Below are 144,179 nucleotides of genomic sequence, written 5' to 3' on the forward strand. Positions count from 1 at the left end.
TCTACTTAATTGGTGCCATTGAAAAATTTCCTTCTCCTTAAGAAGAATCTTCAGAGTAAGTACCCCCGCATACTCAGATAAAGAAAACTCAGCACTCTCTGTGACTCCCTGTTTCTCTTATTTTGCTTACTTTTGTGAGCTACTAAATAACATAAGGGCATTTTATTCTGTTTCCTTCTGCTTAGCTCTCCCTTTACCAGCTAATTCCAGCACTCATTAACTTACTCCTTCTAACTTACTCTTCATTTTTCCACCCTTCCCCTCTCACCTACTGTCTTCCAGGCAAATTTGTGCTATGTATGGCCAGATACACATTTCAGAAAAAGTCGACTTCAGTATTAGATGTCACTGGTATATGGAATTTAATGTGTTTCAGTAGACATCAGCTTAGATACATTGTTTCATTTGAAATGACATCAACTTATATAAATACCTTTCCATCACATTTTGTGCAAGCCATTAGTTTTAGAAAACTGATTTCATCATTGTTAAAAAATGCTCATTAAAAGATTGAATACATTGTTTTTGAAAATGCTGAACTGCATTTCTCCTTGGAGAAACAAATTCGAGTTAATTATTTTTCCTTTATCTCCTGCACCTTATATGCATTTTGGTGGACTTGGAGCATAGTAAAATACAGAGTCCTTGCATTAAACAGAAGAGAAAAAGGAAGGAATGAAGAAAGAACGGGAGGGAGAAAAAAGGGAGGGAGAGAGATGGGAAAGGAATGGAGAAAGGTATCCAGGCCAACCAAAAGAGACTTATTGTAGGAATCAAAGTCATAGCTCTGTTACGACATGAGACATTCTGATTTGTGGTTTGATGGGCTAGCTCTGTGAACTTTATCTTTACAAAAGGAAAAAAGCCCGTTTGCACAAGCAAAGGCATCACATTTCAATTATATTCCCTTTGGAGATTCAAAAGTTCTCAAGTTCTCCCTCCTCCAAATACAAACATAAACTCAGTCAGGTTTCTCATCAGCACAGGAGAAGTTAAAGAACACGTGACTCTGGTAGACAAAACAAGAAGATATACAGACTCATTGGAAGTGTCTAGATTTTGAAAAATACCTGATGTGGGGAAAAATTAAAAGAGACAGGAATGGAAAATTCCTTTGCTGGCTTCCTGTTCTCCTTCCTGCTAAGGTGGGATTAGTTACCAGCTGTCAAAAGAAATATCACTTTTAATTCTTATTTTAGGGGGAAGAAAAGCATTAGAAAAAGCTGTCTTGGAAGAGAATAAGGCAATAAGGGTATTCATTTTTATAATTCATTCCTGAGGTTTGAAAGAGCACAAGTTGGGAAGAAAAGGATTATACCTCATATGAAAAGGAAAGAAGAAGTAAGGAAGTGATAAAGGCAGATTAATCTCCTTCAAATATCTCCTAATAAAATAATCAATGTGGTAATGAAGCCAGTTAGGAGTTTGGGGTTTAAAATATCCAAGTAATTATTCAAAATCTCTCTTTGGATAGAAAAAGACAGAATTAATAAGAGCAAACTAGTCTTTAAAACTAAGGCATATTTTGAAATGAAATCAATTATCTTTGATGCAATTCCTAGTCCCATGGAAAGCATTTTTTTTTCTTTGAGAAGGATAACTTTTCAATTTATAAGTACTTCTTGCAGAAGACTAGAATTTACCTAATGCTTGGGGATGCCCTTCAAATGTTGGGTCACATCTGGTGGATACATGATAGTTAGTAAACCTCTCTCAAGGCATGGTTTCAAGTAATCCCCATAACATAGTGTAGATCAGATAAGTCAGCGTGGCTGTGATTGGGGACTACTAAAAAGCCAGTACACATGCTCTAAAAGACCTGCTTGACTCAAATCTCCTGGATGTTGGGAATTCAATGGTTAGAAATGCATTCCTTTGCATTCAGACCAGAACTCCTTGACTAAGGTTAAAAAGCAAGATACAAAATTGTAAATTTGACTGAATCTCAAGTTTATCTTAAGACCATAGAGAAAATGGCTGGAAATAATTTGACTAAAGAAAATTGAGACTTGTGATTATTTTTTATTGTCCTCTTTGTACTCTTATTTATAGTATCTACAATAAACCTATATAACGTTAACATCCAGGAAAGTTTTTTAAGGTGTTCTTTCCATTTTCCCCTCTCTGGGAGAGATAATGCAGCTTTTCACCTATTAGCATGATTCAATGTGTCAGATTCTTTCAAAATGATACAACCAATTATTTTATTTAAATAATTGTTGAAGTACAGTGAATCATCTTAGGAAAATGCCGAACAGGAATTTTCATTTCAATCTTATGAAACTTGCTCCTTGAGGAAGAATATTCAGTTGGCTCTTCGCCCCCTTTTCCTTCTGCCTCCGATACCATGTATTCTGGAGGGTTTGAAATACAGTAAAACACACAGAGCTCTTCAAGTGATCGAGACACTTCAAAGGAACATTCTGACAGCTGGGATTATGAAGCAAGAGGACAACTTGGACCCAACCGAGCAATGCTGCAGTATCTGGACAGCAAGAGGGTCTTGGGACTTGGGAGAGACAGATGACGGACAGTGATAGGGGTGCTCATTAAGATAGTAAACTGAAGAAAAGGGTGAAGAAACCTTTAAAAGACAAACACGTTTATTTTCCAAACATGCTTGTTTCCTTAATTCCAACAAGCATTCGTCCCTTAGTGTTAGTACTGAATTCTAGCTTTCTGTTAGTCACTTGGTTGGACTCAAAGATGAATGAGGGAGTCAGGCATAATGACACATGCCTATAGTCCCATCTACTCGAGGCTGGGGTGGGTGGATTGCCTCAGTCCTGGAGTTCGAGACCAGCCTAGGCAACGTAGGAAAACCCCATCTCAAAACACAAAAATTAAAAATTAAAAAAATATATATTAATAAGATTCAGTAAGTCCCTACCCACTAATATTTAGAATTTAGTAAAGGAAATAAGGCATGCAACTAAATGCTAAAATATCTAGATTGAAAAACATAGTGCCTTTAAAGAGTATTATTCTTAATTATTATTATTTTTGAAATAAACTATTGATATTTTTATGTTAGACAAGGGAAGAGTTAGTAAAAGGAATATTGAAGGAAAGATAGGATTTTAAGTCATAGAAATGCAGTTGACTTGGACTTAACTGGAAAATCATTAATAAGGAAAGAGGAGCATTACTTTTGGAGAATAGTGAATTTTATGGTTTAGCCAGATTTTTTTTTTTTTTTAATTCTGTAAAGGGCCAGATACAAAATATTTTAGGCTTTGAGGACCACAGTCTCTGCTGAGGTATTGAAGGTCATCGAATTCTTTGTGTAATATGAAGCTTTCATTGACAATAAGTAAAAAAGATGGATAGGCCTGTATACTAACACACATGATTTACAGACATAGAAATGTGAATTCATGTAATTTTCATGTCACAAATATTATTATTCTTTTAATTCTCCACCCCCCCCCCCCCCCCCCAGTATTTATAATTGTAAAAACCATTCTTAGTTTGAAGTCCTTACAGAAACTGGAAGCAGGCCACAGTCTTCCAGTGCCAGAGCTAGGGTGTTCTCTATAATAAGTAACCCCTTTGTGCAACGTAACTTCCTCTTAGGCCTGTACTAAAATCACAGAACAGCAATACATTACAGATTATTGAAAAAAGGCAATTATTTATCACTTAGAGTTTTGACATTCAAGTAACAAATTCTTATCTTGTAATTTGACAAATCTTAAACATGACCCTTCAATTTGCCTCAATTTATCTCTCTGTTTTGGGGAGGATTAAAGTTCACAAAAGCTGAACTTCAGTGAGGTTAATTTTCAGTTAAGGTAGACTGAGGAGGCATAGACATGTAACAGAAAAGCCAATCCACATTTCATTTTTATTTATTTGGCTTTAGAAAGTGTTTTTCTACTTACATGTGAGTATGGGTGTGTCTGATGTTCTGGGAATTTACTTCAAACAAAGAAATGAAGCCATGCAATGACGATCTGACTCAGTGGGAGTTGGGAATCCGTCCAGTTGGGGAACATCTTGCCTCCCGTCTTGCTCTTCTCCATGGCCTGTTTTTACGCTATGTTTAAATGCCTCATCTTCTCAGATCAATCCAAACGCTCACCCACACAAAGTCACCTTTCCTGAAATTGCCTTTGCACAGCAGAGGGAGTCCTGTCAACTTTTGTGTTTTTTTTTTTAAAAGTCCTTTGAGATAGAACACTAACAAATGTGTGTTTTGCTTTCAAACAAGCCAGTAATCAAGCAGCGTTAAGTGACAATATTGAACAATCAACTCAGACATATCATGGATAAACCACAATGAGAGTTGCTGGCGATTGTTATGGAAATGGAGGCATTTATCTAGTCTTCAATTTTATTTTATTTTATTTTAACAGAAAAGGCAACTTCTATATCCACTGCTTCCCTGACATCTATGGATGAATGAAAAGATAGGTCCCTTGGAGAGTTCAAGCTCTTCTGCAGATATTGTGTCACAGGTTGCAAAACAGTTGCTCCTTTCAGAATGTGAATACCTTAGTGATAGCTGACAGTTGGAACATGAATTATCTATCTGTGCTGGATATTGACATTGTTGCTGTCATCATCCCCATTTTACAGATCAGGAAATGGAGTTACAGAAAGGTGAAGCAGCTTCTCAGTGTCACACAGCTAGTAAGTGGCAGTGCCAACACAGAAGTCCACTTCCTCAAGTGTTCATGCTTTTAGCCATGGAAACAAAACTCTAACAACCCTCAGTCAGAACCTAGAAAATTCCTCTTAAATTTGCAGTGTTAACCAAGCCTGATGTGGTTCCCTAGAACCCCTGGCTGCCAACACTCTGTAGAATAAAGGAAAAACTAATTCCTTGTTAGCATAACACTCTGTTGAGCATTGCTGGACACAACTCCACCAGGTTCTGAAGAGCTTTGGGTTGCTATTTCTTTAGTTCCCCATGGCTGCCTTTCACGTTTTCTGGATCTTTTTTTTTTTTTTTTTTTTTAATTCTAGCATTATAAATAGACCTCTTCCCTTCACTTACTTTTCTACCTCCTGGTGAGCATTGACTGCATGACCACCTCACTATTTTATTTAACCCATTAGGACTATTGCCAGGCAAAACCTATACCACAGCCTGCACTGTATTCACCATTTCAGTCTGGAGCTCTCATTCCTGGGGTTGAGGAATGGAAGATTCTCCAACCCCAATCTCTGTCATCCATGTTGATTAGTCAAAGGTTTAATCAGCTGTGAACTCTAGTTCTTTGCAACTAGGTAAATAACCATTAAAGGTTTGGTAAATAAAGAATGAATGGATGTTTGTCTATCCATCATTCACCTGTCTCGGTTTTCATCAGCGTGCAATCCCAATCCTCAGCTGCTAAGATGTAGACAAAGAGTTCTGATGAAAAGGATTTATTAGTACTGCTTCAACAGAGTCTGAAAACTAGCACGAGCATTTCCACAGGTCGTCTCTCCACAATCCTGTTTGTAAATATTTGAGTCACTTACTGGCATCATTGAGCATATTTCTGGCCTAGCAAATCTTCCTCCTTTGTATCCCTAATCGAGTAAAAACTTAGTCAGGATATACTTGGGTGACCTTCACACTGTACCTCCTCCAGAGGTGGTGAGGTAATCGCTGCCACAGCTGACTGGCTATGGCTTCCTTGATAAGATGCCAGGAGCTACCTATGTAGATTCCCAGGGAGGAACTGTAGGAACAAACCAGTGTCAATGGTTAACCCAGGTTCTTGGTGTCTGGAGCTTTTCTTTCCTTTATTATTAACTAAAAAGCATTCTTGCCATTCCCAGCTGAGAGCACCCAGCTCATAGATTCTCTGTGGGGAGAGCGAATAAAGGTAAGTGCTGTTATTGCTACAGACACAATGTCATTCAGCCTATGTTTTGCTCTTGCTGGCATCTGTATTTGGGGAGCAGCACCTCTGTTTCCAGCAAATGTAAATATTAAAGATCAGTTAAGTGCAATTAAGATAATTTAATTTTTTTATCCAAGTGCTTTGAGTAGGAATCAAACAGTGTGTCACATTCCTTAAGTCCTTTTGAAGCTTTGGTCAAAAGTAGTCTCATGTTGGTGTTTACAGAGTCTGTTAAATAGCCCTTGCCTGCTATTTTATTTGTAAATGCCTAAAAGTGACTTTACTATATTCAGACCATATGGAATATTCTATAATATCTTTCAGAACCAGAGTATTGCATCCTGTATGCACTTATGAATATATAACTGAAAATATGAAAAAATATTTATTTTATACCTTCTCCCTTAAAAAGCTCAGGGAACATATAGGGTTTTTTTTTAGAGTTGTATGTAATCATTGAAAGGAAATTAAAGAGCTGTTTTTCTAGACTTATTCTGACATAAATTGGAAGTGAAGAATTTTCTCCCTTTGTTTTCACCTTAATCTCTCTGAAGCTCTTTTTCTTATCAATTAAAATCTTGAAGCTTTGTTTTTGAGTATTTATTCAGAAAAGTGTGAGCTTGTAAAACTTTGCCCTTCGGTTGCCATGCATTCTCTAACATATATTATTGAATGGTTTTACTTGTTGGTATATTTAGGTAAAACAATAACTTTTCTATAAGCCAGATGAATTTTATTATGTGTATTATATGGACTGAACAGTCTTTAGAAAAAGAGTGCTGGAGTATTTCTGCTAAATGTTACTCTTATGTCTAGTGAGAGCCGGATCCTTAAGATCTGAAAAAAATTTTTGAATGCGACTTTGTTACTTTGGTATGGAAAATGGAGATCAGCCACTCTTTATGTCAGATTGTAACCAATAAAGGAACATGAAGTACCCAAACCACAGCTGTTTTGCAGAATACATTTAAGGAATTCCTGAAATTCAGCCAAAATGAATTTAAAAGTGAACAAGGTCCAGAGTTCAATTCAAATCAAAAGAGAGAGAGAAAGAGAGCTTGGGTAACTAAGAGATGTAATCCTGCTTAAGTTTGTTTTTAGAACATGATAATTGGGACAAATCTAAGATTATTAGTCTCATACATAAAAAGACCATGACAGCATTTGAAACTGGAAGGAAAGACTGCAGTGGGAGGGGGATTTAATATTCTATTTTAATGCATTTTTCTAACCAAGAATTTCAATTTGGAAGAGAACAACAGTCTTCAAGGGGATTGAAAAATACATGTTTCTTCTGTTATATAGGCTAGTGGTGAGTACAAGTTAAGACCTGGATCTAAATTCATTGAAAATTAGAAATGGAAAAAAATATAATTTGTGGCAAAATATGTAAAGGGCATGAAAACTAAATATTTGGACCAAAACAATCCAGTTAACTTTCTTTGTTAAATTTGTAAAACTCATCACTTGACCTTACACAAGAACTTGAGTTTGAGCAGAAGAGGCTCATTGGAAGCCATCTTCAAAGTTACTGCCCACCAATTTCCATTTATAAATGGAACTGTCAAGGAAGCCTTCACTAAGGGGGTGATATTTGATCAAACACTTGGAGGTGGTGAGGAAATGAGCAATGTAGAATTCTTGGAGAAGAGCAATTCAGGCAGATAGAACAGTCCTAAGGCTGAGGTCTGCCTGGTTACTTCACGAAACAGCAAAGAGGCCAGGGTGGCTAAAGCAAAATTGCAGGAGTGACAGTAGCAAGCAATACATGAAGTCACATATATGTGCCATATTTTTTTCCAAGACAGATACGATTCTGCAAGCTACATGCATCAGAGAAGGTTTTTGAGATGTTAGAAAAGACCAAGGGAAGTGTAGCTTTAGACAGGTGGAAAGACAGTGAGGAGTATTATGGATGTCAGGCTGATATTATAAGTTAAAATATAGATGGGAGAATGAGCAGAATTAGAATAAGCATAGGAGTAAATGAAGATAGGCTCCTCTAGTGTACCCAATGGAGTAAATAAAAAGACTTCTGAGGCTGGGTGCAGGGTTCATACCTGTAATCCCAGCACTTTGGGAGGCTGAGGCAGGTGGATCACCTGAAGTCAGGAGATCAAGACCAGACTGACCAATATGGTGAAACCCCATTTCTACTAAAAATACAAAAAAACAGCTGGGTGTGGTGGTGCATGCTGGGTGTGGTGGTGCATGCATGTAATCACAGATACTTGGGAGGCTGAGGCAGGAGAATCACTTGAACCCAATAAGCAGAGGTTGCAGTGAGCCAAGTTGGCACCATTGCATTCCAGTCTGGGAGACAAGAGCAAAACTCAGTCTAAAAAAAAAAAAAAAGATTATGATCATCAAGAAAGGTTGTGCTGAGGATAACAACATGCTCAGCAACATAAAACTTTTAAGGGAAACACCAATCTCAACCCAGAAGCCAGGCCCTCTGTAGCTTATCCCAGATGTTGTCAAGAAACAGGCAACTAAGAAATCGAAGTAAAAGTAGATTTCTTGGACAAAATATAGTAAACAGAACTAGAAGTTTTATCATCTTGGTCAGTAAACAGAACTAGAAGTTTTATCATCATTCTTTAGGTCCTATGTACCCTAGGATTTATAATTATTTCACTCTGTTAAACGCAAGGGGTAGATGACTTTATTTTTTGTATAGCTGCTTTTAAATGAAAAAGATAGGATCACATTTTTTTCCTCACCTTGCTCCAGAAAGTTCTACTCTGAAATCAAGGATTTGGATGCAAAACATACATAACATTCTGATAGAGGCTTCTCACTATTAAATGCAACTTTTGCCAGTTACCATGGGTCCACATTCTCCCCCTCCTAAAACTAGATATGAAACTGCCCACAGGTCTATAAAAAATGTTAAAACATCAATCATCTGAGGAAGAAATAGTTCCAAATTAGATATATCCAACAACTCCACTTAAAGGTGATTTTTACCTTACCACATTCCAGAAACATCACTTCAATTTCTAATTTTATTTTCCTTACATGAAAATAGCGTTAAAGACTCCAAATGATTACATGGCATCAGATTGAATTTTGTAAGATTTGCTCTCCTTTTAACTGAGAAACAAATAATGTTGTTTTTTTTTTTTTAAAGAAAAATGCATGTTCTAGCAAACATGACAAAAAACACTTTTTATTTTGGTTAATATCAATTTTTTTATTATATCCCATTTTAAATCAGAACCATGTTCTTATGCAGTCAGTAAACATTTATTAAGTACCACTGTACTGGGCAGTCTGGGGACAAAGATGATACAGACCTGGTCCCTGCCCCCAGTCCAGCAGAAAAAGGCACGTCTGTAAATAATTAAGAGCGAAGCAATGGTCCAGCAGCATCACAACATAAGGTACAATTAGCACACCAACCAATGTAACTTTCTTCCAGGAAGGCAAGAAGATGATAGCCAATTTTGAGGCGGGTTAATATTGTCCTGGGTGTGCTTGCGGAATTAAGAACTTTTAGACGCTGAAATATCATTTGTACTATGAACGCTATTACAAGATTTTCCACTGTTAGAAACTCACTCTGACGGTTCTCTTAAAACTTTCTTTTTTCTGCTGTAGTTTGGTTATTAGTCAAGGATCTCTACAGAAACAGAAGAAACAGGGTATAGGAGAGTGAGAGAGAGAAAAAGACAGAGTGATCTTAAGGAATTGGCTCAAGCGATTATGGTGGTTGACAAGTATGAAATCTGTAGGGTGGGCTCATAGAAATTCTAGTTATAGTTGACATTGCAGTATTGAGTTCAAATCTGCAGAGTAGGCCAGAATTGGAAACTTAGACAGCATTTGTATGTTACACCTTTGAAGCAGAGCTTCTTTTCCAGGACACCTTGGTTTTTGCTCTTAAGGCTGATTAGATAAGGCCCATCTACACTATGGAAGATCATAATTTGCTTTTCTCAAAGTCTACAGATGAGAAGTTATCATTACATCTAATATGTTCCTTTCTAGCAATATCCAGACTGGTGTTTGATCAAACAACTGGGTACCAGAGTCTAGCCAAGTTGACACATAAAATTAAACATCACAGTAACAGAATCCGACTTCATCCGGATTGTCCTTTGCCATCTGATTATTAGATATCATGTATTTCAAGCTTCCATTTCTATAAAAGAAATTAAGAACCATACTTTAGTAATCATATAAATATTAAATTTCATAAAATGGATCTGCCTAAAATACCATCATTTTTATATAGATGCATCTATTAATTTAATACAGCATTTTATTTTATTTTTTATTTTTACCTTTATTTTTTTACGTGGAGTCTCCCTCTATTGCCCAGGCTAGAATGCAGTGGCATGATCTTGGCTCACTGAAACCCCCAACTCCCAGGTTCAAGCAATTCTCTTGCCTCAGCTTCCCAGTTAGCTGGGATTATAGGCACCCACCACACACCCAGCTAATTTTTGTATATTTAGAAGAGATGGGGTTTCACCATGTTGGCCAGGCTAGTCTCGAACTCCTAGCCTCAAGTAGTCTGCCCACCTTTGCCTCCCAAAGTGCTGGGATTACAGGTGTGAGCCACCACATCTGGTAATACAGCATTTTTAATGCCATAGCTTTTTTTGTAATGCAACTTGGTTAAAGAAAAAATATTTTTTTTAATTGAGTTAAAGAATAAGTTATTTTTGAGACATTGATAATCCAGCCTTCTAATGACATTGCCTCCTCTTCCATTAAAATCACTATTCATAGCATATATTTTGGCTGTTATATAATTTCCTCCATGTTTTCATGCAGTTCATATGGATTAGTCTTACCTCTGAATAATTCTGTTCACAGCAGTAGCAACATGCCAACATCTCTGAGAAGCCATGAGATTAACACAGTATAACTTTTAGAAGCATTAATTTCACTCAATGATTTGGATGGGGGGTAAAAAACTAATTTAACTGATAAGCACTTTAAAAATTATTTTCATAATGCAGGTATGAATATATATCCAACAAAAATATATATTTACATTTAAGACCAAAAAAATCGTAAGATTGTGGAATATTTTGAGCTCGGACCCAGTCATTTGTCTTATATCCTCAAATACCCCAGATTTGGGGTAGTAATAGGAGTCATTATGTTCTGTAAGGTTTATTTTTTTTTAATGGAAAATTTTGAGAAGTACTATTAAAGGATGATTTTTGTGAGGCAAAATTCCTGGGTTTGGTTACTACTTGATTAGTTAGTTGGCTCTGCACCAGAAAAATATCTACTCACCCACAAACTTGGCCAGTCTTTTCACAACTATGCACTCTCCTCATCTCATGTGAGGCTAAGCCAAACAATGGGTAATTCAGGACATTCTGTCTCTACTTTGGGAAAATAATCTAAAGTAAGCTCACAGAACAAGGTACCTGCCCTAATGGCTGGACTGCAAAGTTGTTCACTAGATGTCTGAGTCAAGATTTTCCTATACTGAAGACAGCACCTGGGGCCTGATGAACTATGACTTAATAGCTCTTACAAATCAGCCAGTGCAAGATACACTTAGCCATATTCGATGAATGAGTTAGGTTATTAAACTGACCTCTCAGTGTTCCTGTAATATGATACTGAGTTCTGTTTATTTATTTTATTGAGAAAGTAAAATCCTTCTCAGGCTTGCAGCCAAAATTTGGGAAGGTGCCAGAATGTTAGAGATGTTGAGTTATGCACCAGGATTGTCACATCAAGAACGCTCTTTATTTTGTAAACTGCCTTTCATTTGGATCAGAATTGAGCCAATTTGTGGGTGGTTCAATCACACTCCCGAGGAGAACATGGTGTGGATAATTTGAAGGCATTCTCTAAGACTTAGGAATTACACACATTTAAATTTAGGCTTTATGGGAATGGGAGGTGGTTTCATTTACTCATGACTAAAATTTTATTTAACTGAATTAGATAACAATATTGAGCTGAAGATAAGATTAGGCCATTTGCACTTGGAGGTTAAAAGCTAAAAAACATTCAGAGAGACAAAACTGAACAAAGCAAATCACAAACAGACAGACCCAAGCAAAACCAAACAGAAGGAAAATCAGGACAATATTTTTATGCATTATATTGCTGTAGACAGAATATTGTCTGTGTGTTTCTGCACTATTGTGTTAGCTCATCCGTGTTTTTGCTGTTGTAAACAGTGGGTACTGTTTCTTGAGTTGTGTATGGATTTTGGTTGTGCTGTGTTGGGGCAGCTTGGGCAACAGCAGCACAGGGGTATAGAGTGAGCAGAGTTAGCAGGTGAGAAGAAGTCCAAAATTGTGTCCTTGAGACATTAATTGTTCAGAGTCACTATGCTCTGTGTGTGTGTGTCTGTGTGTGTAAAATAAGTGTCTATATTAATTATTCACGAAGTAATACCATGATAATTGCTATACCATGAATACGATATTGCAGACCTGGTTATTTTAGGCATGAAAATAATAGCATTCAGTGACTATGCTGCCACTCAGTAAACATAAGGTTGTTGTCTTTTACACCTTGGTTTCACGAATTGAACACATATTCTTTCCTTTCTTCTAATAGCTGTACAGTGACTCATTCTATTGGTCACTAGGCATGTAAAGGTTAGTCCATCCATTCTGTGACATTGAGAAAGTAAAAAAAAAAAAAAAGCTAGCAAAACAGGATACTCACAGAAAAAAACAAAAAACAATTGTGCCTCAGAAATCAAGAGAATCAAGAGAAGCTTTCCAGTGGAAGTAATGTAGTACTTAGGTTTTAGCTAGAAGGAAGAAAAGTTGGCTGCCTACTTATAAAGAGCCTAACAGATTTGGGGAAATGTGAGAAATTCACTGTTCAGAGTGTAGGGTTTTTGGTGTGAAGATAAAAGCAGAGTGCTGGGGTGCAGGGGAATGGAATATAGAAGTGAGTATGAACTAGATAGTAACTTATATGGGAGAATGATTTTGGTGTCCATTTCTAGGTCCCTAAATCACTTGAAACTATAGTTCTAATACTGAACTCTGTTCCAGTTACCTGAGACCAATTCTAGAGAGGAGAATTTAATCGAAAATGTGAAGAACAGAGAAGAGATACAAGCTAATTAGCGTTTTCCTACTTATCAAAGACCCTTGGTTCAGAGGTAAGGTTCTTCAAAGAAATGAAACTACAGCTAACACCAAAAACATGATAAGTGCTTGTCAGGGCTCTCCCTTTTTTGAAGTTGCCCATTTCCTGTGTTTTTTACATTCGTATTAACTTGCTGCCACTATTTTTATGGAGTAGGTGGCCAGAACGTCTTTTCACACCTGGATGGAGTGCTTAAGATGGTAATAGGGATTCACCTACAAAGACTCAGTTCTTCTACATACTAGAGGATGAGTAAGATAGGCTAAAAGAGGCATTATGGATCAGTAGAAAAAACACTGGGCCTGAAGTCAGGAGTTGCTATCTTCCTATTATCATACATTAATTATTATTGGAAAGTAAGTAATTATCCATCATCAGTTTCTTCAGCTATAAAATAAAGAAATTTCTCTCATTCATTTACACATTCCCTCAACAAACAGTTAATAGGTTTTAACAGTCAATGTTTGATAAGAGAAGCATAACTATTTGGTAAATATACATATATATATATATATATATATATGAGATTAATACATGCAAATGAGCTTTGGAAGTTATATATACATGTATAATTGAGACGGAGTCTTGCTCTATTGCCCAGACTAGAGTGCAGTGGCATGATTTCAGTTCACTGCAACCTCAACCCTCCAGCTTCAAGCCTCAGCTTCCCAAGTAGCTGAGACTATATATATATATATATATATATATATATATATATATATATAAAATATATACATATGTGCGTATATATAATATATAGTATATTATAATATATATATGTGTGTATATATATTATAATATATATATAGCAGATGAGAAGGAGAAGTCCAAAATTGTGTGTATATATAATATAGTGAGATATTTATGTATTATATATAAATATATAGGGAGTTACAATAAACCTGTATTGTATGTATGTGTGTATACATACATATATACTTATGTGTGTTTGTGCTTACGTGCTGCACAACGACAGCTTGTTCAACAATGGAGTGCACATGTAATGGCGATCTCATAAGATTTTAAAACCACATTTTTACTGTACGTTTTCTATGTTTGAACAAATACCATTGTGTTACAACTGTGTGCAGTATTAGTGCAGTCACATGCTCTACAGGCTTATAGCTTAGGAGCAATAGGCTATACCATCCAGCCTAGGTGTGTAGTAGCTTATACTATCTAGGTTTGTGTAAATACACTCTGTGATGTTCAAACAATATCAAAATTGCCTAATGATGCATTTGACAGAATATATCCTCATCATTAAGTGACACATGACTATATACATACATGACCTACCATAAAAAGTTGACTTTACACAGCTGGTCACATAGTCTATGTGAAGCTGTCATCCCTATGGCCCTGGAATCTGAAGTTGTAGGGCAAGCAATAGGAAGCACATATGGGTGTGAAGTGGAGGAAGATAACATATTGAAATCAGTGAGGATTAGCTAGAAGCCACCAGGATGAAATGAAGCCCATGTTGGTGTCTCATGGCTTTTGAGCCTCCAACTTGATAATAGGGGTGCCATCAGCACAGTACCCTCCTCTGTAACTCAAGAGCCATAGAAACAGAGAGGAGACCAACAGGATGTGTAGGCACAGTGGGCTCACCTGCCGATCCACACCCAGAATGTGTACCAGCATATCAGTGACAACCTGTGTGGGCTGCTTGAGTACCTCGTGCCCTACAGTGACTTGCTGTGAAAAGAATATGGCTTTGAAAAGAATATTCACTTCCACCTTACATAAGTCATGCAAAATGACTCCCATGGCCCAAACTAACCTTAAACTATGAAGGGAATAGAATTCTGAGACATGTAGTTTCGATTAGCTAAATTGGTACAATCCAAATATACCACATCTGACACTTCCATTCAAAACAAAAAACAAGTAATAGAGACATAGTCCCTGCCATCAAAGAGTCAACTAATGATTGAAGAGAGTCATAATCCACGTGATGTGTGTTATGATAGAATGGCTTGCTTCTTTTACAAACATAAAATGAGATGAATACATACAAACGAGTTTTGGGAGTGTTAAACTTTTAATAATTTTTCAGTCTCGTGTTAACTACCTGATGTTTGATTACCTCTATTTTTAAAAGCAAAACACAAAAGAATCAATTCATGGTAGGCATTTTAATAAGTTTGGATTCTGTAAGATTCCTTGGTCTTTGTTTCGTTTCCCCCTGTAGAGTGGTGGTGCTGAACGGATAGCAACCAAGTCCCTACATTAACCCCAATCCTTTAGCTAATGGAGTTATGCTTTTCTAATCCATCAACCCCTTTCCACAGGTGTTTGCCCTGCTTTCATATAGCTTATCTCTCTTTTAAGCTGAGGAAAATGACAGAGATAGATTAAGAAACACTAGTAAAATTCCTTGACCACTAATAATAATAATAAAATTAAAAGATAGGAAATAGACCCTCAATGTTATACCAAACATGTACTGTGGAAACTACTTACTTATAAGCACCATCTTCTATAAATTTTTCTTCTATTTCTTTCTCAGATTTTGTATGGTCAATGCTTTCATCTTAACCTTTCTCAGTTTATCTTCCTTCAAGGCTACTTAGTTGGGTAGATCTTGTGTATTTCAAAGACTCCATATTTTCTCCATATCATGAAGATAGTGTCACAACGACAGGTGATCTCATCATCTTGTTAAAGGGTTTGCTTCCACATCTCAAATGTTCTGTCACCAAAGTCACAAAAATAAGGTATTTCTGAATCTTTCACGGACCATATGTGACTACATGGAGAAATTCATGCAATGCTCACCTACCAATAACAAAGAAACATGTGTCCTTTTGCAGCAGACATATTTTCAATTTATTTTTAAATTTCACAACACAGAGTTCTAAACCTGCATCGTTTTAAATGCTTTAAAAGTATTGATTCAGTCTTCATAACAGACTTCATTTTTACAGATAAGGAAACAGAGGCACTGAGAAGTCATGTGATGTTCTGAAGTCACACAGCCAGTAAATGATATAGCTAGATTTGAACTAGGTGGTCATTATAGTAAAGACATGGGCTTTTAACCAGTCGTGTATTCCTCTAAGGAACTTCGATTCCCTGTAAATTCATACCTGTGTTATTATTGGGGATGCTAAGTTATATTAGCACATTCTTTGGATTGTATACCCACCAGTCAAAACACCTTTGTACATAACTCCAAGTGAAATGCTGAGAAATGCTCAGGCATTGAAATAATAATGGACAAGCAAATCCTGCCATTTTGATTCTGTTCTATGCCTCTGATTATTGATTTTATTGAAGTATTCTATTTCACACATCGACCACTAACTTGTTCTTTCTCTATCAAAGCATTTAAGGAATTAATAAAGCAAACCACAGAGAATATCTTTACTTTATTTAATGGGTGGAACACTAGCTGTTCCAGCACAAAAATTTGTTATTTCCATTAAAATCAATAAACACAGAATTTTACCAACAAAAATCAATGAAGATTTCACTCTATTGAGCAGAGATAATATCAGATCTAAGCAAAGTAATGTTTTATAGATGGGGGGAAAATGCAGCCATTCTTCATGGTTTTAATGACAAATGGAAGTTTGTTGCCTTTTATACCAAATATTGAACTGTGACACCATTTATTTGTTAGAGAAAGTATCAATAAAATTAGAGACCAACATGCCTTGAGAGGTTTCTTAAAGTCTTTACTTAATTAAGAGAATATAAAATCATACAAATATTGATTTGTTAGAAATACTGCTCTTGATATGGAAATACTTACAATGAGAATTTTTGTGATAAAGTAGAAACAATCTTTTTATTTTTTTTATTTATTTATTTTTTTTTTTTGAGACGGAGTTTCGCTCTTGTTACCCAGGCTGGAGTGCAATGGCGCGATCTCGGCTCACCGCAGCCTCCGCCTCCTGGGTTCAGGCAATTCTCCTGCCTCAGCCTCCTGAGTAGCTGGGATTACAGGCACGTGCCACCATGCCCAGCTAATTTTTTTGTATCTTTAGTAGAGACGGGGTTTCACCATGTTGACCAGGATGGTCTCGATCTCTCGACGTCATGATCCACCCGCCTCGGCCTCCCAAAGTGCTGGGATTACAGGCTTGAGCCACCGCGCCCGGCTCTTTTTATTTTTTATTACAATTAGTTAATGAAGAGTAACAATGGTCTGAAGTTACCAGCTAAAATATTTTGTTTACCATTTATTGCCTAGTACCTTCTGTATTTCATTGGTTCATAGCACATATTATTAATAAAGTCAAACACATGTTTTCAGACAGAGCACCAGACAAAAGCCAGAGGTAATCATAAGAAAATTGTATTTTTAAAAGTAAAATATTTTCAGTGTTCTGTGAATAAAAGAAAATGGCACTGCTTAAGATGAGAAGCTGTCGAGAGTGTTTACTAATCAAGAAATTATTGTATCGGAATGGTAATTTATTCACCATTTGTTTCAACATTCACAGAAGAATGCCTCTTGAAGAAATAGGATGTTTACTTTTTAAGTTGGGAAAAAATATTAGAAAATAGTTGGCAGTTTTCCGATCCTAGAAATGATTAGTGCATTCATGTTGAGGATGACTGGGCTTCTGAAAGTCCTAATAAACTTCTTTTTAGTGTTTGGCATTTCCTTTTACGTAATTGCAGCTTTTAACCTAGAGATCAGTTCATACACTGGCATATTTTTGTTATTCTTGTTTTGTTTATCGTTGCTACTTTTCTGATTTGATTCCTAGTGAAAATAACAAATATCTGTGGTAGCACTTTGGAACTTAAACAAGTCTTTTACATCGATTTTCACATTTTATCTTTAAAACAACTCTGTGAGAGTAGTCAAAGTAGTAGAATTCTTATGACAGCAATGAGAATACTAAGATCCAGATAAATTAAGTGATCTGTTAGTATATGACAGTTAGGGAAACTCAAATTCCAGGCTTTCCATTCCAGTATCTGTTTTCCTTTCATTTACCATCCAACCACTATAGTGTCCTTTTTCCTCTTTTACTTCTGTCATAGAAAAATCTTAAGGAGGCCAAGGTGCTGTGGCCCCAGCCTATAATCCCTGCACTTTGGGAGGCCGAGGTAGGCAGATCATTTGAGGTTGAGAGTTTGAGACCATCTTGGCCAACATGGTAAAACCCCATCTCTACTAAAAACACAAGAATTAGCCGGGTGTGGTAGTGCACTCCTGTAATCCTAGCTACTCGGGAGGCTAACACTGGTGAATCACTTGAATCCAGGAAGTGGAGGTTGCAGTGAAGCTGAGATCGTGCCACTGCACTCCAGTCTGGGCAACAGAGCAAGACTCTATGTCTCAAAAAAGAAAATAAAAAGTAAAAGATAAAAAAAGTTTGAAAACCAGTGGTCTAGGCCAAGGCACTTTATCTTAGGGCAGTGGTTTCCAACATTTTTGTCACCAGTGACTGGTTTTCTAGAAGGCAATGTTTTCATAGATGGAGGAAGGAGGGAGAATAAAACTGTGCCATCTCAGATCATCAGGCATTAGTTAGATTCTCATGAGGAGTGAGCATCCTAGATCCCTCACACATGCAATTCACAAAATGCTGCCAATGATCTGACAGGAGGCGGAGCTCAGGAGGTAAAGCTCGTTGGCCCGCTGTGCTGTTCACCTCTTGCTTTGTGGCCCAGTTCTAACAGGTCGTGGGCTTATATGGGTCCCTGCCCTGGGGGTTGAGGACCCCCCATCTTAGGGATATTGGGGCAATGAAATTGAAACAACTAACTCATAACAGGCACTTTAGAAATGGTAACATTCCCAGGGGATTAAAGCTTGTCACCAGGATTAATTACAAATTATTCATTAAATTTTGTCCTCTATGGAAAGAAAAGTTACCTCTTTGGGATAACTTATGGTACACTTTGGCTATATTCAAAATGGCTACTGGCTGCCTTTGAAAAAATATCAAATAAAGCCAAATGATTTTTTTTCTACCTAGGAACCTTAGAAAAAAATCAAGGAGGTGGCATGACCTATTTATTTAGGTCATTCTGACCATTGTACCACAATAGCTTTGCCCAGTGGCCAATTTTAGTCCTGTGGCTTGAATTACCTAAAATATGTAGATCTAATATGGCTTGGTAATATACAAATCCTCAATTTAAAAGTCAATTCAATTTAAAATTGAATTTAAAATTGACTTTTAAAAGGTTAAATTTGTTTTTAAAATGTAATGAGAAAAGGTTTTCAGTCTCGTTTCCACCAGAACATATGAAAGTTTTCTTTCTTTTGCTTTTCTCATTTTGTAACCAGCTACTTTGGTCCTATGATGCTATATGGAACACAGAGGCACAAACAGGCAAGTCAAGCCAATTTCTTCTTCTGAGTCCTTATATGTCCTCTTCCTGGACCTATAAATGGTTTCAATTCAGACAGTAGTTGTTACGTACCAACTCTGTGCCAGGTATCATGCCGAATGCTTGGGGCCACGCTATCCTCATTTCTTTCACTCTTTTTCTGGGGAATATTCTACAGCAGGAATTTTAGGGTCTAAGCCACTTCAGTTGGCCCTGTAAGTTTTTATTTTTAAATTAATTTAAGAGTCTTGTATAATTTGCATATGAGTTTTAATTAGTAGAAAAGAGAGAAATAGTATGTTTACTTTTATTTAACTCTCAGCATTTCCAGATTCCTGGAGTTGAAAAACACCACCCAAAGCCATTTAAAAATTTTGTCTGTTTGTTTATATGTTTTCATAGTTCCCAAAGGTGGGATTCATGACTTGAGGGCGACAGTGAGAAACACATAATGCCTGCAGTTACTGAAGCATAAAACTATAGGGTTTCCATAGTTGCTGTAGTATATAACCCAAGGGCACAGTATTAAACAAGCTTAACTTGCTAGGAAGGAGGGAAAATATTTAGCTATAAACTAGACTTACAAACACCTGTGACATTTTTTCAAAAGGTTACCACATCTCTGTTTATCAAATTTATATGTACATACAAGATTAAAAGTTAGTTACTCCAGTATTTACAAAGAACACACAGCTCTGACTAACTCTGTTTAGAATCCCTAACTATATCACACTCAAGATAAAAGGTGGATCTTGCTAACACTTTGGCAATAACTGCTTCCACCACTGTCAGGTCTAAGCTTACATTTTGCACTGCTGCTTTAGACAAAAAAGGATCTTCATAGGGGAACCGGTACACTCCACTTCTATCCAGCCTCAGCTGTCTCACTGCACCTCAAGGACACTGTTAAATCATTTGCCCAAGCATTAATTTTTTTAGCCTCCACCCCAGATTTAATCACTTACTTATCTTCCTGCCAGAGTATTTGTGCTGGTAAAACAGGGCAACTGGGATCTAGGCAGAACCTACTGTTTCTGCTACTGTCCAAAGAAAGAGTCAGGATGGAAAGGCTGATGGCAGCGGATTTTGTGATTGAATGAGGGTAATTGTTCTGGGTTTTTTGTTTTTCCCTTTAAAGAAAATTCTACAGGCTTGAAAACTCTTAAGATAAGGAGAAAAGCTGACCTAAAAACACTGTCATCTCACAAAACTTGAGCTAGTGGAAAACAGATCACCTTTGTTACATTTTGGCTGGATAACATTGCACACATTATTTGGGTAATTGAGGTCAATGGAAACACTTGGACTTTATTTTCCCAGGTACTTTTCTTCTCTAGCCTGAGTTATGAACCTCATTCTGGCACAGAGTCCTACTTACAGAGTGTGTTGCCAATTCATTGGGTGCATTGAGTAGTTCATATGATAGACATTTAAAAACCCAAGAGTATAATTTTGAATGATCAGACTCTATAGTTTCTCTTCAGTATTTTTTGATTTATCTACCCAGATTAGCAGGGATATATAAAATAGTGCACAATACTGCTAAACCTCTTAGGTCACCTGAAAAATTAAAATGTCAACTATTCTGTTTACCTCAATTGCCAGAAATGTAAGAAAAACATTGCTCAGAAATATTCTTTAGGACATGGGTGGCTATGGAACAAAGATTCAAAATCCTTAGCCTAAGTGTTGAATGTCTTTCCAGTTTTGACCCAGTTTGACAAAACTTTGGCCTTCTCTGCCTCCACTTCTCTTACATGACTCCAGCCTTCCCACTTTACAAAAATGTCTTGTTTCTTTCTCCCATCTAGAGAATATAAGTTCTCTCCTACTTGACTTTTATCCATCTAAGTGTGTCTTTCAAAGAGATAGCCCAATTCACCTTTTACACAACACCTTTCCAGAAGAATTACACCAATCATGAGTAGGTCCTTCTCAGAACTCACTGATGGTGTCTACTTCCTCTCCTATTCATCTGATCATCTGTGACCATTTCCCACTCATATGACTGTTAACTAAAACAAAACTGAAGTCAAAACACAATTTAAGTGATAAGATGATTTCCTGTTTGTTGTATCTTGCTTTCTAAATAGCTTACTAACTTCCTGTGGACTAGAATCATGTCTTATACATCATAAATTTCCCAACAATCAGCTACTCTCCTTCAACACAGTGCAGGGAGGCCTGTGGAATTGTATTCATTTGTGGGGGTGGGGGGAGGGTCAAAGAATCAAACTGTAGGCTTAGGGATATAAATAATGGGATTTTCTCTTCCATAGGATTTGCTGCAAATGAGTTATAAACACGTAGTATTTGTTTGAGACCCTCCTTCCACTCAGCACCCTACCTTGTTTCCTAGTACACACACACACACACACACACACACACACACACACACACACACCCCTCCTTCTGATGCTTCTATTGCATCAATTCTACTGGTTGCAGAATATAGTTTTCTGCTATTGTCTCAGATAAGCCTTTAGTTTCCTGCTGTTACCTAGGTAGGGCTTCATTAGACACTTAGGGACAGCTTTGCTTGAATTGAGCACATTCTCTTGAATCATCCTGATCTACTTTCTCAAGAGTCACCTCTCCCTTACTTATTTCCCAGGTAATATTTACATTTAATTCAGGAGTGTGAGTTTATCAGTCTATACAAGTGAATGTTAACGTTCACTTGTCCTGTGACGGCTTGGGTAAGAGCTGTAATTTATTGTGGATGTAATGGTTATTTGCATTGCATAAGCTATGCCTCATTCATAGGGCAGAAAAACAAATGCTATACAACACCAAAAAGTCTAAAATTTGTTCTGCACTATAAATAACAGAATCCTAAAATATTTGTCTAAAAGCACATTGGGATGAACCATAGCAAGTTCCTAATTTTGTTTTTATTGTTTTATGAGTCTTAGTTTCCATATAGGATCAAAATGACTCAAATAACATCTTTTAAATGAATGTTTTCTACTTTTAGCCTGAATATTTAGAATTATGAAATAAACTATATATACGAGTTTACCTTCCACCAATAAAATATACATCCAGTGATCTGTAGGATACCATGTGAAGTCAAAGTACAATATTTTAAGATTTTTGTCACTTCCTGACCATGGGATGTGTTACAACCTAAGAAGAAGCTTAATATCTAGAATGACATTTCTGAAAAACAAACTCAGAGCATGAGTTATATGAACAGCAGTTGGTTTTTCAGTTAGAAATAATTGAAATATGTACTAGTCCATTGTATTAGTCAATCAATAGATGGATAGATAGATAGATGGACAGATAGATAGATAGAGGGGAGATTCATAATGGAAATCGGCTTATGCAATTATGCAGGTTAAGAAGTCCCACAATAAGCCATCTGCAGCTGGAGAACTAGAAAAAAAAAAAAACTGGGCTATAATTTATTCTGATTAAGAAGGTCTGAGAATTACAGGAATCAATGGTATAAATGTTATTTTAAGCCCAAAGATCCAAAAACCTGAAGCTCTGATGGCTGAGGGCAGAAGATGGATACCCCATCTCTAGAAAAAGAAAAAAAAAAGTGTGTCCTTACTCCACCATTTTGTTCCCTCCAGTCCCTCAACAGATTGCATGATGTCCCCAACATGAGCAAGGACATTCTTCTCTACTCAGCCTACTGACTCAAATGCCAATCTCAAATGCCAAACATCCTCTCAGACACACCCAGAAGTGATGTTTTACCAGCTATCTGGCCAACCCTTCTCTCAGTCAAGCTGACACATAAAATTAATCAACACATCCATCAATTTGCAAAGGTTGAAAGTTAGTAAAAGATTCCTCAGAAAGGAAGAGATGGAAGAAAATCTAAAAGGGATGAAATAACGTTTGGACACAAGTGTGGATGCTCTACAATATTATTTGCCTAAGGCTGCTGTGACAAAGTGTTGCACACTGGGTGGCATAAAACAACAGAAATGTATTTTCTCATAGTTCAAGAGGCTAGAAGTCTGAGCCAAGGTCTTGGCAGGGCCTTGCTCCCTCCAAAGCCTCTAGGGAAGAATGTCCCCTTTCTACTTTTAGCTTCTGCTAGCCCCAGGCATTCCTTCCTTGTAGCAGTGCAATTCCAATGTCTGCCTTCATCTTCACATGAACTTCTTCTCTCTGTGTGGGTGTCTGTGTTCAGATGTCCTGTAAGGACACCAGTCATATTGGATTGGGACCCACTCTAATGACTTTATTTATTTATTTTTTTAATATGAACCATTTTTATTTCTCTCTTTTGTTTTTAAATTATACTTTAAGTTCTGGGGTATATGTGCAGAATGTGCAGTTTTGTTGCATAGGTATGCACGTGCCATGATGGTTTGCTACAATCATTACCCGTCATCTACATTAGCTATTTCTCCTAATGCTATCCCTCCCCTACACCCTCATCCCCTACCACCCCTCTCCTAGCCCCCAATCCCAGATAGGCCCCACTATGTAATGCTCCCCTCCCTGGGTTCCTGTGTTCTCATTGTTCAATACCCACTTATGAATGAGAACATGAGGTGTTTGGTTTTCTGTTCCTACGTCAGTTTGCTGAGAATGATGGTTTCCAGCTTCATCCATGTCCCTGCAAAGGACATGGACTCATCCTTTTTTGTGGCTGCATAGTATTCTAATGATTTTATCTTAACTCAATTACATCTGCAAAGATCCTATTCCCAAATCAGGTCTCATTTGCAGGTACTGGAAGTTAGAACTTCAAAATTTATTTTTGTGGGACACAGTTTAACCCATAATAGATAGTCATGGCAAGAAAATGAAAGACTCCCATGAAACTCCATGCTTTCCTTAAAAAAGGCTAGAGAAACATAATGAAATGAAGGATGGCTTTGTTTTCATTTTCTTACTAATTTTCTTTCTTTTACTGTGCTTTTAGTTTTTATGGCCATTGTGGGAAAGTAAGATAATGCCACATGGAAACACTTATTTTTCTACTTATTATTTAAATCTTTTATTGTTTTCAAGAAGTATGTCCAATTGCTCTGTAATTTGCCGTAATATTGGAATTTGGTTAGGTGTCAGCAAGCAGGTGATCTCAGTACAGATAACAAACTAAATAGAAGAACATGTTTCACAAAGAGGAAGAAAAAAAATGTAAAGGTCAAAAAAGGGGAAGAATTAGCCATGTATTGGGGAAAGGTGAAAGACATGAAGCATTGTCAAAAATATTTATCCTATAAACTTGACGTAAATTGGGATTTGGTATTGACGCAGTGGCTCATGACTCAGGTTTTCTTTCATAGTGTCTCCTGCACCCCAGACAGTTCTGTGTTCTGAAGCTTCCTTTATATTTTCCAGAATTCATAGCCTAAAGAGAAATAACAATAGTGACATTTGCCTTTACTTAAGGCTTTGGAAAAACTCAAAGTGAAAATAAGAGTAACTTTCGAGAACTGTCTGCATGGAATAACTGTCTCAACTATTTTGTCCAAGACTGTTTTTAGGTCTTTATTTTTCATGGCAGGAATAGTAATATTTTCAAGCTTTGGAGGGTAAGGGAAGTTGGAAAGGTGGGAACATCAATCAAATCTTTCTATAAGAGAAAACATCTACATGCTGAAAACAATAGTGCTGCAATTATAAATTTGAGAAATTGTAAAAGTTGAAAGAACTTGAACTGCTAACAATTAGTAAAAGTATATATTTTATCTACAGATACCATCTAGAATGAAAGGATGGGCAGGCGAGGCACTTCAATTATTATAACCATACATTGTACTTATTTATTAGTCAATGAGGTGAAAGGTGGGGGGAATGATAAAATATGTTTTCCTGATTTTTTGTGATTAAACAAATTTGAAGTGGTAGATTTGATAGGGCTGAAATTTATTATACCACTCTCCCCAACAGGTTTAAAATAATTTGGGACACTACACAGAATTATGCTTGAAAGTAAACACACTGTGGGCAAGCCGTGTTTCCAAGAACATGATGTATCTTACTGGCTAGAGTTAACTAGTCCTGAGAAATGGCAGGAACTCTTGCTCTCCAAATCTTATATTACAAGGCCATAGAATTTGTCCACAGAAAATAATCACCAGTCATCACTGAGCATTTGTCACAGTAGGTTTTATTAAGATCAGAGAGATTCAATTACAATTAAATCAATCCACCTTTAATATATTGGCTAACAGATAGACTTTTAAGAAAACCAAGCTTTCCAAAAAAAAAAAAAGAAAGCAATTAGATATTATTTTCTTGATCCAACTTACCATGCAAGCAACTGAGTAATTTACTTTTGTATGTTTAATTCGCAAGTAGCTCAATTTAGAGATATTGGTGTGGGCTATAGGGTTTAGAAACATGTTTGTGTAAAGCTGCTGTCCCACATAATATTTACCAGAATAATATGATAAACTATGTTCTTTATCTTGAGAAGCTGAATATACAAACAAACAAATACTAGCCAGAACACATAAGACAAAACAACTCTCACTGTAATCTCTGCAGCAATCAGCCCAGGAAACCCAATCATAATCTTTGTAGCCATTGGCCCAAAATGGTCAGAACTTAGTCAGCTTTCCTTATGTTTGCCCTCAGTTCTAACCTAGAACCAACTAGAGAAAGAAAATGTGCTCCCCAAACCATTCATAAAGGATGCCTGGCTTCCACATAGCCCACCTCCAGCTTCCTCAGGCCAATAGCTTTTGACCAGGGTACACTTGAAGCTTTCCCTTTTCTCTACAATACAGTTTTTCTGCTCCTCTGCCTGCCTTTGAGTCTCTGGCAAACAAAAGTGATAGTACCAGACTTCCTTGAAAGTGCTAGATAAATAACCTCTGCTTGTTCTGGTTCAGATGTTCATTGTTTATTTCCACAATCTTTATTAGGCTCTCTATACAGAATCTTTTAAATGACAAGATTAGCCCTGCCCAGATTTAGAAAAATCATTTACGGCCACTGGATATCAAATGTGGTACCAAAAAAAGTGTTGAAACTGGTTCAAACTTGGGTCAAGATCCCTTTGATCTAGCTCAAATCTGTGATAATTTGGCATTTTATATTACTCAATACTCTTTCCAGTTCATTTCAGCTAAAGTCTCACTGCTTGTGACTGTCCAGCATATAGTTTGATTTGGATGGTTGTTTTCTTGGTGGAACTACTTGGAGGTCATATGACATTTACCTGTGAATAGTTCAAATTGGCTCTGTTTTCATAGGTCCATTTTGCCCTTATTCACTGAGAAATGTGTGGTATCTGATATTAGATTGTTTCCATTCAAATTCTGCCAATATCTTTTATTCATCTTGTAAGCTTGGAAAAGTATTATGAACTTACTTAAGTTTTAATTTGTTTATTTAAAAGTTGTTATACAGACATTAGCATCTACCTTATAAGGTTGTTTGAGAATTAGAGCATAATTTCTGTAAGACAATTACCAAAGTTTAAACATGTAATGCTTAGTCAATAAATAATAACTATCATTATTACCATTATTATTACATCATAATTGGTTCTTTAATTTCTAAATTAACAATCTTTTGTAATTTTGATGTGACAGCATGCCTTCATAATTAGGTGATAGCAACCTTCTGTTTTATTGGGAATCAAGCATCTCAGAATGAGCATGAATGGATATTAGGCTTTTTCCCTTAGTGTTTTCACTAGCTTCTACTGGTACAGCTAGTTACAGCAAGTAATTTGGTCAGGGTTTTTGGACATAAACTTTACTTTTCAGAGTATAGACCGATCTACATTTAAAATGTGATACTTCAGAAGCACAGAAAGGTACGTGACACAGTCAACCAAAGAGGCGACATGTCTTAACATATTAAATCATCTCCATTCTCTTTTGAACCCTATTACAATCAAAGAAATCTCCATGGTGAAATATTCATTTTGCAGACATGACATTGTGTAAGTTTAATTTCAGAATCAAATAAAGGAAAAATTCCTGGGCATTTTATGTGCATTTTTGTTAATGTGATCACAGATGCAGAGTTAGCTGTTCAAACCCAAACGAGACATGACCTCACTGGGAGGTTTGTTCGTTGACTAAATTATGGAGCTCCACACAAAGGACACGTCCATGGCACAACCGATGAGCTCCTGTTTCCCTACTGATGTCAGGAATTGTTCTGGGAAGTCTCTAGCAAACATTTTTGGAGCACATATTTTGTGAGAATGTCACTATTTTTGTTAGAAAGGCCATTTAGGGGTCTAACTAGGAACCAAGAATGGAATGAGTTACCTTATCAAAAATCTTAAATCAAAAAGTGTTTATATTGTTTGGTGGGTTTCAGTAGAAATTAGAGGAGCAGGTCAGGAGCAGAAGGATGTATAAATTGGATATCGATCAGGAGCACCAGCAATGCTTTTAAAAAACATTCATATTCTATTAGATTCTTGAGGATAAGAACAGGCCCTCATCACAGCCCCGTATAGCATAGTTCTCAATTTTTCCACAGTGACAATTTCAAATATTTTTCATTCTCTTCAAATCTCTACTCCTGTTTCCTCTACCCACTACCCCTATTTAACAGGGAAAATAAAATCACAGACTTCTTGTCTTCCCACCCATAGACCCGATTGCCTCTGTATCTATTCTTTCCTTAGAAAGAATCTTGACTCTTTCCCATCCCTCTACTCTGCTCCTTCACTTCCATTTTCTTCTTTTTTCTCCATTGTGGATTTCTGATTATTGTGGATTCATTCTTTAAATCCCTCTTGAATATATTCCCTAGGTTATGCAATATCCTTCTTCATGACCTCCTCATCACTGGTCTAGTCAATCTGTCCTCACCACTAGATCCAGAACCTTAAATACAAATCTGCAATGTTTTGTCTTTATACTAATCAGATTGTGCTAGTCTCCTGATCAGAGCTCTTTAATTCTGTCCTAGAATAATACAAATCCTTTAACATGATTTATCAGATGCTGCTTACCACTCCAGCTCTATCCCATACTTCTCCCCATTTTAGATCCCATGATCTGGCCAAGTAATCATTCTAAAACAATTTTCCTGCTAACTTCTATTCAGTGCTAACACAGTTTGTCTCAACCAGTTTGGTTCAGTATGAATAGAGTAAGGGTGTAAATTGCACCCTTGGGGAAATGTGACTCAACAAGTAACTACTGCAGAATGGATTTACTGGAGAACAAAAGCAAACATATTCATGCTTTTAAAAATGTAGGAGTCAATCAAGAGTGGAAAAGGCTAAACATAAAAATAATTTTATTCATGAATACAGTTCTAACTGGAATATTCATAACATTTTCTTAATTTATCATAAGGACTTAAATGCTTACTGAGTTGTAGAAAAACAGTTTAAAACTTGAAGATAAGTCATTTTTTACAGTATGCCTCTTAACAAGACAGCAATTTAAATCTTCTTTCTTTTCCCTTTGATTAAAAAAAAGGTTATGGCCTGATGGTATATAATAATTACATTTATGTGTGTGTGTATGTATATATATAATTTAATAATAATATATACTGATATGTGAACTTTGCCCAATTTTATTTCTAGCACTGGCATCAAAGATTCATTTTTTTTTTCAGACTCAAATATTAGAAGCTAGAGGCTTTTTCCATGACTTTTTCTATTTCCTCCATTAATAGTAGCTTTGAAGTGGAATTTTGAGTGGAATGGAAACTTCGAAGTCGAATTTTGAACAGAATCTGGACTGATACGGGGCTGGCCAAACAGCACCTCAATAGTTATGAATTAAAATATATAATGTCTTTTAAAAGACATTCAAAGAATAACCAGGGTGTTGAGCAAATTCTAAGTGCTGGAGCTTGCTCTGACTAGCTCACAAGAGCCAACTGTACACACTTCTTACCAAATCCACATTCTGAAGCCTCATATCAGTCACTTGAAATTAACCCTGCGTGGAATATTTATACCACAGGAATGGGGAACTCTACAAATCAGTCCTTTTATTTCCCCCAGAGAGGTAGTTGTTAAAATGCACCAGCACTCCACCTCTTATGAATAAGTTGACCATATGTCACAGCAGTATTGATGCCAGGTGTCTATCTGACCCATAATTTTTACAATTGCCCCTACCCTCTTCTCTGCCAAAAGTAACAGATTCAAAAATCACTAAAGATATTGAGGAAAATAAGATAATTGGAGATTTTTCACTGCAAGAAGTGAAGACTGAGTTAGAAGGTAAAGAAGCAACTACAGAATGTTTATGTGAAGAACAGCCTGCTGGACGTAGTAAAAGACTTGTTTTGCAGAGTTTCAGGGGACAGCAAGAGGACAGGAAGGTCTTGTAAAAGCTGTAGGGAGACACATTTTTATCTGAGTTTAAGGAAGGATTTCCTCATTGGTAATCTTGAGTCATCATAAAATAGGAATAGAATACGTTTTGGGGTGAGTGTGGTCTTAGTCCATGAAAACAGTCAAGTGGAGATGGACACCCATCTTGAGGGGTGGTGTCGAGGAACTGGGGCAATAAATGCTTGGGTATTAATGTCCTTCTCATTGTGGGTTGAATTTTCTTATGGCCATTACCTCACTCAATCATTTTGGCAATTCTCAGAGGGTCTTTGCCTGGTACTATTTCTGTTTAGTGGTAGACACAAGGTGAAGAAAAATAACTCACTCAAATTCACACAAAAAAAGTGACCCAAACTGAAACGCTTATTAAGCCTCACTGTTAAGTTTTAAAATTATATGATTATCACTAATTTGAGAGGACCCTACATGTTAACCAACTCATCACTGATTTATTTATGATTTCAGATTTTGAAATCTGTTAGGATTATCGATTTCACTTCAGCACGGTTTGGCCAAAGAAAGGAAAATACATTAGAGGGATTCAAATAACTAGAATCATAAGTAGTGCGAGAGATCTACAGGAGGAAAGTCTGTTTAGCAGTGAGAACTTCAGACACTTCCTCTATATCCCATGGTAACCAGGCAGTTAGAAAAACAGGAAGCCCTGAGGCCAGCAAAAATGGCACCCGTGAAGTTTCTCTGGGTCTATCTGAAGGCAGGATTTCAGGAGGGGCTGAGGCTGTACAGAGCAACTTACACATTTTAGTTGGATAAGAAAAATCAGTTAAAAATTAAAAATCGTGTTCATTTCCTAGTGACTACAAGGCATTACATAAAAGTCAGGCAATTGTTTTCTGTATTTCAAATTACTAAATTACTTTGACAATCATAGGGACTATCAGAAGAATAGTTGCACAGTTTTCCTCCAAGATCAATGCCTTTCATTTGCAGGTCTTTCATTTTACCTGGTACTGCTCTGCCCATTTCTTCATCCATGTAAATTCCTTCAGTACTTTTTATTTTCTGTTTGTCTTTTCACCATCTGGGAAACATGACTCTCACTCACCGAATTATGTACAACTTTCTTTATACTCTCCCAATCAGACTTAACAAACACATATATGACATTTATTTTTGCCTGCTAGTGTTTTAAGTGCTTTACAAATATAAACTCATTTACTTCTGCTAAGAGCTAAGATATTTTTATCATCTTCCTTTTACAGAGTAGGGGATTGAGGCGCAGAGTAGGGAAAGACAGAATTCTAATTGACAGAGTGGCGCTTTATTTCAATTCTTAACCACTGTGTAGCCTCTCTCTTTAAAGATAAGAAATTAAACCAATTTTAATGTGATCTCTGAAAAACCAATATTTGAGCTTTTTCCTCCATGAAAATGTGCTTTATCGCTACTCATTTTTCCTGAAGTCCAGCTTTCTACTTATACATTTATATTTACATAAGCTTTTCTACAGAGCAAATTTGGTGTTACAAACATTGCTTCCTTTTGTCCACATTTTACACATCTACTCCCTCCTTAGATAATTCAACTTTACTGTATTTTATGAAAGAAATGCTATTTATATATTTTGTGAATCCTTATTCTATTATACATTCTACTAACTAAGAATAAAACTGGTCTATGTGGTTTTTTTGAGTCTAGAACAGTGATTTTCAACCTGGGGTGATTTTGCTCACCATGGGACATCTGGCAATGTCTGATCAGATTTTTGGATGTCACTACTGGGTTTGGGGTCATACTGGCATCTAGTGGGAAGAGTTTAGGGATGCCGTTAAACTAAGTACCAAAGCACAGGTCATCTTTTCACAACAGAACTTTCTGGCTTTAAATATTGAGTTTGAGAAACTCAGGTCTAGGATATTCTGTGCATTTAAAATATTCTGTTGAGAACAATTTAGTATTTTATCAATAGTACTACAAAAGCTATATAAAAGCCATATATATAAAAAATTATATCTATCTATCTCTAGCTATCATTAATATATCAATCTGCTAGGTTAAGTAGACTCGATTTATCTGGTGTTTTATTTTTTCTTTTGGTTTGTAAAAGACTCAAACCTATAACATAGTTTTAATGCTAATATGATTCTTAAAGTAAATGGTTATAATTGCAGCTTTCTTTTTCTTTTTTCTTTCTTTCTTTCTTTTTTTTTTTTTTTTTTCTTGAAATGGAGTCTTGCTCTGTCGCCCAGACTGGAGTGCAGTCTCTGCAACCTCAGCCTCCTGGGTTCAAACAATTCTCCTGCTGCAGCTTTCCAAGTAGTTGGGATTACGGGCGCCTGTCACCAATAATTGTAGATTTCCTTAGTGCTATGTTATTCAGTCACTCATCCATTTTTTTAAAAAGAATTAAGTGTTAAGCATTCACTGTACATCAAGCAATGTTGTTAGTGAACAAGTAGTTTAGAATTACATTACAATTAAATTGTAGATTTTAGGACATTTTAGTTAATGTTTACAGAAAAGTATTATCACAGAATTTATATTTTCTATAGTTTATGTTGTTTTATATGATTATAAAAACAATGTTTTATTTAAGAATAAATTAGGCAGAGTATTTTACATGAGGTGGGAAAAAGAAGAGAGGAAAGATGGAAAATAGTTGATTGAATTATTTATTTTCACCTGATTAGTTGAAACCAGTGGTTAATAACATCACATGCACATAGGACCCAGTGGTTGATTCAAAATAGTATTCCATATCAGGCGTGGTGGCTCACACCTGTAATCCCAGCACTTTGGGAGGCTGAGGTGGGTGGATTGCCTAAGCTCAGGAGTTCAAGACCAGCCAGAGCAACATGGTGAAACTCCATCCCTACTAAAATACAAAAAAAAAAAAAAAAAAAAAAAAAAAAAATTAGCTGGGTGTGGCGGTGTGAGCCTGTAGTCCCAGCTACTTGGGAGACTCAGGAAGGAGAATTGCTTGAGCCTGAGTGGCGGAGATTGCAGCGAGCTGAGATTGCACCACTGCACTCCAGCCTGGGAAACAGAGCAAGACATTGTCTCCAAATCAATCAAACAAACAAACAGAAAACAAAATAGTATTCCATTCTCTCCCCATGATTTTACAATGAAACTACAAGATCAAACAGGACAACTTCTTCAGATTCACCAAAAATAGTTATTTTTAATACCAATGACACACAGGAAAAATTGCAGTACATTTGCTTAATTAAAAAAAAAATCAGTTGGCAAAATCTTATGTGAAAAATTAAAACAAAACAAATAACTCTTTCTCTGGAAAATTCACCCCACTTGGACCTCCACACACCTTCCCATCCATCACATTTGTCTACTCCATTTGACAGCAGAACTCTCTGTAGGCTTCCTGCATGCTTTCTCCACGTCCTGTCACCCTGTTTTCACTTCTCCGTAGTCATATCAGGCATTTATCTCCAAAACTCTACTGTGACATCTTTCATCAAAGTCACCAGTGACACTGCACTGCTAAATCCAATGGTCAATTCTTGGCCTTATCTTGACATATTGTTAGTATGTAACACCAATGATCACTGCCTTTTTCTTTTTCTTCTTCTTCTCCTTCTTTCTTTCTTTCCTTCTTTCTTTCTTTCTTCTTCTTCTTCTTCTTCTTCTTCTTCTTCTTCTTCTTCTTCTTCTTCTTCTTCTTCTTCTTCTTCTTCTTCTCCTTCTTCTTCTTCTTTCTACTTTTCTTCTTTCTTTTTTCTTTTCTTTTTCTTCGTTCTTCTTCTTCGTTCTTCTTCTTTCTTCTTCTTTTTCTTCTTTCTTCTCCTTCTCCTCCTCCTCCTCTCCTTCTCCTTCTCCTTCTCCTTCTTCTTATTCTTCTTTTTTTGATACAGGATCTCACTCTGCCACTCTGGTTGGAGGGCAGTGGCATGGTCCTGGCTCACTGCAGCCTTGACTTCCTAGGCTAAAGCAATTCTCCTGCCTCAGCCACCCAAGTAGCTGGGACTACAGGTGTGCATCACCATCCAGCTAATATATATATATAATACATACAAAATATATATTATATATTATATAAAATATTATACATACTATTAAATATTAAATATAAAAATATATTTATAAATTATATATTATATGCACACATAAATATATAAACATATATAATATATTCATATGTATTATATATACACATATAAATATATATACACACACACACACATATATATATATATATATATATATATATATTTTTTTTTTTTTTTTGGTCAAGACAGCATCTCAGTATTTTGCCCAGACTGGCCTCGAACTCCTGGGCTCAAGCATCCTTCTGCCTCAGCCTCCCAAAGTGCTGGAGTTACAGGGGTGAACCACTATACCCGACCACACTGCCTTTTACTTGTAACGTTTTCTTTACTTCATAATACATGCCACAATTTTTCCTCCTACTTCAATCAATTCTCCTTCTTGGTCTTCTTAGTTAAAGCCTCCTCATTTTCCCAATTTTAAATCACACTGTCCCAGGCCTTAGTCATTGGAATCCTTCTCCTTTCTAATCATTCTGACTCTTGTATAATCTCATCCATGTTCATGGTTGCAAATACTATATGTACATTGACAATTTCCAATCTTATATTCCCATTCTGAAATTCTTCCCTGAGCTCCAGACTGTCTCCTTGACATGTTCATTTGGTTGTAAGAAAGTATATCAAACTTTCCATGCTAAAACGCCAATTATTGACTCCCCAACTCCAAAACTCTTTTTCTCTCAGTTCCATTATCTGAGTAAATAGCACCAGCATTTACTGTGCTATTTATTGAGTAAGAGTTCATTTTAATTTAATTTAATTTATTTATTTATTTATTTTTGAGACAGAGCCTCACTCTATCACCCAGGCTGGAGTTCAGTGGTGTCTCATAGCAAACTTGTAGTCTGGATCTCCTGGGGTCATGTGATCCTCCTACCTCAGCCTCCCAGAAACCTGGGACTATAGGCACAAGCTACCATGTCCAATGAATTCATCTTTTATTTTTAGTAGAAACGAGGTTTCACTATGTTGCCCAGGTTGCTCTTAAACTTCTGAGCTGAAGCAATCCTCCTGCCTCAGCCTCCCAAAATGCTGAGATTACAGGCATGAGCCACTGTGCCTGGCTGGTAATTCTTCTTAACAAGAAAATTGCTCCCTCTCTTATTTGAAATTTAGAGGAGGCAAATGAACAAACTGCAAAGCAAAACCATCATGTTGAAAGAAAATCTAAACTTTGTCCTTGGAATCACTGCTGAGGTTGTTGATAGTCTTTTTGGGGGGCACACACTTCCTTGAAGCCCAAATGAAATGATGTTGGGCAAGATGCTGTTTGCCCTAGGTATAGGGTCACATAGTCAGACAAAGTGTGCATTTGCATAGAAATATCTTTGCTGTGACAATAACAGAGCATCTTCAGTTAAGAAGAACACACTTGGAAGATGTTGTAAAAACCTGGAGGTATCAGTAAGAGACAATCCAGCCTTTCAGGATAAAAAGAAATGTAAGGGTAATGTGTGGCCACTTTTGTGATGTGGAAAGATTTTTATTATTGTATAAGCTTACAGAGGTTTGATCAGAGACAAAGATGGAAACAGGCATGGAAGAAGGCTATTTCTTCTGGATTCTTGTTTTCCATTCGCCACCATTGGCAAGACTATCTACTATGCGTAGGCATGGGAACCAGTTAAAGAAAGTGTCAATTCACTAGAGCGAAGCTGAGAACTCAGTGGCCTTTGTCTGTGTTGAATGTATCCGGAAAGGCAAAGAAGAGAGAGATTCTCCTGTGGGGCTTCCCATCTCCATGGCGGTAGGTGGTGACAGCTTCAGAAAAGTACTAACAGGGCAAAGAGAAAAGAGCCCTGAGGTGCCCAGCTACCGTGCTCTTACAAGATGAAAAGGGCATGGGGTTTAGATCTGAGCTTCATCATCTTTCACTGAGGTAAGATCGTGTAGTGCATTAAAAGTGTTTCAAACCTGAACTAATTGCTTGTCTGCTCTCCTAAGCTCATTCTTTCTGCATGTATCCCTGCTGATCAGCACCTTTGTGATGCTTTTTTTGGCTCAATAGTCATGCTTTATGGAAGCATCATAGTCTATAGCTGAGAATAAGTTTTCTTTCTCTCATATAATCTCTGCGGAATGCTGAGCCAAACTTATTAAAAATGTCAGTGCCATTTGCAGATTCATTAAGGGAAGTAACATTCAGAGACAGAGAGAGACTAAAAGGACGATGACTTAGCCAGCTGACATAACTTACTGACATGGAACGACGTGGAAGAGGTGAATCTTTCATTTCCTGTGGAAAATAGTCATTCATAAATCCGTCTTTTTTGTATGTCTTTGTCACTTTTCCACTCTTGCAAAGTGACAGCAAAGTAGCATCAGGAATTTGAAACTGTGTAATAACATACATTGTCATCAATTTGGAATTAATCACATCTTCACAACTGAAAATATAGACAGAATTGCTCTAAAGACTCTTTAGAAAAAGAAATGCTAAAAGGTAACTTCAATAAATAATAAGCCCCTCAAGCACTGAAATCTGATTAAGTATAAAAGCACCAGGCTTTCGAACTTTTAATGTTGCTTTCTTTCAATTTGTCATCTGGACTGTTGCTATGGAGTAAATAACACCGCCTATATTCCATGTCTTCAGGTTTCCATTTCACTAGTAGAAGTCATACAAGTTGAAGAAAGGCAGCTAGTCTTTGTGACAATTCTAAGACAGTATCGATGCATGGCCAAGGTTTTAGCCATACATGATTTATTTATGAAATGCTTTAAGCTTTTCTTTTAAAAGTGCCTCCCCTGCCTTTTAAAAAATTTCCCACAAATCTTAAAATAATCCTGAGAATTCAGATAAAGTGGGGGTCATATCCTTAGATATTCTGACAGTCTACAGTCTGCAAGGTAGAGACCAAATTGGCTACGTTTTAGCAGTATGACCTTCCCCTAGATTACTAAGCTTCTCTCTGCCTCCTTTTCTAAAGCCTTTAATCGTATCTGTATCTTAGCTATTATTTAATTTCACTCGATATGGTGCCTGGTACATAAGGAGCACAAAGTAAATGGAGACAATTATTGTTAGCTCCATTTTAGAAAGGAGAGAAACTGATATAGAGAGTGATAGGGGGTTAATAGCTAAGCTCCTGGTAATGTACCAGTGGTGCACCTCCAAAGAATACTTGTTTTGCTTTCAAGTTAAGAAAATACAAGCCAATTGCAATTTTGTAGTGAGGAAGGTGGAATACAGTTGTAATATCAGTGGTACTTCTGACAATTCGTACCAGCCCTGACCTGCTTCTGCAATGGTTTTCTGACCTGCAATATTTAATCTTCAGCTTCCAGACATTGGAATTCCACCCTGGACCTTGCCTGTCTGGTAAGCCCAATCTCTGCAGGTCAGCCATGCAGCTGAGGTGAGGGACGGTATGTTGGGATGGGCTGGCATAAGGAGTCATGGGGATCAAGAAGAAAGTTAGGACCAGAGACATTGTTTTGTGTGTGCATAGTTTAATAAAAACAAACCAGTCATTTTTCATTTTAATCTTTATAAGAGGCCACATTAGAAAATCTGCTTTAAAGTAGCTTTGTCCTATTGGCTTCTTCTACCACTGTCACAGGAGCTGCCTCAAGTCAGCCAAGGTCAGAGTTCCTATTTTATTTGAGAGCTTAAGCTTCAGGCAAAAACTACTGACACTTACGAGATACCTAGTATTTTACAATTCTATCTGATTTGATTCTTATAATTGTCCCTTTTTAAAAGATGGAGATCACAGAGGTAAAGTAACTGCTCTGAGTTCACATAGGTAAATGTTGGAGATGAGATTCAAATAGAAATTAGACTGTCTAAAAATCAAATCTAAGTGATGAAAGCAAAAGCACTATTTTGTTTACATCACTTAGTAATACATCTAGAATCACAAGTCATGATAAGAACCTCATAAGACCCTAATGGCAACTATATCATCAAAACCTGAGCTTGGGTTACCTTCAACATGCAACACACCCAACATCACAGTGTGATTCGGGGGCATCCTGGAAAACAAGAATAAGAGACAGAAACATCTATCCTTGGAGACTTTCCTTGTAGCCATTCTGCCGAGTTGTATTTTTTTTTTTAATTGTTGCTCAGAAAATTCTTGATCCAGCCTGAGTGTTTTGTTATCTTTGAGCCATATGCAGAATTACAAAATGAAAATGAAAACAGATCAGCTAAAATTAAGAAGTCAATGCAATGAACAAAGGCACAGATAATATCAAAACATGGATCAGGATGATCTGCCCTATTGGTATGACACATATGGCTCAAATTATTATTATTTTTTAAGTAAGACTCAAGTGTTTTGACTTTATTGAGAAGATAAAGTCTGACACTGTTTATTTCCAATCCTCTCGGAAAGACTTTCACCACTGTTCATCTCATAAAATTAGAGTGCTGTTTACCAGTTAATAAGAAAATAGCATAACATAAAACCTTTAGATATTAATGTTAAAAGAGACCTTCCGAGTTTTCTTGTTCAGCCTTCTAGCAAAATCAGGAAGCTCTTCCTTAAATTCTTCAAGTTGATTATCCACGTTCAGAGTAAACACTTAAATCCTCAAAAGATTGTTTCTATTGTAAGATACTAACAATAAAAACATTCTTCATGATACAGACAATAAATCTACATCCCTGTAAAATCCATAAACAGATTCTAGCCCCGTCCTTTGTAGCATCATAGAGCAGAGCCCCTGTCTCTACTGCATGCACACAGAGTATTCATTACTGCATTCAAAGGTATGAATTAATTAGAGCCAGGGTTATATCTCAGCACATGTAGATCACAGTACAGGGAATATAGTTGGAGTTCAATAAAAGTTTTGGATATGTGGGTATATTTCATCTTTAATAGTTTCTTCTCTGTTTTTTCTTTTTCTTGATTTCAGACATCCACATTCCACCCTGGGCCTTGCCCATCTGGTGAGCCCAATCTCTGCAGATCAGTCACGCAGTTGAGATCAGGGAAGATATGTAGGGATGGGCTGACATAAGGGGTAATGAGGGTCAAGATGAAAGTTAGGGCTAGGGACATTCTTTTGTGTATAATTTAATAAGGAAAGGTCAGTTATTTTGCATTTTGATCTTTATAAATGGCCACATCAAAGTATCTGCTTTAAAGTGACTGTGTCCCAGTGGCTTCTATTACCATAATCACTTTTGAGGGAGGGTCTTGTTCTGCTCCTTCACCATTATGGTGATCTCTATGAACAAAAGAGATAGCAGGAATCAAACATTACATTTCAGATGTGAAATATCTCCCAATAAACCAGCATTCACTACTTCCACTGGGAATTCTGTGTGGCTAGAAAACTATTTTTGTTGAATCTTTGCCTTGATTTTCCGGGAAAGATATATTTTTAACCCCATTCACTTTCCTCCCTCCCTTTCTCCTTGCCCATTTTTGCTAGCTCTCTGAGCTTGATATTGATGACTGTTTAGTATAATCAGTTGTCTACATTTCCCTGCTTGTGAATTTCTCCAGTCCCTAGAGCTGAGGTCATTTGATTCCACATGTAGTCCCCTCTGCTGTAGATTCTGGGATGGGTCATTCCTAGAACATCTAAGTGAGTGGCTCTAAAACTCATCTCAGGGGACTCAGCAAGCATTTATTACAGTGAGTTCTGCTCTGAACCCGTGCTCCAGTCCTAGTGACTAGGCTTTCTATTTTTTCCTGAGTTCAGGTCCAAATACCCACTGTCACTCTGTTTCCATGTCCAACTATTCTTTTTATCATTAAGGCTTAAAACTTTATCAACAAAATAAGATAAATTTATCATGTTTTTCCCACCCAACATTTATTATCCTGTGACCCTGAATAAATATCTCAAACGTATTTATCTTTAAAATGGGGATAATATTGATCCCTTGTTCTAAGGATAACTTGGAGAATTGAACACATTTCATGAACATAAAATGTCTGGCACTTAAGAAGTGTTTCTCTCTGGCTGAGAATTCTTATCTGATTATCATCTCTCTGTTTGGAAGTCCTAATCCCCAGCTCCGTATCTGGAGGCCAGTTTCTTTTTTTGTCATACCTATTTGATATAGACTTCTTACTTACCCAAATGTCTATATGCTGCCTATTATCCCTTTTCCTAACTTCCCCAACACTGGGTTTCTCCCTCTTTCTCTTCCCCTGTTCTTTCACTGGGTGTCTGTTAAGCTCATTAACGAAAGCCCTGCCACTCTTTACTCCCTGTTCCAGCAGCTCAACTGAATTTCCGTCCTTTCACAATGATAGCTGGATCTATCCCAAGAACAGAAAATGCCACACTCCAGTGGGCAATCCTAAACTCTTGGCTTTCGACCTTAGAAGTCTGGCCATTACATTGCCTTTTAATCCACAAGTGTTGGATCTAATAATACTTAGTTGAAGATTCACTATCTTTTCCCTAAATAAGTGCTCCCAGCCACTGGGATGATCCTCTTCAGCTCCCCGTCCCCATCATCTGCTAGCATGGAGCTGTGAGAGCTGTATTTCATCAGCAAGGATCTCCCAAGGCTGAAAGACCCAGAAACCTGGCTGTCTGCAGCTACAATGTTCGGAGATATACCCTCTTCAAAGGGGAAGGCACTGTTTTTACTTAAACAGTTCTCGACTGTGATGATGGTACATACTTTAACCTTGTAAAGTTTCTCTGGACATGAAGATGGAAATGTGCTTTTCCCCTTCCCAGTCTCAGGAATTCTTTGATCTCTAATTTGGCATGATAAACAGACTCTCCATCATCACCTGTTGTGGTGTGAATGTGTCTTCATTTCATTAATGCAAGGTTGCCAGTGACATGAAGTGCTTTTCATTTAGGGTCACTCTTCTCTACCCCCATCCTTCCCATATCTAATAATCACCATAATTATATTAGAAGGCAGATTTCTGATCACAGTGTGAGAGTGTCCCTGAGACGGACAGGATGATTTTCTGTCTACCCAGGGCAAACAGCCTTCGGTTCTTCACAGTGATTTCACAGACAACCTAGACTCTGTGAGAAGAAGAATGGAATGTTCATCTCTAACTCTCAGATCAGGAACCAGACTTACACACCTACACACTTCACACACACACACACACACACACACACACACACATTTCTAGCATCGAGTCTTTGTGATGAGAGTTAGTTCTTCCATAAGAGTCCAGCTTCTGGCTGCATGGCTGCAGAAGGAATTAATGCCAGGATAATTCTGTGTGCTTTGGATCCATGCAGTAGGAAGCTTTATGCTTGCTGCTTTCCTCAGGATGCCCTGTGACATCACCCACACTGGATTGTTTTTCCTTTTGTGTTAAAACACTTTGGCTTCATTCCAAAGGGAGTCTGAAGACAACAAGTTTTCCCTCCAGTCTACCCATTGGCCACATAATCCCACAACTGGAAACATTCTTCTGCATGAAAAGGCATTACTCAATTAGCTCTCACTGAGAGCACCCCCCTGCCCCATCGCCCCAAGATCTGAGCTTCCTTTGACCTCTTTCTTTGCTGATGTTTTGGATTCTTTATGGTTTGATCTGGTGGAAGTCTGCTACAGTCACTTGCTCCTGGTACTTGTGTCCCCAGTGTGTATATCAAGGACTGATATTATAAGGAGAGTGAGTAGATATATCTCAGGGAAATTTCAAAATTGCCTCCGATGCTGAAACAGTTCACTACAACCCTGGTGTCTGGAGTTACGGGGAATAGCATATAATCTCCTGAATCCTAGAAAACATGGTTAAAGCTGTATATACAAAAGATATGCACATCTCAGGGCATGAGGATGACATTAACCATTATGCACCACTCACACTAGTCATAGAGACCTGGGTTGCAATGCTAGTTGTTTTTGCCTTCCAACTTAATTTAGTAAACTACTTCATTTCTCTAAGACTTAGCTTGTTAATTTGCAAAACACAAAAGTATAGTACAACCTGCTTTTCTAGATAGCTATTAGGATTTTGGGAGAGTGATAAAGCACTGAGCTCCAAGAAGAGGAGATGGAGCCAGGCTGAGGGGAAGGTGTCACTAAAAGCAAAAGATGGGAGCACATGGAAAAACCTTTACTAGCATCATAGATTATCTGTGGGCTGGACCTTCAAAGTTGTACCAAACTGAATACTTGGTTGCACTATTAGACTTCCTGGCCATAACTGCTTGGAGAGATAAGATTTTGATTGGTGCTTTTCTATTAAACTGGTAGTAAAATCTCTGGGGAAAGGAACAGGTACACATGCCCACAGATAGGCAAGGTCACTGATATGATTTGGCTGTGTCCCTACCCAAATCTCATCTTCAGTTGTAGCACCCACAATTCCCATGTGTGTGGGAGGGACCTGATGGGAGATAATTACATCATGGGGCAGTTTCCCTATACTGTTCTCCTGGTGGTGAATACGTCTCACAGATCTGATGGTTTTATAAAGGGAAACCCTTTTTGCTTGGCTGTGTTACTGCTGCCAAGTAAGAAGTGCCTTTCACCTTCCACTGTGATTGTGAGTCCTCTGCAGCCATGTGGAACTTCTTCTTCTTTTTTTCTTTCTTTCTTTTTTTAAAAATAAATTGCCCTATCTCAGATATGTCCTTATCAGCAGTGTGAAAACTAATACAGTCAACAATCCCAGTGTGTTACTTTCCTACAAAGAACATTCTTTGATTCAAAGGAGAAGAATAGAAATCAGGGTGGTCCTGCTCAGGAGAGGAAGAAGAGACCTGCTTTACTTGATGGCACAGAGCAGATGGTGTGTGGCCATTTTCATGTGCCCCTGGGACCAAGAACCCAAGAACCAAAGACAAGTCCTGGAGGGCTAGGGGTTGACGGGCAGGGCCTTGCACTTCTTTTGATTTTCACAGGGTTTTAGTGACATTTAGCCAAATATAAATAACTAACAGGACAAATATTCCTTCAGCCTTTTATGTCTTCTCTCGTAAATGTTTCTTGGTAAGGGAGCTGGCATGGACACATTCACAGGTTGTTGATGATCTGTCTTTGAGGACTGGTTTCTTTCTTTCTTTCTTTTTTTTAATGAGGGCATCTAGTCTATGTTTCTAGGGGAAAATTACATGAGATTTGGGAGTTCAAATGCCAATGATGTTTATAATTCTCAGCTAAAGTGCTGAGGGCCAGTATTTCTTTCTCTCATCTTGAACTCTATGAATAAAAAAAGATAGTTTATAGTGTAATCCTTCCAGTTGTGTTTCAAAGTTCTGTGGTACTCCCAAATCTATCAGTTGAATGACTTTTTCACAAATATTATCTATCATTTATGGGTATAAAATGGCATTTTGATTAAGTTGAAGCAAAAGGTAATTTTATTACCAGAGAAAATATTCATCTCATCCGTGTCTCCTTCTCTATTCAATGTCAAATAAAATGAGGCCATGTGGTCTACAGTTAAGATTGTTATAAATAATCTTTTTAATAAAATCAGTATCTAAATTTATTGAATTTTTAATACATATTGGTAATATTTCTCCATGTAGCTATACTATATACATTCTTGACTAAGAAATAATTTTGGTTTGGATATAGGACACCTATCTGTTCAAGCCAAGCACCCCTCCAATTTTCATAGGCAGATTATCTGCTGGATGCATTAGCCCAAGGAATTAAAATTAAAATTCCTAAACTTCCTTTTGTTCAACAACCCAGAATGTTCTCCTCGGTTACATCTTTCCCATCTGATAGCCTGTTATCAAAGGAGCAAAAACCAGTTTTAATAGGGCACTCTTCTCAAAACATTTAATATATTCCAAGTCAAATGCAAATTGATTTCTCACTACTTTCCTTTTATGGCTTATCTATGGCACCAACTTCATTCGCCTAGAAAATCAAGAATTAATCACAGGAGCAGAATGCTAGTAAAGCAATTTTGTTCCTGAAATGCTGGGAAAAGTCTTAACCCTAGTCACCTTTCTTTTGAATCTAGCATCGTCTTTCTCACTTTGATATTATTCCACCATAGAAGTCCATATTTTTAAAGAGCTGTGCTGACAACATTGCTGTGGTTTGCTTGGCAAGACTGAACTTCTCAAGGGACGTAATGTTCCTCATAATTCTTAATCATAGTCTTCACAGTACCTCAGATCTAGTTGAATGTTTATTGAATTTAAAAATACACAAAGGTGTGTCCATAATTTTTTTCTATTACTGTCACTGTTGTATTTGGCTAAATGGTATAGAAACTCTTCCACTGAAGGTTTAAACACTTTACCATCGTGGTTTAAGGGAAAAGTGCTCCCATCTTCCCCAGACTCAATTCTTTGTTGCCCATCAACATGAATATTCCAGCCTGAGAAATGCTGGGAACAGTATAACTTCTCTTTTTAAGGAAAATATTACTAACTTGGGTTGCTGCTGTTTGTATAGGCACTCATAGATAATGAAATTGAAACCTGCCAAATCAGGACAGGATGATTCATTCTTCTTCTGTAGCACTATCATGAAAATAAAAAGTATGATTGGAAGAGAAAGTATTAAAAAATGGAAATTCAAGATTCTATCAAATACACTAACTCTGCCGGCTCTCCAAATCTCCTATTATCTGCAGTAAGTGGTAACGCTTCTCTGCTAAGAACCCTTGAGAAGGCACACACTAATAGAAAGTTAATCTCATATGACAAGCAACATATGGCTTAAAGTATTGTCTCAAGAAGCTATCTATTTGGATCTTCCTAGGAAGATCTTTTGTCTTGTATTTTAAGGCTTTCTCAATTTATCTATATCCACAAGGAAAATGGGAATGGAGCCATCAGCCAATAACACTTACTTTATTTTCCTCTCCAATAAAGATGTCCTGAGTTTTCATTTCAACAGCTTAAAACAGAAACTCAATCACTTAAAGGTCACAGAAGTTGTAGACACTATCCAGGGAGTTTCTGGTCTACGAGTAAATCACATCTGTGAGTTCAATGATTCCCAGCAGATTGAATAGACTAATAAATAGACTCTCTGTAAATTGCCAAAGTGGACAGTTTGCAGGCAGTTCTCACAAATGGGAAAATATAAACAGAGAGATAGGAGTTGGATTTCTGTTGGCATACCATAAATACCAAATTTTGAGAAGGTCAAAAGTCATGACATATATTCTTTCCGTAAATTACATTTGTTCTGAAATGAACAGATATATTCAACCAAAGCAACTCCCATGCAAAACTATATGGGAGCTATTAAAGCTTAGTCATAGGTAACCTGGCATTTAGAAACACCATGAAAAGTGTTGTCATTCTGTTGAAAAACACAAAACAGGTAACTAGCACAAAATGACTTCTAAGCAACACTTGTAGTTCTTCTTCTGGGTAGTTCTGTCATGTCTCCCTGAAGGTAATGAAGGTCAAGGCAATTAGATACTGAAACAGAATTCTTAAACAAGTCTGGGAAATAGCCAATCTAATAATTAATGGTGGGGGAAAAATGACAGTTAACTTTCTCTCTCCCCGTTTGGATCTACACTTGAATGATGATATTGATATCCATCAGATAATTCCACTTTTCATTCGTTATTTGATTTGGTTAAGATTATAGTTGTAGCCACATGCACTGTGATTAAAAACTAAATAATACCACCTAGGATAAAAGGATGTTTGGAAGCACAGCTTCTTTTTATCCTTATAGCAATCCACTGATCTTCATTTTCAGGTGGGCAAACAGAGGCTCAAAGAGGTTGCTTAGTCAGTGCAAAAGTACACAGTCTTACTAGCAAGCAAGCGAGTATTTAAACTCAAAGTTTGATGTATCAGAATCTAGGCCTCAATCTTTGAAACTGAAGGTCTCAATCTTGAAAATGCATAAGAATCAATTGAGGACCAACTAAATCAGGGTTGGGGTGAAACTCGAGGATCTATAAGTGTGAGATGCTCCTAAAATTTGAAAGCAAATAGTTCACTACACTTTACAAAACACCACTATACTATACTGCTTGTAGGGATATCTACAGGTGGTGTTGGAGGTTATGAATATGTAGCTTGAGGTTATGAATATCTAGCTAGGGCCAGTTATTTAGGCAAATCTGTACCATGAATATGTAATTGCCCTCCTCAGGACTCATTCATTTAAAGGACCATTTACTTGAGTTTTGTACATCTAGCAATAGAGAACTTAAAGTAGGAAAGTGGCAAAATAGCACAATTCTTAACATTTTATTTCCAAAGTTATTGAAAAATTAAGACAAAAGAAAGCTTTTCAAAACAGACATTGTTATATAAGCCACGAAATAATGGTATTGACAGTTTAATACCGTTTGGAATGGGAAAGAGACAAAAGGAGGCACCAGAAAGGGGAAATGCATTTGATGCCCATTTAATGCTAACTTTGCTTTATCCCTAATTTGCTACCCACTGTTTTCATGATTTCTCTAATTGGTCTCCAGTGGCCAAATGTGATCTGATTCCCTCTTCCCCCCACCTCCTTGTTTTAAATGAGATCTGGTTTTACTTAGATGAATTAAATGTCACTATATTTGTGTCTGTAAATTGTTCCAGCAAAAATTACAGCATCAACGTCTGACTTTAAATGTCTGTACAGCTGTCTGCCTCTCTGGGCTATTTATAGTTCCCTTTTAAAAAGCCTAATAAATGCTTTTAGATTGCTATTGATTTGTTTCCCCTTTACAAAGCCTCAGAATTAATATCCTTCAAAGTATTAACTGAAAATACCTGTTTTTCTTTCTGTAAAAGTCATGTCTGTTTACTGTTAAATTTTAGAAAATATAAATATGTGAATAGAAGAAAAAAATAATCACATAAAAATTAACATTTCTTGTATATCATTCTGTTTTTTTCTCCATTTTAAAATATATTTAAACTTAAAAAATATATATTGCACAAGATTTTTACAGCCCTGTTTTTATTTTCATTTAAAAAGCCCACATTTTTTTCCTGTCATTCTTCTATTCCATTACTTTAAATGGCTATAGGGTAATCACATGATTATACCATTACCTATGAAACCAACCTCTCATTTATAAAATAGCTAATTCACATCCAGATTTTGTCACTACAAATAGCCCTCCAGTGTAGCCATGTCTTTGTATTCATCTATAATAATTCTTCAGAAAAAATTGCTAAGAATGGAATTGCTGCATTGAAGGGTGTACCAGATTCACAGACTACTGTCACACATAGCTAGCTTACCTCCAGAAATAGTTCAAATTGAATGTATGCATTTGAATATATCTTTAAAGTGACAATATAAGAACACACATTAATATTGAAGAAGTCACTTTTCTAGTAATTCAATTATAGACAACAAATTTAATTAAACACTTTTACATGAACAGACACTTTTCAAAAGAAGACATACAAGCAGTCAACAAAACATGAAAAAAAGCTCGCTATCACTAAGCATCAGAGAAATGCAAATCTAAACCACAAATGATATACCATCTCACACCAGTCAGACTCATTATTAATACATTTTAAAACAACAGCTGTTGGTGAGGCTGCAGAGAAAAGGGAATGTTTAAACACTGCTGGTGGGAATGTAAATTAGTTCAGGCACTATGGAAAGCAGTTTGGAGATTTCTCAAATAACTTAAAACAGAACTACTATTCAACTCAGCAATCCTATTACTGGGTCTATATTCAAAAGAAAACAAATCATTCACCAAAAATTACCTTCACTCATGTGTTGATAAAGGCACCATTCACAATAGCAAAGACATAGAATCAACCTAGGTGCCCATCCGTGGTGGACTGGATAAAGAAAATGTGGTAAAGATACACTATGGAATACCACACAGCCATAAAAAAGAACAAAATCATGTCCTTTGCAGCAACATTTATGCAGATGGAGGCCATTATCTTAAGTCAATTAACACAGAAACAGAAAACCAAATACTGCATGTTCTCACTTAAGTGGGAGCTAAACATTAGATACTCATGAACATAAACATGGCAACAACAGACACAGACGACTACTAGATGGGAAGGGGGGTTCAAGTTTTGGAAAACTCACTGTTGGGCACTATATTCGGTACCTAGATGAAAGGATTATTCATATCCCAAACTCAGCATCACGCAATATGCCTGAATAACAAACCTCCACGTGTACCACTGAATCTAAAGTAAACTTTGAAAATAATAATAATAATATAAAATTTCATGCTGAGATCTACCATCAGTTCTGAGGAAGCTGATAAATAAAATCAAATAGTATAACTTTTGTGTTTTCCATTTATAAACTGGTATCTGCAACAGGGAAAATTAGGTAAACAGAAAAAATTGAGAGTTGGTATTTCGAGAACCGTCAGTGCTGATGTTTTTATAGTTTTAGAAGCCCTCTCTTATGAAGGGTGAAATTTCCTTGAGAATATATATCATCTTTGTATTATTCAATTATTTATTCATTTATTTCTTCAAAATATAGTTAGTAAGTGCCTACACACCACATATTGCTTTAGCTGTTAGAGATATGGTGGTAAATAAGACAAGCATATTCCTCATGGAGCTTGTAATTTTTTTCACAGAACAATCTAATCAACAGAAAAGATAATTGGAAACATCCTTGAGTGTTAGAGCAGGGTATGGCAAACTCTTCTGTAAAGACTCAAATAAAACAGGATAATATTTAAAGTGGTAAATATTTTAGTCTTTGTGGACCGCATGGCCTCTGATACAGCTACTCAACTTTGTAAGTTTGTGTGATATAGGAAAGAGAAGACTTTCCCTCTACACTCAAGTTCAGTAATTGAGCTGAACTTATAATTGTTCAGAATTTGAGTCTATAAAATGATCTGGCAAGAGGCAGATTTTATCAGTCCATTTTTGCATTGCTATAAATATCTGAGATTTGGTAATTTAAAACCTAGGTAGTTTAAACCTCTTTTAAAGAAAAGAGGTTTAATTGTCTCACAGTTCTACAGGTTGTACAGGAAGCATAATGCCAGCATCTGCTTCTGGGGAGGCCTCAGGAAGCTTACAGAATGGTGGAAATTGAAGAGGGAGCAGGCATATTACATGGTGAAAGCAGGAGAAAGTGACAGATAGAGTGGAGGGGGGAGAAACCACCACTTTTAAATGATCAGATCTCATGAGAACTCACTATCGTGAAGACAGCACCAAGCCATGAGAGATTCATTCCCATGATCAAAACACCTCCCACGAGGTCCCCTCCTCCAGCAATGGGGATTATATTTCAACATGAGATTTGGGTGGGGGAGGAAATACCCAAACTACATTATTGTTCCCTGGCCCACTCCAAATCTTATTTCCTTCTCCCATTGCAAAATGCAATCATTCCTTTCACCAAATTCCCATAACTTATTCTAGCATTAACTCAAAAGTCTAAAGTCTTACCTGAGAAAAGGCAAATCCCTTCCACCTACGAGCCTGTAAAATAGAAAACAAGTTAGTTATTTCCAAGATACAATAGGGACACTGTATAAACAGGCATTGGATAAACATTCCCATTCCAAAGGGAAGAAATTAGTCAAAATAAAGGGGCTATAGGCCCCACACAGGTTTAAAACATAGCAGGGCAGTCATAAAATCTTAATGCTCCAAAATAATCTCCTTTGACTCTGTGGCCCACATCCAGAGCACACTGGTGCAAGGGGTAAGTTCACAGGTCTTGGGTAGCTCCACATCTGTGGCTTTTCAGGGTTTAGTCCCTGAGACTGCTCTCACAGGTTGTCGAATGCATGTAGCTTTTCCATGTACAAAGTACAAGTTGCTGGTGGATCTACTTTTCTGATGTCTGGAGGATGGTGACCCTTTCTCACATCTCCACTAGTCAGTGCTCCAGTGGGAAATGTGTGTGAGGGCTCCAATCCATGTTTCCCCTCTGCACTTCCCTAGTAGAGGTTCTCTGTGGAGCTTCCACCCCTGCAGCAGGCTTCTGCCTGGGCACCCAAGCTTTCCCATACATTCTTTTAAATCAAGTGAGAGGCCACCAAGCCTCATAACTCTTGCATTCCATGGACCTGCAAGTTTAACACCACACAGGAGCCACCAAGGATTATGGCTTGCACTCTCTGAAGCAGCAACTCAAATTGTATCTTGGAGCCTCTGAGCCAAGGCTAGAGCTGGAGTGACTTGGATGCAGGGAGCAGTGTCCCAAGGCTGCACAAAGCAGCAGGGCTCTAAACCCAGCCCACAAAATCATTATTTTCTCCTCACCCTTCAGGCCTGTGATGGGAGGGACTTCTGAAGAGTTCTAAAATTGCTTTGAGGCCTTTTCCCCATTGTATTAGATATTAGCACTTGGCTCCCGTTTAGTTATACAAATATCTCTAGAAAGTGGTTGCTCCACAGCCTGCTTGCATTTGTCTCCCAAAAAATCTTTTGTCTTCTGCCATGTGGCCAAGCTGCAAATTCTCCCAAATTTTACACTGTTTTTCTTTTAAATTTAAGTTCCAAATTTAAGTCATTTCTTTGCTCTTGCATCTGAACACAGGCAGTTAGAAGCAGCCATGCTACATCTTGAACAATTTGCTGCTTAGAAATTTCTTCTACCAGGTACCTAAATTATCACTATGAAGTTCACACTTCTACAGACCCCTAGGGCAGAGGCACAACACAGTCAAGTTCTTTGCTAAGGCACAAATGCATGAGTGACCTTTGTTCCAGTTCCCAATAAGTTCCTCATTTCCACCTGAGACCTTGTCAGCCTGGACTTCATTTTCCATATCATTATTGGCATTTTGGTCACAACCATTTAACACTATGAAATTCCAAACTTTCCCTCATCTTTCTGTCTTCTTCTGAGTGCTTCAAACTCTTCCAACCTCTGCCTGTCACTCAGTTTCAAAGCTGCTTCCACATTTTCAGGTGTCTTTGTAGCAATACCCAACTCTCTGTACCAAATTTCTATATTAGGCTGTTTTGCATGGCTATAAATGTCCGAGACTGGGTAATTTATAAAGAAAAGAGGCTTAATTGGCTCATGATTATGCAGATTGGACAGTTAGGATAGTGCCCATATCTGCTTCTAGGGAGGCCTCAGAAAGTTTACATTCATGGAGGAAGGTGAAGAGAGAGCAAGCACTGCACATGGTGAAAGTAGAAGCAAGAAAGAGAGAAGTTTCTGGGGGGCAGAGAGATGCCACACACTTTTATATGACCAGACCTTGCAAGAAGTCGCTCATTGTCATGAAGACAGCACCAAACCATGAGGTATCTCTCTGCATGATCCAGACCACCTCCTCCCCACTGCCCCCAGCATCCCTACCTTCAGCATTAGGGATTACAATTCAACATGAGGTTTGCACAGGGATAAATATCCAAACTATATCATAGATTAGCAGGAGAAAGTGTATATGCATTTATCAAGTGCAATTTCTTCTATAGGAAAGAGAAGTGAATACTCAAGAAACCAGTTAGACTTAAAATCTTATTTTACCCTTTTTATAAGATAGAGAAGAGAGTGGCGATGTGGACAATTTAGGAAGTATAAATGACTTGGGGAAAAGATGAATGGATCCATAGAAGAAGAGGTGACAGTCTGTCACAAAGTTTGTCTGAGTGTGGTATAAACTTCCAGTTACCTCTTCTGGTATCTGAGTTAATCTCTGGTTGAGAAAACTGGGAGAGGAGAGGGGGTGTCAATGACAACTGAGAACTTCTTTTTGGAGGATCTGTCCCTAGGCAGATAAGGGGATCCCAGAGAAAGACTACCTGCATCTGTTGCCCCAAGGAAACCCCAGGTTTAAGGTAATCAACTACCAAAGTGGCATATTTTGGGGTGGCATTTCCTGAACATTTTCAGGAACAATATGTAGCCACAGACCTTAAACAATGGTCTGGCTGTATTCCAATAAAACTTCATTTACAGAAACAACTCAATACTCAGATTTGGCCAGGCTGTAGTTTTCTGACTCCAGTGTTTGTTAGTGAAAAAGGAAGATCCAGTGAAGATCTCTACCTATCCAGAATGGTGAGAAGAACCTAAGAAATACTTTAGATAGTGGGCCAGAGGTTAGATATATCAATCTGCTTACCATACACATTATGCAAATTACTCTAATTGCAATGGGAAGACACTGGAGAGTTTTAAGCAAAGAGTGACATGTTTTGACTTTGTTCTAAAGGAGGGCTGGGTGCAGTGGCTCACACCTATAATTCCAACACTGAGGCTGGCAGATCACTTGTGGCCATGAGGTCCAGATCAGCTTGGACAACATGGTGAAACCCCTAGTGAACACTATACAGCTTAGACATTTCTCCACCAAACAAACACAACAACAACAACAAAAACACTAGCTGAGTGTGGTGGCATGTGACTGTAGTTCCAGCTACTCCGGATGCTGAGGCATGAGAATTCCTTGAATCATTAGGTAGAGGTTGCAGTGAGCTAAGATCATTCCACTGCACTCCAACCTGGGTGACAGAGCAAGACTCTGTCAAGAAAAAAAAAAAGAAAATAGATTGATGTGTAGCAAGGGCAAAATTAGATCTCTTCAGAAGCTGTTGCTGTGGTCCACTGAAGACATAGTGGTTTTGACAACAGTGAGAACTAAATACATTTAATATCTACTTAGAAATGAACTAAAGGGTTTGCTGGTAGTTGGCATGATGATTTAAAGGAGAGTGATGAGACTATACATTTACATATAGGATACTTTTTGAAAAGGTACATGTAACTAAATTTTAACCTATTTTTATGTTTTTGTTGTTGTTCAAGCAACAAAAATTATCCCTGGCTAATACCAGCAGAAGGAAATATTATTGAAAAGATAACACATAGCTTCTTATAATATCAAATATAGGAAGAGAGAATTTGATTTGAGAAGACACAAGAGGAAGGCACAATAAAAATCTTTTCTCAAAGACTACCTCTTAGGGAGTTGTGATGCACCTCTTTCAGCACTTAGATGTGCACCACCTCACCACTGGCCTCTTGACTGCCTGCCATTCCCTTAAACAATACGAGTCAGCACCTCTGTATCATTTCCTCAAGATTCAGGCTAGTTTGTGAAGTTCTGATTGGCCACTCCTAGGTCACGTGGCCCTGCTGCACATGGAAGGTGAGAAAGCATTGTAGTGAGAGGTGGCTTCTGACACCTTCCCTGGCCTCATGCTAATCCCAGCCATGATCATCTCTTCCCTCGTTGTTGAAATTGTTTTCTGGTTTACCTCCCAATTTCCCAACTGATCTTCCATTGGACAGCTAGTACAATCTTTTTTAAATGCAAAAGTTGTCATGCGATACTCTTTGTTCAGATACTTCAATAGCTTTTACCATTCTTGGGAGAAAGACCCAAAGCGTTACCTGTGGGATGTCTTATGCTCTGGCTCTGTCTCTCTTTCTAGCCTCAATTCTCCCTCATCTCAACTCCTGCCCACATTCAAGTCTTCGGAAAGTATGCTTTATGCACCTTTGAGTCACTGAGTCTTTGTAAATATTGTCTTCTCTGCCTAGGAAACAGTTTTGATTCCTCTTCTTATTGAGTGAATTCTTCTTCCTCTTTCAGATTATAGCTTGGACATGCAGCTCTCCTAGACTAGATAAGGCCTTGTTTGAAAAGCTATCAGAGAAGAGAGATTTATTGAAGTTCAGGGGTAAGGATGACTAAATAAAAAAGCGCTTCCCACGTGCTAGCTATTACGTGCTTTCATTTTATGTCATTTATTCCTCACAAAAAACATTTTGAGATAAATCAACTACTGTCCCCATGATTTAAATAAATACAATGAGGCCTACAGATGCGGATTCCAGGCAGCTAAGATGTGGCAAAGAAATCATGAGAATCCAAGTCTTTGATCTTCATATTCCTGCCCTTTGGCTATTCTGCTGTGAGACCACATTCAGGAGCTTGGACGGTACCCATGGTAACAGGAGGAGAGATTCTTACATTTCAGGTTTAGAAATGATCACTCTGGAGGAGAGAGGCAATAAATGAGTTGAAAGGCTGTTATGTAAACCAGGTGAAGCCAGGTGAGAGATCGGAAAGCCTGCATTCAATGATAAAATGCAGATGCGTTCCTGTAATGATAACTTCTTATGAGAACCAGGTCTTAAGATTAGCTTAGAAAAAGGGAGGCTGCAGCCAAATCACACCTACAAATAGTGAAAGCCTTCACAACAAGATAGTGACTGTATCTCAAACAAACAAAATAAGATGGGGAGCAAGGTCTGAGTTATGAGCATTTTAACCTAAGGGTAGGAGTGAAGAGCTCACTCTGAACTTGAATGTCAAGCCTTGGGCCAAACTTTCTGTGATGGTCCCAGTTCAACAGTAACCTCCCTTCTTGCCCCAGGCCCTTCTCCAGAGCAGTGCTTTGTTTTGTGACCACCAGGGTAGTTTTTTACTGTCAGAGATTATTTCTTTTTTTGTATTGTTTTCATGTTTGTTGATATCTCTTTAATGTAAACTCCAACATACTGAAATTCTGTTTTCCAGTGCCTAAGAGTGGGTGGGTCTGTCACATAGTAGGAACTGTTTTTTTTTTTTTTGTTTGTTTTTTTGTTTTTTTTTTTTTTTGAGACGGAGTCTCGCTCTGTCTCCAGGCTGGAGTGCAGTGGCGTGATCTTGGCTCACTACAACCTCCACGTCCTGGGTTCAAGCAATTCTCCCTCAGCCTCCCGAGTAGCTGGGACTACAGATACATGCCACCATGCCCAGCTAATTTTGTATTTTTAGTAGAGATGGGATTTCACCATGTTGGCCAGGACGGTTTTGATCTCTTGACCTCATGATCCACCCACCTCAGCCTCCCAAAGGAAGTCAGTTTTTTTTTTTTTTTTTAATGAATTAAAAGAAACAAGAGGCCGGGTGTGGTGGCTCACGCCTGTAATCCTAGCATTTTGGGAGGCCAAGGTGGGTGGATCACCTGAGGTCAGGAGATCAAGACCAGCCTGGCCATCAGGGTGAAACCCCACCTTAAAAAAAAATGTAAAAAACAAAAAAAATAAATAAAAGAAAAAGAGGATGAAAATAATGGTAGCAAATACTCCCATGGGGAATTTAGAGACTGTTAGGGGAATTGCTTTTCTTATACAATGAAAAGAGACTGAACAGTGAGTGGTCTTTTAAAGGGACATTGGATCTCATGTTACCTGACTTCTTTGCCAACCCAGATCCAGATCAAGGTAAAAATCTAAGCAATTTGGGCTAACATCCAACCAAGACAGGGATGGGCCTGATTTTCAAGATAAAAATAAGAGAAAGTTGCAGAACCATCTTAGTAAAACATGTACACACAATTTAAGACAAAGAATAAGCATGTTAATCACCTTGTGATTTCTTTACCCTGTTGACTTTGCCAAGCCTGTCATTCCTGTCTCCTTTAGTCTTGTTCCTAAAGTAATACATAGTAAAGGTGTAAATAGTAATAAAATGTTTAAATTAAATTGAGTTGTATAGACGTATGTGTGTGTATGAGTGTGTGTGTGTGTGTGTGTGTGTGTGTGTGTGTGTGTTGTTTTCAGGTATTTGTGTTGACAATAAGGAGCAGGGCATCTCCCATGTAGGGATGGTTGCAAAAAAGAAAGGAAATTTGGCTGGGCATAGTGGCTCACATCTGTAATCCCAACACTCTGGGAGGCTGAGGCCAGAGGATTGCTTGAGCTCAGGAGTTCAAGACCAGCCTGGGCAATGCAGTGGAACCCTGTCTCTAAAAATAAATTTAAAATTATCCAGGCATAGTGGCACGCATCTACAGTCCCAGCTACTTAGTTGGAAGGCTGAGGCAGGAAGATGGCTTGAGCCAAGGAGATTAAGGATGCAGTGAGTTCTGATCATGCCTGCACTCCAGCTTAGGTGACAGAGGAAGACCTTGTTTCAAAATTCCTGAGCTTAGATAGAAATATGGATTGGGAACTATATGCTCTCCGCCAAAGTGTCCTGCTGGAGGAACATCCTTTGAGAGTGAAAACAAGTGTTCTGATATTCTACAGAGGAAGAAACTGAGTTCTCATGGGTGTTACTGGAAAAGAGTCCTGATCCAGACCCCAGCAGAAGGTTCTTGGATCTCACACAAAAAAGAATTCCCAGCCAGTTTTAGGAGGATTCCAAGCCTCAGGTTCCTGAATAATTTTAGGGCAAGAAGTCGTAGAACAGGTTTTGAGCAAAATAGCAACATAGCCTAATTTGGCTTGGTGTCATCCTAACTCAATAATTCTCTCTCTCTTTGCTCCTCAGCACCAAAAGCCCACCCAAATGTATCATCCAACTGCACCTTTTCCGCTGGCCTACTCTTCACCTACTCTGGGTCCCGTCCTCCCCTGTCTCCTCCTCTTCGCTGAGAGCTCTGCCTAAGTAAGCCTGTCTTCAAGGGCAATGACCTGCATATGGAATTAGGCCATCTCTCCTACTCTCTACTCCATCAGCTCTCAAATTTCCACCAAAACTTATCTAATAGTTGTCAGGAAAGCAACTTGAATACTGATTACTTCATGTGTTAACTACCTCAGGTCTTTTACATGGTCAAGAAGGCACTTGTTAATCCCAAAGACCACAGACATTTAGAATTGGATTTTTTAAAGAAACAGTATACCTTTTTTGTGGTGCATCTCAAAGTATACAAAGCAGACAATTCATATTAATATATTATGTTAAGTAGATGCTAGAGAAAAGATCCAGTTTTATCATCAGTGTCTTAACCACTGTGTTGGACCCTCGATATGCTAATGAAAAGCTTATCTTGAAGAGCAATCGACAAGAGGAGTTTACCTGGTAAGTTGCTGAGTTATAGAAGAGGTGCCAAAGTGGCAGAGGAATGGCTTCAAAATTGATGAGTCCAATTGAGATGTTTTTGTGTATTGGAAACAGGGACAAATAAGCAGGATGTGCATTTGTTTTGTTGAGAATGTTCCTTGCTGTGTTTATGGCTTATTTGAAATGTGCTAGATTATTTAAAGTTTCTCCTTAAATGCATACAAAGATTTAGAAAGCTGAAACGTAAAAGTATTCTACTGGTCACAGTATTAAGAAATGTTTCTGTATCTGAACTTAATACAATGAGTAAGACATGAGAAAAATGGTTATCAGGGTTGGAGTTACTGACCCTTCTAACTTCTCCCCCGCCACCCCGCTCAGTCCTCCTCGTGGGATGAAGTAAATCAGGGAGTCTCTCATTGCTTTCCTCAGTGTCTGTGGGCATTTAATAAACATGAATGGCATTCTAAGGAAATGCTTCACCATTCTGACTACATTGCCTCTTCTCCAGCCTCATCTGTAAAAGAACTCTATGTCATTTCTAAGCAAAGAAATGGCTGTGATTTTACTACATTAGTCATTATTATCTGGCAGAATAGACCTTACCTGATTCAGCATTTTCTTTTGAACTTCATATTCTACAGTTTTGTAATGATAGTTGATAATAATTTCCATTTGCAACAAAAAATAAATGCTTAAACCAATGAAATAGCCACCATCAGTTTCTAGGGAGCATTATGCAAAAAATTACAGAAGTAGGAACATTGCAAATTCTCTCTCATTGTAGAATTGACAGTGTCAAGGAAATTATGGAAAATTGAAGCATTTTTTAAGGCTGAGTTTTAATCCTAAGAAACACAAATGTTAAATATAAAATTCCAGCCAATCAAAAAGTGCTAGTCTCTGTTATTTAATGGTAAACAGTTGAAAAAGTGCTCAAATTAACCCAACATACTATATAAGAGACTAATAGATATTTTTTCTTGTCCCTGTGACAAAAAGGCCTCCATAAACTTCTTTGCTCATTGGATAGGCTGAGAAATGGGTCAGACTGAATATGATTCATTTGGTTACAATTTATCATTTAGCCTAAAGAAAACTGGCTTTTAAAAATGCATTATATATATAGTTGGAGATTCAAGAAATGGATGAATAAAGTATATAGACCTAAACAGAATCTCAGTGCTTGTCTTTGGGTAAGTTGAAATTAATGATCACAATAGTGAACCACATCAGGAAACACGGTGAGGTTGGGGCCGAATTTTTAGTTGTAACTTGTATCTCTCCAATTGTTACATTATTCAGCAATAAATTTCCAACACATTCAAATTTGCTCACTTGTAACTTGTATTAATTGAAAACTCATTCACTTTGGAAGGTGTTTTGAAAAGAGTCTTATTTATAACAGTTGCTAGTACCCCTGGAATTCAAAATGATGCCAACTGAATGCCATTTCAAATAAAACCTTCTTTTTTTCTTTTGGCAGCCAAAAAGAGCAGAGTCCCACAGTAGCTCTGGATTTACGAACAGTGCTTTCTAACTCTGAGACTCCCATCATGTGTGTAGTTCCCTTGAAGGAAATAGACTGGACACATTTAACAAGAAAACAATTCTATCTCCATATCTGCTTTTTAATTTGAAATTATATGGACCTTTGATTATACTTCATCCCACTCTCATGCCTCCTATGACTAGTTGAGCGAGTGGACACTGAGAACCCTATAACAGGTTCTTATTTGTAAAATATCGTTCAATGACAAATCAGTCAGATAGAAACCTCCAAGGTACAGTGGTTGTTATGGACAAAATTTGTTGAAATATCTTACATTCAGCCTTCCAGTAAGCATTTTTGCAGGTCACATCCTGAAATTATACAACTGGCTTTCCCAAAACCTGGTTGAAGTGCTGACAAAGGAGAGGATATAAATACTCAGAACAGATCTGGAGATGAGTGAATGAAGTGTCTGATAGGCAGGTAGAGGACAGAGAGAAATCCATACATGCTTTAGAGGAGTTTCTGGCTTTAAGCAGAGTCCATCTTTGTAAGTGGTGCATTAAACAAAGAGTTTATTGTAAAGTGGGCCTGATCCCTGGAGGAAAAGAAAAATGATTCTTTTTCACTGGAGAGAAGTTAACTCTTTCTGTCCTTTTGTAGCAGAGAAGGTGCTGAATACGTATTTAGTGATGAATTTCCCTGGTTGGTTCCAAGGGGTCTTTATGTCAGGAATAGTATTTATTCATATCACATTTTCTATGTAGTAGAGAGGTAGGATTCCCTAAAATTCCTCTGTTATACTCCCTTTATCCCGTCTAGCATAGGTAGAATGTGTAAAACACATATTCTAATAGTTACTGAGCTATTAAAATTGGTTACAATACTTCTATTTTTATTTGTTTTGTGTAGAAGTAACTCAAGATGATTTTGATGTTGCAGCTTTAAATTTCACTTTCAGATTTGAGCTGGGAAATCCATTGGCCTATTGTACCATGGATGCTAAAAATGATAAGGGCTGCATGTTCTGCCTTGATCTTTTCAAGACTGAATTTGGAGGTACAAACACTACTTTGCCTAAGGACGTCTGTGAAAGAATCAGGAAAACACTGAACAGCCAGAGAGGAGGGTTCAATTGTAGCGTGCTCCCTTTAAGAGGGAAATGAGATTAGCAACTTTGGCAAATTTTCGGGTTTCTATTCAGAGGGAAAGAGAAGAGCTGCCAGTGTCCATAAAAGAAAAAAAAAAAAAGAGGATGGATGTTATGAGACAAAGGTAGAAGCAATTTTACACCTTTCTGAAAGCTTACCTGGGAGTGGTTTTAGCTCCACTGAGGTTAAGAAAGATGCTTTTTTCTTTCTTTCTTTCAAGACTAAAGGTGGAGCTAGAGGAAAATGAGTTTAATGTGAAGTAGTGCCCCTGTCAGTTCTGTTTGTCCTGGGAAATACACAAGGAAGAAAAGCCTCCGTGGAAGACAGAGGAAGCACCAGGTGCTGAAGGTGAGGGGTTACCTATTACAGTAATGAGTTTGAAAGTTACGTTATGATATGAAAATAGAAACTCTTTATTGCATCCTTCTTCTAAGAAACAACCATCTGACTTAAACGGGAAGCTTATGACTGCTAGATACATATCTGAATTGTATTTTGCCTTTTTATATTAGCAATTACATTGTTTTCTAAATGCCTCATGCAAGAAGAGTTTATAAAAATGAAGCAGACATATATGTGTTTATATATATATATATATATATATATATATATATATATATATGTATATATGTGTATATATATATATCAGGTCAGAAAAGTTGGTGAGGCATCATTTGCAATAATCACGGTGTATACCCAAGCCTTATTCATATCTAAAAATGTTATTTTCTCTAATTGCATTATTTGTCTCTATAATGACTGGTTGAATTCTAAACTGAAATGAGTAATCAATATTGTGCTGCTAATGTTCAGATGAAGTCTTAGCTATTTTAGACGCTATGGCACTGCTCCAAATTTGGCCAATTGCTATAAAAAAGGAAATTGAAAGCTAAAAAGTGTGTTTTTGTTGCTTGTTATTTTTTAGGTTTTCACTGAAAACCCAAACCAAGAAATAGCAACACGTCTAGAATTCTTACTACTACAAAACTCACCTGGATACTCTAAGGACAGAGGAAAGAATGAGCTATTACGGTAGCAGCTATCATATCGTAAATGTGGATGCAAAATACCCAGGCTACCCACCAGAGCACATTATAGCTGAGAAGAGAAGAGCAAGAAGACGGTTGCTTCACAAAGATGGCAGCTGTAATGTCTACTTCAAGCACATTTTTGGAGAATGGGGAAGCTATGTGGTCGACATTTTCACCACTCTCGTGGACACCAAGTGGCGCCATATGTTTGTGATATTTTCTTTGTCTTATATTCTCTCCTGGTTGATATTTGGCTCTGTCTTTTGGCTCATAGCCCTTCATCATGGTGATCTACTAAATGATCCAGACATCACACCTTGCGTTGACAATGTCCATTCTTTCACAGGAGCCTTTTTGTTCTCCCTTGAGACCCAAACCACCATAGGATACGGTTATCGCTGTGTTACTGAAGAATGCTCTGTGGCAGTGCTCATGGTGATCCTCCAGTCCATCTTAAGTTGCATCATAAACACCTTTATCATTGGAGCTGCCTTGGCCAAAATGGCAACTGCTCGAAAGAGAGCCCAAACCATTCGTTTCAGCTACTTTGCACTTATAGGCATGAGGGATGGGAAGCTTTGTCTCATGTGGCGCATTGGTGATTTTCGGCCAAACCACGTGGTAGAAGGAACAGTTAGAGCCCAACTTCTTCGTTACACAGAAGATAGTGAAGGGAGGATGATGATGGCATTTAAAGACCTCAAGTTAGTCAATGACCAGATTATCCTGGTCACTCCAGTAACTATTGTCCATGAGATTGACCATGAGAGCCCTCTGTATGCCCTTGACCGCAAAGCAGTCGCCAAAGATAACTTTGAGATTTTGGTGACATTTATCTACACTGGTGATTCCACTGGAACATCTCACCAATCTAGAAGCTCCTATGTTCCCCGAGAAATTCTCTGGGGCCATAGGTTTAATGATGTCTTGGAAGTTAAGAGGAAGTATTATAAAGTGAACTGCTTACAGTTTGAAGGAAGTGTGGAAGTCTATGCCCCCTTTTGCAGTGCCAAGCAACTGGACTGGAAAGACCAGCAGCTCCACATAGAGAAAGCACCACCAGTTCGAGGATCCTGCACATCAGACACCAAGGCAAGACGAAGGTCATTTAGTGCAGTTGCCATTGTTAGCAGTTGTGAAAACCCTGAGGAAACCACCACTTCTGCCACACCTGAGTATAGGGAACCACCTTATCAGAAAGCTCTCCTGACTTTAAACAGGATCTCTGTGGAATCCCAAATGTAGTTCTAAATTGTGATTATGAAGGCGACCACTAGATCATTTTATCTTCCAGCCAGTCACCATAGACAAGTCATTGTAAACGTGGCTTCTTTTTTGAAAAACGTGGTATAGCTATGTTTTATGATGATGCTGGGTAAGTAGAGTAAGTTAAACTTGGTAAAAGATAATCTAAAAATTCCATAGCTCTCAATTATTAAATATTTTCTGGTTAGCCAATTTTGTATTAAGAATGCTATTAAGAAGCCTAATTGATTAAAATTTATCTTTTTTATCTTATATGTTTGTATCTTCAGTTGGAGGTATAGTATTCAAAAATGGGGAATGAAGGCAGGAAGGAGGCTGGAATAAATAAAAATAAAATGACAATGAAACCAGCATAAATAATACATGTTTAAATATGTCAGCATTGATAATGCTATGAAGATTTCCTATAAAAAGTATCATATGTAACCAGGATATGCAAAAGATACTTTGAGTAAGCTGTGATGTTGAGACACATAACTGTGAGATCAGCTTACCAGTTTAAGTCACCAGGCTGCCTCTTGGACTGTCTTGGTTTCAGCAAGCATAGTGAGTGGCTGTAACAAATTGTCCATGCCTCCAATTCCACTGCCACTTGCCAGTGAGTGATCAATGGGTGCTAGAAGCTATGTTTTCTCTAACCGATGAGGCAGAAAAAAAGTTGACAGTATTTAGAGCAGCATTTCTCTCTTAAATTCCCTGGTTGATTCCAACAAATAGAGAGCAGAAACAAGGCAACCATGACTTTTCCAGGTTTTCTGAGAAGGGGATTTTCTATGTTCATGTCCCACTTTCTTCCAGAACGTGACCAAGGGACAAGATCATACAGATGAAGTGAGGGGATGGTTAGCAGTGATAAACAGTCTCAGATACTTGGAGAGAAACTGTTGCTAGTTTGCTGGTCCCAAAAGATTGCAACTTTGGCTGCTACATAAAGAATAGAAACCTTTTCCGGGGAAGGTGGAGAGGGAGATAATTATTTGTGCCCATAAGCAGTTATGTATTCTTCCTGTCTTGGTTACCGTATAAGACACAAATGATTGAGCTGGATTGCAGGAAACCCCACTATTGAACTTGGAACAACCATTTAAATGAAGGAATTTGTGAGATAGAATTTAATTAAACTGATTTTAATGCACAATAAGTGGAGAATCTGAGTACAATGAAGTTTCTTTAATTTTAGAACATAAGTTTGTATACTCTATTTTCATGTTAAAAGATGTTAATCATGATCACTTTAAGCCCACATCCACTGGCCTGTGAGTAAAGAGTCACTTTAAACTTTCTGAATCAAAGAGATATTAGGTATATTTAGGAACATTCAGAATTATTTGTATTTTGTTTCTGTTTTATGTTGTTGCTGCACTGGAAATTAGTACGTGCCACAGTTTATTTGTTTATTTTATTTAAGTACCTGCACACAGACACATACACACAGTGTTTGCTTTTTCTGGAAAATACTTCTTTTTCTCTCTCTCCATTTAAATTAAAACACACAAGTAAATGAACTGAATTACATAGTTCAAGATTATAAATAAAAGTAAAATATATAGTTATAGGTATGTAGAGTGCTTTTCTGTTTTCTTTTCTTTTCTGTTTTGCACATGTGCAATCTTTTATTCCTCTTGTTTTATGGATAAGAGATTTGTTCAGGTCAAAAGTTGCAAAACTCTTCTGAAGCTTAATATTAGAGACCCAAGTAATGATCGTTTTTAGTCTTGTTTGAGGAACGTAAACTCCATTTAAAAAATTATGCACACTGTAGATTTGGATTTTACAGCAGCAATTACTTGGCTAAATAAGAGTACTGCAATATTGTAAGTAGAAAATAGCCACCAAGACAATAAACAAAAATGTTTTAAAACTTTTTTAGTCTGTTTTACCTACATCTAGTTTCATTTCACCTTGCTTTGTTGACTCTGTTACCACTGACATTTGCCTTGTCAGTATCAGAATGGGAGCATCAGTGCCCCGTGAAATACATTTTGTTGTGCTATGAGCCTCTATACACAAACGCTTGTACTTGGAAGACAATATAAAGTCAGCATTTCTATGTAATATTTATCTCTAATTTTCTGCGTAATTTTATGATATACTTTGATACCCCCAATGACTTACTTAATAATAAAGATCTTAAAATAATGCAAAAAGTGTGTGCACATACCTATTTTCTCTGGTATAAGTTCTCTTTGCTGATGTGGTCAGCATTGGGCATAGTACACCAAAAATAAGAATGCTTCTTCATATAAATAGAACCTAGGCAGCATTGTAAAGCATTTTTGTGGGTTTTTTTTTTTTTTTTTTTTTAACAGCTTGGAGAACAGGTGTATCTGAAATAAAGATCAGTTGCTTCTGTAAGTATCACAAGCATGTTCTATGTTAAACGGCAAATCTAGTTTCAAATGCCCTGCAAATAATGAGAAGTCGGTTGAATATTTTTTCTTAGGCCATCTACCTTTTCCCCCAAAATGAAAGTATTAAATGAATTTAATTAGATTTAAAAAAAAGCAAATTGTGGCATCAAGATATTGCTCCAGCGTGTGTTACAGTTTCTGAACAGGGCCCTGGAGAAATGAGTAAGACTAGAGAGAGAGAAGAAAATCTTGTTTTCATGTGCCGCCAGATTAGTTGAGTATTATCAAGTGATTTATGCAGCAATTTAATCCCCACAATAACATAGTCAGGTGGATATTTTTAATTTCCATTTGATTGACTCTCCAATTACCTTCTTTTCCCTAACAAATTCCTAAAGGGAAAACAATGTACTCAGGTAAACAAACAAACAAACAGCTGTATTTCCAGTCCCAGTGGAAGTTGCTGGAGGATACGGTTAACTGGAATAGTTGTGCCACATGAGATGGTAGCAGGAATCTTTGGGTGTGGCTTTTATGAAAGCTTTTAAGCTGACTTGGCTGGCACGAGCCCCTTTACGCTCCCTGCTCATCCTTCCCTCCATCTGGACCTCTAACTTGGTAGCTTACGCTCTTGAGGCCACCTTGTAAGGATGCAAATCAAGGATAACCCCTACCAGGGAAAACAGAAAGTATTGGAAAGGCTGCAGCCCTAGATTGCATATGTCCAAATGTCTTTTCCATGAGTGAAAATAAATACGATTTCTAATTGACACAGTGAGCAATACGTCTAAGGGAAATTATCCAGGAAGCCAGGATAGTAAGAAAAAAAAAAAAAAATATATATATATATATATATACACGACCTAGGTCTAACTTGTGCTTGTCCATGACAGTTGACGGAATCGGTGACTGGAAACAGCGTGCTTTCAAAGGAATTGACGAAATGCCACTGTTGTAAGACACAAAGGTATTGCTGTGGTGAAATGACTTTGTTAAAAGGATTGACCAGGCCTGCTGCTCCTTTGCTTCTTTCTCCCCGCCACACGCCCCCCTCCCACCCCCGGCATAACTACATTCTGTGTTTTATTTGGGACTCTCACTAGGGTTAATGGTCTAAAATTCACAAAAACTAGGATAAAGCAGGCACTGCACAACTTGGGCAAAAAATAAAACTCCGTTAATGTCATCTCAGACCCCCATCCCTCACCGAGACTAAATGGTGTCAACTTAGAATATCTGAGAGGAGTTTAGATACACACCAAGGAATCCAGATTTTTCTTTAAATATTTGTATTTCATTATTTCTGAGTTGGCCAGGACATGTGCTGAGTGGAGTCTCTAGGCCATTTTTATGTAAATGATGAGGCACCAGATTCTCCTCAGTTTAATATATTCTACCTGTTAGTCTTGTCAATTGCAAGCCTTGATTCTTCGTTCTGAATGTTCTGCAAGGCACGTGCAAAGTCCTGTGTCTTTTAAGGTAAGCTTTGCATGTGGATATCTAGACACCACACCTATTCACCCGCCGTACTCTATAAATCACAAAGCCGTGACTCAATTCCAAAATCAGCGTGGCCTCTCACTCTCTCTCTCGGTCTCACTTTCATTTTTAAAGGAGCAGTATGACCCAGACTCTCGAGAAGAGAGCTTTTGGCTCCACATGCAAGACGCAAGTTGGCGTTAACACAGAACACACAGACAGACAGATTATGCAGCAGGGAAGTACTTGGTAAATTCTTTGCAAATGTTCCCTTAGATAGGAGGTCTTTGAAAACAAAAACTAGTAACCGAGACTCAGTTCAGATAAATCTGTGGGTAGACAGCAAGTAAGGTCCCCTACAAGGGATATTCTCCTGAAAAGACATAATCATAATGCTGCCCAGAAACCATCCTTGGTCTGCGTTACTTTGAAGCTTTTCTTCAATAAGAAAAACCTTATCTACCAGTAAATTCCCAAGTGTTTCTTTCGCTGCTCTCGGTTTCCCAAAGCAACTGAACACGCTCCTCTTATGACTGTGCGGTTGGGTCATGAGATTTGGCTTGGAGTAAGCAGCCTCTTGCCTCATCCTGCCACCCTGTGCTTCTTTCCTTGGAAATGTCCATGCTTGTGGTTTAGGATTCTCTGTGCAGACTTTTGAGACTTACGTCGACACCTCTACATGTTTTGAAATTCAATAGATTCAGTTGCTGAGTACCTAGCAGGGACCATAGAAAAGAACAAAAATAAAATGAATAAAATCAACAGCTTTTTGCTGTTGGGTCTCATCGATTTATTCTACTTTATAAACACTGTAACATAAAAGGATACCATGTCTAGGGTCTGCCTGCTGTCCCAAGAAAAAGCAGCTGGACCGAGATGGAGAGTCTTCTGAATAAGTAAGGCAATCTGTGCTGGGTAATCACTCATCTCAGGCCCGGAATGGAAACTCCGGGGACACTTAAGGCTGCAGAGAAACAGGTTAATTATTTAAAGTATTTCAGCAAGCCCGATGGATGAAAACTCAAACAAATAGATTAAGTCTTGCTAAATTACATAGCCAAAGAATTTTTTTTCTCTATGCTATCATTTACCACAAGGGCCTATAAAAGGTCTTTAATCACTGTCTAAGTAACTTGAACTTGAAATAGAAAGGGCCCCTGGAGATTTAGTCACTGTGAAAACTCCTTTACAGCAAGTTATCAGAAATCTTCAAATTTCCACATAAAATACTTCAGTCACATGCAATACTCACTGTGGTTAAATGCCCTTTATTTGAATTAGAAGCACATGTTGAAGATCAATTATTTACTGTGCTGCTGGTTGATTCTTTCTGACACTAGTTGGCCTGGGGAAGAGAGGCTAGTCATAGGGGCTGGTTTAAGGACAGAGCTAGCCTCCTCCAGCTGCCAATTCCAGAACCAATGATTTTTAGGACGTCAGGGGCCTATCAGCTCATTTAATCAGATCCCTTTTTATGTAGGAGGAAACCTCCAACTCTGGAGTTATGTGCATAAACAGTGATAGACAGGGAGGGACAGAGAAGAAAACATAATTACCCATGACCAACCCAGGGCAATAAGCAGTCCTGACGCTGCGAAGGTTGAAATATTGCTGTTTTGTAATCACAAATGATCATTGCAAGACCCTTTGTTAAAGAGAAAGCCAGTATTTTCTACAAGTACTACTGATTATTAAGTATTTAAAGAAGTGGCTGGGCACAGTGGCTCACACCTGTAAACCTAGCCTTTTGGGAGGCCGAAGTGGGTGGATCACCTGAGGTCAGGAGTTCAAGACCAGCCTGGCCAACATGGTGAAACCACGTCTCTAGTAAAAAATACAAAAATTAGCCTCACGTGGTGGCACACGCCTGCAATCCCAGCTACTCGGTTGGCTGAGGAAGGAGAATCACTGGAACCCAGGAGGCAGAGGCTGCAGTGAGCTGAGACTGCACCGCTGCACTTCAGCCTGGTTGACAGAGCGAGACTCCATCTCACCCATGCACAAAAAAGTATTTAGAGAAGCTGGGAATGCAAAAAAATTAAAAAGTGTGGGAGGCAGCTGGTAAGAGCCAAGATAAAGGAAGATAAACTTCTCCAACATGTACACAAACGACAATGATTGAATTAAAAAAAAAAAAAAACAAAAAGGTTACACCTTTTCAGGGAAATGCTAATGTACAGTGAGGCACACCTATGTACACTGATTTACTGCCACCAAGCTTTTACCTTGGAAGAAGAAACATTTAGTCCTTTGGCAGGGCCACCCTTAAGGAATAAACAAACACAAGGAACAGCAGGGTTTTTTGTTTGTTTGTTTCCCTTAAATGGACTTGCTCCCTTCTTGAAACAAGGGCTCTAAAGAAAACAGTACAACCTGAGAGAATCACACAGACTTGGGCTGGATACAGCTACTTATTAACTGTGCCACCTGGAGCAACTGAGCTGGTGTCTCTGATTCTCAGTTTCCTTAGCTATAGATTTCCTTGCTGTATTAAGCTAAAAATTTAAGGGTACAGAATTAAGAATCAGCTGCCTAAGTATGGATTCTTGCTCTGTTGCCGATTGGAGTGCAGTGGTGCAATCTCGGCTCACTGCAACCTCTGCCTCCCGGGTTCAAGCAATACTCCTGCCTCAGCCTCCCTAGTAGCCATGTTGGCCAGGGTGGTCTCAAACTCCTGACCTCAGATGATCCGCCTGTCTTGTCCTCCCGAAGTGCTGGGATTACAGGCATGAGCCACCACACCCCACCTAGTTCTACTACTTTCTTACTGTGTGACTTTGCACAATTTACTTTACCTCTCTGGGCCCAAGTTTTCTCAACTGAGAAGTAAAGAAAATAACAGTACCCATCTTACAATTGTTGAAAGGGTTAGTGAGAAAATATTTATAAGGCCCTTAGAAGGATGTCTAGCACATAATGAATGATAATACAGTGTAGGCAATTAATACTGCCAGCAGCAAATTCGTCTCTTTTTGTGTTTCATCAATTTACATTCCTTAACTTTTAACATTGACTTAATCAAAGAAACAAACGAAAAATTAAAAAGTAGAAATGATGGAAAGATTTGGCAGAAAACATATAAATTATTCCCAATCCAAGTGTAAATAGTTTCTGTACTATCTGACCAAAATTACTTTGGATGATTTATATCACACATCCTTTTCATTGTGTGAGGCATGAGTGTAAGGGTCACTGCCAAGTTTAAAATGAGGATACTGAGGCCAGTATAAGAAAATTAAATGCCAATTTATTCAGCTCCCAGGCGAGGTTCTATGTTCCTGGGGAAAGGGACCAGAGAAGTGGCACTGACTTCCTGGGGTGTGGGGTTTTTATGGCTAGGAGGACCGAGCAACAGCTGGGTTCTCTGATTGGGTCCAGCGGAGCAGGATTGAGACAGGGCAGGCCGCTACTGGTTGGTGGGTTGTTGGGCGGGTTTCCCAGTGTGAGAGCTGGCGAGGGTTGCATTAGCCGGAGCCTTCCAGGGGAGCCCTGCGGCAGAGCTAGGTGCCTAGTGCAGAGCCTGGTGCTGGGTGCAGAGTCAGGTGCTGAGTGCAGAGGTGGGTGTGTCTGGCCTCTGAGGCAGCCGGCCTTACCATGAGCATTCAGTAAAATACAGTTTTGAGAATAAAATACTACCCTACTCAGATACACCTAAGGCTTAGTGAATAGCACCAAACAGAAATCAAACTGGATATAATACAGGATAATCCTCCTGCATTATCTACTTACTGGGAATTAAATTAAAGCTGTTTCCAAAAGTTCTTAAATGCTTCATCTCATAATAACATGTGTTATTTTCAAAATGTTTAACATGTTCCGGTTATATTGGAGGAGTCCTGAGAGGAGCAGGCTTATCATCCCAAAATAACTTATCACCACTCAAGTAAGCTGCTGGTCTTTGAATATGAAAAACCTCATCGGCCTGTGATGTGTTGGTGGACCCCACAGAAATAAAAACTTCCCAGAAAGCAGAACTACACCTGATGATGGCAAAGAAGAGGTACATTGAGGACATTTGAGATGGGAGAAGAACAATTCCTCTTTTTCTCTAATGTGTGACATACGTTGTAGGAAGATCATGGTTTAATCAGGCAGAAGTGGATTCAAATTCCAGGTGTGCCCCTTGGCAGCTGTATGAACTTGGGTAATTTTCTGATTGCCACTAAGCCTTAGTTTCTTTACGAGTGTAATTGGAGCTAATAATATTTACTTGTGGGCTTTCTTAGTCCATGTTGTGCTGCTTATAACAAAATACCAACAACGGATTAGCTTGTAATGAACAGAAATTTACTGGCTCAAAGTTCTGGAGGCTAGGCAGTTTAAGAGACAGACTTCCAGTTGTATCATCCCATGGTAGAAGGTGGAAAGACAAGAGAGGGTAAGAGAGAGGAGAAAGATGACAAAATCTCCCTTTCACAACGAATCCACTCCTGTGATAAAGACATTAGTATGGACTAATGCCTTTATCCGTTACCTTCATGGTCTAATCACCTCTTAAAGTTTTCACCTCTTAATAACTCTTACAACGACAATTCAGTTTCTCCATGAGTTTTGGAGGGAACAAACATTCAAACTACTTACTGTATGGGGTAATTGTGAAAACTATATTAGGATTCCTTATACACAAATGCATATATATGAACATAAATATAAATCTATGTGTGTATGCTCATATACATGTATATATATATGTATAGACACACACATCTAATTATCTTGCAGACAGGAGCTATTCAGTAAATGAATATTCTTTGTTTTCCATAAATATTAGTAATAGGAATGTGAAAGCAAAAGCATTATTAGGTGTAGGATAGTAATGCTCTGCTAATTATCAAACAATTTAAAAAATTATGTTTTCATCTTGATATGGTGGTTGAGGTATTAGGTCATATTCTCTTCCTACTCCCAAGTTTTCCATCTCAGGGCAGCCATTAATGAACTGGGGCTTGGGGGGAATTAACCTCCTTGGTCCACTATTTCTGAACATTTATGACATGGAAGTTCTTTAAATTCCTTTATGGTTATTTACAGTAACAAAATGTGATAATTTTTCCTCACTCTACTTTTAGCCCTAATTTTTGTTGTTGTTGGCTCATAATGCTTTTATTTCATTGGCATATTACTGTGTTCTAAATATGATCTAAATGTTTCTGTCCCTGACAAACTCACATGTTGAAATACTAAGCCCCCAAGGTGATGGTATCCAGAGGTGTGGTCTTTGGAAAGTGATAAGCTCATGGGGATAGAGTCTTCATGAGTAAAATTAGTGCCCTTTTGGAAGAGGCCTGAGAGAGACCACTCACCCCTTCTACGCTGCAGAAACACAGTGAGAAGATGGTGTCTCTGACCCGAAAAGCAGACTCTTACTAGACACTGAATCTGCCTTGATATTGGACTGTCAATTCTCCGGAACTGTAAGAAGTGAATTTCTATTGCTGATAAGCCATCTAGTTTATGGCATTCCATCGTAGCAGACTGAATAGGGTAAGGTACATACATATTTTAGTGCAGTGTTTTCTATTCTCATAATTACTGTACCATCTGAATTTAGCTGGAAAGTTCCAATTTTAGAATACTTTGTGCTGCTTTAAAAACCTTTCTTTAATATACAACTAACTGTGATGTACATTTTATACATCCCAGGATGATAATTTGACAATTCAGTTAAAGTAATATTTGTTGAATTTAGTTTTCTTCGGCTCTTACTTCCCTTTTCTAAAATTGGGTCTATTTTAAACCGGAAAATTTAAGCCATGTAAAAACATCACAAAATTTGATTTCAAAAAAGACAAGATATTGCTTTTACGATTGTAATGGCGGGAAGCAAGTAGCACCATAAAAAAATGTAATCGCTGTGGTAGAACACTAAAATTCTAATGGGGTCACCTTACACTCATGACATAAACTAATAAAAGGCATCATACATGTTATTTGCAAAATGCCAAAATTCTTAATCTAGGTAAGTTTGGAGAACACATTCATCCATGGATGCTACTAACCCTCATGTTATAAAAGGGTGCGTCTTCAGGTGGGTGATTTCTTTGATGAAGGGCAACGACAATTCAATTTCTCCATGAGTTTTGGAGGGAACAAACATTCAAACTACTGTATGGGGTAATTGTGAAAACTATATTAGGATTCCTTATACACAAATGCATATATATGAACATAAATAGAAATCTATGTGTGTATGCGCATATACATGTATGTATATATATATATATATATATATATATATATATATATACACACACATCTAATTATCTACTTGGGAAAAAGGTAGTTTCTCTTGTATACCTTTCCAATGAGTGTAGCTCACTGTCATTCCAACACCTAGATTCCCAGACATCAGCGGTCTCCTCATCTCCTGAATATGATGAGAGATGGTCTTTTCTCAGTGCAAAGCCATCATGAAATAAATGTAGGGCACACTGGGATATTCTGGGTTCCCTTCCCAATATCATGCCTAGCATGAATACAAAAAACCCAGCAACTTTCAGTGGACAAATCTGAACCTGTAGTGTAAGCCCAAGTTTCTGGAATGTTAATTTTAGTCTTATAAATAAACGTTAGCATGGTCATGAAGTAACTAAAACTGAATGGAAAGCAGCGTTAGATCCATCAAACAATATAAAGTTTTGTTTACCCTTCTCCAAAAGTGTAACTTATTATTTAAGTTAGTACTCTTTGTACAATAAATAAAATGATAGATCTGTGAACCTGCTTGTCCTGCTGGGGAACTGGAGATTAGAGGGAAAAAAAAATATTAATGATGTTGCAGTCAGAAAGAAGACAAAAAAATAAACAAAAGCATTTCATCTTTTCCCCAAAGGTTGGGGTGATATTTAATTATGACATGTCATAATGCTAATAATAACAATAATGTAAATGCTTCTGGTAATTGCACTCCTATTAGGAGGCTGAGTATTTTTGGTCACTATTGTGCCACCTTGTGGTCACAAGAGAACACATATTTTTCCATGAAGTAAATCCATTAAGTTTTAATTTATCCCCCACTGCTACGGAACGATATTTGGAAAAATAATTTGGAAAACTTGGTGTCAATAATACTGATAAACAAAATATAATGGACATCATTCAAGTCAGAAAATAGCAGGCACTGAAAAGCAACAAATAACATTGTTCTAAGTATAGACTCATGTACTAGATTTTCCCCTGCTACCTCAACATGGATTACATATTTAGAAGATGAAATTGTAGTTTATTTAGACTGCCATTCTCAATCTACAAATATAGACATGAAAATCTGGACGACATCCATTTAGCATCTAATAAATAATTCAGCACTCTATTGCAAGGGAAAGCAGCCAAAATTTAGGTATTGATTACCAATATTGTGTTTAAATTATTGTGCTAATGCATATATAGGTATAGCTTAATACACATGATTTTAATGGCATGAGTAAAGATTTGCTTTATAAATATGTATATTATAATCTCATAATTATGCATTTCAAAGAATTGTGATATTTGCTTAGAGGGTTTTTCTGTTTTCTAAATCCTACTTATGTCAGTATCCAAATGTGATGAACAGAGAAAAAGGTAGGATTGGCAACCTTCCCATAGAGTACTGTCTGCTAGGAATTATAATATTTTGTAACAAATTTAGACATTTAATGGCCACTGCCTTATACCATCCGTGCTTATTTGATTCAGGCTGTAGTTTCTCTTTTTAAGTAAAGATAAAAGTATTAGGAACAACAAAGTCTCGAGAATTCTGTCATTATAAGTAGTGTCTGGGGGTGCATGCTGGGGTATGTGTGTGTGTGTGTGTGTGTGTGTGTGTGTGTGTGTGTGTAGAATGGGGACGGAGGAGCAGAGAAACAAGTAGTTTATAAGATACTTTAATGTATTCTCACAGATATACCGCCATGCTAGTGTTGGTTTTAAATCTGTCCATCTAACTCTCTGTGTCATTGTCTCTGTTTCTTTGTTTCATGACCTTATGTGTATCAATTTCTCTCTTTTCTCTGATTTTCTTCTCCCTCTTATTCTGACTTGCTACATCTTAGTCTCTCTTTCTTTCTCTGTCTCTTTCTGTGTCTCTGTTTCACTCTCTTATCTAATTTAGATTGAACTCTAGGAGGTCAAGTAATCTAGATTTGCTTCCTAGCCCTGCGCGCCACTGATGATGTGGCCTTAGGAAAACTCCTCAAGCATCTAAGCCTCAGTTTCTTGTTGAGTAGGGGTTAAAGTACTTACCTCAGGCCAGGTGCGGTGGCTCAAGCCTGTAATCCCAGCACTTTGGGAGGCCGAGGCGGGTGGATCACGAGGTCAAGAGATCGAGACCATCCTGGTCAACATGGTGAAACCCCGTCTCTACTAAAAATACAAAAAATTAGCTGGGCATGGTGGTGCATGCCTGTAATCCCAGGTAGTCAGGAGGCTGAGGCAGGAGAATTGCCTGAACCCAGGAGGCGGAGGTTGCAGTGAGCCGAGATCGCCCCATTTAAGAGGAAACTCCGTCTCAAAAAAAAAAAAAAAAAAAAGTACTTACCTCATAAAATTGTTGTGACAATTCAATGGCACATTGCATGTTGTGAAAGCCCTTAAGACAAAATCTAGCATGAGTGGCCAATAGATGATAGTATTTATTTTTATTTTTGTTTTCTGTGAAATATATACATTTTTAGTATTCTAATCTGTGCCCAATCATAAGATGCTGTAATACTGCCTTATTCATAGGTATAATGTTATAAGTGAGAGAGGTAGCTCACAGAATTTTAAAAATGAATCTTCCATGTACCTCTTCTAACCATTTTTATCAATAAAACACTCAGAAGAAGGTAAGTCATGCCTTCTTTTTTTTAGTAATCTTTTCCTCTTCTTTTCCTTCCTTATTCCTTTCTTTTTTCTTTGTCTTTCTTCCTTCCTTTTATATTTCTTTCTCTCCTTTTTCTTAAATTAATGCAGTCAGTGAGATAATAATTTTCAACAAGTATGTGATTTTTATAAAATTCATTAATTCATGCATTCATATATACCATGTATCAGATCCTTTATAGACATTTTGAAGGTAATAATGAACTAAATAGAAAAAAGGGTATTTCCCTTATGAAACTTAAAATATAGCGGGAGAGTGGCTGGTCATGGTGGCTCATGCCTGTAATCCCAGCACTTTGGGAGGCCTAGGCAGGTGGATCACCTGAGGTCAGGAGTTCAAGACTAGCCTGGCCAACTTGACAAAGCCTGTCTTTATTAAAAAATAAGAATAAAAATAAAATAGCCAGGCGTGGTGGTGTACGCCTGTAATCCCAGTTACTTGGGAGACTGAGGCAAGAAAATTGCTTAAACTTGGGAGGTAGAGGTTGCAGTGAGCCAAGATCATTCCACTCTGTAGTCCAGCAAGGGTGACAGAGTGAGACTCCGTCTCAAAAAACAACAACCACAACAACTAGATAGATAGATAGATAGATAGATAGATAGATAGATAGATAGACAATGACATAGGTTAGAATGACACCTTCTAGTAATCAAATGGAGATAGGGAATTATGTCATGAGATAGAGTCAGAATCACTGTAACACTGTGAGGCTGAGGCATGTCTTAGTTCCTTTAGTGTTGCTATAAAGAAATACCTGAGGCCAGGCACAGTGGCTCATACCTGTAATCCCAGCACTTTAGGAGGCCAAGGAGGGCGGATCACCTGAGATCGTGAGTTCAAGGCCAGCCTGACCAACATGAAGAAACCCCGTCACTACTAAATATACAAAAAAATTAGCCAGGCATGGCGGTGCACGCCTGTAATCCCACCTAGTCAGGAGGCTGAGGCAGGAGCATCACTTGAACCTGGGAGACAGAGATTGCAGTGAGCTGAGATTGTGCCATTGCACTCCAGCCTAGGCAACAAAAGCAAAACTGTCTCAAACAAACAAACAAACAAACAAACAAAAAAAACCCAAAATACCTGAGGCTAGGAAATTTATAAAGAAAAGAGGTTCATTTGGCTCCCTGTTTTGCAGGCTGTACACGAAGCATAGTGCTGGCATCTGCATTTGGTAAGAATCTCAGGTTGCTTCCACTCACAGAAGGTGAAAAAGACTTGGCATATGCAGGGATCGCATGTGCAGAACAAAGCAAGAGAGCAAGAGGGAGGTGCCAGGCTCTTTTTAACAACCAGCTTTTATGGGAACTTAGAGAATGAGGACTCACTCATCCTCCCCATGGGGCCAATTCCTCATGAATAGATACATAGAAGGGCATTATTTTATTCATGAGGGATCTGCCCCCATCACCCAAGTACCAGGCATTAGGCCCAGCCACCAATGTCGGCGTTCAAATTTCAACAGAAGATTTGGAGGGGACAATATAAAAATGATAGCAAAACATAAGAGAACTCATTAATGGAGATGAGAAAGAGCAGTCCATGAGGTATGAGTAAAGGCAGAGAAGAATGGTTACTTAAAAGCCAAATAAAGAATGCTGTCCAAGGAAGAGCGAAGTGATGGGTTGTCAAGTGACAGGACCAGGCAGGAATGTCTGGCATAAATTGGTAACTGAAGAGGATTCCATAGAGAATGAGAGGTGAGAAAGTAGAGAAAACGTTTTAAAAGTCTTGATGCTAAGGAGGGAAGAAAAATGAAGTAATAGCTGAAGGGAGATGCAGGGTCAATAGAAGCTTTCTTTCTTTTTTTCCCCCTTTGTATTTTGCTTTCTTTTGTTAGTGGGAGGTAGTTCAGCATGTTTATGAACAGATGGGAATGATCCCTCTCTAAGGAAAAAATAGATAATGTAGGAGAGAAAGGATAATTAAAGATGCAGAGTCCTTGCCTACATGAGAAGGGATCTAGTCTACAAGTAGAGGGGAGTGGTGATAGCTCATCTTAGCTCCAGACACAGAAAGGGAAAAGCAGGCACAGGTAGAGATGCGGAGGTGGATTTCATGTTGGGTGAGAGAGAACATAAAGTTGAAGTTGTTCTCTCTGCTTCCACTTTTTTTCAGTGTAATGAGAAGCAAGGTAATCAGATCAGAGTGAAGGATATTGTTAAGAGGTTTGAGTGCAGCAGAAAAAGTTCAAATACTCATGTCAGAACTAGGAGATTAAGGGGACTAGTGCAATGAATGGGATTGTCAGGCAATAGAATAGGATTGTATTTTCATTTTTTAAAAAATTGAAACAGTATATCACTCTGTCACCCAGGATGGAGTGCAGTGGTGTAATCTTGGCTCACTGCAGCCTCGACCTCCCAGGCTCAAGTGATCTCCCACCTCAGCCTCCCAAGTAGCTGGGACTACAGGTGTGCACCATCAGGCCCAGCTAATTTCGGTGTTTTGGTTTTTTCTGGAGTCACTGTTTCACCATTTTGCCCAAACCAGTTTCTAACTCCTGAGCTCAAGTGATCCACCCACCTCAGCCTCCCAAAGTGCTAGTATCGCAGTATTGCAGGCATGCACCACTATGCCCAGCTAATTTTTGCTTTTTTTTTTTTTTTTTTTTTTTGTAGACACAGGGTCTCTCACAATGTTGCCCAGGCTGGTCTTGATCTTCTGGGCTCAAGTAGTCTGCCTGCCTCGGCTTCCCAAAGTGCTGGAACTACAGGTGTGAGCCACCTGCCACGGTTGTACTTTTAACGTAACACAAGCCTGAGCATGGCTGTATGTTTTTCTTCATCTATAACATTTGTTATAAAATTTAGTTTCTAAGAACTGATCCATTGAAAAAAATCCAGCTTTCCAAAATAACATGTTTCATTTTTTGTGAATGACACATGCACTCAAAATTCAATAAAAGAGATGACTAATTTTATCTGCCATTGAAACTTTAATTGTGAGGATCTGGAAATACGTGGCTAGATCACCGTCATGGCTCAAGAAGAACCTCTTGCTACTTAAGTATAACAAAAAGCAGGGTTCACTGTCTCTGCAATGTGCCAGCTCTTTATCCTTTTTTCTATTGGGTGACATATTACAACTGTTGAAGGGAAATAGGTAAAGTGGTTGGGACTCTATCAAAAACACATATCCTCGCCCAGGGGTCTGTGTACTATTTCACAAGCTTTCTAGTATATCAATATTAAAACATAATAGAAGGGGCTGAGTGCTGAGCACATAAGCTAGAGAAGCAAGAGCTGTTTAAACTAAAATTGTCCTAGAACAGCAGCCGCCTGGCTATGTGGGTTGATGCTGGAACTAAATAGCAATCAATTGAGAAATGGAGATTTCTGTCAAATATTTGTTCATCTTCATAATCATTTTAATTAGTTTTTCCATCCGTGGATTTGCTGTTTTTTTCTTACACACTTGTGTACAATGTCAAAACTGCTTCTTTCAGTTAAAGCCAGCACCCCCGCCCCACAACCACTATAGGGAGTAAGAGTGGAAGCAATCTTTTTTTTTTTTTTTTTAAGGTAGAGACAAGTTCTCCCTATGTTGTTAAATTCATGAGCTCAAGCGATCGTCCTATTTTGGCCTCCGAAAGTGCTGGAATTACAGGCATGAGCCAGGCCTCCTTAATGGATTTAGTGCTGCCTTGCTTTGGGATATATTCTTTGATATCCCTTTAGAACAAAACTTTGATTTTAAAATTCACTTTTCATGCTTTCAAAATTCGCTATTATGGGACATGTAGTTCAGTAATACTAAATTCTTATAGGATCATTTGTAGTCAAGCAAAACATAAAGAATAAAGAGGTTCATTTCTCACTGAAAGTGAGAATGAAAGGGATGGAAAGGATTCCAGTCTGACAATAGCTTTTTAGTAACTAAATGAAGAATTCGTAAAGGGGAGTATGGGCGTATGATAGAGCATGCATTGTAGCTTACCATCCCAATGAATAATGTTCAATATATATTTAAAGTATTGAAAAAAGACATTTACAATGTAAGCAAATCCCTATCTTAATATACTTTTTGTGACTAATTGCAGTATGTGAGTGAGGGACATTTGATGCAATATGCCAATGAGGGATATTTAGTTTCTAGTAAAGCTGCTGTTTATCAGGTGGCTACAGTAAATCCTTGATTTTTGTTAGCTATCATAGCATATAAGCAAGACAGAGGCTCACAAAAAATTGTTGGTATGCTTGGTCACAAATACTTACAGAGGAAACACTCTTGAAAATATCAAATGCACTGTCTTCTTATTTCCTGGCTATTTGCAATGAAAGCTGCCAGTCTACTAAGTTTTTCCAGGAGCCTGTATGAAGGCATTCCACATCTATGTTAAGGTCATTGTATTGAAGAGATAGAGAGAAATGCTGTTTTTAAATTCATATGTAATTACTGGCCATGAAGAACATAAGTAGCTCCCTTTAGTCTGGTATACGCTACTGAAACTGTAATGATACTAACAGTAGTAATAGCATCTTTGAGTGGACCCTAAGAGATATCAGATTAAAGTCACTATGTAAAAAACAAACAGAAGAAATAATACAGTGATGTCATTGAATGTTATAGGACAGGGGTCCCCAAGCCTCAGTACTGGTTCATGGCCTGTGGCCTGTTATGAACTGGGCCACACAGCAGGAGGTGAGTGGCAGGTGAGCGAGCATTTCCACCTGAACTCTGCCTCCTGTCAGATCGGGGTGGCATTAGATTCTCATAGGAGTGCAAACCCCACTGTGAACTTTGCAGGCAGGGGATCTAGGCTATGTGCTCCTTATGAGAATCTAGGGATACATGTAATGTGCTTGAATCATCCCCAAATCATCACCCACAACCCCCGCCTCCTGTCCATGGAAAAATGGTCTTCCATGAAATCCATCCCTGGTGCCACAATGTTGGGGACCATTATTATATGACTAAAAACATCCAGGTCATGGAGAATTAAGTTAATAACTTATATTTACCTGCGTTAGTATCATAATCATTTAAATTGTATGACTCCCAGGGGACTTAAATTCATGCAGAAGTGTTTAAAATCGATTCTAACAATTATATTTCTAGTAGATCGAATTGTTACAATGGCCAAATGACATAAGGCAAAATTTCTGCCATTTTAGTTGTACCAAAAAGATCACAGAGAAAAGTAAAGAGGGAATCTTAAGGAAAGTCTTGTTCAACTCCCTCTTCCTGTTTGGAGAATAAAAATCAGAATAAGAGAAACAAATTAACTTGTCCATGGAGTTTTGATAAGTATTTAATCTCAACAATCACTAAATCCTTTTTATTTTATTTTATTTTGATTTATTTTTTATTTTGAGATGGGATCTCATTCTGCTGCTGAGGCTGGACTGCAGTGACACAACCAGTATTCACTGAAGCCTTGATCTTCCAGGCTCAAGCAATCCTCCTGCCTCAGCCTCTTAAATAGCTAATATTACAGGAACATGCCATCACACCTTGCTACATTTTAAAAATTATTTTTAGTAGAAACAAGGTCTCACTGTGTGTGTTCTCAAACTCCTGGGCTGAAGTGATCCACCTGTCTGAGCCTCCCAAAGTGCTGTGAACACAGGCATGCCCCACCATGCCTGGCCACTAAATCTTTTTTTAAACAAAAATTTTTAATCCTAAAATATAAAGGATTCAGAGGAATCCCATATTGTTTGAGGTAATTAGAATCACTATTCCTATTTCATTGGAATAGATTCTGAAAATCAAAACTTCACCAAAATTTAATGGATCAGTTTGTTTATCTTTGTTGTTTGATAAATTCCCATCCTATAATTTCTCATGAAATACAATCATTTATTATTTTTAAATTCCATTCATCTTCGTATTTGATTTCCCTCTTCTGTTGCGTTTTTCTTTAATTGATTCCTCGAAGCTGTTCGGAAATTTTTACCCACATCTGCTGCATGATTTGATTGGCTAATTGTCTTCTATGGAAGCACACCCATTATGCAACTAACTGTTACAAAACATTTTTTAAAAAGTCAATGCCAGATAAGCAAACCCATCAGACATGATCTCACTGAAAACTAATATTTTCAGAAAGTTTTTACTTATTTTCGGGGACTGTCTCTGGGTTTAGCATTTCATATTATTAACATTGCAATGGCAAACCTAGGGCAGGAGAGTCAATAATGGGATGTGCTTTTTTCTCTTGCTTTTACAGAAAATATTCAAATGAGCAGAAGTTTTCAAAGCCCTGTTCAATACTGAGCTTTAGAAATTAAAATAAACAGACAACTTGACTCTGATAGACTAAGATTCAATTAGGCTTGAAGATAGGTCAGTCTAAAGGGGCTCAGGGAGAAATCAACTTCTATTAATTTTTAGAAAAATCTAGTAAGAATAAGTCATTTGTGACTTTGTAGTTAGGTTCCTAGAGAAAGTTTACCAAAATTTGCTTTCTATGAGGTGGTAAAAGTTGCAAAATGAATTATGGTGAAAATATGCATTCTACTTTTTGTTTTTCCTTATTAAATTTAGCAAGGAAATTTTCCTGAGCCTTTCCCACTAGTGAATTTATTGCTTTAGAACTATTTCTGCTTTCAATCCTTTAATAGCTAAAGATCAAAATATTATATGAATTATTTGTTTCTAGACAGATTTTCTTCTCCTAATGGGTAGAGAAATATGAATTCTGCATGCTCTGAAAAAGCATTTACCCAGCTTTCTTTGGAGCCACCTATATAAACGAAAGATCAAAATTGCATCATGGTCTTAACAAGAAAAACAAACGTAAGAGGTAAAGAAAATGGAATCATATCTCTTTTTTTGTAAAGTAATAGAGTATATCAGGTTTTGTTCCTTATTATGAAATAACAAATTTTTTAGAGAAAATAAACATAAGAGAATAAAAACAAATTGTAATCACATCAACTAGGTCACATGTTAAGTTACATATACACATGTGTGTGTGTGTGTGTGTGTGTAATATTGGAGCAAAGATGTGGGAGCCTGGCCTTTGCAAAATGCCATGGGCTCCCCATCCAGACATGGAGTACCCATCTCTAAATGACTTTTCATGAGAGAAAGATGTCTATATTGATTAATATATTGTTATCTTGAATTTCTCTACTGTAGACAACTCCAACTAATCTATATATACACATACACATGATCTATTTTGCTTATCATAAGTTATTTTGCATACTTTTTTATTTAAAAAGTAGTGCATTCTAGTATCATTTATCTTAATTACTGGAGGATTTTTTTGGTGCCTCTTAAACTTTACACCTGAGGAGAGTAGTGCCTTACTTACCTCATCCTAATCCTGGCCTTGAAGTCAAACATAGCAAAAGATAAAAATATAGAAACTGAATTTGAACCCTCAACTTCATGTTATACAAGGCTTCTTTAAAGATGCTTTAATGAAAGTATTAAGAAAATATGTAGATTTGTATGTCAGTTTATACGTCAGAAATCCATATATTTGTCATATTTATATTTTTCGAAACCTAATTGGATGACTAGATGGTATTTAAAATGAAGGCCTAAAAATATCTTGTACCTTTGTCCAAAAGTTTATGTGTTGGAAGCTGTCAGCCATTTGCTTAGAGAGTTTATAAGAAAATAATTTTAAATTGTATGCATTTTATATTGCTATGGTATCTGTGTACCATATTTCTAAATATCATTATTAAACTAGTACTTCTTAAAACCAAAAAAAAATATAGACAATGATATAAACAGATACTGTCTTTTAATCAAAGAACTAAAATCATACAATAGTACAATATGCATTCAAAATAAAGTGAAGTTCTTACACACTTTTCAGGATATACTTTTTGGTTGCAGAATAATCTACTTTATTCAGTTATTGTTTCTGATGTTGCTTTTTTATCACTAAATACTCTTAAGTGCAACACTTAATGATTACTAGTGAGATCATATTTGAGGTGTTTTGAGTTCTTAAATGCAGCTTTTAATGATCTCCAGTAAGATCAAACTCAAGATGTGTTATGTTGAAGCAATCCAAAGTTAAACATTTGCCTGAAAATTTCATAGACTCCTATGTCCCTCTATAGAACAGTACCCTTACAACAGTTTAGTGATAGATATGCAAAAATCAAGAAAAAATACAGTCTCAAAAAATAGATCAAAAGTTTATCTTCATAGAATCATTCACATTCACTGATTTTATTGACTGATATTGATAATATTCCTAATTCTATTTTATGAATCCATTTGGAAGCCACTTAATATGTAAGGATATTTGATCCAAGCATGTCAAGTACAGACAATAACATATGCTAGGTTTTCGTTCTGGTTTCTTCTTCTTCTTTCTTCTTCCTCCTCCTCCTTCCTCCTCCTCCTCCTCCTCCTCCTCCCCCCTCCTCCTCCCCCCCTCCCCCTTCTCCCCCCCTCCCCCTCCCCCCCTCCTCCTTCTTCTATGGAGTTTTGCTCTTGTTGCTCAGGCTGGAGTGCAGTGGCACGATCTCGTCTCACTGCAACCACCGCCTTCTGTGTTCTAATGATTCTCCTGCCTCAGCCTTCCAAGTGGTTGGGACTACAGGTGCATGCCACCACACCCAGTTAATTTTTGTATTTTTAGTAGAGACAAGGTTTCACCATGTTGGCCAGGATAGTCTCAATCTCTTGACCTTACAATCCACCCACCTCGGACTCCCAAAGTGCTGGGATTACAGGCGTGAGCCACTGCATCTCGACTTTGTTTTGTTTTTGAGGCAGGGTATCGCTGTCGCCCTAGCTGGCATGTGGTGGCATGATCACAGCTCACTGCGGGCTTGACCTTCCAGACTCAAGTGATCCTCCTGCCTCAGCCTCTAGAGTAGCTTGGACCACAGGTACACACCACCAAACCTGGCCAATTTTTCTATTTTTTTAGAGACAGGGTTGCTGTATGTTGCCCAGACTGGCCTCGAACTCATGGCTCAAGTGATCCTTCCACCTCGGCCTCTCAAAGTGCTGAGATTACAGGCATGAGCCACTGCACCCAGACACATTTATTGTTTGTGTACATATTTACAATCATTATTTCGTTCATCCTGAAAAAAAAAAAAATGTCTGAATTTTATCTCCACTTAAATAAGGAAGCAACGACATTTAAATAGTCAAGTTTACTCAGCCTCCAGGAATCAGGATGAGAGACAGTACTCACATCCTTTTTACTCAATTTAGCCTGATGATCCATAGTATTACTGTAGGTCAGCAATCAGCAAACTTTTTTTTTTTAATAAAGAATCAGATAGTGAGTGTTTTAGATTGTTTTGGCCCACATATAGCCCTGGTGTCACCCACTCAACTGTGCTGTTGCAGCTGGGAAGCAATCAGAGACAATCTGTAACTGAATGAGCATAGCTGTGTTCCAATAAAACTTTATTTATGAATACACATACCTCAATTTCATAAAATGTTTAAATGTCACAAAACAGTGTTCCTCTCTTGATTTTTTGTTACCTTAAAAATATAAAAACACTGTTAGTGCACAAGGTACGTATAGGTTGTAAGCTTGATTTGGCCTGTGGGCAGTTTGCACACCCTTGTTTTTCTTTCTAGAAGGGAACATGTGGCGTGCTTACTTAAAAATATCAGAAAAGCTTAGGGTTTTCTTTTCTACAGGACTAGTAATACAAGGATATTCTCTGGGAAAGCGTAAATCTCGGTTCTGGGTCATTTTCCTGACCCAGATATGTTTCCATCAATAATTATCTTGCCCATATTGTTTTTCATGAATAAAAGGAGAGAGATATATTTCAGAGTAGCCGATTATAAGGGAAGTCACTCCACACACACACACACACAAATTCAGTTGTTTTTTTTTTTTAAAAGAATGGATTTTTAAAATAAAAAACTTCCAATTATGCTAACTCTAAATGTTTCCTTCTTTCTGGATGTCTACCTTTTCCATTTAATTTAGTTCTTCAGCAGCACTTCTGATACAATCAATTGTATTTAGAAAGTTTCAAGAAGGTATCTACTACTCCAGATATTTCAGTCCTATTACCAGGAAGCATTGCAGAGGTTTTCCTTGAAGAATCTTGTGTGTAGACAGCAGGAAGGAGGAGGAGAGTGGAGAAAGAGAACAGAGTACCATTGACGGTCTATTGTCAGAGAAGCTGCTGTGTCAGTAACATCTGTGGGCTCTCCAGTCGAATACATGGTCACCCTGACGCATCCATGGCTAAAGGCAAAAGAGCAACTTCTCTTTGTGGCAGCAGATGCCCTTGTTCTTCAGCTGACAAAAAATTCCTAGAGAAGGAAGGGGACAAAGAGAAAAGGAGCTGGAATCATGCAGCTCTTGAACTGTATTTTCAGAGATGAACCCAATGCTTAAGAGTTACGAGTAGGAGGGAGAGGTTGCAACCCACCTCTCTGCCCGCTTTCTGCTGGCTCCAGATAATTCTATACTGAGAGCTCAGTTTTTAACTAGCTTATTCATCTAGGGACTCCTCTGTTGCAGAGCTAGGACATAGACGACTGAGGCACCGGCTTCGTTTACTCTTTGGTGCATTTGATCTCACCTATAAAAGGAAACAAATGCATGTCCCCTATGTGTCCCCAACTACTTTTCACTTGCTTCACCAATCCTCTTCCTATGTTTTGCACAGAAAAGAGCAGAGCACTCTGCCTCATTGAAGGCAATGGTATCAGGGCTAGCTTTTTTTTTTTTTTTTTTTTTTTTTTTTGTAACTGAAGCCACTGCAGTAGCTTTTATCTACCCACTGTTCTCACAGGAATCAAGGCCTCTGGCTATTCAAGCCATCTACCTTCTTAGCAAGTTAAGAGTGGGACAAAACAATAATAGTTCTAGAACTTGTCAGCCTGAATCGAACCATCACAAACCTATCACACAAGGCTGCTCCCTTCAGCCCGATAGTTGAGATGATTTTCCCATGACAGGAATGGACTTGTTAGATCCTTTGGAAAGAAAACTCACCGGCAAGCACATCTCTCTGTCTATAGGTCTTTTCTATCCAGAAAGTTGTTGAGATCATCAGTAGTGGGTGAAAACGTGTCCTTTCGGGAGAAGTTTTTTAGACCAGAAGCATTAGTTATGGAGTTTGTCATTGTTGTTCCTTCCAAGGAAGAGAATAACATGTAATCACACTAGGTCATGTGTAAATTTATGCTGTTTTTACTGGCTCTTAACCCTTTTCCTTCCAGGAATTGTTAAGTTCCTTTGCAGTCATATATCAGCTCTTGGGTATGTTCTCACCAAGAGTGACTGTTTGACGGTAAGGTCCCTCAGTAGACCAGCAGAATACAAGTCAGGTCATGCAACTGACTCCCTGGAAATTACGTAAGAGAAATAAACACCCAGGTTTTTGTACAGAGAGGAAATTATGAAATCGAGCATGAATCCATAGACTCTCTTAAATTCTCCTGTGAGAAAAAAGTTTTTCTTGGTTCGAGGGAGTTTTCAGTGGAATTAGGGGTAAAACCTTTTGTGTAAAGGATCTCCAGTTCCTAAGTTGCCAGAAAGCCTGCAGGTCAGGCTGCCTTCTGATGGAGACTCGGAGGGGGTCAGGAGACAGGAGCAAGCAAAGAACATCTGTCAATGCTTAGAGTTCTTTCTTTTTTTGCTTTGGTTTTATGTCATGACCTGTAAGTCGACTCACAGAGAATTGCTTTCCATTATGGAGAAATATTTCCAACAAGGATTTTTTTTTTCTTGCTGACTAGATTGTCTCACCCTGTGGGGCTATGCCTTGGTTTTATATTATCAAGCGTGCTTGGTGCTTTTTCTGCGTGTTACTTTGATAGGCAATACTTTCCAGTGCAGCCTGTGGAGCTGGAATCATATAGGTCTTGAGCTGTATTTTCAGAGATGAACCCAATGCTAAATCGTGGTAGTAATCTAATTCAGAGCTGTCCACCTGGATCACCGGCTATGTTTGGGTTTCCATCCCCTGTTTGTAGGATTTGCATTAACGTATGGACTATGGAGAGAAAAAAAAGGAACAAAGTTAAACAATGCTTAAGGAAAGAAGATAGAACACAGAGAGGAGTAAACTAATTTCTGTGTTTACTTCACTTAGAGAAGAGCACTGATTCATTTTGAACCCAGGATTAAAGAGACTTGTATAAACTTCCATTATACTGTCTGGATTTTGAAACTATGGATATGGCATTGGGGACTAAGCCTGTTGGACTAAATGATACTTTGACCAGGTAGATGTTCAGATTACTTCTGAAAGAAAATTTAAATAAAATATGCATTGTCGTTTAGTCTAAAGGAACTGCTTAAATTATGTGTACTTAGCTCATGTTTCACTGACATGTTGAAGCTGTTTAACCTCAGAGCTTTACAGATTGTTCTACTTTTCAAACATACCGAGAGTTGCCAGTATCTATTTTGAATTTTGCATATTTTAGTACATTATAAATATATGTGTAATGAGTGAACAGGTGACTTTTTAAATTGTAAAATGTAACTGGATTCCAAATACCATAAAATCAAGATCATTAAGGCAGGTTTCAAGAAAGAGTCTTAGAACTGACCACAGCTCTTCTGTTAGAACCAAGCAACTGCAAATCAAATCTTAGCCCTCTTTATCTTTTTATGAGGCCTCTCGATGTGTCATCATTGCATTAAAAGAAATAATTGTGAACGTGCATGTGTATGTGTGTGCCTGCATGTTCATATATTTTTTAATTTTGCTTTCTGCCAACTAAACTATTAAGTATATACCTTCCTTAGCTTAATCTGTGCAAAGGAGGCACTATCTTTATTTTATATAAAAATAATATACAGTGAGAACAATAGTTTTGGACTTTGATAGGTAGGGCATATTATTTTTCAAGGATTTTTTAAAAAAACATTCTGACATGTGCTAACACATAAAAGAGGTTTAGTCTCAGTAAATGGGAACACTGGCGCTCCTAATTAATTTTTCCCAAGTTGACTTAAAAGGCAAAATGTGAGTATTCACATATTTCTGTTTACATGTGGGGAAATGGCAATCAGATTGCAAAAAAAAAAAAAAAAAAGCATTATTTATACTATCAGTTCCTGCCTTACTAAAACTTGGGTGACTCAGTTACGCAAACCACACTAAAGAATAGACTTTTGTATTATTACAAGTTTTGAAATGAGATTTTTGCAGATAAAAAGATCAGAAGCTGAAACACTGGTGATAGAACTTAAGTCTATTATATAAATTCAGAGTTGTTCTAGCGCTAATCCTAGAAACAATTTCTAAAAACATTTGCTTAAAAGAATTTATTTAAATTTCTTTAACACTTAAAATGAATTGTATGTAGTTCAAATCCAAATGAAGCAGAAGAAATGTCTGGATTTGAGCCTAATAAGCACATTAAAAATCTAAGCACCTGCATTTTTTTAACCTTATAATTTCTGCTTTAATGGCAATCAAGTTTAAAAAATGTACAGTTCCACTTATGCGTTCCATTCCTTTACAAAAGGCAGATTTCAAGTAAGCTTCTAAATGGATGTATAATGTAGAAACTAATATTTTCTGGCAGTCCTTCATTCCTGAAAGTTGAACTTCATCGTATGTGTTTTAAACTTTTGTCAAAATAGTCTGAAAGATATGTTACTTTCGTGTTACGAGGTAATATATTAGCGGCGGGCACTCATAAGACAGTATAAATCCACTTGTCTAAACTTACATGAGGCTGTGTGCACTGTAAAATGTCACAGAGAGTTTTGGGTCAGTGACTATTTTGCTGAAGGAACAACACTTACTTTTAACTGAGCACTTTTCTGCAATAAATAGCAAAGTAGGTTTTTGTAGCTGTAAACTGTGTACACAGATAACCAGAGGATAGTCTGTCATGGAGCTAAAAGTTTCAACTGAGAACTTGCATTTTCTTTTAATGGTCATGTAATGCTATGAATATTATTATGCTATCATAAACCACTAATGTTATTGGTAGTCGTTGGGCACAGCATTTTATTTTTGTATAGTTGCAATATAAGCTTTATTTATTTGTAACTTATACACTAGGGCTTTGAACATTAAAACATAAATTTATTGGAAGACTGGAATTAAATCTCAATTGAGGATGAGTGCCTACAGAATGGAAGCTGGTCAATGATGAAGGAAACATTCAATTAAACCCGTGGATACTGATAACATTTATTTTAAAAATGGAAGAAACTCTTGCACAGGGAAGCCTGAAAATTGAGCCAAGCATTTGGAATTGAGTCCTGCATAAGGAGCAAAAATTCAAATTTCATATATTTTAGAGTTAGGAGAGAAATAATGTGGGGGATATGTGGGGGAGAATTAGAAAGTGGCTTTGAAAAATAGAGGTCTTATTTTAGGTTTCTAGATTTGTCTGAGCAGAGATGCTAGCAAAAGTTATACTCTGCAGAAAGTAGAGGAATAAGCATTGAATTTGGTATCAGCAGGCTGGGAATCCACATATATAGTCCCATTCACATGAGGAGATGGAATACAATTTCTATATCTCTATTACCTTTTAAGTAAAAATTGAAATGTAAAAAACATATTAAGAAAACAAAAACGGAAGTGAGGGTAACATGGTAGGGCTGCAGCCAGAAGCAACGGAAGAAGAAATGACTGCCTGTTTCATGTTCCAACAGCCCTACTTACACATCGTATCCTTCTGCTCAGTCATCTGTAGATCTCTCCCTGTGTCAAGAATCAAGTGTCAACTCAACATCTTTGCCTTAAAAGACAAAAATCTGGTTCAAGTTTAATGTTTGATCTTAATATTTCTTTAAAGACATTTATGAATTTGTTCAAATTCTGATCAATTGTGAAATCCATTTTACTTTTTTCTCTGTTTCATGCCAACCTGTACTATCAAATATAGAACTAATATGTTGCTAAGTTCCTCAGATGCTTACCTCTTCATTTATGACTTTTGCACTTAATTAAGCACTACATAAAGTTATTTATTTATTGACTTTTGTATGCATGCCTTATTATCCTAGCTAACATGTTTGATTTACTCATTTATCATTTTCATCATCATTAGTGGCAGTAGCAATAGTGATAGAATAAATAGATACCTTTGATTAGGTGATCACAAAGTGGTAGGCATTTTACATATATTATTTCTCATTCTTATAACAATCTTTTACAACTAGTAAGTGGGAGGTTGCAAACACATGTCAAGTTGACCCAAAGCTCAACCTCTCTCCACTGGGCAATACTGCCACTATCAACAAAGTCACATAACTTAGAACATCCTTGAGATTCAATGCATTGGAATTTCATTAGAAAGGACGGCTTAAAAAAAAAAAAAAAAAAAGCTTTAAGAGCTCATAAGCTTTGACCCAATAATTGCACATCTAGAAATCTATAAGAAAAGAGAAAGCTATGAAGATAAAAAATCTCCAAGTCCAGGCAATTCATGCTTATAAAGGTTAAAAAAAAAACTGAATATAAAGGTATAAGGATAGGTGACAATTATAGTTCATAAAATATATGTGATCATTAAAATATATATATTTTCAAATAATTTTTAATTGTATGACAGATGTTTAGATAATATAAAAATGATGCTCATGTATTAAAAATATGACACAATTGATCTTAAAATTACAGAGACTAGGTGCAGTGGCTCATGCCTATAATCCCAGCACTTTGGGAGGCTGAGGTTGGAAGATTGCTTGAAGCAAGGAGTTTGAGACCAGCTTGGTCAATGTAGTGAGACCCCATCTTAAAAAAAAAAAAAAAAAACCCAGTATGTTAATTTTTTTAAATTATAAAACATAGGCTTAAAAATAGAAATAGAGGGAAAAAAGAAAGATATATCAAAACATTTATTTATAATAGTTATCTTCCAGTGGTGGAAATATGAATTTATATTATTTTCCACATTTATCGACATTCTTCTACATTTTAAAATGCTTATCTTTTATATTTTCCAAAATAGACATGCATCGTTTTAGCAATAATTTTTAAAAATACCAAAAATATCCTTTTAAAAAACCCACAAGCTCTTAAAGCCCACATCTCAAAATCTAGACATTCAAGTATGTACATATTCTTTCAAGAGTCTCATCACAGTGTTGTTGACATTACTCAAAATATGTTTTGCATTTTCTTCATAGCTTGTGACATATTCCATAAATATCCACAATAGTGACTAGCTTTGGCTGTCTGAAGTTTGTGTTTAATTTTTTGTTTTGTTTTTGTAAGTTCTGAAAAAAGCCAAGTTGCATGACTCTTAATGATCTTCCAAAGATGTATTGTTAAGCAAAGAGACATTCTAAGAGGTGTTTTAACCATTGGATTCAGTTTGCTAATTGTGGCATCTCTCACTGGAAAGCATTTCTTACTGCACTGTAGAGGGGGACTATGGATGCTGGTGGCAGTCTCACTTTCCCTGGTGGCTACTGATGGGTTTGTGTCTTCTTTAGAACCAATAGTTTCTAATGAATATTTTCTTGTCTCCTCTACTTCCTCCTTCCTTCCTATCCTCTCTGTCTTCACTATTTTCCCATGCAAATGTACGTGCAATATACAACATCAGGATAGCACATCCTGTAAAGCACAAAAGCAGTGTTTGTTTTCTGGAAAACCCTCCATATATGCTAGCTTATTATTAGTCTTCTTATTATTGCTTAATTACTATGATTAAACAGTGGTACTACACTCTTCCAGTTATACAGCTTGCTTTTCCCCAGTGGTAATGATGAGTCTATGCATAATGATTGATATTTTCTCAGCTGGCACCTCTTCTAACCAATGACCTGCACTTATGGTAAGGCTACCTGACCTAAGGAACTGCCATTTGTGGTTATAGAGGGTAAACCAAGGCTGTCAGGTCATTACCTTTGGGAGACCTAACGCATACCAGAAAAAACAGACTAAATGATCATTGTAATCACTGAATCAAGAAACATAGTAATGTAGGGTCTGGCCCTAAAATGAATACGGTATTTTCAGAGGGTAATCGTCTCACTCACATGAGATAAATGAAGTCTTCCAGAGCATGACAGAAGAGGTAATTTACTAAACAATAACATGGATGCTCTGGAAGTGTGAGCTTCTTAAAGCCCCACTTACTGTTTTTGGTTTTAACATGTTTGATGGAAAATAAAGGTCATAATAATACAAGGATAAAGTAAGCACTCAACTACTTTCTCAATAAATGAGAGCATGATTTTGTTTTATGTATAAATACAAACATATGAATAGTTGCAAACACAAGGGTATCTCACTTACTGAGAAGTTTTCCTCAGCTATTCATAACAGCAAATACAAAGACTAAGCCATTTAAATGCTCTGAGAAGCAAAATAGAAATAAATCCAAATCCTGAAGCTTTATTACCCGAAATAGAGGTTGAGCAAGCAAAGGTACCTCCAAATTCAGCATCTGTTCATACGACTTCAAAAATGCATCTTCAGATATGTTAAATCATATTTGCTTTTACATTACTTCAGCAATCTTGGTTACATAATTTCTCAGCCCAGGGCAGATCAGAATCAACAAATTAGGCAGAGCATGGTGACAGCCTGACAGATTAAAGGTACGTTATCAGAAGCAAAAATGAGAACTGAAGGCTCACATCGATGGACAGGAAAAACAAGCAGAAAGTCTTAAATAAGCTTAGTCTAGGGTCATTTAATGCAGAAGAAAATGCTCTACTGTATCTTGATAGGCCTACTGTCCTGCAGGCAAAAAATGAAATAGCTTATGTTTATTATAATCACATTGAGTGATTATCAAAAGTTATACTAACACATACTGTTCTTTTCATTTCATCAGGTAATTGACATTCATTCTTAGAAATGACTTATAATTTATACACTTGATTAGCTGTATATAGAAAGGTCTGGGAGCATAGCGGGTATTTGTGAAATTAATTGAATGAGGAGATACTCCTGTCTTCTGATGTGTTTTCAGCATCCTCTATATCACTATATATAGTAATATGTCATATTTACTAAATCTTCCTTTGCAAAGACTTCCCCATAAATCCTGCTTCATCCATTCTTCAAATCTCTCTAAAATTATTGTTTTGTTGCCTGATCCATGTTAGTGCTTAATCATAAGCCGCCTTATATTGTCATTTGATCAATTAAATGTTTCCTTCTGCCTTGTCTGTTTCTCAATTGGACATCTGAACTCCTAAGGACAGGAATTTCTCCCCTTAGGACCCTTCCATCTTTCACCTCACTTAGCATATAGCCAAAGTACCAAGTAGTTATTTCAACAAATACATTCATTGAATTTAATGTGAAGATTAATTATTACCAATGTGGTAAGTGAAACTTAAGGCCAAAACTGTTTTCCAATAAGTAAGCTTGCATGCAATGCCTTAAAATACCACAGTAAGTGGCTTGTTCTCATAGCAGCAAATTGCAAACTCATCCTGTCTACATTTCAGGGCAATCTGACAGAGATTTATTTATTATCTATTGCTACTCATTATCACTTTTAAGATTAGAAAGTGGTTAATATCCATTGGATACAAATGCCAGGAGCTTTTTACCATTTATGTGAAATTGAACTCTCTCTCTCTATATATATATGGTTAATGGAAGTCTGAAAATATGTCTAATTGTTGGGCATCTTTATATAAATGCAAAAGAAAGATTTGTGCTCCTAGTGAAACAATCACCTTCTGCGTCACACAGCTATTCACAATCTGACTGCAGATCCTGATTGTGACTAATATTTGGCTCTAATGTTATAGGTGGTTACCGTGGAGAGAATCAGTAAGAGCATAATTGTCATTTCCTTGGAAAAATTTAATCCACAGATGGATCCAAACACCCAATTGCATTCATATCCAAGACTAATGGGGATTTTTGCTAAATAAGGCCTGACTTGGCCAAAAAAGATAGACTCTGAATAGAGAAATCTGTATCATGCATCACTTGAAAAGATATATTAATTCAAGCACTGAAGGCATTGGCATACAGGAATTTTCCTAATAGGGACGTCATGAAAAGTCATTTATTAATTAAAATGCATTTATATTTCCTTTTAAAAAATAAAGCAATAGAGTTATTCAATGCTACCATGCATTTAGAAAATTTCACTTGCAAAATTTAATCTTTCATACTTCCTTATTTAGCTAAGTAATTAAGATAATGATTCTACTTAGATTGGAAAGTTGGAATTCAACTCATTAATTTTTCCCGAACCTTCTCCTTCAAGAAATAAGCCTTGCTGCACATCCTTCAGTCTCCTGGGAGGAGAGAAGTTGGGGGATGTGATGCTGATAACTGATGAGAGAGACCAGGATTTTCCTATCATATGAAACTATCTTGGCCTGTGGTGTATTCATTCTATTTAGAACAGAAGACTAAAGCAAAATCATTTCAATCCAAGCTGCATAAAAATGGCATCCCTTTCCGAGTGAGTGACTGATTTTTTTTCAAAGAGAGCTCATTACCTGGAACAACAAGAATAAAGAAAGTGTTGCCTCTGAATTCCTACGGTTTGGAAAATTCTTAGCCATCTGCAAATGCACCAACTGAATCATAATAAAGAAGAAAAAATCTATAAGTGATTAATTTTCTTTTTCTACTTGGGCTTAACGTGTTTTAAGGGATAATTAAACTTTTGGCCTGTTTCGTAGAAGTCCAGGAGGAAGCATATGTCAGAAGAAGCTTACTGAACTGAGCTGCTAACTCGTCCATTATCCTTCGGTTAATCTAGAGTTAACCTGTCAATCCTCAGGTTCTTTTAGCTTTAGGGTACAGTCTAGGTTCTTAACAGCCATCTATTTTAGTGTTAATTCAAGCTGTTTATAAATAACACATAACTAAATAAATGTTAAAGTAGACCTCCCTGAGGGCAAGCATTATTCCCAAATGCGTGGCAACAGAGTTGGTAGCAGGGCTTGGTGAACAGCATAATCTCAATAAATTAACAGAAACCACATCACCATTTGGCTTTCAGAGCAGCCACATTGAGTACATCGTCTATTGCACACCCTTTTAATTTAAGTACCTTGCTCAGTGCTAAGAAATGAGGCACACTCTGCAAAACCTAAGCAACCATATTTCACCAGCACCTCCTAGGGGCCACGTGTGGATATGAGGCTGGGAGGTGGGGACGCGCGCAGAACCTTTCCTTGAATTGTCAGTTCACTTCTCCTACACACAGAAATCCACCCCGACTGTGCCGTCCACGATACCAGCTAGTTTGCCGAATTAGTTTAGCGGCTCATGGAGGCCTGTAGAGGTTTAAATAAACGGCACAAACGACACATTGGATCGCTCGAGGAAATAAATATTTTTTAAAACTTAGTGGAAGGAAAGCCTCCTAAATATATCCTGTTCTTTAGGAGCAAAGCTTAGTTAGGATATCGAAGCACTCAGAAATAATATGCACTTACTCTTCGATTTACACACACGAGTGCGCGCGCGCGCGTGCACGCACGGATGAGTTTCTAAAGTTCGAGAATCCAGACCCGGTTAACACTCAAGTTGCTTTTTAGGGGTCTGCGCGCTCTCGCTCGGCTCTGCTGGGAACGAGAGCTGGGAGGCGCTGAGGCGAGGGCAGATCGGAGTGTCTGTAGGAGTAGCTATTCCAGAAAAAAAAAAAAAAAAAAATCATTACTCTCTAATTGTTCTGATTTTAGATCAGCAAAGCGTGCCGGGCGGTGGCGGAGAGATGGAGGGCGGACAGGGCGAGAGGGAACGAGCCGCCTTCCCTTCCGAGAAGCCTAGGCTCCTCGTAAGTACTGCGCGAACGGTCCGGAGAAGGCACAGCCGAGCGGCGCCGCAGGGGCCGCACTTGCGCGCGTCTCCGTCCCGGGGGCTCTGCGCGCCCGTCCCAGCCCCCTCGCCCCACTGACTCCGCGGCCTCTGCGGGCGCAGCAGCCTCGGCTGGGGGCTTCCAGGGGCAGGGGCTGGGGGTGGGGGGGGCTCCGACAGAGACGGAGAGGAGAGGGAGACGCGCCGGGGCCGACGAGCAGTCCTGCCCCGGCGGCAAACGTCTCTCCCCGGCGCTGGCACCTCGCGGGCCCCCTCGAGGAGCACGCGGGGCGCGGCGCCCCCCGCCGAGGAGGGGAACCGGGAAGTGCGTGGGGCTCGAGACGGGGTAGGAAGCGTTGCCCCAGGCCAACGGCCGGGCGCGGAGCTTCCCACCTGCTGCCGTCCCAGCTGGGCCGCAACTTCCTCCTCCCAGGCCGGGGCCCCGACTCCCCGGCCGGCCGGCGGGGCTCCGAGGGTGGAGGGGGAGGAGGCGGCGGCAGGTTCCCTCCGCTGGCAGCGCCTCGCAGCATCCTCCCCTCCCCGCCGCGGTTCCCCGGGGCCGGCCGCGCGGCCAGGAGCGCTGCGATTGGCCGGCAGCGGCCGGGGGCGGGGCCAGGAGAGCCGGTGTCGCACGGCCCGCCTCAAAAGAGCCCAGGATATTGCAGAGCGCACTGGAGCCCTGGCCAGCGCGCAGCCTTCCCGGCGCCGGCAGGCCGGGTCTTGGGAATTCTGGTTTGCTTTGGCTCACTCGCTCTTTACAAACTACTGGATCCTTACATGCCTCTGTACCCCCTACTTCCACTCCATGTCCCCATGCTCCTGCGCCAGCAACAGGTAAGGGCTGCTGTGTTTTCTTCCTTTTTTTCGCTCGCTGCCTGTGTGTCCTGGGGAATGGACTCTGGCCGCCGTCCCCTACCCGACCCTGCCCCGCTGCTCCAGAGGTGCCCAGCTGTCACACTGCTGTAGCGCTCACCCACGCTCCGGAGTCCCAGATCATGCCTATATAGTTTGTGTGCGCGCACCAGAACATCCCCAGAGCTAAAAATACTGAGACATGCTTGGAACAGTTGAGCAATAGAGACAGATTTCTCTGCAGCATCTGTTTGTGCTCATAACTTCCAATGCACCAGCTGTAGCGAGATACTGGGTTTGGAGGCAAGGGCGAGACTCTGTGTTCGGTTCTCACTCTAAGAAAAAAAAAAAAGGTGGTAGGGAATTTGGTTTGGGGGTGCGTCTCGAGCCTTGGTCTTAAAGCTTGGCAACCCTTGGGACTCAGCACTATTTTTGATCGTTGGCTTTTTTTTTTTCGTCATTGCTTCAAGTATAGCTGTGAGTTTCAAACGGAGTAAGTGTCTCAAAGTTGCCTTCCTGAAAGAAGAGCGGGAGCTTGAGTTGGGTTTGAGCCTGAGGATCGCAAAACTTTCACATTATGTATCACTCTCCCCTAACCAATTTGTTGTGTTTAGTAATAATGGCATTAATACCTAGCTTGAAGACAGTGTGATTTTAGGGAAACAAAATAGTCAAAACGACTTGATTCTGCAAAAAGATTGCATCATAGCATGGATTCATCATGACAATTGGGAAAAAAAAATAAGGATAGGAAATGGGCAGTTTAATGTCTGTGTCTGGGTAAGGATATCAGCAGAATGGTCACCAGGATCAGGCTGTGAATTCTGGTGATTTTCTTAAATTCAGAGTTTACCTGTTAGGAAATAAGGTGTTATTTGAAAACCTGTTTTGGATATGCAAGGAATCCACATTGCGTTTTATACTATTTGTTTTCTTTTCACATTAATAATCAATAGCCTGCCAGATTTCCTCTCGCCGACCACTGTTGTGTGTCTGCTGTACATTATCTGTACACTTGTTAGCGTTTTCCTGCTCACTTCCAAATCTTTTATTTGTATTTGCCATTATCTGGAAAAATCCTGGTGCTCTGAAGGGATGAGAGATGTTAATTGAAGCATGGGTGGAAAGGGTGAGAATAAGGTCAAGGTCATTTTTCTTAGCTTTCTGCCCTCCTCTTCTATTTTGATGACACTTTATTTTTTAATGGTCTTGGTCTCCATAAGAAATATTTGATCTAAACTCTCATGAATTTGGCATAGAAAAATAAAAGAACACAGTCTTTCTGCATCCTTCGGACTCTTCAGTTACAGAATCGCTGGTTAGCGGTAGTGTCCTTATGTGACTTTTGCGTAACCTGAAAGATTGACAACAACTACCTGCACAGATTGATTTTTTAACTGTATATTTTTGTTTACCAGACATGTCTATTTTTCAGCGTATGCAAATATTGAGCCATGCTACAAGCCAAGCGTGGTCGGGTATAAATGTCAGACATGGGACTCACGTACATAGATAGGTATCCCTCCACCCCTTCCCACTTTCCCCTCCTCCTCCCTTATGTTTATTGAGCTTCTAAGAGGTTGCTTTCCTAGCAGTTGTGCTCACATAGCAACATGTGCCCAGAGCACACTCAGGCTGGTCTATATGGCGTCAGCTGGGGAATAGCTGTTCTAAACACTCATTAGCAGACCTCTCAGCCCAGTACATTTTCTTTTGTTGCTATCTTTATTTCCTATCCTTACAGACTTTCTTATTCATTACACACCATGACCACATTACAGGACACATTTGTTCTTATTTGATTTTTTAAAAGTTATTTATAAGCCGTATTGGAAGTATTACCTATATAGTCAAAGCAATTTAGATCCCCCATTTGTGCCATGCGATCTCCTTGACCTTATATTTATCCGTAGCTCTTTCTCCTTTAACATCTACCTAAGTTTGAAGCGCTGAACTATTTTTTCCATTGCTTATGCTTAATTTTGGCTCAGCCTATAAATAGTCTTAACATGAACAGCACCACATGTATCCTCTCAATTTCTCAAAAATACTTTCTACATCATGGGTTATGGCCTGGATAAAAATGATTATTTGTGTCAATGAAATTTACATTCAGGCCCTTACATATTTTGACTGAAAGGGGAATTTGCACATTGTTCATCAAATTAAAATTTCAGTTCTCTGGATTTATATCACCTAGTGTTCCCTCATCTATTTCTAATTGACTGCATCTCAAAACATTATTTTGAATACAGGCTTGAAATAAAGTTGCATGAAAGCCCTATTTTTTAATGATAGCTTTTCCCAGCTGCTCATGAATTGGTAATTGCTAGTGAAAGCGAGCGGGTAAAGAAGTTTTCTGCTTGCTTCAAGTCACTCAGGCATGTGGGCATGTTAACAGTAAACGCAATTTTTACCGTGAAACATTAGGACTGTTACCCCATCAAACCCTGACAGGTTCTAGACTTTTGCTATGTAATCAGCTCCACAAAAAGTCTGAATACATATGTGTGTGCACATGTATACACACATACATCTGTTTTAGGGCATATCTATTTGAAGTGGCAAAAGTTTTCATTTTGCCAAAAAAAAATCCTCTTTTTCTCTTTCCAGGAAGAAATGGTAAAATTTCTAAATGATGCGCCACATGTGGAACAAATTCTGTTATTAGCAGTGGAAATAAGACAATAATAGTCTCTCAATACAGGCTACTTTCGAGATTCTAAATGCGGAAAGCTATTCATAGGAGCTGGTATTGTGTGATTTGTGGAATTCAAACAAATGTCCTGGGGTCAAGATTTTTGGAAAGTCACAATTCAGTCTTTAGATTTCATATGGTTGTTATGTTTTAATCTGGAAGGAGTACAGAAAGAAGTCAGAAGAAATTTGAGACTGTCTTCTCATGGCCCCTCATGGTAACTCACATGGAAGGATTGTTTTGAATCATGAAAAGGGAATTTCTTGGTGTCAGCTTATAATGTAAAGTTCTGAAGTCAATCAGAACTCAGGAATACAAAGCATTTATTAAATGAAGCTCTTCTACCCTTTTTTGAAACGTACACCTGCATTTGGTGTTGTTGCTATCTCTGTCTGTTTAGAAATGATTGTCAATTTAATGTGAGGCAACTAAGATGAAGTAATTGCTTAAAAATGCTTTCCATGTACAGGATCTAGAACCTTGAGGGGTAGGATTCTTATTTCCTTGGTCCAAGTGCAAACTTCACAGGGAAGCAGACAAAACATTGAAGCAGGTGGAAGGTTAAGAAAGCAACTTCTTTTTATAAAGTAATTCAAAGGCACTTTCAAATCGAGCATCATTTAGGTGTCAAAAGCTGCCAAAATGTAACACACATTGCAATTTTCATAGATGACTAATCTCAGGAAAAATGTGTTGGGGCACATTCTTGCATAATAACTTGGATAAAGAAGAAGTCAAAAGACAGTAACAAGACATTTTCAAAGGCAATGCACCTTGCCTCTTTTTAAGGGATTGTACAAAAACAACATGAATGGTTTGCTTTATTTTTTTGCAGCTGGCTTGGCTGAAATTGGTTCTGTTAACTGTTTAATCTTAATGGATTTAGAGGAGAAGAGAAAACTGGAGTCTTCATTATCAGTCATAAACAAATTCCTGACTCTTTTCATGAGTTATTCATTGCCCCCCTTTAATACAGGAGAAGGATTTGGTTGTATGGAAAGTTGAAGGTGGCCTTTATTTTTCAGTTCTAACCTATATTCGTTTTGTTATTACACATTTGGCAAAGAAAACACCTTAGACGTTTAGGTTTTTGTTAGTCAAGGAAAATAATTTCTTAGGAGTGAAGATGGAAAGTTAGTAAATAGATAGTTCTTACCTAGGGAAGAATGAGGCAACAGGAGAAAGCTGAGAACTACTATTTGCACATATTAAGTAAAGGTGAGTGCCTTCTCCATAGGAACCTATAGCAAACAAAAGCGCTGGAAGTGAAAGTAAGCAGAGGGGCATTTATAATCTGTCCTTAACAGTTGTCTCTGTCTGAGAGAACACAGCACTGGACTCACATGAAATGAGTTCCTGCCTTATCTCAATCCGCTGAAGACCTGGTTCTATGGCACAATAGTGCTCACTTCCTAGCCTGTCATTACACATGACAGCCGCATCTCAGGAGAATTTCAGGACTCTTATTGCTAGGCAACAGAATTGCTTTCTATCCCCCAGAGCAAGACTTCGTCTTCAAAGTCTTCAAGCCAGAATTACCTGCGCTAATAGAGATGTTAGCAGGTATTTCTGCATAGTGGTTGCTTAAAGTGTGAGAAGTGATGAAGCAAGCCTAAACAGTATCCAGAAACTGGGATCCATTTCAGATGAATATTAGCAATAGGGTCAGTATTATCATAGGAGGTTTTGTGTCTACTAGTTCCCTCTATTTTCCGGATATACACTCAGTCAGGCCTATACCAGAATCCACTTCACTATTATATTTGTAGGTGTGAATCTAAATTTCTTCCTCCAGCATTTCTTCTGCCTATCCAGTCTGCTCAGTTATATCATTTAAACAAAATAATCAATGTCTTCCCATTTCAAAGTCATCAGGGGTTCTAATATTCTCTCGTAATTCACGTGCAACTCAGTGAATGCCAATGCTGCATTCACGTGAAAAGTTTTCTAAACATGTCCTGCTTCCAAAAATTTTGTGACAAATCTTGGAAGTCAGAAAGTTTTTCATCTGCTTAACAGGGATCCTAGCAAATGGGGCAGCAAAAGAAGAGAATAAGAGAACGGAGAGGTAGACTTGAATAACAGAATATTCTAGATCACTGGCCAAAAATAAGGGAAAGGGAACCTGACCTGACATTTTGGTCGAACAACTGTCACAGACAAGTCTTCTGTTTAATGACTTTATACTTTTAAAGAAAAGTTTTACAAAGCATGCTTAGGATATGAAGAAATTTAAAACCTTATAATTAAATGTACAGTATACTTATCTTGACCTAATTCTGTGTTTTTATTAGGATATATTGCCTTAGACAGTAGAATTCTTTATGAGTGGCTTATTGTGTAATGCACAATCTCTCTTTTCTTGCAGGACATGTTCTCCGGATGTCAGCTGAGTTATTAAAGTGACTCTGTATGTCAGTAGACAGACCTTGGTAGAACCCCAAGGCTCCCAGAGACACCCATCTCTCCTCATTTTTTGTGTGTGCGTGTCTTCACCGAACATTCAAAACTGTTTCTCCAAAGCGTTTTACAAAAACTCAGACTGTTTTCCAAAGCAGAAGCACTGGAGTCCCCAGCAGAAGCGATGGGCAGTGTGCGAACCAACCGCTACAGCATCGTCTCTTCGGAAGAAGACGGCATGAAGCTGGCCACCATGGCAGTTGCAAACGGCTTTGGGAACGGAAAGAGTAAAGTCCACACCCGACAGCAGTGCAGGAGCCGCTTTGTGAAGAAAGATGGCCACTGTAACGTTCAGTTCATCAACGTGGGTGAGAAGGGGCAACGGTACCTCGCAGACATCTTTACCACCTGCGTGGACATTCGCTGGCGGTGGATGCTGGTTATCTTCTGCCTGGCTTTCGTTCTGTCGTGGCTGTTTTTTGGCTGTGTGTTTTGGTTGATAGCCCTGCTCCATGGGGATCTGGATGCGTCCAAAGTGGGCAAAGCGTGTGTGTCCGAGGTCAACAGCTTCACGGCTGCTTTCCTCTTCTCCATTGAGACCCAGACGACCATAGGCTATGGCTTCAGGTGTGTCACGGATGAATGCCCCATTGCTGTTTTCATGGTGGTCTTTCAGTCCATCGTGGGCTGTATCATCGATGCTTTCATCATTGGCGCAGTCATGGCGAAGATGGCAAAGCCAAAGAAGAGAAACGAGACTCTTGTCTTCAGTCACAATGCCGTGATTGCCATGAGAGACGGCAAGCTGTGCTTGATGTGGCGAGTGGGGAATCTTCGGAAAAGCCACTTGGTGGAAGCTCATGTTCGAGCACAGCTCCTCAAATCCAGAATCACTTCTGAAGGGGAGTATATCCCTCTGGATCAAATAGACATCAATGTTGGGTTTGACAGTGGAATCGATCGTATATTTCTGGTGTCCCCAATCACGATCGTCCACGAAATAGATGAAGACAGTCCTTTATACGATTTGAGTAAACAGGACATTGACAACGCAGACTTTGAAATTGTGGTCATACTGGAAGGCATGGTGGAAGCCACTGCCATGACGACCCAGTGCCGTAGCTCTTACCTAGCAAATGAAATCCTGTGGGGCCACCGCTACGAGCCTGTGCTCTTTGAAGAGAAACACTACTACAAAGTGGACTATTCGAGGTTTCACAAAACGTACGAAGTCCCCAACACTCCCCTTTGTAGTGCCAGAGACTTAGCAGAAAAGAAATACATCCTCTCAAATGCGAATTCATTTTGCTATGAAAATGAAGTTGCCCTCACAAGCAAAGAGGAAGATGACAGCGAAAACGGAGTTCCAGAAAGCACTAGTACGGACACGGCCCCTGACATAGACCTTCACAACCAGGCGAGTGTGCCTCTAGAACCCAGGCCCTTACGGCGAGAGTCGGAGATATGACTGACTGATTCCTTCTCTGGAATAGTTACTCTACAACGTGGTCTGTTTGTCAGAGGCCCAAAACAGTTATACAGATGACGGTACTGGTCAAGATGGGTCAAGCAAGAGGCCACGAGGGACTGAGGCAAGCACAATGGTTTCAAAGAAAGACTGTAAGCTCCATGATTAGCATAAAGCACTAACCATGCCTCTGTGTGACCCGATGGCACATAGATGTTGTAGAATAAGTTATGGGTTTTTATGTTTTGTTTTGTGTTTTTTCCAAAACTTGAACTTGCAGGCAAGCCTTGGTTGGGTATTTGATTTATCCAGAATGCTTCTCTTTAGGGAACAAGGATGTTTTTAATGGCATAACAAAGGCAAGACTCTGCCTTAATTTTTTGAAAAGCTGCTAACTACATGAACACAAATGTGTATTTTTGTTGCAATGTAGTTTTTTCTTTTGTGTAATTTTAAAGTCAGTGTTGAACTTTATTGAAAGCTCATGATTCGCTTCAGAGTGGCAAGTATTTGGCTATTAACTGCCAAAATGAGAGCCTGATTTTTTGAGGCCAGTAATTTGTTTGCTAGAATTGATTTTTTTTTTTTTTCTCTCTCTTGCTCTTTGTTACATAAGGGCATTATGTAACACTAGCCAAATGGTAGCCTCCGGGTGGTGGTGGTTTTTTTCCTCCATGATGTTAATGGGTTATCTCAAATTTTAAGTTAGACTACCTAAAATAAATACCAAAGATAATGCATATTTTTGCACAGTGGAGCTTACACTAAAAAGAAAACAAAGCCCCATGGGCTGCCTTGAAATCAAGAGACAATAACTTTGAACCTCAGCAAGACCTTGAACCGCCGGTTCATTTTGCACCTTATTCAGAAAATAGAGCATCATACTCACAGAGTCTAGTCAGTGTAGTGCTTTTAAAAATTTTGTCCTTTCATGTAACTTTTTTATTTCAAGAGGAAGAAGAAAGGGGCAGTAACATTCACACACACGCAATATCAACATCCATTCTTTCCTGCTGGGCAGTGCTGGCCAGGCTCATGTAAAGTGCGAGATGGTGATGTGCTCTTATATTTTTCTGGGCTTTCCCTTTTGCACATTCCAAAATTTATTTCATAAGATAAGATCTTCATAGGACCTCCTTTGCACCCTGGAATTCTCAAAACTGAGCCATCCAGCATGAAAGAGAAATGGGTTTAAACCTTTGCTGCTGAATTTATTGCCTCGACTGTCAGAATATTTCCAACCCAACTTCACCTTAGAAAAGATGCCACACATGGCCTCCAGCCTTGTTCTTCTGATCCATCTGTCTGGATTGAGTCCTACAGTGCCAGATAGGGCAGTGAATGCCAAAGTGGGGTAATAGGGAGGTGTGGACAAGCCAGTTTGATGCAGCACTTCAGATGAAGTATTTAGGAGGGAGAGGAAACTTGCCTTTTTTTAATGGAAGAAGGTAGAAATGAAAATATCGCAGTATTTTAGGGTCGAAGAGGCACATAAAAATAACATAATCACAAGTAAAGGAGCTAATGGTCTAAAACGGTTATTTCCCTTTTCTATGTGCATACTTATGATTGAATATGAGCTAAGCATTGTCTCCTGCGGAGCCCCAGAGCAGGTTACTAAGGAAGGACACGTTGTTTTCCAGAAGCCTCCCCTGCCTGGCTGACTGCCTTGCTAGAAACATTATTTTTTTTCTCACTCTAGCTCAATAATGGAACTCTCTTTTTGATTTAAAGTTTCCTATTTGTGAATTCTGGGGTTACTGTCTTTTCTTTCTAATTGGAGTCTCAAAATCAACTCTCTTATGGTATTATATCCCTGTATGCCATTAAAAAACAGCTTGTTCTAGAATCATGTATTTTGTAAACTGATGTTTGTGATGGTCTCTGGTTCTCGAACAGCCATATCTGAATGGTGTGCCTGCAAAACTATGACCATTTCTGCTGATTTCAGCCTTCAGATTTGATGGCTTTGAAAACCGAGGTGTTATTTTCAGTGAAACCAAGAAAGAGATGTTAAGCAAATGGTTGTTTTAAATCCAAATGTAAGGGCAGGTTTGGGAAGGTGTTTAAAGAGTTGGAGGAATTGGGGATTGAGTGGACAAGAAAACTTACAGAAGAGGCATCAATTTGGTTCTTGACCGTGAGAGGATATTGAGGGCTTCAGCTGCTGCTATTATGATGTTTTGCAAAGGAAAATAATCAAACCAAAGAGTATTCCATGATATGTAAATTAAATGAAGATATAGTGGCAAATGGGGGTGACCAAAAAAGGGGCTCCCCCTAAACACACAGTGCTGCCACTTAAAAAGACTTGAGAAATTTGAAAGGGGGTGGGTATGGGGGGTGGGCAGGAAAGAGGGAGGGAAATCTTTCAACTTATTTCTGAAAAAGAAAAAAATATAAAATTTCTGGTGCACAGGTTTGTTTTTTTTTTTCAAGAAAATTTTGCAGAAGCTATGTTTTTAAAGTGTACATTTTATAAAGTTTATCAGATATTTTCATATTTAAAGCCAAATGTAAATAGAGGTCTGTAAAGAAAAATAATTGCCATAGAAAGTATAATTTCAGTGCAGCAATTTCTGAGAGCTAGTACCTACGTGCTACCGGTTAGCATGGTTTTAGCAAATATATACCAGCCTTATAAGGTTCGTATTGCTATGTTCTTCTGTTATTTATTTCAGCATGGACTGTTCATTTGAAACCTTTTTCTAGTTATTAGCATTTTAACAGTTACAAGCTTTAAATGACATTTTTTTCTTTCTTTCTTTCTTTTTTCTTTCTTTTTTTTTTTTTTTTTGTCAAGAGCCAAGACACAGGTAATGCAGGACATCAATTGCTGCATTTTACCTTCAAAATATTTGTCCTTCTTGACTGTGTCTCCTTAATTAGTATACACATGTCGTTAGAGGGCAGATGGAGGGGACTCACCATGAATATCTGGGGTCGATTCCCAGATGTGCGTTGCTTCTCTATTGCAAGCAGATTCCCTGTTGAATTTACTTAGGCTTTATTCCCTTTTAAAGAAAGTTTTGCCCGTATCTGGAAGGGCACTATATTTTTGGAGGGAGCCATAGATTCCTGGTTATCCTATTTTTAAATAAAATGTAGACAAAGTGAATTCTATTTTGCTTATTGAGAAAGGAGTAGTTTTCTATCCCTCTAAGAGTATACTTGAATCAGACATTTTAAGGATGTCACTATAGCACTGTTGTCATTTCCAAATTCCTAGAGAAGTTTGTTTTATATTGTTTTTATTCTGTTGATGGATTATTTCTTCTCTTTACTTCCTGTCTTCTCAATACCCTCCTATCCCAACTCTCAGTGTTTATTTGATAAGCTCTGTTTCCTAAATCATATTTCCCTTGCCGTTACTAAACGTCACTTCATATTTTATCATAATACACTCAGTAAAAGCCAAAAGCTTGTCCTGAGAAGTACAGTGAGTTCTTTTTCACGCTGTGTCTAATAATGTCAAGGTGAAACAAAAAGTGTGGCATAGTTACCTGCCCATCCCCAACCCTCAGCAAAGTAGAATCTCTTTTCTAGTAATTTTGGGTTTTAGCTCTGGGCTCTGGCAAGTTGAACAATCCTAGCCATTGACAATCATGATAGTTATTATTTTCCCATTGCTGTCTTTTTGTATCTAAAGTCTTCCTGTTGTACTGCACAAACCATGGATTGTACATATTTTTATATATTATGTCTTATTTTATTATTTCTAAATAAAAATATTAAAAATTGAAAACAAATTAGTGCAAGAATCTTTGGGCTTCCTGTATGATTACCATAGAAACACATAAAACAAATGTTCCCAAACCCCTGATAGGTTAGATGAATAGAACCATAGAAATTGTCTCAACAGACAGGTGCAGTGGGGTGGCAGATAAGTTTAATTCAAGTTAGAGGAAGTCAAGCTCCTATTTTGCTTTTGGACAGATGGCCTAGGTAGAAAGGGAATAGAAAAGACAAATAAACAAGCAAAAAAAAAAGAAAACCTAACAAAAATATTATCAAGTTTAGATTTTGATTCTCTGTTTAATGGGTGATAATATGTAGTTATTCTTTATCAAGCCTCAGCTATGTGTAGAGTTCTTGCATTACATACCATTTTATCTCATTCCCACAGAAACCAAATCAGGATATTATTATTTTGTATTATAGATTAAGACTTGGCAAATAAGCCTGTAAAGGACCAGGCAGTAAGTATATTTTGGCTTTATGAACCAGAGGGTCTTTGTGTCAACTATGCAAATTCACCCTTGTAATGTGAAAGCAGTTAGCAACAATACAAAAACAAATGACATGGCTGTGTTTCAACAAAATGTTACTAACATCCACAGCCAGTGGGCTAGATTTGGCTCATGGCCAGTAGTGTGTTGACCTCTGTTTTAGATGTAGAAATTTTAAGGCTAATAATCAGTGAGGTAGTATTTGGATTCTGGTTTTACCTGCATCTAAACCTAGTTTTATCCACTAAGCTGTATATCGTTTTAGGTCACAAAGCTACCAAGAATATGTAGCCCAAGAGGAAATGCTGCTTTCTCCGGCAAACTTGTTTTCCAAGTTGGAAATATGGAGAAAATTTGCATTGTCAAATATGGGTTGTGCCTTACTATTTTTTTTCTTTAATATGGCGATTATCATTTATGTTTCAAATATGACTCTAAATCCTAAGTACTCAATAATTTAGTTTTAACAGCAACTCTATGGAATAGGCTCTATTATTATCCTCATTTAAGAAATGAAGAAACTAAGGCTCAGAGAGGTTAAGTACCTTATCCAAGTACATACAGGAATTATTAGTGCGGAGACTTAAACTGAGGCCATTCAATACTTGGCTGTGCTTTTTATGACTACTCTATGCACTTTCCTTTTGTGTGTATTCTTAGTAAAAGCCTCACCATTTAATCTAAGACCTTTCTGTTTTTCAGTGTTTATCCTTTTCAGTAATGAAAATATATCCTTTCTGTCTGCACAGCACACATTAGTGCAGAATTTTTGCCTCGTTCATAAACCTGTTCTTAAATTCCTCGTTTAATGTTTGGTGAGAGAGAACAACTGACAAGGGGTAGAATAATTACAAACACTGGTTGTGGGATTTGGGTAAATTTCAAACATAAGATTAATTTCAATTAATGAGGAATTGTTTAGGTCTGTCTCCAGGCAAAACCACAAAGTTCTGTTAGTAACCAAGCTGTAGGCACCGGACCACATCCACACTGTTGCTTTGTGCCCATGGTAGGCAGCCAAAGGTGTAACACAATCCTCTGGGCAATTGAGACAATTAAGCAAGACCGGTTATGGTAACACCAGGCAGTGAGTTGCATGTTATACAGGCCTCCTGTCTATTTTTTTATTTCATTAAATACGTATACAAAAAGAAAAGGCAGGGGTGGAATTTCAGAGTCCTTTTGCTTGGACTGTCTTGAGTGACAAGCAAAGCGAGACCTCCAAGCTGTAGCCTTCAGAAGCAGCAGCTTCCCAGGTCATACTTGCAAAGAAAAAAACAAACTTTCCTCTAGAAGTGTCCATTTTCAAACTAGCAAAACGGATTAAATGAGTCATATTTGTTTGCCCAAATTTGAGTGAATGAATAAATAAATAAACATAAATAAATAAAGGATAGCTAGCTCTATGCACTTTAAATCAAGTAAAGAACCAAGTCCATGATCAGCTTATTTGAGAACCTGAATGTTTCTTCAGAATATTTCAGACCATGGAGCTGAATGACCCAATAATTAGAATCACTATCTGAGGGTTGTTGTAATGACTTTATAGAAGAGAAATATCTAATTACCAAGTAGTACCTGCAAAGCACAAGTAGAATGAGACTATCAGAGTGCCTGGCTTAGGAACTGGGTGTCCAAATGTCCTTGTTTGCCTGGGACTCAGGGAGTTTCCAGAGTGTAAGACTTTCAGTGCTAAAACTGGAAAAGCTCTCGGCAATCCAGGGAAGTTGGTCATCCTACTTTGGAGAGCAGAGAAGTAGAATGGCTGGGGGATAGGGGAAGACCCAACAGTTAAGAATGTGGAAGGGAGGAATTGAAGCAAGGTGAGCCACGTGGCACCTGAGTGTCACTACACAGAAGAATAATGGTGAGTAATTACTTAGGAATTGGCTGTCTCTCCAATTAACTGAAATTTGTCACCTCAAAGGCATTTTTTTGTTTTGAAAAAATAGTTTTCTGAAATATTATACAATTCTCTGCCTTATTCAAAAGATGATATTTATTATCTAACATTTCCTTGTATGACTCAGACCAATATGTGCACCTCTTTCTGATGGGATATGCTTTTTAATCTTGTTTGTCATGAAACCAGCAGCTAATATTTTGTCCACTGCCAGAAGTTCCCTAATACCAGTTCATTTTCTGCTTCTTATTCTCTGTGTCAAATAAATCAGATTAATTCAGTAGGATATAGATTACTATATCACATATGATATCATAGCATATATGATAAGTTTATCATATATTATCATATGATATGTATAATATAGATGATCAGAGAGAATATCACATAATCCTCTATGATTAGTATCATAGGTAACAGCAGGGAGGTTCAGAAGGCCCAGAGGAGACACAAATGACCTGGCCTCAGTGCAGGGATTTTTTTTTTTTTTTTTTTTTTTTGAGACTGAGTCTTGCTCTGTTGCCCAGGCTGGAGTGAGTGCAGTGGCACAAGCTCGACTCACTATAACCTCCGCCTCCCAGGTTCAAGTGATTCTCCTGCCTCAGCCTCCCGAGTAGCTGAAATTGCAGGCATGCACCACTCTGTCCGGCTAATTTTTGTATTTTTGGTAGAGATGGGGTTTCACCATGTTGGCCAGGTTTGTCTCGAACTCCTGACCTCAGATGAGCCACCCACCTCAGCCTCCCAAAGTGCTGGAATTACAGCACTTTGAGCACGTGAGCCACCACACCCGGTCCAGAGCATGGGTTTTATGTTCATTGTACTGATTTTCAGAGATCTTTTTATTTTATTTTATTATTTATTTATTTATTTATTTTAAGACAGGGTTTCACCATGTTGGTCAGGCTGGTCTTGAACTCCCGACCTCAGGTGATCTGCCCGTCTTGGCCTCCAAAGTGCTTGGATTACAGGCGTGAGCCACCACACCCAGCCTCAGAGATCTTTTTTATTTCAAGTTTGAGATTGTATTCTGAGAGGTTGAGGCCATTAAGGAGTTTGACTTCTAGAAAATTATATTCAATTCAACCAAAAATTTGTTATGCAATTATGCAGTACTGGGCACGCGAAGTTTTCTTTTTTTTTTTTTTTTTTAAGACGGAGTTTCACTCTTGTTACCCAGGCTGGAGTGCAATGGCACGATCTCGGCTCACCGCAACCTCCGCCTCCTGGGTTCAGGCAATTTTCCTGCCTCAGCCTCCTGGGTAGCTGGTTTCACCATGTTGATCTGGATGGTCTCGATCTCTTGACCTCGTGATCCACCCGCCTCAGCCTCCCAAAGTGCCGGGATTACAGGCCTGAGCCACCATACCCGGCCTGAAGTTTTCTATATGGACTTAGTCTTCAATCAGTCACAACTTAGAAAGTGGGTGGTATGGTTATATATTTATTTTGTCTTAAAACTAAGAAAAGTGGCCGGGCGCGGTGGCTCAAGCCCGTAATCCCAGCACTTTGGGAGGCCGAGGCGGGTGGATCACAAGGTCAAGACATCGAAACCATCCTGGTCAACATGGTGAAACCCCGTCTCTACTAAAAATATAAAAAATTAGCTGGGCATGGTGGTGCATGCCTGTATTCCCAGCTACTCAGGAGGCTGATGCAGTAGAATTGCCTGAACCTAGGAGGCGGAGGTTGCGGTGAGCCGAGATCACGCCGTTGCACTCCAGCCTTGGTAACAAGAGCGAAACTCCACCTCAAAAAAAAAAAAAAAAAAAAAAAAAAACTAAGAAAAGTAACTGGGTTTTAGATATAAAAAGTTTGTATATAATAATAACTACCAATTACTCAATTACTGAGTTAGGATCGGTTAGGTACTGGACAGACATACAGTTCTTTTCCTCCATGTGTGGACATCTTCATTTGGAAGATTAAATATATTTATAGGGATGTCATTTATGGACTCAAGTATCTTTGCAACACCCTCTTGGGAATTATTTCCAGAGCACATCATTTGAATGTATTAATTGTGACAAAATTTTTTATGACTTTTTGGTTAATTTCTATATTTAGAAAAATCTAGAACTCAGTAAGAACCACACTTAAGTGACAAAATTGGAGAATTAAGATCACAAATAACATGTCGTACAAAACAACCCATGAGTGACTATAAAGAACATGTAATTGATGAGATGGTTTGGTTGTTTAATTGCCAATGGTTCTGATTTGGCTCAAAATGACCCAGGAGGCTTTACAAAATGTGCTGCACCAGAAAACCGAGTTAGACTAGGGAAGCAACCTTCTGCTATGATAACTTGGAAGGACATCTCCTTCCAGCCACTTCTCTCGAAACCATTTGCCATATATCAATAATAATAACCTTAAAATCAACTTAGTTAAAAATCAGCTATTTACAAACATAATATCTGTACAGACACATAATCATAATCAGAATACACTACTTTGTGATCTTTTTTTTTAACTCTTATCATGGAAATTCTACAGGTCAAACAGTCCCTTTAAGGAAAAACTAAATGTTTTTGGGTATTTGGTTTGGTTTTGATAGACTGCTTTCTGACAACAAACATGCACACCCATTCAAGTTCCTACTGGTATAAAAGTTATGGAATTGTGAGGTAAAAACATTATGACAATTTCTTGGTTTAGGGAAATGTAAGAAAATTAAGCATAGAGAGACTCAAATGCCAGAGACATCTCAAAAATAGTATGTATGTTCTCCTTCCTCTGTCCTTCCTTCCTTCCTTCCTTCCTTCCTTCCTTCCTTCCATTTCCCCTCCCTCCCTCCTTCCTTCCTTTCTTCTTTCCTCCTCCCTTGCTTTCTTCCTTCCTCCTTCCTTTCTTCTCTTTCTCTTCCCTTCTCTCCTCTTTCCTTCCTTCCTCCCACACATTTTTAATTATCTATCATTTGTCACTCTGTTTGTTGTTGCTGTTAGTAGTACTCAGAAGTGACTTTTAATAAAGTTACAATAATAAAGCATGGTTACCTAATGCAATGTTTAACCTAAAATTTGAAAGTGTTTCTTCTTAATGATTAAGTTGGTTTTGTAAGGACTTTGCTTCCATGAACACTGTTCTTCCCCTCCCTCCTGCTGAATGACTCCTCTGCCCCCGATCCTGCTACGATTAGTTCTGTGAATCATCTTTGCCTCGGCACTTCCCCAGTCCTGACACATGGACAGAAAGACATCCCTTGGGCAAACTTTCAATCTAGTACAACAAACAAATGAAGCAAGTGTCAGACTTATGTCATTTTACTTGGATTTTGTTTTTTAAATTTTTGCTAATACGGTTTTACATCTAAAGTCCCAGATAAGCAACTCTTCATTTGATCCTACAAAGGGAGTAGATTGTATCTCCTCTAATAGTCTGTAGGAGTTTCCTTTACATTATATAGATAGCTGCATTAGAAACTTTCTCATAAAAACAGATTATTTAGCAATAGAGAAATTTCAAAGGCTAGTATACGCACATCTCTAACCAAATACTCTCAGCAAAAGCACTCTCAGATGGCAACCATATATAACAAAATGAAGGAAAGGTGATTTAATATGTCAGAGGTTTTCTTCAGTCCTATCATGAGTTCTTTTGGTGGCCATAAGGTCCACAAAACACTCCTCCTTGCCTTTTCCAGGCTCCACTAAAGTTGCAGCCAGCATCACTTGGGCACACTCAGTCAATGAGGCAGCTGAATAAGATGCCCCAGAGTTGCCATAGAAACTGGAAGAAGCACAGAAGCACCTTCTCCTGCACACTCTTTAATTTCATCTGAGTGACTTTGTTTAAGAACCAAAAATAAAAAGTGCACAAGGATGTAATTATATAAAAAGCTGTGTTCGATTATAAATACAGTATGTACTTTTGCCTCAGTCTACAGCTCACTTCTCCCTTCCATTTCAAGACATTTGAACCATTCAAAGAGGAGTCTTCACTTCAGCTTTAATTGAAATGAGGTCCAGATTTACCAAGACCAGGGAGTGAGGCTTTCTGCATTTCTGTCTTTCCCTGGTTCACATTTGACATCTGCATGTGGCATCTTTTATAACGAAGTCTATTTCCAGGGGATCTTCATATTGGGTCATTTGGGTTTACCAGGGCTTCCTGAAATTGCTCTGTCTTTTGGCATTTGTACTGTAAAACATTCTATAGGTTTATGATCATTTTGCAGGATAATATAAAGAGGTGGACAGAAGAATGCCAAAAAAGCAATTAGTGGAGAAGGGCAACAAAATCCTTTTTTAAAGAAATCCTGTTGCTACTTGCAATTAACAGCTGCTTTCACAATAGAGGAGGGTGGGAGGAGAGTACAGCAACAGTGGTCTCATTGCAACATTCACCTGAGGGAAACTGTTCAGAATTTAGAGGGTCTGCCTCTGGGTTTTAAACAGTCTGAAGGGCTGATGGGTTAAATTTGCTGGAAGAAAATAATATGTCTTCTTTCTAGTAGCCTTCAGTGAGACAGGGCAATCCTGAACCTGCATGCTGGCATGATTTGAAACGTACTTGTTCTTAGTTTGCTGCTTCCTGCTAATGATTTGCATGAAGTTGAGTGCAACATAGAATTTACTTAGAAAGGAAAATGCAAAGGTACAAGGTGTGTCCGATGAGCAAAAATATAATCCTATGTGTTCTTCGTGAATATGCCTTCTCTGTTCTCTTGATTTGGAGGACTACATGTGAGAGCCTGAGACTGAGACTTTCTGCAAGGCAAATAAGTCTTTTGTATAAGTAAAATATGAAAGTATTTTCTCTTTTTGGAGAGCTGGCAGCCTGCAGGTAAAAAATGTGACTGGTTCAGCTAGTGCTGTTTGTAAAACTAGGCTGGCCATGTTTCTTAAAGGCCTACTGAAACCAGCTACGTGCTTGCAAGAAAAAAAAAAAGAAAAGAAAAGAAAAGAAAAAAATGGAACTGAACATCTCCTTGGCTGTCTAAGGTTGGAAAATTTTACTTTATTGAATCTAGAATTTCCAGATCTTTGTACCTAGAGGTACCTAACAACCACAAAAGGAGTTTCCTCAAATACAGCTTTAAATGTCAGCCGTGTCCTCTTCCTGGCTTTGAGTTCAGATATATTGTTTCTGGTGTTTTGTTTTTACTGTTGATTGTTTTTGGTTTTTGCCTCACATCAATCCACAATGAGAACTCAGCTCCTTTTTCAGTTTTTCCAAAATAACATGAAAATGCATTATTAAGAAATGTTGGTTTTATAGAAAATTTTATATGGAAGACAGAAGAGGGGTTCTCAGCACACACTCTGCAGGAAACATCAAACTTACCTTGCAAGTTGTATTTCTATGGGATTTTTTTGTCTTGTCTCTCATTACCAAGAGTGAGATTTACTCTTTTTACCTTCTGAAATCCAATAAGGTGCCGAGCAAAACAAAAGACCCTGTGGTTAGCAAGACCCTTGTTGTTAAAAGTGGTCAGTTTTAAGACTCCACAGATTAAAAGAAAAATTATGCAATAACTGTGCCACTAAGATGCATAAAGTAGTAACATTTAATTAACACAGTTTAGCATTTGGTTCCAGTCTCATAAGCTCAAAAGTCTAATTCCATCAGCACATCTGGCCCTAGGAGGCAGATGTATGGACATAACATATTTATTTACATTGGGAAGTATGAGTGCTAAGGGAACCACACACTTAAAGACTACAGTCAAGTTCACTCTGAATTTTTCATGGTGCTTGGGAATAGAGCAAGAAGAAGTCACGTGAATTAATTGTAAAATGTTAGCAAACAAAGACAGCAGCTAACATCTACCTCAACTAGGAATTGGACTAAAGAACTAGTCATGTTGAATCATCAGATGGAACTCTCTTCCCCTGAACAATGCTTGGATAAGCACTATTTATTTTAGCTTATGGGATCCTTCTTTTAAATACTTCCAAGGCCGACTAGTATCATCACTCTCTGTTCCCTTTTAATTAAAACATTCTTTACTTATATAAGTGAATATACACTGTCCATTTGAAGTTACATTTCAGAGGCCTGGAAATCTTTCTCTTGTTTCATCTGTGATATTTTATATAATTATCTCTTTATGGTATATCTTATATGCAATAAAATGCACCCATTTAAGTGTACGTTTTTACGCCTTGGATAAATTTATACATTCTTGTAACTATTACCACAGTCATTACTATCATCATTCCGAATTTATTTTGTACCCTAATTCAGAGAATCCTCCCCTCTCAGCCCTACCCTTGGCCCCAGGAAACCACTGAAAAATTAAGTTTTCCAGAGATTTCATCCTGTCTTTTTTTTATTCCTTTATCTTTATTTTTTAAATTGTTAAATAAATACATTGCCATTGTACATATTTATGGAGCACAATTTTGTTCAATACATACATATGTTGTATAATGATCAAAACAGGTAGTTAGCTTATACATCATCTCATGTATTTATTTCTTTGTGATGAGAACATTTAAAAACCTAGCCCTATAACTGTCCTTATAACATTAATAAACCTATAAACCTAAATTGTCAGTTTTCTCACCAAAAGCATAAGTTTTGAGTAGAAGCATGACTAAGCATTAACCAGGCTGCCCTATAACCTGCTTCCTTCTAGCTTCCTTCTACTTAAAAGTCATGTAGCCCCATCACAAGGTCCTAACTTCAATAGAGAACATCTTTAATGTTAAGAAACTTCAAAGTTTCCATTAAGAGATGGTTTCTTTTTTTTTTCTAAATTTTTTCTAAATTTTTTTTCTAAATTTCTAATAAAATTTATGTGCAGATCATACAGGGATATTGCATAGACGCATACTATATCCAGCATTTCTCCCCATGTTATCCCTCCCCACCCTTCCCACCCCCCACTGTCTCTCCCCTAACCCCTTGCTAACTGCCCCCAGTGTGTGATGCTCCTCTCCCTGAGTCCACGTGTTCTCGTTGTTCAACACCTGCCTATGAGTGAGAACATGTGGTGTCTGGTTTTCTGTTCTTGGGTCAGTTTTTTGAGAATGATGGTTTCCAGATTCATCCAAGTCCCTAAAAACTGTGTTCCGCAGTGGTTGAACTAATTTACACTCCCACCAACTGTATTAGAGTGTTCCTATTTCTCCACAACCTCTCCAGCATCTGTTGTCTCCAGATTTTTTAATGATTGCCATTCTAGCTGGCGTGAGATGTTATCTCAATGTGGTTTTGATTTGCATTTCTCTAATGACTGGTGATGAGCATTTTTTCATATGTTTGTTGGCCTCATATATGTCTTCTTTTGAAAAGTGTCTGTTCATATCCTTCGCCTACTTCCTTGTATATCTGTTTTAGTTCTTGGTAGATTCTGGATATTAGCCCTTTGTCAGATGGGTAGACTGCAAAAATTTTTTCCCATTCTGTTGGTTGCTGGTTCACTCTAATGATGGTTTCTTTTGCTGTACAGAAGCTCTGAATTTTAATTAGAGCTCATTTGTCTATCTTGGCTTTTGTTGCCATTGCTTTTGGTGTTTTAGTCATGAAGTCCTTGCCTATGCCTATGTCCTGAATGGTTTTGCCTACGTTTTCTTCTAGTATTTTCATGGTGTTAGGTTATATGTTTAAATCTTTAATCCATTTGGAGTTAATTTTAGTGTAAGGTAATAGGAAGGGGTCCAGTTTCTGCTTTCTGCATATTGCTAGCCAGTTTTCCCAACACCATTTATTGAACATGGAGTCCTTTCCCCATTGCTTATTTTTGTCAGGTTTGCCAAAGATCAGATGGTTGTAGATGTGTGGTATTGCTTCTGAGGTCTCTGTTCTGTTTCATTGATCTAAGTCTCTGGTTTAGTACCAGTATCATGCTATTTTGATTACTATAGCCTTGTAGTATAGTTTGAAGTCCAGCAGTGTGATGCCTCTGGCTTTGTTCTTTTTGCTTAGGATTGTCTTGGCTATGTGGGCTCTCTCGTGATTCCATATGAAGTTTAAAGTGTTTTTTTTTCTACTTCTGTGAGGAAGGTAGCTTGATGGGGACAGCATTGAATCTATGAATTACCCTGGTCAGTATGGCCATTTTCAAGATATTGATTCTTCCTAACCATGAGGATGGAATGTTTTTTCATCTGTTTGTGTCCTCTCTTATTTTGTTGAGCAGTGCTTTGCAGTTCTCCTTGAAGAGGTCCTTTACATCCTTTGTTAGTTGTATTCCTAGGTATTTTATTCTCTTTGTAGCAATTGTGAATGGGAATTCGTTCTTGATTTGATTCTCTGTTTGTTTGTTAGTATACACGAATGCTTGTGATTTCTGCACATTGATTTTGTATCCTGAGACTTTACTGAAGTTGCTTATCAGTTTGAGAAGATTTTGGGCTGAGACCATGGGGTCTTCTAAATGTACAATCATGTCATCTGCAAATAGAGACAGTTTGACGTCCCCCTTTCCTAATTGAATACCCTTTATTTCTTTTTCTTGCTTAATTGCTCTGGCTAGAACTTCCAATACTATATTGAATAGGAGTGGTGAGAGAGGGCATCCTTTTCTAGTGCCTGATTTCAAAGGAAATTCTTCCAGCTTTTGCCTGTTCAGTATGATATTGGCTGTAGGTTTATCATATACAGCTTTTATCATTTTATGATATGTTTTGTCAATACCTAGTTTATTGAGAGTTTTTAGCATGAAGTTGAATTCGTTGAATTTTGTCAAAGGCCTTCTGTGCATCTGTTGAGATAATCATGTAGTTTTTGTCTTTGGTTCCATTTATGTGGCGGATTACATTTATGGACTTGGATATGTTGAACCAGCCTTGCATCCCTGGGATGAAGCCTACTTGATCGTGATGCATAAGCTTTTTGATGTGCTGTTGCATTTGGTTTGCCAGTATTTTATTGAAGATTTTTGCATCGATGTTCATCATGGATATTGGTCTGAAGTTTTCTTTTTTCATTGAGTCTCTGCCTGGTTTTGGTATTAGGATGATGTTGGGCTCATAAAATCAGTTAGGGAGGATTCCTTCTTTTTGTATTGTTTGATATAGTTTCAGAAGGAATGGAGCCATACATCTAGATCTTGCATTCCAAGGGTCCACTGACACCAGACAGTCTGAAGAACCCTCCAGGGACCTAAGTGCAACAAGGCCATTTCTACATATTTATGATTTTTATCTCGCACACCCTAATCAGTAACCTCCTGCTCCTCAGTCCCCTCCCTGCCAAACTTAGAAAAACACAGTTCAAAACTCCTCAGAGAGGCAGAATTGAGGTTCTCTTCCATCTCCTCATTTGGATGCTCCTACGATTATTAAATTCTTTCTCTGCAGCAACTCCTGCTGTTTCAGTGTATTGAATGGTTACTGATAGATAAGAACTTGTACATGGTGACCCCATAACATCTTCTAGCTGTGTTGTGATATACAATACTTTTCTGTAATGGACACTAGAACTTATTCTTCCTATCTAATCATAACTTTGTACCCGGCCAGGCACGGTGGCTCAAGCCTGTAATCCCAGCACTTTGGGAGGCCGAGGTGGGTGGATCACGAGGTCAGGAGATCGAGACCATTCTGGTCAACATGGTGAAACCCCGTCTCCACTAAAAATACAAAAAATTAGCTGGGCATGGTGGCACGTGCCTGTAATCCCAGCTACATATATATGTATGTATATGTGTGTATATGTAAATATACACACATATACATACATATATATATTTGCTGTCATGTTTCTTATAGAACTGAATATTAACTTCTTGTCAAATATAAAGTTTGCAAACATGTTCCCCCATTCTGTAGGTTGTCTCTTCTATTAACGGTTTTCTTTGCTTTGCAAAAGCTTTTTGGTTTCCATTTGTCTATTTTGTGCTTTGAAGGTTTATTGTTAAAAATTTTACCAAGATCAATATTATGAAGCATTTACCCTATATTTTCTTCTCGTAGTTTCATAGCTTTGAGTTTTACATTTAAATCTTTAGTTCATTTTGCGTTAATTTTTACAATTTTTGAGTTTTACATTTAAATTTTTAATTCGAGTTAATTTTTACAATTTTTGAATTGATTTTTATGCATTTATGTATACATATTCCAATTTCTTCTTAGATTGCATACATCTTTTGTCTTTGTTATTCTTTTAAAGGACCTGCCTATCTCTGTTTTGATGCAGCATGCCTTGATTTTGCTCTTTAACTCTTAGAGAAAAATTTAACTAATTTTCAAGATTTTGGAAAGTGAGTGCACATACATATTACTTTTGTCCAGCTCCCTGCCTACTTCCCAGTTCAGCCCTTTGGACTACTGACATCTTTTTTTGTTTGGTAGCACAACTTTTGAAAAAATGTAATTTTGATTACATATATTAAATATAATCATACATGTGTATTATGTGTATATACCTGTATACGTGTGCACACATGTGTGTGCATGATTTAGCATGTATTTTTCCTAAGGAAATCTACAATTTTAAGAAATTCTCAGATGAACTTCTACAGGTTTTGTGCAACAGGTTTCATGTCTCCCCTTTTTATTTTGTAGTAAAATGTATTTAGTTCCACTTAGTGAAATGTTATGTGCAAGCTCACTCATCTTCTACAGAGAAATGGCTGCAAAAAAAAAAAAAAAAAAAAAAAAAAAAGTGGCCTTTCACAAGTTTCTTAAGAATTTTGAGCCTTGTCTGTCCCACTAGAAAATAAAAATAAAAACGGAATTTGTGAGATTTAAAAGAAAATAATTTACATAAAAGTGCTTTATAAATCATATAGCACTATATATATAATTTCATACTTGTAGTAGCAATTTTTAAAATTTCTGATATGGACAATTTTTACCCTAAATTCCAAATACTTACGTCCATCAAACAACAACAACAAAGGCTTTTCTTATTTTGAAAAATGCTTACCAACCATCAGATGCCTAGAACTGTGATAGACATTGGAGATTCAAAGGTAGGCTTGTCAAAGAGCTTGCAGTGGCATGAGAGAGAATGAGGACAATTACAGTCATCTAATTTTGGGGTTTCTATGTTTGTCCTCTGACCTTAGCATTCAAGCCAAAAGACCTCCAGTAAAGTGTTTGCCCAATACATGTAAGCACACTCTTCTCCAGCCTTGCTGAGAAAATCCATAGTCACGTTATATGTCAAGAGGTTTCACTCTTTCTTTTTTTTTTTTTTTTTCGTACTTGAGTTTATAAGGCTGGAGTTTATGCACCTGGACCTTGGCACTACGTGAAGGGAAGGTGTTGTTCCTGGCAAAATGCTCAGTAACAAGCCTACTGGATTACAGAGTGGATTTCCTTCATCTTGGGGCATTGGAGTCTATTCAGGGGGCAGGAAGGATAGGATTTCATAGCTTGTTTGAACATGCTAGTCACTTCTTATTCTCATTCTTTTGAAAAGAAGAGTGTTGTTGTCTTCTGGCCAACATCCTAGTAGAATCTATCTCCAGACAAGAAATGCCTTCAGTGTTTTACACGCTCTCTGCTGAACAAAATGACTTTATTTACCAAAAAATAAAACCACTGCTTCCCAAGAGTAAGGTGGCCTTTCCCAGAACTTCTGGCCAAACCAGAGTGTCCTGCTGTTTGGCAGAGGTTTATTAGTGTTACTATTAGGATTCTTTATAGAAGAAAACCTCCTTTCTTACTTTGGGTCCAAGGTGGTTTTTCCTCAATGGACTTCAGGGGATTCTTTTCCTGCTACTTCTTTAGGTACATTTTTTTTCCTTGCTGTTTTCATAGCTTCATTTTGCAGGCTAAATCTTTACCAAATATTCATGTCACCGAAATCTTTCTGGCAAATCTGCTAAAATGAATCATTTATTTTCCTTTGCAAAAACGTCTTTTAAAAAGAAAGCAGTATTCCTGAAAAGAGGTTTTGAGGCGGTTCAGTTTGTCCATCACTTCATCATAACACATGAAGTCACACACACACACACACACACACACACTCACACACACAAACCTCCTACATGTACATGCATGAAACCAAATGCACTCCATGGCGATTGTCAAAGTCCTCATTCTTGACTCTCTCTTGTGACTTTGGTAAGTTCAAAGGGAGCAATTCAGCCCTGAAACTGTAGAGACATCACATAATTTGGGGTATTTGTCCTGATTTATTTGTTATCCATTATATGTGTTATAATTACAGGGGAGGAAAAAAATAATTGTAAATGATTCTCAATTTCTTCATAACTTATCTATAATTTTAATATTTTATACAATGAAAATATATAACTTTCATTTCTTATCCATGATTGTTGAGTTGAACACATAGTTGATATTTCTTATACTCTTTTTTGTTCAATAATAAATACATTAAAGTTAATAAAACCTCATCTGAATACCATTTGAACCTAAATCATAGGTGTTGGCACATTGCATTCTCATGGTTTTTAAAAATTTCTAAGTAGTTGAATAACCCAGAGATTATTATACAGAGCATTTTAATATGTCTAGTTGGATATTTATTTATTGTTTTTATTTTTGTGAAAGGAGGTGATTTATTTTTATTTTTATTATCTAGTTATATTGAATTGTGTCAGAAAATTTGAAATTCTATTATTTTATTTAAAATCTAATGGCAAACTTTAATAAATATGTCATGGCTATTTGAAATTAAAGTACATTCCTTTTTGTTAGGTACACATTTTAAATATCTATATTACTGTTAACTATATAATTCAACCATTCAAAATTTTAAATACTTTTTATCTGTTTAATCTCTTGAGTATTGAGATAAGTAGGCTTAAGTCTCTACCATGATAGTTAAATATTCTATTTTTACTTGTATTTCTAATGGCAATTGATTCCTGTATATTTTAATAATATTATTAGGGACATCTATGTTCATGACTGTTAAATCTTATTAGAGTATTGAAACTTTACCAATAAAATAACCTTCTTTCCTTTCTGCCTGAGATTATTTTTGTCAGATGTTAATATGTAATACTATTTCAGTTTTCTTGGTATTGGCCCAGCATAACTTTTTTGTTTTCCTTCATTTTTCTATCTTTCTATGCCATTTTGCATGTTATTTTAATGCAAAATTTGAGAAGAATATTTACAATTATTATAACCACTGACATGTTTTGTATTTTCCTCTTTCTTTTCTTCCTTTTCATTACTGTATTGACATATTTGCCTTCAATTTTTCTTTTATTGGCTTACAAATACACATATTATTTCTTTTAGTGGTTGTCTTACATTTATATTTATATTGTATATATGTTGTATTAAAACAATTCATTCTGAAGATGCCTATGACTTGTTAGCATTTATATCTATTTTCTTCACTAACACAAAAGCTGAACGTGTTTTCAACTTTCTCTTCTGCCTTCATATTCCTATACTTAGAATTTTTGCTCCCTGAAGTACATAATAAAATCAAAATCAAATAAATTTTAGATCTTTAAACTTGATGCAAATTTATTGTGCTATCTTAAGGTGAAACAGAAACTACCATATTAGGGTAAATATTTTTATTGTATAAACAGAGGATCTCTGGATTAAGTTTTACATTTCAGGAAATAGGTCAGGTTGTTAATTTGATATTGAGTGCAGCTGCCTTTCACAATCTGGTCTTGAGAACTAACAACAATTTAACTTTCAGTCAATATAGCACATGGTAAATAACCAGGCTCTATGAACAGGTCCTCAAACTTAACCTGATAAGCTCAGATTTAAAGACCCTTATCAGATTTAAAACTTAAATCTGATAAGCTCAGATTTAAAGACCTGTACTAAACCCAGATAGAGAGGGTCTATCCCCAGAGTTTCTAACTCGGTACATTGGGGATAGGTGGTAAGAATTTGTATTTCAAATAAGTTTCTAAGCTGTGCACACGATGCTGGTCTGAGGACCCCCTGCCCCCCATGAGGAACAACTAGTCTAACATAAATAAATTCTGAGCAGTCACCATGGGTAAGAGACTAGATCTACCACCTGGGAAAAGCCATTTATCCTTCCAATATTCCTATTCCCGTTACCTCAAGTAAAAGGGATGATAAAGGACCAGATGGCTCCTAAGATCCAGCCAGCTCTAGTTTTTTCTCTCTCTAAAGAGGCTGTGGTTTATTTTCTATCACACTTGCCAAAAGAGAGCATCATATAATTGCATTTATCAGTGAGATAACTTTGAGATTATTGTATAAGAACTATTACTTTAGTACTTAAGAACTATTAAAGTACTTAGATACCCCTAAAAATTTCATACAAGAAGATACAGTAGGCTTGTTAGGGGCAAGAAAAAAAAATGAGAAAGTAAAGTTCAAGCAAAATATAGAGTAGCTTACATAAGTCAGGCTATAAATATTTATACATTTAAATAAAGGCCAGAACTTTGCTTCCGTGTTTATTTTTTTAGCAGCCAAATTAAAAGAAAAATGTAAAAATTAAGATAAATGTTTCAAGAACAATGTGAAGTGTTGGGCATAAAGATGGGATAACAGCCACAGGGGACTACAGGAGGGGAGGAAAGGAGGAGAGTAATGACTGAAAAATTCTCTATTGGATATTTCACTCACTACCTGGGTGACAGATCCATTCATACACCAAACCCCAGCATCATGCAATATACCTTTGTAACAAACCTGCACATGTACCCCAATTCTAAAATAAAAGTTGAAAAAAAAAACAGAAAACCCCAAGGTAAATAAAGAAGTAAACAAAAAGAAATATGTAAAATGTTACGTCATTCCAAAGGGAACTACTTGTATTAAGAGATAGTGGTTAAAACAATGAGAGGACTTTGGTAATAAGGAGTCTTGCGGTAAACCACAAATGATGGATATGACTTTCATAGGTAGATGTGATAGGGAAGACCTTCCAAGCAAACGGCCCACTACAAACATACATGCAGACACAAGAAACCTAAAGCATACCTTGGTAACCACAAGAGACCCATTTTGTCTAGGGCAGGAATTTTGCCCCCTGGGAACATTTCACAATGTTTGAAAGTATTTTTGATGATCACAGCTGGGCAGGTGGTGCTATTGGCATCTAGTGGCTAGTGATCAGAGAGACTACTAAATATTCTACAATGCACAGATCAGAGCCCAACAACAAAGAATTATCTAGTCCAATACAGAAATAGTGCCTACTTGAGAAACCCTGTTGTAGGGTAGCTAAATTTAGACATTAATGGGGAATGCAGTGGGAAAAGCAGCTTGCATTTTAAATGGTAGGCCAAGGAAAAGTTACTTGAAATAGAGGTTCTGAGCAACAACTGAAGTCTTTTTTTTTTTTTTTTTTTTTTAATCTAGCATCTGCTATAGCTATAGTCCTTTGTGGGAAACTTAAGTGTCAAATACATAGAGTTGGCTGGGGACAGTAGCTCACACCTGTAATTCTAGCACTGTGGGAGGCTGAAGGGGGTAGATCCCTTGAGTCCAGGTGTTTGAGACTGGCTTGGGCAGCATAGCAAAACTCCATCTCTACAAAAAAGTACCAACTTAGCCAGGATAGTGGTGTATGACTGTGGTCCCAGCTACTGAGGAAGCTGAAGCAAGGGGATCACCTGAGCTCAGGAGGCAAGGCTGAAGTGAGCTATGACTGCATCACTGTACTCCAACCTGGGCAACAGAGAGAAATCCTGTCTCAAAAACAAACAAACAAACAAAAAACTAAAAAAAAAAAAAAAACAACAAACCAAAACAAAACAAAAAAACCCCACACAAACATAAAGTTGATTAAAGAAATAAAAGTTGAAAATACAAAATGAGTTGATTAATTAGGAGCCTACGGCAATATTTCAAATGAGAGCTAAGAAGGACTTGAACTTGAGAGAGGAAAGGCAGTGATCAATTCCAGAGACATGGCAGAAGAGAAATGTTTATGACTCAGTGGCTGTTTAAATCATGGGAAGGGAGAAGGTGGCTGGAAGGATCACAGCATGGTTAAATTAAGAAACAGAGTCAGGAGAGAGGAGTGAATTGAAGAGGAAGAAATACAGTTTGATTTTTGAGGGGTGGGCAGGTCATTTAGAGGTGAACACACCAAATAGGCTTCTAGAAGGCAGATCGATTCAACTTGTCATTTTCGTCTACATTTCTGAACTCTTCCATTTGAGTTGAATCCAAGTTACCAGCCTCATTTGCAACAATGTAATCTTTTCACTCTCAGGTAAGGGTTGGGGGACCGGTTTTGCCCTCCAGAGAAATTCAACTAGTGGGGCCAACTAAATCAAGCCTCATCCTAGCAGCATAGTATTGGAGTTCACTAAATATTTAACAGCAGTCAAAAGGAGTCATGTTTTGTTTACTATCAATTGTGTTTGCTTCTGTGTGCGGCTTCCATGATCCCAGGGTTGCAAATTTGCAAGTCACATCTGTGTTCTGGGCATGAGATCACATTTATGTAAATCACCTTCACATGCTGCTACAAATCCACTCAAGTCAACTGTTCAGCACATCCCAACATGTACATTTGAGAGGTTTCCATGAATTACATTCTTTGTTTTAATCCGACATTGACTCATTCCCATGTATTTGCCATCACTCCTGCTGCAACTTGACACACGGTGCTTTATTAGCCTTGTTTTATGTCTTACTTTACAGCCGGTAAAGATTCTTTCTCCCCTCCTCTTATGGCATGAGTGGAAGTAGAGGAGGCCAGGAATTAATCACTGCCCACAGCTGATGTATACAGCAGCCAAAAGCAGGCATTTGGATATGTTTATTACAAGGAAGTATGGCCAGTTGAATTCCCTCTGACTTATGCAAGACATATTTGCCTCCTCTGTAGGGTGTCCTAAACCCTCCAGCCCCACAGAGTCATGCAATGCTAAAATTGATGAATTCTACTCATTCCAGCCACATTCTTGCCATGTAATTCAAGTCTGTGATACAAAGAGTAAGCATGATATAAGGCAACTGAACTGGTTAATTACAAAACTTCCTTTTGTCTATCCTGTGAGCTTTCTGTCAACTGACTTAACAAAGGCCTGTATCAGCTACAGGAGTCCATAGATTCCATAAGTTTTGTTGGCTGGGCTGGGTTTCATACCTGAAATCTTTAAGGTACTTCTCTACATGCCCAACAGTCAAAATCAAAAAGAAGAACATAAACCAGAGTGATCCACTGTTAAACCTACTGATAGAATGTTTTGATGTGAAGCCCTTCCCAGGAGTGAGAATGAATAAGGAGAAATTACCTCCTTCTAGTCTCTTACCTTCCCTCTGCCTTGAAAGAAACAGCTGCCAGGCAGAGAGACTGGTCATTGCCATTGGTCTGCCATGCTTGGTATGAACATTTCTTTTCAAGGGACACATCAATCCTCCGCCTGACCCAGATCCTGAGAAACATCTTGTGAGGTTATAGCTCTTCCACACCAGTGAAGAACTTATCTCTTTGATGTTTTTGAATGGCTTCCAGACCATAAGCTCCTCCTTTGATACTTTTACTTGTTGCACAAACTGCGTTATTACATACTCAGAGGTTTACAGTCCCAACAGCAAATGTTCTGCAAACAGAAGAAGAAGGTAACTTAGTAGGTGACTTAATGGTAGGAAAGACCAAGAAAAGTTTTACCAACCCCATAGTTCTCCACAACTAGCCCTGATTCTCTGATTCATTTAAAGTTTGTTTGAAAATACCATTTGAGGAAGACAAAGAATTATTAAATAGTAAGATGTTTAAAAAAGAAAAAAAAACTTGGATTCTTGGAAAGCTATAGAAGAGATTGAGATTCTTGGTCTAAAAGGATTAAGGCAATAACTGAGGACGTGTTTTATTTAGTATCCAGACTTATGGGCAGACAAAAGTTTCCCCTGGGCTCTGGAAGGAAGTTCCAGGGTGGTAAATATAACAAATTAATTCCATAGGGGCCTAAAAATAAAAGAAAATACCTTTAGAAATTCTTCTTTCTTTTACATAAGACCTATTCAATCACGTTCTTACTTCTCACCTGTTTTAGCAATTGGAAACATCTTCAAACTCATTCCACAAGACTGATACAATTTTCAAGAGATGAAATTAAAATTATTCCATTCATGATATCTTAGATGTGTGGTGTGCATTTTCAGTGGTCTTCCTCACCCAGTGAGTGCTTCTCTTCATATTTTGTTGAAAATGATGGCTAGGGCTGAGTTGGGAACTCTTGCCTACAGGTACCTAAAAGGCCTCCTAGTCTGACTGTGCCTGGGAATCACCAACTGTGTTTCCTAACTTTTCATACTATTCACATCATTTATGCACTTACGTATACACAGAAACACAACTCAAAATTAGCTCTGTTAAGGTCTGTGTTATTTTCCATTCTGTCTTCGACAGTTTCTCTATCACATTCTTCCCTATGACTGCTTGGATGAAAAAGGTCTACTTGATGTTGTCACACATATTTTCACCTAAGAATGTAAAAGGAATTTGTTTTTTTAATTTCAGCTTTTATTATAGATTGAAAGGTACACATGCAGTTTTGTTACATGGGTAGACCGTGTGACTCCGAGGCTCGGTTCCCCACCAATCTCCTAGGCCTCAAGTACTAAGCATAGTACATACACAACAGGTGTTTCTTCAGCCCATACCCCTGTCCCTTCATCCCCTGTCTAGAGACCCCCATGTGAATCCAGTGTTTACAATCATGCGAATCCAATAGGTGAGAATATGTGGCATTTGATTTTCTGTTCTTGCATTTTGTTGCTTAATTTCCTCCAGCTCCATCCATGTTGCTACCAAGGACATGATTTCATTCTTTTTTATAGCTGCATAGTATTCCATGGTACATATGTACCCCATTTTCTTTATTAAATCAACTGTTGATGGGCATTTAGGTTGATTCCATGTCCTTACTATTGTGAATAGCACTGCAATGAACATGTAAATGTATGTGTTCTTTATGGTAGAATGACTTACTATTTTTTTCCAGATTTATACTCAGTATTGGGATTGCTGGGTTGAATGGAAGTTTTAAGTTCCTTGAGGAATTTCCAAAATGCTCTCCACAGTGGTTGAAATAGTTTGCATTCTCACCAATAGTATACAAATGTTCAAAAAGGGATTTGTTAATCCTGTGATTTAATGAAATTACCTAAGTTTTCTACCAAGAATGATTATTATTTAAGATCCATAATTAGCAGATAATGTACCCTAAGGACTTTAAAGCAATTTTTAAATAATCTATAGTAATCCAGAAACTATTAGAAAGTGTGAACCATTATTTCAGGCTCTATTTATAAGGACCCTGGCTACCTTAATTTGAGCAAATGCATCTAAACTGTCTTGTGTTACACACACAATTCATTGTATCTTAGGATAAAGATACACATTAACTAAATAAACTTCTACTATATTCACCAGATAAGGAGTTAGCAGGTAATTAAACATAAATATTTTTAATGGCAAGGAAAATGAATACTCAAGACCACCAACCCAGCATTCGTCAATCTTGTTAACTTTATGTCTTCCTTTTAAAGAATTACAGGAAAGAGTAAATTGTTCAGGATAATTCTGGATAATCTTTGAAGAAACTTTAATAAAAACATCACTTGCGAAGAGGTCATCATGATCTTTGAAAAAATGTGGTCAACAACATGGTTGTGAATTTTAAGTACTCCTGGCCATTTGCTCCTTAGTGAGTAGCACAATCACCGAGAAGTAAATCATTTTGGCAATTTTATAAAAATAACTCAACAAATGCTAAATAAATACCAATTTCAGGGTAAAGACAAAGCTTTGTTATGGAACTACAGCTTGAATTTATATATGTGCAATGTCAGTTAAATTTTTTGTCTGGTTTTGTTTTTGAGCTGGAATGAGGAGTGAACGTGGCAGCTAGGGAGGCTGAAGGATTATCTCTGTCTTTTTTTTTTTTTTTTTGAGATAAAGTCTCACTCTGTCACCCAGGCTGGAGTGCAGTGGCATGATCTCGGCTCGCTGCAACCTCCACCTCCCAGGTTTAGTCAGTTCTCCACCTCAGCCTCCTGAGTAGCTGGGATTACAGATTCGAGCCACCATGCCTGGCTAATTTTTTGTATTTTTAGTAGAGACGGGATTTCACCATCTTGCCAAGGCTGGTCTTGAACTCCTGACCTCATGATCCACCCACCTTGTCCTCCCAAAGTATGGGATTACAGGCGTGAGCCACCGAGCCTGGCCCAATGTTAGTTAAATTTTAAAAATAAATTGAGTCTAGGTGACTTTAAAGTTTGATAATAAAATCATGAAGAAGGACTCAGAAGTTATGCCTTTCATGGATTTTAATAAATGGCTTCACCTTGTTTATTCTTGTCTTTATATCTATACCTTTGTTTACAATGCCCAGAATGAAGGGTTACCTCTCATAAGGATGTACATTAAATATATATATATATACATATATATGTATATATATATATAATATTTTTACTGTTTTTTGGTAACTATAATTTTTTCTCCTTTCCCTCTATTTAGTCAAACAAGTTTTATAACAGCAACAGCAATGAAATAAAAGCAACTTTGCTATGTGCCACACACTCTATGAGCATTTTACATACAATATAGTTTGGTTTAATCCTTAGCAAAATCTTTAAAGTAGGCATTTCCACTAACAATTCGCATAAAGAAACTGAGTCAGAGAGATGTCTGGAAACCTGCTTAAAATTAAATTGTTACTGAGTGGCCGAGCCATGATTTCACCCAGACTTTTTCGACTCCATTTAATCCTATCCACTATGTTATATTCTATAGAACCGTGCTATATGTGTTTACGTTAAGTGGGGGAGATGATAATTCTCTTACTTGCAGTTTATCTGGGTTAATACTGATCGGTGTTTAACGTTTTGCACTGCATTGTGAATCCCCAGTCTTCTTGTTTTCTTGTCCTACAAGGTGTAGGCTCCTTTGAAAAAAGTTATTTGAAAAAACTTCTATATAAACTCTCACTTTCTATATGTAGATATATCTGGCCCTCAAAATAATTTGTGGCAACTTGTGAGTTATATAATTGACAATTATTTGTTTAAATCAAAGGAGGCACAATAAATACATGAAACAATCTTCAGAAGCCAATTAAAAGTCTCTAGGAATAAGCAAATTAAAATAGTGTCATAGGACACACACAAAAGAAAATTTCGAACACTGGCTAAGTGGAGATGTCACATGCATTGCAATTCCAGTGTATAGTGCAGCTGTTTTTATGAAGCTGATGTTCACAAAGTTAAAAATGACTGCCAGAATTAATCACTGAAAGGCTAATAACCTTTAGGAAATATATAAGGAATTATTTTGCACATATTTTTAGTTTAAATAACTTATTTTTTTATATTCTTCAATTTCGGCCTATTCGATTTAGGCAGACAATATATTACCTGAACCCTTAACATTCTTAGACTTATAATTGTCATAATAATTCTTAGAATTCTTATAGCTGTATGCAGCTCAGCATGGCTTCATTAACAAACCGACATTTAAGTCATTAGGTTTATTCTACTTTGTGTAAGTAGGCAGAAGAACAGTTACCTTGGGTGACATTTAAGTGCAATAAATAACTCTGCATCTTTTTAATCTGCCTAATCGGTGTTTTTCAAAGGAATGGCAGGATAAAACACTTCTCTGTGGCAGTCCCTCACGAGATACCCAAAACAACAAAATTAGCAAGAAAGGGAAAAGGAAGAAGAAAAAAATATTGCCCAGGGAAATGCAGAAATGACCACAGCTGTGACAGTGATAAGTATCTGCAAAACACAAAGAAAGAAGGATCATTCTGCAGAAGGCCATGAAAAGCAGCGTATCTTGATCTTAAGCAATGTAGCTGTTTCTTTGCTTCCTAAAAGCAATACAATCAGAGGCTCAACCAATGACCATTTTCTTAGAAAACAAAAATGTAGAGATACAAGACGACTAAGAGAAAAATCACAAATTCACTTGATGAGCCCCATTTCCAGCCACAGAATATCACAAACGCAGGGAGAAAGGGCATCTGAGCCCATTTCCCAAGACTTTACATTCTACTCACAGGAAGTTCTTCAGGGAGGTAGCAGATGGCAAGAAGAAAGTCCGGGATTCTCTTTGCAGTTCTCAAAGTCAGAGTAATGAAAATAAAACAAACAATAAAGTAATTATGGAGCACAGAACTTGTGATAGACCATAGACAGAAAATCAGAAAAACTAAGGACATACTCCCAGAGCAGAGAGAGGACAAGTAGATTCATTAGAAAATGTTCTGAGTAGGAAGCCTTTTGGGGGAGAAGTCAAACTGATGCTACTGCAAAGCCTGATATTAACTAGGTGCTCAGTAAATATTCCTTGAATGACTGACAGAAGGAAAGAAGAAAGGAGAGAAGGAGAAAAGGAGGGGGGAGAGCAGGCAGTGACAAGCAAGTGGCTGTCCGTCATTTACCCTTCCTTTTTACCATGTTTACACTCATGCCACATATAGATGCAGTCTGTTCCTTTTTTGGTTTTTGTACCAAACATCTAGAGTCCATGTGATATTCTGGGTGTATCTACATCTGGGCCAGAATAGTACATTGTGTTCTATCTTTAACTCACAGGACATACAGCAATACTCCAAGTCTCTTGAGAAACCCTAGAATAGTCAACAGATAGAATTGCTCTTTCACACTTTTTCTAGCAATCATTCAAAATAACTGAAGCAAATCTAATTTCAATGAAGGGGCTATCTTTGGATGCCATGAGAATGTGATAGGAGAATATGTATTTACATTTTAATGAGTATAAAAATAAATATTGTTATTGGTATCAAAGTTAGAAACACATTAACTTTTAAACTCATGTGGTCTAAAAGTGACATACAGCTCACGAATACTTTATAGCATTTCCTAAACTTTCTTTGGCTCAGTTTTCTCATGTGTAAAATGGTGATAATAGCATCTGTCATGCAGGCTGGTATGTGGATGCACAGAAGAAGTTTATACAAAACATCTAATACAATGCTTGCTACACTGTAGGGGTCTAATTTCTCCCACTTTAGACAACTGTAATGTATTAATATTTTCTGTGTCTATCTCCCAGAATACGTTGGAAGAATATTTTTTAACCATATTAAAGAAATTTGAAAGTGATAAAATATAGAAAGTAAAATCTAACATTTCTAAAATGTTTGAAATAATTCATTAAAAGTAAACACATAATACTTAAAAATGAAGGGTCATCTATCTAGGTTGAAGTTTGAGGTTCTTGTTTGTTTTTTATAGTTTTACCAAAATTCAAACCTGAACTTTTAAATTTTTTTCTGATGGAGAAATTATCTGAAAACAGCCCGTGGACACAGAGACAATGCTGTAAGTAGTGAAGCCAGCTTCAAGCTACCTGGATTTCAAAAGGATAAAGTCTGTAACTTGCTTATCGGCGGTTCATGGGACAGCTGCTCTCAACCAGGGCAGTACCACTCTATAGGAAGTGTCTGGGGATAGGGGAAGATGTTTTTGGAAGCCATGACCATGAAGGGTATTTCTAATATTTATTGCCAGGGAGCTAGGGATGCTATCCTCCTGCAGTGCGCCATGAAGCCTGAAGCCTGTAAATGGAAAAGCAGCCCATCTAATTTGCACCCCCATGCATTCAAAAATATTACTATATGCACATATGCCTATGCATATGTGTGCATAGTCATATTTTAAAAATATTTATATATGTGTGTGCAAAACAAAAACAATATCCATTTCAAGATGTTAATACAAATAAACACACAGAATGATTGATGCACTTCTTAACAGCTGAGGGTCTGAGAAATTAATCTTGTCTCACTGAATGCTGATTCTCAAATAAATTGTTCTACAAAAATGCATCCCCTTACAAGTAGTATGACATGCCCTCCACCTCAACTTCCATTAACTATTTAGATTAGAAAACAATATCTAAGAGTCATGTAATTTCTTTTTTTTTTAACAACAACAAAAACCCTCAAGGTTTAAAGAGTCTCTCTCGAAGAAGCCATTGTCAGAGGCCACTTCGGGTTGGGTAGGTAGTAAATCTGTGTGTGAGCCTACATGACATGCATCTTCTTTAGGAATGGATGCTTTTTAAGGAAAGATTTTTGTAGGTGGTTCTTTTTTGTTCTGACATTGCATTTATATTCGGCTCCACCCCCACGGTCTTTCATTTAGTTACACTTGCAGAAAGCCAACTCCTAAAAAGATATGTATTTTTTCTTGTCCTATACTGGGGTGGAAATTCTTCTTATTTATACACACTGTCATAAACAGATGCTGTAAAACATAAAATCTTATTTTTTTTGTAGCACCTTGTCTTTTCTCCTAACCTCATGCAGACATAAAGGAAACCATATCCTGAGAAAATGGAAGATTGCAACACATTCGTGAAAATGTCATTGGAAGGGTGAACTGCCCCAAAGCTATGTTGCTGAGATGAGGTGTTTCTGAGCCTTTCTTTAATACCTTCTTGGGTCCTTGAGCAGGAAGGTTTTGGGTGAATTCTCCCTAGCAGTAGTATGCCATTGTCTGATTATTCTAGCCAAAGTTTACAACATCAAAGAAAAAAACGGTGGGTCCTTATGAGAATTATTTTCCTGAGAAAGCCATACATTTTGGAAAGCGGGGAGAAATCGTAACGTGGACCAAACTCTCTTGTTCAGAGTATCTATTGTGGCAACTGTAAAGTCCCACAACAATCAGTCAAAAAGGTGTTTTTAGGTCAGACCCACCTTATCAAACATTCATCTACATATTATTAGTTTATTTATGAGAAACAAATATAAAAATGCTTGCATGTATTTCTGGCAGTATCTCTATAATTGAATGCTTTACATTTTAGCAAAGGGACTGTCTTTAAATTTAGTATGAGCCTACCTTCCTCACAGTCAAATTCTTTATTAGACATAACACAGTATTTTCAAATTCATATTCTAAGGCAGATGTTGAGTTCATGAGATCATAGAAAGTCAGAATTTGCTCAAACATCTACCCATGCCCCTGGGCGAAGTTACATCAATGATCAGAAATTATATTTTGTGTTTCTTTCTCTTTCTATTCTACCCTGTTTTTATATTCAGTTACATTTCCTCCTCTTATTGGATACTGGAAGTGCCAAAATGTGGCAAGAAAGACAAGTTCTAGCCTTACCAGGAACAAGAAGTTTTTGAAAGAAGTAAGACTCATATTGTGAAATTTCTAATCCAGTTGCACAAATTTAAAAGTTTCTAATTTAAACTTCTCTGACATAAACTCATGTGAAAACCTGTGCTTTTGATGCAACTTAATGACGAAAGGTTAAGGGGAAAGAGGTGATAGGAAAACCATGGAAGACTCTCTCGAGGGTAACTGGGGGTGTCTCAGGGGCCCACCATCTTCTACTTTGTTCTAGCCACATGTCTCAGAATATACCTGGCATTCTGGGCCCAGCAATGTGGCTCATGTGACTTATCTCTTTGTTTTGTTTTGTTTGAAATGGAGTCTTGCTCTGTCATCCAGGCTAGAGTGCAGTGACCCGATCTTGGCTCACTGCAACTTCCGTCTCCTAGGATCAAGCAATTCTCTTGCCTCAGCCTTTTAAGTAGCTGGGATTACAGGCATGCACCACCACACCCAGCTAATTTTTGTTTACAGTAGAGATGGAGTTTCGCCATGTTGGCCAGGCTAGTCTCAAACTCCTAACCTCAAGTGATCCTGCTGCTTCAGCCTCCCAAACTGCTGGGATTACAGGCATGAGCCACTGTGCCTGGCCTCATGTGACTTAATTCTGAAATGTTACATTAAAAATAATGTATACTTTTATAAACAAATATATATATATTTATAAATACGCGTATATATAAATATATATATATATATAGGTGTATCAACTCTTTCCCTTGAATCATACATATCATTTTAAAACTATAATATCCTAAAACCTACAGAAGTCATGGGCTTACCATGGTTTCCAATTTGGTAGCAAACAGCCTCTGTGAACTATGAGCATAAGGGTTTGTTTTTATTTTTGTTGTTTTGCCCAGGATCTCACGCTGTTGCCCAGGCTGGAGTGCTGTAGCACAATCATGGCTCACTGCAGCCTTAACCTCCCAAGCTCAAGTGCTCCTCCCAACTCAGCCTCCATGGTAGCTAGGACTACAGACATGCGCCATGATGCCTGGCTCATTTTTCATATATTTATAGACACAGGATTTTGTCATGTTGCCCAGGCTGGTCTCAAACTCCTAAGCTCAAGTGATCCACCCACCTTGGTCTCCCAAAGTGCTGGAATTCAGGAGTGAGCCACTATGACTAGTCCTGTAAGAGTTTATTTGTTGCAATAAAAAATGAACATATCATATTTTGCCTGTAAAGAGTTTGCATTAAAGAAAGAGTATAATCTTTCAGCAGTGAAGTATTAAGATTTAAAGCAATATTACTACTTCTCACCTTCTTCTCCAACCCAAACCATATCCAGATCCTGTGCATTAAAATGACCAGAATATTAGTATCCTTAATTATAGCAATCTGTTCCTATCTTGTTTTTCATAGATTCTGTCCAACCCAGGAACATTATGTTTGCATTATTGCCACAGAATTTGCATCAAAGGTGTGGCTTGGTTTTTCTTCTTCATGTCCTCTAGAAATCTCAAGTTCCAATGACGAAAATCCTGAAAGGTTTTAAGTTTTTCCATTAGTCAATACAATAAGAAATTAGGGGCATCTACATATTTAGATTATTCTAAGACGTCATATACAATTTTCAGTTTGTAAAACATGATTGTGTAGACAGCATCTCATCTTCCAAGTAACTGTCATTAGGTAATGAGTATCATCAGTTCATCTAGTACTCCTGGCCTTTTATACTCCTCAAACACAGGGCTTTCAAGAAGAGTTATAGGGTAGAGCTACAATGCAGTTATTTATTCCCGCCCTCTTGCATTGCCTCTTACAAGACAACTATATTTAGGATATGATTTCACCAGTCTTAGACTCTGTACTTTGTTGTCTGGTACATAAACACAATTCAAATGTCCTCACAATTCTTCATATGAACAAAAAGAGAAAACAGATCTGAGTTAGTTCTATAATTAAAATTATTAAAATGTAATTAAATATCAAATACAGTATATCATGTGAGAGTGTGTGTGTTTGTATGAGATGCTTCTAAAAATATAGCAAAATGTTTATAGTGCTAATCTCTGGAAAAAGGGTTCATGAATAATTCTATGCTCTTCATTAAAATTGCATGTATTTTACAGATTTTATAATGATTCATATGCTACCATTATTGGAAGGAAACAAAGACTTAGGGTGTCTTCAGTGCTATGCAATTAACATTTATTCTCCGTCTGAAACTCTCAATTTTGTAATCAGAGCACTAAATGATTCGTTAGAGGTGTGGATTGCTTTTCAACCAACAGAGGCATACAGTAATATACGATATACAGCAAGGAAGGAAGACGAAGCCACAGTGCAATTAGGCACAGGCAAAGAGGTAGTTACAAATATAGGACATATTTTAAGAAGAGCTGAAGCCACTGAGCAAAATCTTTTCTTGTCTAGGGAAAGGATGTGAATCTACAGTTAGTCTTTTAAGGGTGATATATGAGAGTATGAACATGGCCTTGAAGATGAATTGCTGCTTTAATAAAAACTTGGGAGTCTATGGAAGAAGACTGAAGTGGTTTGTGGAGACACCCAGATTGTCTATTAAAACTGCAATTCATTCTTGATGCTTCCTTCTTCATCAACACCCAGTCATTACATTTTATCAGCTTCACGTCCAAATCATCTCAAGAATCTCTTCACTGCATTCATTCCCACTGCCACTGTCTGAATGAATACAGACTCTCATACCTCACCTTAGCCACTTCTTCCAGATTCAGTCTGCTGTCTGCCCTGCTCTGACCAGCACACTTTCCCCGCTGTGGCTGCCAGAATTATTTTCTTTAACATAAGTCTACTGCTGGCACTCTCCTTAACAAAACCTTCAGTGTCTGCTCATCACCACATAATAAATCCCAAAAGTTATTAATCTACCTTCACTCACCTCTGTTCTGTCTGTGCTCCAAAGTTTTCTCTGTTTCTTCAACTGCAATGGGTGCCTTCACGTGTTCCTGCATTTGTATATGTTGATTGTTCTGACAGAAGGCCCCTCCCTTACCTTTCCTTCATGCTGGGAAATTCATGCTACCTCTACTGAAATCATTTTCCTTACTTCCTTGAGTAGAATGAATTGGTCCTTCATTTGCACCCCTACAAAACTTTTGCTAAATTTAAAAAATAACACTATTTGAAAACTGAGAAATGGGTCTGATATTCAGGATACACAGCAATGTCCAGAAGAGTTTTGATGAGTAATTGTTTAAATTTAAGAAACACTGATACAGTGCTTATATTCAAGATTCTGTATTAAGTGTTTTACAAATATCAACTCATTTAATCCTCAAGGCAACTCAGGAAATAAGTGGTGTTAGTATTCCCACTCAATAGAGGGAGAAAATTTAAATGCAGAGAGTTTCAGTAACTTGCTAAATGTTACACACAGGCCAAGACTTGAACCTAGACAGTGCAGCTCTTGAATCTATGTCCTTGCCAACTTCAGCACTCTGCCACGTCCCTGAAATAAATGGCAGTTGCCAGGGCACATGCATCCATAGAAGTTCAGACTAATGAAATGCTTCAAAGGAGTTAGTAGGATATCAGCCCTCTATGGTTTATTCTTCATTAAACCTTATAGCCATACGGTATAGTAACCAGAAGTTTCCTTTGAACCACAAGGCTTCATTCAGGCAGCTGCTCAGAGTCACACAGCTTTACAATCTCTTCATTCACATAGTGCAGAAACCAGAACACCCTGTTCTCACTGAACCTGGTCTCTCCCAAAGTGGAGGAGATAGCCAGTTCTCATTAAGCTTTATGAAGCTACATGCTAAATGGAACTCAGGTTGCTTGGAGACTAGGTGTCCTTATATCTTTTGGTTGCCCAGGAATATTTCCTGGGGCAGAGCTCAAGAGTTGAAAGTCCACAGCTTGGGGGTAACTTTTTTCTTTCTGAACAAATTGGCTTCGATGTGGCTAAATCGGTACCAAATATTTAGGCTACACATAAACCGTGATCTCTGGGATATGTTTATTTTCTGATGGAATGGTAGCACTTCCTAGTTAACCACTTTGGGTGAGTATCTACAGCTTAAGGGTTAAGAGATTTGGACTACATGTAATAATATGGTTCAGAATTTAGATTATTATTCCTTTGGTAAATACTAAGTTTAATGAAAGAATGAATCACTGTTTTACAAATCTAGGCTAATCAAGCACTTAATGTATTAGCTGTTTTATTCTCTTCAGATTACACGTGTCATAATATACAATACATTCATTATATGCTATTCAAACATTACAGAAAAACATAGCACAGACTAGGAAAGTCCTCTATAAACAGCTTCTAAAAGAAAACTGTAGCTAAAAGTTTGATGTATGCCTCTCATTTAATCTATATATACACATATATTATCATAAAATTATTAATAATGTTTAAGAAAATGAGATTGTGCTTCAAATATAATTTTAAAGTTTACATTTCAATGGAGAAGTAATTATTGAGTGCAAAAACTACTCAGGAATTATTACATCACATCCTTTCCCTTGTATGTGGGAATCTGATAATTTAATATTGCCTAATTTCATATCTCTGAAATATTCTGTATTCTAATAAACTAAAACAACTTCTGACATAAATTGCCCCCTTAAATAGCAGAAATTAAAGTATCTTCAAATTTCTTTCACATCGTTCTTGGAATTTTCTGGACCACTCAACTGACAAAATAAGTTATCCATGAACTTCGCTATTCCTCTTTATTTTAAACACATGCACAAACCTATTGATCAAACTGTATCCACCTTACTTTCGTATGTGCATTTCAATACCTCGCCACTCTGGGAGCTCTTGTTCTTAATATTAAAAGAAAAAAAAACTCTTCCTCCCTGCAAACAAAGAAACAAATTTTTATATAATTTCCCATTAAACTTTCCTGGCAAACAAATTTAATAATTTAAGTTTGAAGAGAAAAAACAACCATGCACAAAGAGAATGGAAAAGAAACACTTCTACATATAGGAAACAGTGACCAGGATTGACAATAGATTACTCTCTTATCAGGCTCTTTGCCATGCTCCACTGTTATTTTTAAACACTTTAGAACACCTGAGAAAATTGTTTCTGTACAGGTTAATACTCCATTAAAGAGATGCAGCAAAAATTAAAATATCATCAGAAATAAGAGCAGAATAGTGAAGGCATCACGTCAGTTGAAGGATATTTAATGAATATAGGCAAACCTAGAAAACAGAAGAGAATAGCAGAATAGAAAGTCTCTCTTCTCCATCTTCTTCCCTTCTTGCATCTCTTCTTTTTCTCTCTCTTTAGGCTTTCTCTCTCTGTCTGTCTCTCTTTCTCTCTCTCTGCCTTTCTTCATCTGCCTCTCACACTCTCTCTCTCTTTGTATTTAAGTTCGGGGTATCTTAGACCAGAACCAAAACAAAAAGTTGCACTAGGGACATGTTAATAACTGGATGCACCATGTAAAGGATTGGCTTTATTTACTTATATAAACCCTGAGGGGATACATTAGCATTAACGCGAGGAAGTCTCAAGGAACCAGATTTCAATATAAGAAATTTTATTTGCTGTCAGAGGTCTACATAAATGAAATCAATTGCACCAAATGGTAGTGGTGGTGGTGATAATATTATAAATAAAATTTAAAATAATAATTAACATTTATTGATCATTGTCAAGCATATGACAGGTATTTTCACATTTAATTCTTAGAACAACTGCATTAATTATCTACTTTTATTATCACCATTTTACCTTCTAGAGAAATGGTGACACGATAGCTTTTTAAATTTTTTACAGGTGATAAAGTTGAACATAGGAATTTGATGCCAGATAGGCACTAAAAAAAATCATAGGGATATACAGCATACTAGAGGCTGAGCTAGAATACTGGAATACTTTGCTACATTGAATGGTTGTGAATCATTTATTTCAGAATTAGCCATTGTATCATCTAGACAAATATTTAATAATCTCTCTAGCAAATGCTAAAAGCCATTGTGATAATGAAAATCTAGTCAGATTCAGGCAACTGGTAAATTATAGTAGAGTTCATTGGTTTCTTGTTTTATGACCCATCAAATATAAATGTCACAATTTCTGGGTTGCCAATTTTGGAAGCCTTCTTCAGATGCCTTTATAATTATTATAATTATACATTTTCCACCGCTCCCCTCCACCACCACCCACATTTATTCCAGACAATGTCTGTTTCCCACTCATGGTACACAAGCTCAGCTTAAAAAGCAATGGACTTTGGAAGACTCCGTCAGCATTGCAGGCCCAATATAGTACATGAATTCTTTGTTTGTTTTAAAGATTCCCTCTTTAAAAGTCTTTCTTGGCATAATGACAGTGAATAATAGCTCCAGCTCATCTTTTATTTTGCTACATTGTATTAATTTGAAATAAGGAAATTCAAAGATTAATGAAATGCAGCAGCTGTGGTAGCCCAAATTGCTACTTTAAATTGACTTTAGGACTCAATATATAGGACTCTCAAAACAGTTTGTGACATGGTTTGGCTGTGTCTCCACCCAAATCTCATCTTGAATTGTAGCTCCTATAATCCCTGCATATCCTGGGAGCCACCTGGTGGGAGGTAATTGAATCATGGGGACAGGTCTTTCTCATGCTGTTCTACTAATAGTGAGTAAGTCTCACAAGGTCTGATGGCTTTATAAAGGACAGTTCCCCTATGCATGCTCTCTTGCCTGCTACAATGTAAGATGTGCCTTTGCTGCTCCTTTGCCTTCAGCCATAATTGTGAGGACTCCCCAGCCATGTGGAACTGTGAGTCCATTAAACTCAGTTTTTTTAATAAATTACCCAGTCTTGGGTGTTTCTTCACAGCAGTATGAAAGAGGACGAATACAGTAAATTGGTACCAGTAAGGTGGAGTACTGCATAAAAATACCCCAAAATGTGGAAGCAACTTTGGAACTGGGTAACAGGCAGAGGTTGGAACAGTTTGGAGGGCTCAGAGGAAGACAGGAAAATGTGGGAAAGTTTGGAACTTCCTACAGATTTTTTGAATGGCTTTGACCAAAATGCTGATAGTGACATGGAAAATAAAGTCCAGACTGAGGTGGTCTCAGATGAAGATGAACAACTTGTTGGGAACTGGAGTAAAGGTCACCCTTGCTATGCAGAGAGACTGGTGAACCTTTGTCCTACCCTAGAGATCTGTGGAACTTTGAACTTGAGAGAGATGATTTAGGGTATCTGGTGAAAGAAATTTCTGAGCAGCAAAGTGTTCAAGAGGAAGCAGAGCATAAAAGTTTGGAAAATTTGCAGCCTGATTATATAGAAAAGAAAAACCCATTTTTTGGGGAGAAATTCAAGGCAGCAGCAGAAACTTGCATAAGCCAGGATCCAAAGGCTAATCACCAAAATAATGAGGAAAATGTTTCCAGGGTATGTCAGAAACCTTCCCAGCAGCCCCTCCTATCACAGGCCAAAAGGCCTAGGAGGCAAAAATGGTTTCCTGGGCTGAGTCCAGGGTTTTGCTGCTTTGTGTGGTCTCAAGACTTGGTGCCCTGAATCCCAGCAGCTCCAGCTGTGACTAACAGGGGCCAAGTTACACCATGGGCTATTGGGGAAGGGACGGGGGTGGGGTGGGGAGGTGGGGAGAGATAGCATGGGGAGAAATGTCCAATATAGGTGAAGGGCATGAAGGCAACAAATCACACTGCCATGTGTGTACCTATGCAACAATCTTGCGTGTTCTTCACATGTACCCCAAAACATAAAATGCAATAAAAAAAAAGAAAGTACAAGCTCTAAATCTTGGCAGCTTACATGTGGCATTCAACCTAAAGGTGCACAAAAGTCAAGAATTGAAGTTTGGAAACCTCCATCTAGATTTCAGAGGATGTATAGAAACGCCTGGATGTCCAGACAGAGGTGTGCTGCAGGGGCAGAGCCCTCATAGAGAACCTCCTGCTAGGGTAGTGCAAGAGGAAAACGTGGGTTGGAAGCACACAGAGTCCCCACTGGAGCACTGCCTAGTGAAGCTGTGACAAGAGGGCCACTATCCTCCAGAACCCCAGAATGGTAGATCCACTGATAGCTTGCACTGTGCACCTGGAAAAGTAGCAGACACTCAACACCAGCCTGTGAAAGCAACCAGGAGAGAGACTGTACTAGCAAAGCCACATGTCAGAGCTGCCCCAGCCTGTAGAAGCCTATCTTTTGCATTAACATGACCTGGATGTGAGACATGGAGTCAGAGATCATTTTGAAGCTTTAAGATTTGACTGCCTTGCTGGACTTTGGACTTGCATAAGGGCTGTAGCCCCTTTGTTTTGGCCAATTTCTTCTATCTGGAATGGGTATATTTATCCAATGCCTGTACCCCCATTGTATCTAGGAAGTAACTAACTTGCTTTTGATTTTACAGGTTCACAGGTGAAAAAGACTTGCCTTGTTTCAGACCAGAATTAGGACTTGGACTTTTGAGTTAAGGCTGAAATGAGTTAAGACTTTGGGGGATGGTTGGGAAGGCATGATGGGTTTTGAAATATGAGGACATGAGATTGAGAGGGGTCAGGGGCTGAATGATATGGTTTGGCTGTGTCCTCACCCAAATCTCAACTTGAATTTTAGCTCCCATAATCCCCACATGTCATGGGAGGGAGCCAGAGGGAAGTAGTTGAATCATGGAGAGGTGGGGTTTTCCCATGCTGTTCTCATGATAATAAATAAGGCTCACAAGATCCGATGGTTTTATAAAGGGCAGTTCCTCTGCACAAGCTCTCTTGCTTGCTGTCATGTAAGACATGCTTCTGTTCCTCCTTCCCCTCAGCCATGATTGTGAGACCTCCCCAGTCATGTGGAACTGTGAGTCCATTAAACCTCTTTTCTTTCTAAAATACTAAATCTTGAGTATTCATAGCAGTATGAAAATGGACTAATATAGTTTGTTGCCAAGATACATTAATAAATAATAACATTTTATTGTTAAAATAATAAATGTAATAAGTGTTATATAATATCAAGGTTTCCATGGAGGTAGTGGCTTCTCAACATGTGAAATATATCTTCAGATGTTTATATTGGGATGCTCTGTATTTTCCTTTTCTATGTGCTAGGGTGTATACGGATTTGATTGTGTTTGTGTATTAAATGACATATTTTCTGTTTCTTTTATTGGAACATAAGATTTTTAAGGGTGAGACTCAGTGCTTGCAGGTATGTTTCCTTACAGTGTTTCTTTACAGCTGGTAAAGTGTTATCTAAATAAGTTCTCTGAACTAGCAGAAATATGACAAAATGTCAATAGTTAAAATTTATCATCAAAATTTGTTTAAATATTTAAACTTGTGAATCTCATCACTCTATCAAAAATATTGTGCATTTGTGTATATTTTACAGGATATACTTGTATGTGTTCACTATTTACAGATTCATTTTCAATACCCTGGAGGAACCTACTGCTTAAAAGGAGCATGGCAAGAAACCCCTTTGCACTGTACACATCGTACACAAATACACATTGTGTACATTGTACAGAAATACACATTGATCATATTTTCGAACATTTTTATGAATGGAGCATTTTTATTCCAATAAGATGATTTGTGCTAATTCCTGAAGATGTTTTTGCAATGTGATTTATGAGAGTTAAAGTCAGCTCTGGAATACTGGATTTTGGATAAGCTGACCGCGATGCAGTTCTGATGACATGTGACTACGCCTATTCTCTAGTAGCCCCAGGCCATTTTCCATTCCATTCAATAAAAGGAGTTTCCATTATGACTAATTTTATGTGTTCTGAAGATCTTTCATCGTGTGGCGCAGTGTGGCATCATTTAAAAATAGAAATGCCTATAAGACATTTCTTTGTTTTCTTCCGATTGTGACACGTTCTCTTTTTAAGTGTGTGTTTACCACCCAGAAGCCCTTTGCTTTACTCCCTGATTCTTCATGGTGCCTGTAATTTCCTAGCTCTCTAAGGTCAACCTTCAAAGTTCAGATAAGAAAAGAAACAGGCACATTTGTGCATATTTCAGTCCAGCTGAGAAGAAAAAAAATGAGCTTTGAGCTGGCTACCTCATATACCTCATACTCTCTCTCTTAGCATGCCCCACTTTTCTACTCCGATGAAGATACACGAAATACAATATTATTCAAATAACTGTACAAGGGGAAAATGGCTTTCTCTGTTCCCCAGACTTTCCTATTGACCTAGCAAGAAATAAATAAACTCTTAAATTAATTATGGTAAGTGATTCATAACATCTTACCTAGATGAAGTTCAAATTACTTCAGAGGATTTATTAAAATCAGTACATATCTTACCTAGATGAGGTTCAAATTACCTCCGAGGATTTATTAAAATCAACAAATTCACCAAAAATGATAGCTGAGTTCCCAACATACGTAAATGATATATTTATTTATTGTTTTAACTTAACTCTAACTTAAACTGAGATCCAGGTTTTGGTTTGTAAGAAATACCGAGATAAGACCTGATAAGTTAGATCAAAGAATTCCTTTAACTAAATATGGATCTAACCTTCATACTTAATACTTTACTATATATGTTCATGTATAAAACCTAGAATACTATTATATATATTCATAAAACCTGGGAGACACATAAAAACAATTTTTAAAAATCGATTTTGATAAACACCTATTTTCTGAATTATACAAACTTCAGTTTTGCTCCAAAATGAAAGGTATGATAATTTAATCAAATCCATGATTTTGCTTTGAAGCTAATGCAATTGCCAAATCGATGCCTCTGAAATCTTCTTTACCAAACTTCCTTTTAAACTGAAAAAAACTTCTCTATTTCTTCAGCTCACAGCACTGACATGGCCTTTGGCTTTCAATTATTCTTAAACTAGAATCTCTTTAGGAAAACCATTTACATGCAAAGGTAAAGAAGCCCATTTGTTTGCAGGTATCTGAAATTTTGTACTGATGCTCTTCCATTCAAGTTCAAGAAGGGACAAAACAAATATCTTTATGAAAAGGATTTATCAGCTAATAGATGAAATTTAGATGACACACATAAAAACAGATCTCTTAAATCCTAGAGATTACAAATCATTTGAAATGACAATTGTTCTAAATAAACATGTGATACACCTGGAAAATTTTTATGTTTGCTCTACCTATTCAGCTTAGTTCACCTTTCAGTAATTGGCAGTGTTCTTCTAACGTATTAATCCGTTGAATAACATGTGTTAGTTACTTTCTCAATATTTCTGGACAGTTTGTCCTTACCTCAGACCAGTCCAGTGTTTTCTGTAAAATAAAAGAGCAGTCTTTATGGCTTTGTGTAATATTCTATTGTCACCAATCACATTATCATGATTATATTAATATGATATATGAAAAGTTGTTTCCCAGTGTCATTCAAATGCAAGTAACTCCATCTACTCTACCAAACATATTTTTTATTGTAATA

The 144,179-nt window shown here is 37.7% G+C and overlaps 2 protein-coding genes and 1 long non-coding RNA gene across 10 annotated transcripts; 2 read left to right on the forward strand and 1 right to left on the reverse strand.

The window, feature by feature from the left end:
• The first annotated feature begins 5,717 nt into the window (after positions 1 to 5,717).
• Positions 5,718 to 63,179, forward strand: KCNJ16 (potassium inwardly rectifying channel subfamily J member 16). 7 transcript variants are annotated; one of them, XM_074388910.1, is made up of 4 exons: positions 5,756 to 5,822; positions 12,836 to 12,945; positions 58,932 to 59,059; positions 59,637 to 63,179. In XM_074388910.1, exon 4 carries the CDS (start codon positions 59,731 to 59,733, stop codon positions 60,985 to 60,987), a length of 1,257 nt encoding a protein of 418 aa, XP_074245011.1. In that variant the 5' UTR covers positions 5,756 to 5,822; positions 12,836 to 12,945; positions 58,932 to 59,059; positions 59,637 to 59,730; the 3' UTR covers positions 60,988 to 63,179. The 7 variants fall into 7 exon arrangements, with proteins under 7 accessions (XP_039332938.1, XP_010340786.2, XP_074245011.1 ...); XM_039477004.2 differs by lacking the exon at positions 12,836 to 12,945 and having other exon boundaries at positions 5,718 to 5,822; XM_074388909.1 differs by lacking the exon at positions 5,756 to 5,822 and having other exon boundaries at positions 9,020 to 12,945.
• An 18,899-nt stretch (positions 63,180 to 82,078) lies between these two features.
• On the reverse strand, positions 82,079 to 94,838 carry LOC141581892 (uncharacterized). Its single transcript, XR_012514705.1, has 4 exons — positions 94,704 to 94,838; positions 93,950 to 94,138; positions 84,590 to 85,592; positions 82,079 to 83,901 (listed from the first exon to the last, which is right to left on the reverse strand). It is a non-coding gene; the product is annotated as an uncharacterized LOC141581892 (long non-coding RNA).
• KCNJ2 (potassium inwardly rectifying channel subfamily J member 2) lies at positions 94,206 to 106,641 on the forward strand. Of its 2 annotated transcripts, none has more exons than XM_010342482.3 (2): positions 94,206 to 94,290; positions 100,229 to 106,641. In XM_010342482.3, the coding sequence occupies exon 2, from the start codon at positions 100,445 to 100,447 to the stop codon at positions 101,726 to 101,728; it is 1,284 nt and encodes a 427-aa protein (XP_010340784.1). In that variant the 5' UTR covers positions 94,206 to 94,290; positions 100,229 to 100,444; the 3' UTR covers positions 101,729 to 106,641. The 2 variants fall into 2 exon arrangements, with proteins under 2 accessions (XP_010340784.1, XP_003931833.1); XM_003931784.4 differs by lacking the exon at positions 94,206 to 94,290 and adding an exon at positions 94,962 to 95,144.
• Positions 106,642 to 144,179: the final 37,538 nt, after the last annotated feature.

This window comes from Saimiri boliviensis, chromosome 17 (assembly GCF_048565385.1).
Source record: "Saimiri boliviensis isolate mSaiBol1 chromosome 17, mSaiBol1.pri, whole genome shotgun sequence".
Taxonomy (NCBI): Eukaryota; Metazoa; Chordata; class Mammalia; order Primates; family Cebidae; genus Saimiri; species Saimiri boliviensis.

Bases quoted from the DNA above. Each gene is read 5' to 3' on its own strand.
- KCNJ16 (XM_039477004.2), top strand. From the start codon at position 59,731: ATGAGCTATTACGGTAGCAGCTATCATATCGTAAATGTGGATGCAAAA.
- KCNJ2 (XM_010342482.3), top strand. From the start codon at position 100,445: ATGGGCAGTGTGCGAACCAACCGCTACAGCATCGTCTCTTCGGAAGAA.